Source organism: Clinocottus analis, unplaced genomic scaffold (genome assembly GCF_023055335.1).
Source record: "Clinocottus analis isolate CAN_PGR_092001 unplaced genomic scaffold, fCliAna1.0.p SCAF_13, whole genome shotgun sequence".
Lineage (NCBI taxonomy): Eukaryota > Metazoa > Chordata > Actinopteri > Perciformes > Cottidae > Clinocottus > Clinocottus analis.
Genome location: NW_027175854.1, coordinates 1,244,483 through 1,370,749, shown reverse-complemented (window position 1 = coordinate 1,370,749; position 126,267 = coordinate 1,244,483). Strand labels below are relative to the sequence as shown.

Sequence of the window (126,267 nt, the reverse complement as noted above, 5' to 3'; positions counted from 1 at the left end):
CCTGTGTGTGCAGGGTGTGTGTGTGTGTATCTTCTGCTGGTGCGTGTGCGCTCAAATGTTTGTCTTTTTATGTATGAGTGTGTGCGTTTGTGTGTGTTTGCATATATGAGCAGTCCAGCCATTCATCATGGTTCCATTGCTCAGCTTCATGAATAATGTCAGTGTGTATGCATCTGTTTGATGTCCCACAGTATAGGACCGCAGTGCAGCTTCGGCGAACTCAATTCATCGTAAATCAAAATTAATCAATTAAACTGAATCAATTCACTGCACCAATGGCCAGATATATTTTTGTTAAACGGTGCATCCAACTAATATGGAAATTATCCAGCGTGAGCTTGAGCACTGAGACTGCCAGCATGTTGAATGGTCTTTACTCATGCTCATGTAGGAGTAATGGGGCAGAAGAACTACTAGAAATGTGCATTCTGAATACACTTTTGATTGAAGAATCTCAGTAGTCACAGAAATAGAATAACAGTTGGGACTCAACCAACATGTAAGAATAAAACTGGCAAAAATCTGATTTTTATTGGACGGAAACAATGCTGACCAAATAGCATCTTGTGTAATAGAATTATCTCGGTGATGCAGCTTCGATACGGGCCAAGCACATCAATGAGGAGACCAGGCAGGGCAACAAGAGAACAAAGCTCGTACTCCAGCTGAAACATCCTGCTTGATTAGGAAAGAGACCGCAATTTAATTAATTGCCACCTAGTTTAATCATTTATCTTTTCAGTCATTTATTAAGCAAAAATGATTGGACAAGACACATTAGTCACCATGCAGGAACACGTCTTTCACTATTTTCTGCCATTATATTTAAAAAAGAAACTAGATGTAATCATTTGTTCATTTATTTGTGTAATACTCTAATGATATATGTTTGCTTAGAACACACATTTGCCCTAATAACCACGTATGAGGGCTGCAAAAATGACAAATTGTTTAAAATCTATATTGAGCTCACAGTTGTGTATGTCTATTATTCAATAATTTGACAGGGAAATAGTTTTCATTGCACTTTAACATTTAACTCAACAGAGCACAGCTTTCACTTGCACGGTGTTCTACATTCCTGCTAACATGCACATCTGGTCCGTATTCACAGAGCATCCCCTATCGGCAAAATGAATTGTACCAGAACTTTGTACCCAAAAAAGAAATCAACAGACCAGTGTTTTTACTTTCATGTTGTGCAACATTTCTGCTAATTAACAAATGCCTGCATGGAAATGAAACCTCACGTTATTATTCTCTTCTGGCCGACAGCCTGAACCTTTAAAAAACGTTATTTCCATGCTGCCACCAGAGCAAAGACATAAAAAATCTTGATCGGCGCCTGTTGGCTGGCTGCTAATGAAGGAAGTGCTTGATTTGATTAGCAGCGGCGGCTTAGCACCTTTAAACGTCAAAATCACAGTCGATCACGTTCATTAAATTGTGGGAATCCAGAAAACCAAGATGGTGATTCATATTTGATTAATTGTGTGGCCCTATCAAAGACAAAGGGTGACTTCTCTCTGGACTCATGGCGACACAGGAGGAGTCTGACAGTTGGACCGATTCGGCCTCTTTATTTCAGCAGCCCAAGACAGGACTGCACTCATTCAAGAAACGGCAAGTCGAATGTCAGCAGTACCCGAGGAAGAACTCCCTATTTTTCCTTCAAACACCGGTGTCAGTCCCCACGGGGCCCTGGATAAAGATGGAAAGCATTTTCAAAATGGCAGAAGTTCCATATGTCCTGAGCAAAGAACAATATCTCAACTTTGAAAACAGATCCTGCTCAAAGTGAACATCACTCGCTCAAAAGACTGAGAAACAAGACAAGACAATGTCGCCGAAAATATCAGGATGAAGAAACGGCAGACGGATGACAGCCCTCAGCTGTCTTCAAATACGGGGTTCATCCTTGGATTGAAAAAAAAAACAAAGAAAAGGGACCAAAAAAAGATGAATGGAGTTCAAGTCCGCCTGACAGATGGACAGTAGTGATGCAGGGCTCGCCCCTAGCCGCCGTCATTAGGTTGCGTAATTGCACAGATAATGATTCAGTCTGCCTTTGAGTTAAAACACTCCATGACACACAGCAGAGAAGACTTTGTCATTTGCCTGCATAACTGCAAATGTCATTTTGAAGAAAAAATGTTTCAGTAGTGTCTGCAACCAATGAATAAAGACGTTAAAGCGGCGGCGGGCTTCATTGTCAGGCTGGTGGATGATACGGTCCCCGTCGGTTACCACTGCGGCGTTCACGAGAAAAATCCATTCACAATGCATCGCGAGTTTATCCTCTGCTTGTAAACTCAGTGTTCGTATTTTAGCACAAAGAACATGGGAACATTTTTTATTTTATTTTTTTAAAACAGCCTCCTAAAACTCATGGAGAGCAGTCAAGGAGGGTAACGGCTGTTTTATAGACACTTGCGCCTTCCAAGATGACAAAACACAAGACTCTACAGTTGAGCTCATCCACGAAGAGGCCAACACCCTGAAACACATAAATTAAGTTGTGTGTAGAGGAATAAGGGTTCAGCGTGCGGCGGCGCCGTCCAACACAGAACCACAAACAAGAAATATGACTTTGTTCACTGCAGTTGTCGCGATGCACTGATAAACTCACGTCGGGTCATCCCTGCTTCCCCCGCAGATGCCGAGGCAGGTGTAAGCCGCTGTCAACGCAGCGAGACACGCATGCACAGTAAATCTGTGACAGGATTTGTCGTTTATTAAGCAGACGGAGTGTCACGGTTGAAAAATCCTGAACCCATGAAAGTATTTTATATTATCGATGAAGCGGGTGGCTGCCTCGAAACCCGGAGGCTGCAGACAGACCGAGGATCCGTCAAAGTCAATGTCTCTACTCGAGACAGCCCGGCGAGGAACTCTTTACATCTGGATATGATGTTGTTCTTACATTAAACATCCTAGTGGAGACCATGATGGTTAGAGCTTCCCCTTAAGATGGAAAGCAGACTGCAGCCAACAGTCTTGGTGTATAAACCACTGTGCACTTTAGGCCATATGCACTCCCCCCCCCCCCCCCCTCCTCCCTCCTCTTTGAGATGGAGGAATCCACTGAAACATACAAGAACTCGTTCTAAATTCTTAAAAGCTTTTGGCTGCGGGCACCGCGTCACATGTGGCTCAGAAACACAGGGCCCATCTATATTTCTAAAAAATAAAAAAGGCACTCCAGCACAAGGTAAAAGATGAATGAATGTTTTTGATGGTGATAGATTCAATGACCCGCAACACGGCCTTCAGCTAATCTGATGCATGCAGCTTCTTCACAACTTCAACCTTACTTTATATTCGCCAGTAACTTAGTTTTATCTTAACTATTGACTAGCGGCTGAGCGCTCCGCATGAGGAACAAGTTAAATCAGATGTTAAATTGCTAGTAAAACAGCACAAAGGGAAAAAACAGCAGACTTCTCAGTCTCTAATGTATACATTATAGTTTATAGTTCAAACACTAAACAACAAACACGGGTTCGGTGTTTGAACTCTACATGTGTACAATGAACTGCTGGTGTTCTTTCATTAGTGTGCTCTAACAAGCATTGAATCTGACATCAGTGACAACGGCCGTACGTCCTTCCTCTCGGTAAAGACGGAGAAAGAAGCGAGAGGCTCCCCGGAGCACACATTTGTATCCAAGCCTTCAGACCGAGCGTGTATCACGGATGACAGAATGACTGGGGTTCCTCAGTCTCTCATCTTGACACTCATGCATTGCAAGCCAGTTTTTAATATACTGGGAGTCGACAGACACCATGCGTGAGCTCTCAGAACGCCTGTAACTTTCCCAGGCGCTTGTCCTTTGCTTTTCTGATTCAAGATCATGATTATTTTTTTTTCCTTTGATTAATTTAGGGAACCTCAATGCTGCCAAGACAAAAATTTGTCAAATCAGTGTCCCCATCATTAAAAGCGGAGCAGCCCCTTTAGGATTTTATTGGATTTGTTTCAGATGAGTCATAAAGTACGACTACACAGGACGTATGATTTGGGGACGAAAGATGAATCTACAAAGCAAAACTAAAGACAAGACATCGTTAAAATCATATTTCTGTCTGCTGTGTTGTCCTCCATGTAAAAGTTGAATTACAAAGCTAATTCAGGAGAAAACTAAATTGTTTTATTTTAATCAAATACGCAAAGATTTTTTTGTAAGAACATTTTGATTAGATGCAGTTATACGATCATATTTCATTCCTCTGTGATAATCGTAGGTCGATTTAATTTAATTTAAGTATTTTTGTATTTGTACATCTGAGACACAAACAATTGTTGTCTTTATTGATTAGTACTTATACAAGTATTATTATTTAATATCTGACTAATATCCCCATGTCTGCTAGACACTATGTATGTTGTTTACAATAAGGAAATAACATGATGCATATATATATTTATACTATGTCTAATGATAAACTTTTCTGCAACTTTAGACATTTTTGCTTAATTAATTTAGTTTCTAATTTCATCATTTGGGTGGATTTTCAGTTCTGACATGCCCACACAAGTCTAATTAAACTGGACCAAGAGTACAGCCTGCTGGCTGAACAATTAATCAGAATATCTTGACGCCATTTGTGTCGTCGTGTGTGAGCCTCTTTTGCATGATTGCACAAAGCGAGCCAACTTTGCAGTCCAATCTTTCCCATGCAGGTAAATGAAGATATGGATTTGCACGCAGACTTTCCTTCTCGTACTTTGGGTGAACACAACAGCAGGTTCTGGGCGCCGACATGAGTGAGTGCTGACATGGGGTTATACTAATGATGCAATGCCTGAGGCATACTGACAGGTCTGCTGTAGGGGGCCGGACCAGAACTCCAGGCTGCTGATGCTTACTGCTGACAGATATTGACTTCTTCTGAAGCAAGGCCTAGCGCGGCTGTGTTGGTGATTACCATGTACTTCTTGTTGACATGTGGAGCGTGTCAGGCATATTCAGGGCTTCGAGGCCCCACACCGGGACTCCCTCAACTCTCAACTAGTCGTGGAGACGTAATGTGCGTTGGTGACCAAACGGTTCCTTTCACGGATTTGATCCGGCCCGCCCCCAAAATGTACACGCGCTACGGCTGCATTACATGTTCTCGTTTCAGTCAGAGTTAACGGCGTGCACGCTCTTACTCATCCTTGACTCTTTTATTATCATCTCCCTGCTAGCTTCCCCCCCTCAAGCGCCTTCACTTGTTCCTGCTTTCTTTGATTATCCAATTAGTCAAAGTCTCTGGTTTCCCTGTCGTTTTGTCCCTTTTGGGTCTTTGGCATAATACGACATCCTGGAATGGAGGCAGCATTGTCTTTTAAAAACTATGTACATATACAACTCATTTGCTTTGGCTTTTTCTTCTTCTTTTGTTTCTTGGAACACGTCGAGACCAGCGCTCCACAACCTTTTTCGCGTCACGGACCAATATTTTCAGGAAGCGGCCTTCACGGTGTGGGCGATAAATATGACGAGATAAATATGACGTAATGAAATGATATGACCGGCATATCATTATTTATTTTTTTATTCATTCAATCTGTCTGTGCGGCCCGGTACCAACCGACCCGCGGACCGGTACCAGGCGCTGGCGACCACTGGTCGAGAAAACATCCACCGTCAATGTTGTTGACATGTTGTTCACAGTATTTGCGAGAAAAAAAAAGCTTCAAGGCTACTTGGGTAAACTGGTCTGGGCGTGCAGACATGATATGAATAAAACTTACAGAGGTAAATAAATATCACAGTGCAGGAAGAGACAAAAAGCCAACTGGGCTGATTTGAAGACTCCACCTATATATTATTTTAAGATTTTACAAAATTTCAAACATAAAATAGACAACAAAAGAAAACAAGAAAGAAAGAAAATGATGTAATTATGTTGAATCTGTGTGGGCATGTGTGTGAATTCATGAATTTCAGTCAACCAACACGAGTACTTTTAAAGATTCAATATACTGTCGATCCCAGCAATCCACGAAATATCACACAAATTAGTTTGGATTCTTGTACACAGCAGTTATTTCAACTAAAAAAACAAATGAAAACAGTGAATATTGTTTCACCCAAATCACTCCAGTCTGCTCAGCTCACCCACACAAGAGTTTTATGCTAAACCAAACTAGCAATATTTATTTATTTGGCACAATTCCAACAATAAATTAAACACAAAAATAAACAAACATAAGAGATATAAATTAATATCACAGTGCAGGAAGAAGCAAAAAGCCATAGGGGCTTATTTAAAAGCCTCCACCTGTATAATATTAAAAGTTTTACAAAATGACAAACATGAAATGAAATATGCATAACACAATACACAAAAATGATTAAAGGACTTCTTTCATTACATTAACCAAGAAGTCTTTGCAGCTGCTTTGGTCTTACCTGCACATCTGTCAGCAGCAGTCAGGGCATCGCCAGTTAATAGATTAAAGAAAATGTAAATCTCAAGTGAACCAGATTGCTCCATCTGACAAAAACTAATAACTAAGTTATATATGTGCAAAAAATAACTCATATTTGGCAAAAAAAGATGACCAAGGAAGCCGGTTGGGTCCCTGTTTTCTCCCCATAGTTTCATGTTAAAGTGTCCTTGAGCAAGGCACTGAAGCCCCAGAGCTTCACCGCAGCACAAAGCTGCTTAACTACTCAGGATGATGGGGAAATGCAGAGAATAATTACCCCACTGTGGGATTAATAAAGGATTCTTAATAAAAATATTATTATTATTTTATAAGAATCTGCATCTCCTCCGCGCCCCACCTGTAATACCTCCGCGCCCCACTAGAGGGTCGCGCCCCACAGTTTGAGGACCACTGCATTAACGAGACAACCATATTTCTGTATGAACTAATAGCTCCGTATTAAGTGTACTGTCAAATGTGATATTTTCTTGGACAAATACAGTGTTAGAGTTGGATTTAAGACAAGCGGGCCTTCCTGCCGTGGGAATGCTCTTTATTTAATTCTAAAGGTGAAGTGAGAACTTGTGGTAATGGCTTCTTCCCCATACTGAGTAGCTTTAGGGCTTTTCTACATTGATACTGACACCTTTGGAAAAGAAATGCCTCCCAGACAGTGCCTTCCAACGTGACTGCTTTAATGTCAGTAATACTGCCTTTTCTCTTATCTTAGTTGAGAGGATTGTCTTACTGTAGGATAATGCTCATTAGCCATTAATATGTATCAACATATTGAAGTTTTTTCCCCCCTGTTAATCTTGGTCAATTAAATGAACAATTGAGGCGTCTCACACATAGCTTGACGGATTATTTAAAAAAATGTGTCAAATCAAAGCGGTTTTCTACACTACATTGCGGACACTTTACATAGCAGTATATTCTTGTAAAAACGGAATATATTGAGTCTAATTATATTCTGAGATTCAATGTCTACATAATGTAAACTGGAGCTATCTCGTAACAGAGATCTAACAACACATGTTCTGCAGGCAATATCATTCAATTGTACATTCCCTATTAATATCAGAACATTTCTAAAAAGAAATCTTTCATCTCACCTTGTTTTTCACTGACTTTCCAGCACAGTTTGGCCTGCACACCAATAGACTGATAATACAAATATGCTCATGATGTGATGAACGTGGCTCAGATCCCCTGCCTGCAGAATGCATCCAGTGATAACAGGCTGGAGAAATTAATGGAATTTTTATGCAAAAGAGGGATGAAAGATATCTTTTCTCAGAGACATACACAAAGGTAGAAAAAGGTACAAAGGGTATTAAAGGGGTTAAGATAAGACGGTAGATACTGGAGCCAAATTACATAGAGCAAAGCTCTCTGATGAATCAGTGTGCCATCTGAGCTCCATTCCCAGTTGTGACTTAATGACACTTGAGGACCAACACTGGGGCGGTGAACCATGCACAAGGTGCCCCTTCGTCGGGACGTGTACGTATACTTTGTCACTGCGGTGTACGACAAGTCTAAGCTTTACAACACACAATGTATGCAGCACACTCAGCCATGACAGACAGATGACACAAGTGTGATAGCATTTAAAAGTAAAAATTATAGACATTTAAACAGATGAGTGACAAACAATTCAGGCGAGAAGTAACATGTCTAGCCAGTACAGATGGTAAAGGTCAGCCTTAAGAGCCTGAGATTTCAATTACTGAACCAATGTGAAGCACGCGATGTGACTACAACGCTCACTGTAGAGCCGCACGATCTGAGCCAAAGCTCCGAATATATACTAAAACACACAAACGCAAGAGTTTTCTTAGTTCTAGTTCCCACTTCAGAGAGCCATGTGTCTAGCATCTCGGCTCACCTCAGGGATTACAATGGAGTGCAGTTAAAGTAAACAAGCGCGATGTAGCATCTTAGATCCCAGAACGACAGGCAGATAGACAGGAAGGAAGGAAAAGACAGTAGGACAGTCGGTATAGATGGATAACATAGCCTGTATTTCTGTAACCAGTTACGCTGTCATAACATTGATTAATGTTGGAGTTTGTATGTGACAGAGTTAGCAACTAAAGCAAATGATAAAAGCTTTATATGAATCCACGTGAAAATCCTGACTGAGACTTCAATTTGCTATCTGAAACTCAACACAAAATAAAGAAATTCTGAAGGGTAAATACAGAAATGTATGTAGGACACAGGCGGCAGATAGGGAGGAATGACAGATAATCGCCTTGCAAAAGCAACTGAGCTGACACATTTATCCTGAATTCATAAATAAACAAAAGTAGTGGCTGAAATGAAATAAGTTTCAGACAAGGGTCCAGAACTTCGTGCACAACATGCAGCGGTAAAAATCCTCTGATTAGTTTTTAATGTGAGGAATGAAGGCGACGCAGAAAAGCTCATCAGTTGCTTGAGAGACGTATCCGAGGCCTTTGTCATCATGTCACTCCTCTGTCTGGAAGTCCTGATCTGGAGCGTTGTCACGTCTCCTCGTCATGCCCTGATGTTATCACTTTCCTCCGCTCGACGACAATAACACAACAGTGTGCACATTAGCGGAGTTTAAAAAAAAATTCCAATTAATCGGAAGTTTAGAGGGAAAGAGTTTCAATTTAATCTCCCAAAGGAGGAGGCTTCATGTACCTCATTGAAGCATGTCAGAGTTCAGGGGTTTAAGGGATTGTGGCACAGGCTTACCGCGTCTGGACAGGGACAGTTATTGAGTGCACTCGTCCTTGGGGTCGGACAAGGGCTTACGTGCTAGTGATGAGAGCGACAATGGCAGTTGTCCCTGATTGTGTCCTATGCTGTTGGGTTTTGCAAAGGAAATGAAAAGGAATAAAAGGAGGAAAGGAAGGAACAATTAGCATTCATTGGATTTAATTAGTGCTTAAAGGGATTATAGTTCATTAATCAGATGGTTAATCGACAGCGAACGGACAACTTTTGATAAATGGATGAATCGTTTCGGCCATTTGTCAGGCAACACGCCACACTGGTTGCAGTTTCTCAAATGTGAGGATTTGCTGCTATTCTCTGCTTCATATTGTTGTTCATTGAATGTCTTTGAGTTTTACTCTGTTGAGAGAAAATAATCAATTTGAAGACGTCAGCTCGGGTCGGGGAATATGGTGACGAGGGTTTTTCTCATCATTCTCACATTTTATAGATTAAATAATTGATCAGACGGGCTCATTTTGATGAAGAGCCAAGTCCCTGTTCAAACTCACTGACTTTATTGTTGTTATTATTCTGTTGTTGAACCAAAGGTATAGGAAAAGCCTCGAATTCACATTCTGGGAACTTTGTTGTGTGTGTTCTCCGTTTCTTCCCCAGGTGGTTTACAGTCAGCGGTGTCAAGTCTGATGGCACTGGACTCTGCCAGGGAGAAAGTGGCTTGCCCAGATGGGATTAGGTTTTTGCCCGAAATGAGGAATTAAAGCATTTCAGGGTCTCGTCGAGAGTAACATTGATCCATTATAGAATGTATTTCTGCTTTGCAGTCAGCAAACAACCTCTGGGCTGGACTTGTGTTGAGTACGATTTAACATTTATGCATGTTTTTATAATCTTCGCAGCATTATCCTCTTTTGCTCCATGGCTGCAAAGGACACAGTTTTGAATATGTGTTACTCGTGTTATCAAATTTCTGCTCGTGTCAATCAATTGAATTCATTAACTCAGGGTTGAAGAAAGGACTCTCTCCATATCCAGTGATAAAAGAAAAGCTGGGTGCAATTTTATTTCCTCTTACGTTGGTGATAAATTGCTGCGATGAAATGTTGGGGCTTGTTTTGTTAAAAGAATACTACAACAGTGAATTGTGCTGGATCCAGAACATAGCCTGTCCCTACTGATATCATCAGTCAACCCAAACAGGTCAGGCCTGTTCTCCATTCACTCGCTCCTCATCTCACTCACTCCAGGAGACGCTCTGTTCGGTTGCTAAATCGGTTACATCCATGTTAACTCGCTGTTGATCGTTCACGTTCTACAGATCAGAATCCCTCTTTCTTCTTTTCTGCCATTCAATAATTCACTTTATTGCCTCTCTCCTCTTATTATTGTGCTTGTTTTTTATTCTCTTTGTGTTGCACTTCAGACTGAGAACTTTGACTCAGACACATTTCACTTGGTAGCACGCACAAAATTGCTCGTCTGTATATTTCCTCCTCCGTGACTGACTCCTATTTTCAAAAAAGTTTTCTTTGGACCAAAAATGGGATTAACAAACCACATCGCTACTTAGGTCTGTTGTCCAGACTTGCAGAATGTCTTAGTACACTTAAATCAATGTTCTTTTCACCCATAGATTAATATAGATGATCAGTACTAAGCCTGGGTGCATTGGACATGTCTGGACACGTCACCGGTGTATGACAAGGTCAAGACATCTAGACAACACATTAACACTGTTCCTCTTTACCTCTACTCTGTTTCTGATGCTCACACCGATGCAATACACATACATTTTGTATTGTACCCTTACAATTACATTAGAAAACTGTAGTACACCCCAGTGGGGGAACTAATTTGTCACCAACATTCATACAGACAACGACAGACAAAGTGCACAGTAGACAAGAAACACTGCACAGAACAAACAACACCAGAGGATGCCATATGAAACATGACCGACATCAGAAAGATGCTAAAACAAACACACACACACACAACCAAAGGTGTTCATTAAAAAAACTAACTGCTACTGGAAGAAAAGACCGTGAAAGAAGCTGTGAAACATCAATATGGCTGAAACATCTTTTAAATCGTCTGTTCGGACAGATCATGCATACGTTTGTGATTATTTGCTGAAGTTCTTTTTTCCCCTTTTCACATTTTCAAGGAGAAAATGCATCCACAGAGCATGCAAATACACTCTCCTTTGTTTGTACTGATCAAGATGAAATGTTACTTCTGTTGCTATGAATGCATTCGCCAAGACACATTTGTATGTGTCATTTTGAAGAAACGCGTGTTTGAAAACCTGGATGGGGGGCAGCTCCTGGGGACATTTTCAGGCACGGGTTGTTGTTGTTTTTTTTGCTGCCTCTGCTGAAGGCACACAGTCATGATTGAGTGCTTTTCCTTGAATCAATAATCCTGGACTATGCAGTACCAAGGACAATAACACATTCCTAGATCTCCACCGGCCGTCTCCGACACCTGCATCAAGCCCTTCATGGAGACGGGGTCTCCTGGTTAAACGACGGACACGATGCATAGTCACGATTAAGTGCTGGGCCCAGAGAGAGAGTCGAGGCGACGGTGGTGAAAGAAGTTCTCATTAGTCACCCATTCCCTATTCCGCTATCTTGCCTGGAGGTACTCTGGCTGCACATGCTTTGAATATATTCACACTTCACATACACACTCATGCAGTTGCTCAAACGTGTTCAAAAAATATATTGGACATGGAATTTGATTTACTTTTAATGGCATGTTTTATGAGAATACTGGACATCTACTGAATAATTATGCAGCGCATGTAACATGTTAATGCGTGTTTGTTATCTGGTGCGGTGTAGCCCTGAGCGGAGCTTCCTGACTGTAGCTAACTGGCTGGTTGGGGTATATTTTACTGTATACAAGCAGCGTGGGAGGGTTACAGAATATCAAACTCCCATCCTGGCCTGCAGTTCATCTGCTTGCTTGTTTATCTGCTTATCCCTTGCCATTACTGTAATTAGGTCTTTTTTTTTAAGCCACGGCAGTCGAAACACGAGCTCAGACAGCATGTGAAGACAGAATGATGGTAAATAGGGCAAAATGGACTATGTGTACAGCACACTCTCTGAAGAGAAATAAGTCAGGGCCTTGGCAGCAGTGAATGCTATAATTGCTCCCTTCAAAGAGCCCCTGCCTTGCAGGACACAATGGAATGACCTTTTTGTGATTGCACACCTCTATTAATGTGAACCCCAGTGGTCTCAACCCTGGACTTCCCTTTTTTTTTTTACTGCCCTGCGCTGTTGTCATTCTAATTATATGATTCAAATGTTTTTACAGCATTTTCCATTACATTTAAGGGGCATAGATCTTTGTTATTTCAATTATAACAGGACCCATTTTGTTGTGGTTACAGTTTATGCCGTGTCCTCGTTTGAGTCGTTTTGGGGAAGAAGAAGAAGAAAACCCTTCCTGGCTCAGATATTCACCATCTGGCTGCTCTTTGAAAGGGTGACAGCTTACGACACGGTTGTTTGAATTACTCATTTGCTGTGGAAGTCCTTATGTGACATAAGGGGCCACGGGAAATGCAATTTGAATGCACGCTATGGCACTCAAACAAATGTGAATGTCTTATGAATGAAACCATTTCACAGGTTTTCTTTACTAGCAGGTGACAGAGGCTAAAATAAAAATATTGTTTCCGATGTTATATTTTTCATCTCTTAAAGTGTAACTGCACAAAGATAAAAGGACCATAGCAATACTCAGATTAAGGAGAACATGCACAGCGATGATGTGTTGCTTAGAAATGTTAGTGTATTATTAGTATTACATTCTAAAAACTATTATGTTTCATTCTAATGTATTATTATCAGTTTTGATAAGGGGACGCTTCAACAAGGTTGAGACAGTGCTGCACATTCATTTTCACTAACCATTTTTTACACCAGGGAAAGCAGTCGAGAGCCAATATGCTAAGAATGTTGAGCTATTATGATTGCCAACATGCCTTGGACTCCACTGAACACCAGATGTCACCTCGAGAAACTGCTAAATCAATGACATCGGTGTGGTGAACTGACTGAAAAATACTCCTCACAGGGCAGGCCAAGCAGTATTTCACAAGACGTCTTAATTGTGTGTCTTAATTCATCGACTGCCTCTTTTTAAAAGTCTACATTTCTCGAGCACATCACACGGCATGTGTCAGGAGCCAACAAGGCTGCACAAAGACAGCCTTGTGTTGCACTAATCTGAAGGGCACAAGCAGAGTCAATATTCCCAAACTCATTCTTTACTGACTTGACTGGTCACTTTGGTGCTCTTGTACACACCAGACTCGTAAGCCACAGAGATTTGGAGTGTGAAAATAATTGGGACTATACAGTGTAGGCGGGAGCTTCCTTAGCTTCATGAAAGATATGTGGACTTTTTTTTTTTGACTTTACATTTGTGTTTATAACTTCAAATATCATCAAACAAAATCTTTATTTTGATGGTACAAATGCAGATAGATGGATTGATAGCGATCAATACTATTTAAGCATCTGTTTTAATTCTTGAGAGTTTGTTTATTTATTTGATTCTTAAAAATACATTTTCGGAAAAGGTGAGTAATCTTATTGTGTCCTAAAATCTATATGTAGATATAGTTTTCTTTCTTTACTGCAATCAAAATGTTGAAATAAAACTGAAGCTAACGGAACAGATGGAGTTATGTATTAGCATTAATGCTCAACCAAACAATGATCTTGTTTGGGCAAGCTGGATTGTGCCAGTAGTGGTTTAAAAAATGAAATTCTTGCCATTTGGCAGCAAAATATGCGCTAGACATATGCCAGATCTCTGGTGCAATACGTTATAATATATGCCCGTGTAGGCATCGCGTCACACACATAAAACTGTAACAACACAGAGTATAATTCTCTAAGTAACCTTCTGGGAAACATCCTGCGAATCAAGTTATGTGTTTTTGTTTCTGAAAACTAATAAAACAGTCATGTGCTTCCTTTTGAAAGTCACGAGTCTGCCACCTCCATCCGACCTGAATTACGAGCTGTCACCAATCACAGTCTGAAACTCTAAGACATCCTGACACACAGCGGTCAGCGACACATTGATCCTAGTGCCAGAGAAAGCTGTTGGACTTTTGGCTAAAGCTTCACATCATTAAAAAAAGCCATCCTTTGACTACATCTGCTTTATCTGACAAAGAAAGATGAGACACTTTTGAGTTCTTTCTCTTCCTGTTATTAAGTTTGAAACCAAATGCTTTTCTTGATCATGAGTTACAGACAATACATACTGTAAATGTGTGTATTTGAAAGACTAGCTCATCACAATGAACAACATTTTTCCATTCACCCCTTCTGTGATGTGTTTACTAAACATAAGCAACTCCACAAAGGGGAATGTTTCACCTATAGATCTTTTCAAACTTGACAAAATAAACATGACAAATGGGTCCCTTTGTGATTCTTGTTGCAATGTTTGGGAACGTAACTCACAGGAAGTAAGCATGGACCAAATATGTTGCCCGACGATGCAAGGACAAAGAGATGTCAAGAGATCCAGCAAACATAATGCTCCTCTGTAAAGAAGAGCAATGTGAGGAAGGTTGAATGGGCCTCATTCAAATTAACCATGAACTACTCACAGACACAAGATATGAGTTTTTGCATTAGCCTTCAAAGTCTCCAGACATGAATATGAGCTACTGAATGTCTGAGGTTCTATCACAACGGTTCAGTCCAAAAACATGACCTGCATATTTCTGAACAATATATGTGTTTTGCAGTGAAATGCAATGAAAAAAAAAACCCTGAAGCAAAAATGGATAAGTGTCAACAGGAATTTAGTTTTTCTGCAGCGGTTGAATTAACTTTGTTTCTCGAAGAAAATCTATTTGTCCAAGGTGAGCAAACATTTTGATGAATATATATATATATATATATATATATATATATATATATATATATATATATATATATATATATATATATTATGAAAAACTATGTACCTTTGTTTTGTGTCTGCATTCTTTGTGTGCCTTCCTTTTGGCCCCTGCTGCTTATGTGCACTCAGTGCATTGTACATCAGTGGATTTACTCCAAATAGCTCGGCTCCCCCCTACTGCCAGTCACCCCCTCTATTTTGTGCATGTTACGTGAGTAGCATTGATGTAACATCCCCAGACACCGCCCTGGGTTTCTTATTCAGGAGGTATAAGGCTTCTAAGTAGCCATCTATCAGAAAACCAGTGCTCCAAAACCAGTTCTAATTGTGCTCAGACTCTCTGGTGGCCGCTGCCAATTGCTTCAGATTAAGTGTATGACCAACCCATTAATTTCCAATCCATTGTTTTGTGAGCACTGTAGCCCAGTGAACTTGAGTGTTGTTTGTTTTCTACCCTTCACCCTAATACGTGTCTTTCTCTCCCTCCTTTATACTGTCTAACTTTGTTAGTCTTCCGGGTCTAACTTTTTCTTCATTCCTTTTTTCGCCTCAGCTTTTGAGCTTGGATACATGAAAGCAGGGCAGCGAGCCAGTTCCAGCCACGCCGTGGGACATGCTTGTTTGTCATGGATGCTTCTCAATGGACGAAGAGATGAACAGCGGACAGTGTTGCTCCGGGCAACACATTCCTAGTTGGGTTAGTGACATGAGTCACTTGGTGCATCTGTCTTTACGTCTGCTATGAATGCTTTCAACTGCACAGAGCTACCCGCGGCTGCATTGGCGGATTAATCACGTTCACCTCTTAAACTGCGTTCAATTCATTATTACAAATTCACTTTGAGGAGTCATTCTTTGTTTAGACCAACAGAACTTATCCAATCCAGGTCATGTAGTCAAGAAAAAAACACAGCAACGTTGCCTTAGTGTAGGTGTTTCAAGGTCATATGGGTAAGAATGACAAAAATACAAAATACAAAACATTCAACAGCAGCATGGGCATCACGTTGCTGTATCATCCCTTCAACTTTAAGTTCTGGTTTGGTCCACCAACTATTGAGAAAACAATCTCTCAGGCTGTTTGACTCTATTTACTTTTCATTTCACAATGGGCAGGTTGCTTAACCCGGGTTGTCTGAGCGTGTTTGCTGGATATGGGTGCCCACAGTATATATAGGGTCAATAGAAGCCAATAGAGACCAACCGTGCAGTCTGAACCCAAACAATTAGCTCCAAGCTGCTATGTGTTGATACTCTGTAGGTTTGGCAGTCGCCCACACGCAACCTTTCCACATTACGGAAAGTTTAATTACGGGGACATTTATTTAATGTTAATATCGTCTAATGGAACTTTAATTACACCGCTCCTCCACCAATCATTCTTAATCTGTATCAGGATGTAGCTATCTTCCTCTCCTTCTGTTCCTATACCTTGATGTCTTTTGCCTCCGTCACTCGGCCCACCTTCCACCACCTCTCTCTCTCTCTCTCGATCCCTTTGGCAATATTCCACGTCTTTGTAACCCTCACTTTGCATCGTTCAGCTCCCGCATTTCCTTCGGCTTTGCCCCCCCCCCTCCCCTCCTCTCTTTCTCTTTGAGATGTGGCTGTTATGAAATGAAAAGCAAATTTTTGCGTCTCCCTCCTCTCTCTTTCCCCTCACTCAGTACATCACCCTGTCTATTTGACTGTCTTTCCCTCTTCTGCTCTCTCTGCCCTCCTAAATCAAGCAGAGAGAGACACAGCCAGGAACTGTTCAAACAAAATGCTAATGGTCTGCTAATGGATCCGTGCTCTCCAAAGCTTCTCCTGGTAGCTGGCAAAGCAAACTAGAGCGACCGCACAAAAGTTTACACTACGCAATAAGACCCAGCGCTCGTAGCCACCTAACTAAGCACACCTGCTTTATTCAGAGTGAATGGTGATGTTATTGAACGACACATTAGATGACACAAGCCATGTGCTCTTAGCAAAGTTGGGTGATGTCTGTGTCTGATATGGCAGAAACAGTTGATGGTTTGGGGATTATTATTTTGTCACATATTTATCTTTTCACAAGGCTTACATAACATAAGGTTACTTGAAGACAAAAACTAGTGTATTGTTCTTGTATTAATAAACAAGGACCATACACTAAAAGCATCAGCCCTCAAATGAGGAAAGATGATTTATGTAATATTATCCGTTTGCTGATTTCCATTTGCAGTCCCTGGACAGGTAGGCTACACAGAACAATCACCTATGACATAAAGTCTCTGTGACACGACTTAACTACAAGCGCACATCAGCATATAAACACTAGTTCAAACGTGACCACATGACCGGTTGCTCAATATGCATTGCGTTGTGATAATGAAGGTCTGTGCAAGTTTTAAGATCATCTTAATAATCCAGTGCTTACTGACAGTAAATGAATAAAAAACAGATTTAGAAATCTTAGTTTGAAGCAGATCAAGATGTTCTGCTCATTTGCTCAGAGCAGAGCTGAGTTCAGCTCTTCATTGGAGGAGACGTAGCGTTGCAAATGATCTTGAATCCCAATCAAACTTCTGAAAACAGAATGAGATTTTCGGGTCAATTTATACATCCCTTAGGGGGGCAATTATGCAGCATAGTCATAGTAAGTTTCAAGCACTTTTACTTCTCACTAGCATTTGCCTAGCTTATTCTGTCAGGTGAGGTAATAAATAAGAAAGACAGACAATTTTAAGTGACTTCATGGTTTCCCGAGGGTTTCTACTGGTGAAAGATGCCACAAAAACCCCTCTGCGATGAAACCACCTTCATAAAGACTGAGGTGATTCATGCATTTTCTGTATGTCCTTCTTTCAAACCCTTCACTGGAATCTCAAAGTGCTCTCATGTGTCAAACCAGCAGTTGCTTTGCCGCAGTGTCCTTACACTTGAAACAGGCTGGAATTCTTGTGCAAAGAAAACTGCATCAGCACCGGGTACGCAAACCACCTCGTGTGGCTCAGCAATCGCTTAACTCTGAGGCCCCTGCACATCACTGGTGTCCTAGAGTGCCTTTCATTGATGCAACATGGATAATTCAATGTTTGGATGAGCAAATACTGCACAAGTAACAAAATCCTAGAATTGACTTATCGGTGTGATTAGAAGAGCTTAAGTATGTATTTCTAATTATCTGGTTGTATGAAAATTGAACATTATCCAGTTATTTGTTAGTGTGCAATTGTCATCAAAAAAAGAGACATAAAAAACGAGAAAGACATTCAGTATATGAGTGGAATAGTGTGTCTGTATTGTGGTGTCTATGCCATGTGGAAGTATATGTGTGTGTCACACTTGCCAAAAGAAAGAAAGAAAGAAACTGATTTAGAAAACATACATGTCGAGTGCATGTACAGGATACTGTGTGGTGTGTGTTCGCATGTGTGTAGACAAATACGTAAGTAGCTTGATGGACCGGAGAGTAAATACAAGCTATAGCAATTTGTCTGCTCAGCTATATTTTTTGAATACCATACATTACAGAAAGATGAGAATGCAAATCTGCAGTCAAATGGAAATCCATTGAAGCGGGCCTATCACATTGAGAAGTGCTGCACGGTGAACATCACAAGAAGAGACCTCAGGAAATAAGCAGCAGATACTGTGATTCTTGATTAACCTGTCGTAAAATACATAAGCGTGCAGGCCCGGGTTGTGCAGCAAACAGAAGAAACCTCTTACCACTAAGGTGGGCACTCAGTCCTTCGAAAGTCATTCCTCAGCACTATCGATTCATTCCCTGCTTGGTGAACTGAATTACATTCGATCCAATTTGTTTTCCCACCTTTTCTCCTCTGCAGGACAGGAGACTTATTTGCATGAAGTTGCAATTGAAGTTTTGAGAGTAGAGACAGGAGGACGAGATGAGAAAAGGTCGCGACGACAAAGCCAGAAACTGTAATGTGGATCTGTATTTTTATATACACACATATCCATATAAATATATATATATATAAATTCATCGAACAGAAACATCTCATCTGCGTTTCAAATTTTGTGAGGTAAAAACTGTGAACAGGTAGCAATCCACACAGCATGAAAGTATGCACTGCTTTAGAATTGCATCTGCAAGCTGGTTTCAACCATTAGCTTCGTCCTTGGTAGTCATCTACTGTATGAGACAGGGTTGTCCTGGTAACCTTTAATTTTCAGACATGACTGGGTGGAGGAGAAACTCTGTGGCATCCAGTCTCTCAGTCAGACAAAGTCACACATGTATCCGACAGCAGTCGGAAAATTTCCAGTTAGCACATTCAGTCGTGTTCCTTGTATCCTAAATCCCGCATCAGCATTGCTGCGTGCACGCTGGAGACAGCCAGTATTATAATGGCGTGTGGATGGACCCTCCTGCCACATTTGCCTCCTTTCAGTAGTACACATCTGGTAAAGCCAGGGGCTGCTGACAAGACAGCAGGCTTATTAATGATTACCTTCAGCAGGTGTCCCACTGTACTGCATCCTCTGACCTTTCTCTCTGAAGAAAACAGTCGATGGACTGCAACAGCGCCCAGTCAGATGCCCTCTCTTCTCCTCCTTTTCCTTCTGCCCCGTCAACCATGTGAGGAGGCCAAGCAGGCTAAAGGCAAGGAAGGGAATCAGTTCTTTCAATGCCTTCTTTTTACAGTGGCTTTTTAAAAGGTGACTGTTAATACCTTTTCCCATTTTCTGAAAAGCACAATTAATGTCATGCTCGTTTCTTTGTAAATCTTTATCATCTCCTCTTCCTTTTCTTCTTCCTCCCTAGGGGGAAGGGGATTTTTTTTTAAACTGCATTTTTCTATATGCTAAACAAGTGCGCACAAATGTGGGTCAACACATCCCGAGGATGAAAACTCAGAATTGATGACATATCTTGATAAGCACTCCAGTTACGCCGTTATCAAATATTGCCTAATCCCCAAGCAGTGCTTAAAGGAGAATGAATAAATGCACCCTTCATATTTTAAGACAGTCGAATGGGTTAGCGATCCCCACATTGCCATTTTTTTTCTCCTGACAAAAACAAATTAGTGACAGGTCTTAATGATGGCTCATCTGCTTTGTACCTGTGTGAAAAGTGAGGCGCTATCTACCATCCCAGCTCCTCACTGAAGAGCAGAGCTTTAGCCAAAGAGTATCTAATTTGTTGTACTCGTGCTGTGTGTTCAGAGGAGATATCATGGCTGCCGCTGGCCAAACTGTTTGTGTCTTTTGTCCTGTTTGAAGCTCCTGACAGACTATAGACTCAATATCCATTCTGGGAAACCAGCAGGACATTCCTCCGATAGACAGCTTTTAATATACAGGCCCGACTTGTGTCTCGTTATTTCTGTGAAGCGTTTACTTTTCTCTAATCAATTAAGACAAATAACAGATAAAAGTCACTGTTGACACGAATAAAATCAATCTTTCTGCTCTTGTGAAATGGACTTGATGATACGATTCATCAGGATTGAGGGACACGATACTATATTAAATAATAATTTATTATAAGGTATATAGCTTGAGATGTGTATATATATATATATATATATATATATATATATATATATATATATATCGAAGCATGTTCAGTCAAGATCATAAAAAACAGAAAACAAAAGCTAAAATATGTACATTTTCATTAAAAACGTAAATTTACCAAAACAATACTTTTAATTCTTATTTTGCATAATGTATCTTGCATTATATTTGACCCTTTTTATTTTTATTTTTTACTGAAGGTCAGCTCGTCAGACTTTCCCTGCGTCCAGGTCAGCTAATCAACATCGTCTTCCTCATAACGCTAACTGAAGAAGTTTCTCAGACGTCAACATAATCCCACATGTTTATTTCATATTTCATAGTGTGGGAGTAAATCGGAGCACCCGGAAAAAGAACAACGCCGACACAGGTGGAAACTGTGAGGCCTCAGCTTTAACCGCGGAGCCACTGTGCGGCTACACCTCCTCCACCTGCAGCTGTTGCATGATTTGAACTCATGCAGCAATTAGGACATGACCTGCAGCACACCTTTCCACCAGGAAAGGCTCCTTCTTTAGGAGCCGAGCAGACGGCTCGGTGATGTGGGCCTGCTGCGCGACGGCTATACGACGATACCAGAGTCCTGTGACTGCAGCATCCTGCCGCAGAACTTCTTCCGCAGGTCTTTCAGTACAGCCCTGCACACTTACGGTGACGACGAGTCCCTCCTTTGTGTGCTAGAACCACTTTTCTTGGCCGGGGTTCTGGAGACCACGACAATGGTTATCACTCTCGCTGTGAGCAGGGTGACACATAACTCTTTGGGGGCACAGGGACTGGCAGACTGCTGGCGTGTTTAATCTCTCTCTCTCTCTCTCTCTCTCTCTCTCTCTCTCTCTCTCTCTCTCTCTCTCTCTCAAAAACAAGCTAAATAATGAATAGACACATCCCCACCTATAACCAGTGATGCAAGGAGTTCCCAAGTAATATGTACAATACAAATATAACAGTGTAAAAATAGTTACAAGTAAAAGTCCTCCATTTAAAATCATAATTAAGTACAATCTATACAATCTTATCAGTTTAAAAAAAAAAAAATTTCCTAGTCTTCAAACACATTAACATAAGCATTATTTTTGCATGAAGTAGGTTCAGTTAGCCAGCAGCTAGCAGGCTAGCACTGTTGCTGCAGGTTTGATCTCTGATCCCAGGTGAGCGGTGCGTCTGTGTGGAGTTTAAACATTCTCCTCGTGGCCGAGGGGGTTTCCTACAGTCCAAAAGACATGCAGCGTAGATTAATTGGAGACTCTAAATTGCCAGTAGGAGTGAATGTGAATGGTTGACTCTATATGTGCCCTGTGATGAACTGGTGACCTATCCAGGGTGTTTCTGCCTTCGCCTAATGACAGGCACAAAAGAGGGCGACACAGTACCAGCTCAATTATAATGTCTTTTATTTTGGTGCGCTCCATCTGAGGGGACTCAACGTCGGCTCCGAGAGCTCTCACTGTTGCTGCCGTGTGCTGGCGTGTCGACGCTGCGTCCCGCTCCCCCTTCTACAGCCGCTACGACTGCTTATAATGGGGAGAGACACAAGAAACAGATTCGGCGCAGCTGAGGCTGATTACCTCTCATACCTCACACCTGTTCCCTGAACCACTCCCTCGCTCCGTCCCCTCCACAGCTGAGCGCAACCCCACCCCACTGCCACAATATATATATATATATATATATATATATATATATATATATATATATATATATATATATATATATATATATATGGTAGCCACTTACTAAGCCATACTAAGTTACTTAATGTCTGAAAAAACAAGCAATTTTTTTATATTGTTGGATCATTGGTTGCAACCACTACAGCATGATGTAATGCGTGCAACACAAGAATACTGCACCGGCAAAGATAAACGGTGCTGACCAATAGACCTACACTAACATTCATTGAAGGACATTTTCCTGTTTTTGTTTTTTTCCGCTTAATTACACCACACACTATTACCACAGAAATCACCGGCATGGATTGTTCCTGACAAAGTTTCACAACAGTGGTATTTCTTAGTGTTATTGCATGCCATTGTAATATCCTGTAATGTGCTCCTATTATTCCATCTAACCCATGTGTCTGCACTACTGTCCTGAGGGAGTCCACACTAAGCCTGTCATCCAATTTGGACATAATCTGATTTCGCTAAAAGGCTCCATAAATTAGGAGGTGTGTTTTGGGGAGCAGGCACTGAGGTGCATTACAACTGGGAGATTGTTTGCATTCATTTTTGCAGCAGTTAGCACATTGCGCTGCAGCTCCTAACCCCTTCCTGCCTCATGTTTGCTCGGGGCAGCTGGCAGATACAGACAAATAGGTCAACAGTCAGAACAGTATGAGCTTAATGTGGCAATAATCGATATTTTTTCATAAAATGTATCAAGTGTCAATATGAGAACAATGTGACAATGTGAAAGGGAAGCTCAACCTCCCCTTGACCTTCTGGAGCTTCATGGTGATATTCTGCCTGGTATGCAACTTTACAGTTTCACTCCAGCCGCTCTCATAGCTGTTGTGTTTGGCCTCAACAAGAGGCTGTTTTCAGATAAAAAGTTACAAAAGCCCACAGTACTGACTGCTACACACCAAACAGCACAGTCACAGTTAGAGACTAGCTGGTGGACACACTATAAGACATAGCATTTAGCAGATAAAGAGACAAATAGCTATTATTATACCGATAACAGAGCTAAAAACAGTAGACTTGCATTCATCAATCGGCCTGACTGTAGCTCAGTGGTATTCCTTCAATCAAAGCATCGGCGGTTCGATCCCTTGAGCCGCTAGTCCATGTCGATGTGACCTTGAACAAGACACTTAACCCTGATTTGCCCCTGCAGGAATGGGTATGTTGGCTATTAAGACTTAGACATTGTCAGCCCTCAATTCAGAAACTACATCACCAAAAGAGTACAACGTGTAGCTCTAGATCCTAGAAGAGCATGGCTGAATATGGTTATAGCGCTTCAATTTAGTGAGAATTGTAAGTTAAATTAGGAGAATATATGAGAATTCACAGTCATCTACCCACCAATTAAGCTTTAAAGCTCCAAACTCTACTGGGTTTGAGTCTTATGGGAACATATTGATGTTTCATTTGAGGGTGAAGTCTGAAACTGTGAGAATGTACTTTTTTTTTTGCAAGTCTTGAATACGATTCTCTATCTGGTGCTCTTACACATTAGCCTTACAGACTGTAATTGGAGCAAAAGTAGAAAGAGGATAATGGAAAGAGCTCCATAGAAGCAGAGAAAACATTTCAAAATGAAGTTTTACTGTGAAAGTAGGTGGAACCGGTTAGGTGGGAAATGTAGCAAGCACACTAATTATCACTTTTTGAATTGAACCATATGCTAAACGTTGGGGTTGGGAGTGTCGTGCTTGTAACTCGTCCTCTATTAAACTAAATCGGGTCGCCATCTGTGAAAAGTTTTATTATTTCTAGATATAGCTTATTTGCTTCAACTGGCTAAGACAATGTTTAAGCACAAATGCATCAGTCTGAGTGAGCGGAGCATGGAGTGACAGCCTGACATGAAGTCCTTCTGACAGCAGCATATTACAGTCTGTTGGATGGGAGAGAGCATATCAATCTCCTTCTCTGTCGGGATTTCATATTGTAACAATTCAAACACGTTGCAGTGCTGTCTTGCCTGCTGTAAGGTATGTTGACTATGAGGAGCCGACACCGTTAACTGTGCGAAAATAAATCTATTTTCAGTGCAAATGCCTGGAAAGTTGACTTTCATCAAGACTTTAACAGGCTTCTCGTGCCAGATACTCACTTACATTGAGCTGAATGCTGAAAAATACCTTCCATACAGTTGTGAGCCTCAATGGATATTACATAACATGTAGCTTACTGAGTCCTATTTTTTTGGATTTGTGACAACTGTACATTATATGTTCTATAACTTGAAAAATGTATAAATACAATACAGAAGGAATAGTTAAAACAAATTATTCAATAAAGATTTGTGTTACCGAAGCTTCTGTTTTCCCACATTGTTATCCAGCAAGCATGGGTTTGGTCTCTATAATCTGGCAGACACATAGCCTGACTTCATTTGCCCTTCAAAAAGATGACTGACACTTTTATATGCCACAAACAATTATCCAAATTGACTTGGATTTAAAGAAAGGCCAGAAATGTCAATATGTATCAACTGTATTGAGGGACAAACTTAAACAAACACTTTAAAGGTCACAGTGGGAGAAAAAAAGAAGAAGAAAAAAACTATGTGATTCTTGTAAAAGGGGAAAAATGAAAAGATATCTTCCGGTAACAGGAGCTGGAAGCCGTACAGGGAAGAAATCCCTGTACAGTCAGTTAGATATCTTGCAGAACGATCTCTCAGTAGCACAGTATCAACTTTTACTATCACAAGCCCACTATAAACAGGAAATTTAAAATATATAATATAACTTTTGTGGTATTTCCAATAATATTGCATGCTTTGCAGAACAAATGTATTTGTGTAATAATGCAAAAATATTGGGCCAAATGAGGATGAAACCCAATATATACTATGCATGTATATGTATATATATATATATATATAGAGAGAGAGAGAGAGAGAGAGAGAGAGAGAGAGAGAGAGAGAGAGAGAGAGAGAGAGAGAGAGAGAGAGAGAGAGGGAGGGAGGGAGGGAGAGAGAGAGAGAGAGAGAGAGAGAGAGAGAGAGAGAGAGAGAGGGAGAGAGAGAGAGAGAGAGAGAGAGAGAGAGAGAGAGAGAGAGAGAGAGAGAGAGAGAGAGAGGGAGGGAGGGAGAGAGAGAGAGAGAGAGAGAGAGAGAGAGAGAGAGAGAGAGAGGGAGAGGGAGAGAATTGCAATATGTTAAGGGTCTACAACAATGGAATAGAAATCACAACTCAATACCGGTGGAGCGAATTGTTGCAGTGTTTGCTGTTTCGGGCTTTGTGAAGAGAGAACAGGCTCCAACAAATTACCTCAAAGTGAAGTGTACAGAATTTCCATTTGCTATCCGAGTTTCAAAGATTGTTTTGTGGTGCTATTTTGGTGGATTTGGTAACACTTGTAGAGTCTGATTGTCACATCAATATTTCACACTTTCATCTGGAACAGAATAAAGTAGAGAACGAGGGGGCAGCGGCGTGCCTCGCAGCGTCAACTCTGCCTAGAGATTCATTTGGAAACAAACACTTTTGTAAAGCAAACAACCCCAACAAATCAGCATAGTTAAACTGTTAATGTGTTTTATTAAGCGGGTATACATCAGCAGCAGAGTCTGATATTATTCAGCTACTGTCTCATTAGCCATTAGCATATCTCCACGAGCTGCTCTTGTATGTGTCTGACAGTAATGCATAGCTGTGTTGCGATCGTTCCCTGTGTGTGCATCAAATTAACATATAGCACCGAGGTGGGCTAACGCATACATACATACATACATACACACGTATACTGTATGTATACACACGTATACTGTATGTGCAGGATGCACTTACAGAATGCAAATACTGTGTAGGCCAACCTTCATTATGAAAGTTACAACGTCGACAAATATACCATTTTTGTATATGTATTGTCCCATTTCAATGAAAAAAAATACATAAAGTTACATGTATACATTGAGTTGTTTACTGGTAGATTGAAACAGTGGAGAGGAAAACTGTGGCAACGCAAAGACAACTGGAGATTCAGCTGTTTCTTGATTCCCGATGCGTTCAGCTGAAAAGCAGCTCTGGTGGCGTTCTTCATTCTATTTTTCAGTCACATATACTCTGCTATCAAGTTCTTGGAGGCAGCTGTTTTTGGGGCCATGGAGAGATTTCCACTGACTGGATTTTTAAGACTGTCTTGAAGGATTTGCCATCTTCTAACATGACGTACTGTGACAGCATATTTCTTGGCCTGGTCTGTTTCTGTGGAGAAAACGTCTGGAGATATTGGAGGGACATATATTTCATTACAGTTATTTGTATTCTATTTGTGTGTGTATATATTTAAATAACTCCTTTTTTGTATATATCATTCATCCCTGTTGTTTATAGATTGTTTACTTAGTTTATTTTGTATCAAGGTGTAAGTCTATCTATCTATCTATTTATCTATCTATCTATCGTTCTTTCTATCTATTGTTCTATATCTATCGATAAGAAGCCTCATTTTTTTAAATTTTTTAATTTATTAAGCTATGAAAACAGGTTGAAGGCCTTTGCTTCCCGTCATCTAGCAACTGAAGTTCTGACATCCCAGAAATGATTAACAATTCTGCATTTTGACATTACTGTTTGGTATTGAAAAGTCGAACAGATCAGAAATTGAGGACAGAGATTGATCTGATGGTTGGGGTTACCTTGGAGAAGCTCGTGCTTGAAGCCCTGCACACCTGCAAGAACCCCAGGATAAGGCTTGACTTATGCTCTCACCTTTTACTGCCGCCTGATGAGCAGGCCTGTGGTGCCATTAATCAAACACAGCATGGCAGACACATCCTCTTAAGCCTCGGTCCGGCTCGGCTCTATCTTCCACACCTCAGCTGTACCAACCTCCACTCAGCATTTTGCCCAAAAATTATAAATTACTTCACAAAGTTGGTCTATTCATATGACGAGCGATCAAGGTCAAGCATGATAATCAATGCCTCGGCACATCAACAAGCCAAATGTCTTGCTCCTGTTGAAAGCTACTTAAAGGCAGGATTTAGAGTCACATAATTCCATTCAGCATAAGAGAAAATAATTAAAGTATTCACTCAGAAAGCAGCTCTCTGCAAGAACACCCCTGTGCAGCGACACAGCTATGCAAGATGAATGCATTTTTTCTTCTTCTGGAGGAGAAAGGACATAAAAGCATAATGGGATTCCTGTGGATGTCTTGCCTGAACCCAACAAGAAAGGTCAACCTGTCCGAGCTGCATTTTCTTCTGGTGATGCATTGCAACCTCACATCACTTGCAATACATTTTTTATTATATACAACGGCCGTCTTTCATTGATCTTACAATTGGCGCTCACGTCCAAAAGCTGCTTTTCTATTTTTTTTTGTTGCATTTCCATGATATCTAATCTATAACATCATCTTATGAAAAATGTCCTTTCCACATTGAGTTTAGGCAATCTTAACTTTCTTCCGGCCATGAGGAGCCCAGATCTTTTCTTCTCCTCGCTCCTAAACAATGGCCGCTCTGAGGCCACGCCGAAGATGCGGGAGAAGATATCATCCGACCCGAGTCCGGGATTTGTTTTATTCGTCGTAATATTACACAAACGAGAGAGAATTTGTTAAAAAAAAAAAAGTTAGGTTCACCACAAAGCAATGTCTCGTGTTTGAAAGAGTTTGTTGGGCTCGTCCACCTCCCTCCCACCGACCATCACTTTGTTTTGTTTTTTCGCTATATTTAATATTACATCACTTGCTCTGACTGTTGCTTAGTCCTGTGGATGCAGTTCATTTGTGTCTACCATGAAACATTATCTTAATTGACTTTCCATTGGCATTATCTTCGCCCTGAGCCACATGAAAAAAAAGAAATAGAAAATTGGAGTTCATGTTCACAAAAATAATTGATTGCATATTGCATTTTGTGACTATTACACAACCTGCCATGATAATGCCTTGAATATTACTACTGGCTGGCGATGCAGAACGTAATCCTAGTCTACAGCCTTTATGGATGTATATTATGTTTACATCTCGTATATACTGATCATGAGCGAGCTCTGTCCTTGCAATAAACACATAAATAACATAAAAAGCTGTTTTTTGGGGGTTTCTTTGTTTGATTTGTGTCTCAACATACTTTGTCGGACTTGTGGTTGATAAAAAAAGGAGATGTGGCGTGCTGACTCGGGCTGAAAGTGCTGCACGAGGAGAGGAAGAGGTTGTCAGGATCAATAGTCATGGAACAGGCGGTCGGCCATTGACTCGTCCTGACCCTACGTGTCATCCCTGACTTCTCTCATTTAGTGCTACTCAGGACGATGCTAAGCTGTTTGAATCCCTCCATTACGGGGTGCTGTGGTTACTATAAATGAACATGGATTGATACGTCCCACATGTCCACTCATTGATTTTTCTGCTCCAAATATCTGCATGAATCTTAGTCTCGGACATCAGTTTCTAATTGAATGGAGAAAATTACAAAAAATGCAAAAGGTACATGATCGTACACAAGGTGTTTTTCTTATTGATTTATACAAGTGCAGAATGTGAACTGTAAACATACAAATCATTTGTGAATTATAGCATTGATTTTCTTTTTGGGGCATGTATTTCTGCCATCGTGGCAGTGAACCTCATGCCCGTGCCATTATCCTTGATATGAGCACTAATGAAGTTAAACTTGTTCAGGCATGAGGTTCAAAATAAACTTAATCTCCATCTTGCTGGACATCACTTTCAGTACTGACCCAGGCTGTTCTCACCACCCAAAGTAATGCAACAAGTACAAAACAAATACAAAGCTTATACAGTTTTGTGAGCTGAATGAAAATATGTGCGGTAAAGGACATTTCACTACACATTCTGCTTTAAATGTGTGTGTACACATCCAAATTAGGATTCTAGGTCTCGGTAATCAGTGTTACGTAATCAGGTATCAGCTCAGTGTCTCCTCTGGTGAATCCTCCTGCAATTGCACGGACTGACTGGTTAATCCTGACATGAGAAACCCACCTCACACTGAAGATTTCAATGTGACCACTGTTCTCAGTCAACACATTATACCACACATCCTAAATGCGCTAAATATACGCCATGCAATCCCTCGCAAACAGGATATTGATCGATGTATATGGCCTGGTTTATGGAGGCCAAATTAATTGACCCCTATGAATGTGTATCTGAATAGAAAACTGACACAAGCACACAAAACATAAACTTTCTTGATGCACAATATTCCTGTTTTAGTCTGTCTTCTCCTGTTCTGTTTCTCAAGTTTCATCTATATATATATATATATATATATATATATATATATATATATATATATATATATATATATATACACACTTTGTCTAAGCTTTGGACAATTTAAACTGTTCCTAACACCGTTCTGACCCAAGTTCTGATCCGATGTGTTTGTTCTTCTATGGCTGTCAGGCAGTTTTAAAGTGATTGCTTTCTCCGTTGTTGTGTTGTGGTTCTTATTGGGTCCAACCCTTTGTTTATGTTTGGATCACAGAGGGCACCATGGTGGAGTTGAATAGTTGTGAATCTGTGACATGATGGATGCTCGAGGCCAATGTTGTGGAAAACTTGATTCCACTTCACACCTAATGGACTGGCGAGCCATCCACCAGCCGGCTGGAGTTCTTAAATAAAGGCCCAGTCATTTTGCCAGGCTGACAACACTGCTGACATCAAATTAGCTTTACTATCTGTCCCAGTCAGACGAACACTCCCAGCGTATCGTACCACAAAAGCATATAGCCTACACGTGTTGAAATGAATTTAGAATATATTTTAGAAACCCTGCAGAAATGTAATAGCTCTTTAGTCTGAATCAGGCAACGCAACAGAATCTTTCTCGAGAATGGTTGCAGACAAAATGACAAGCACAGACAGCATCTTCCCTCCACTTGAGAACGGTAACATCACAAAACCGTAAGCGCCGAACACAGCAACATTGCATGTCTTATCTATATATGCAGTGAGCTTTGCAGAAGCCCATGCAAACACACAGAGAGAGAGACTCCGACAGAGGCAGAAAGAAAGTGAGACAAAACACCGCACTGCTTCTAACCTTTTCTTAAAGCTCTCCTTCTCTGGGTATTTAGGCATCACAAACACAGAAGAGAACAGTGGACAAACAGGGAGACTGCCCTGGGCTGACCTCACCAGAATTGGTATGACTTGATATTCCCTGGGCACACGACACAGGGTACTCAGATTAAAAGCCTTTTATTCACCGTGACCTTTTCCCTTTGCCGTCTTCCCTCAGAGAAATCTTCCCTCCTTCTCCTGCCATCTCAGTGACAGGACATCCCCACCAAAACAAAAGGCCAAGTGGTAGAGCGACACAAAGTCAATATGGGCGACTTGTTCGCGTTTGAACACATCGCACAGTAACCTCTGTGTTATTCCTGTTTATATACCAAAGTTATTGGGGAGAGAATCCGACCGGAGATGGAACATGTTGATTATTCACTGTGGTTCAGATGCATTTCTAAGGAAAAAATCTGTTAAATATACGTCAAATATTAAGGGAGCACGGTTTTGTGTTAATCTGATTGTTTTCGTCGATCCCCGTATCGTTTAGGAGTAACATTTTCATCCTTTCTGTTTGTTGGATGTTGTTTTAAATCATTTACTTGTGACAATGGGTACCTCGGCTGACAGGACTCGGTGTGACACGTACCTGATTGAGTCCCTGTCTCCGTCTTTGTCCAGAACATTGGTCATTATTACCTTCTCTCTCTCCGTCAACCTCAATATGTCATGTTTTGAGCTGACGTTTAACTGACGCGTTCCTTAATCTTGTATTTTGGAGCTTTACGGTGGGACTACAGCTCCAACGAGGTTTTGACAGGCCACCGATGTCAAAGGTTTTTAAGAGGCACACTTACCGACCGCTGGACCGACAAACGGAGAAGAATATCACGTGTGAGCTTTTTAGATTGGTTGATTGAATCCTAGGACGTTAAACAGGTTTCAAAGAAAGAGGATATATGAACAGAAACACCGGCAGCCACAAGAAACCTCTCGTCACGTTTAGTGACGCTGACATATACAAGTTGCTTTGGGCATCGGATACAAAAACATTACCCTGAACAATAACTCTGCTTTTAGGAGAAGAAGATGAAAAAAACACATCCCATTATGTTGTGTTGCAGTTGAGCAGCACCCCACAGATTTGAAGCTTTGATGATGACATTTTACACTCACTTTCACTCGAGCTCACAACATAAGAGATATGAAGAATTTCCAAAAATTGAGATGCCATTTTTCAGCTTTAGAGTCATATTTTGTCTTTACACGTTTTCCTTATGACAACGTTTCCTCACTGTATAGATAGCTGAGTGTGTTCTGCAATTTCTAATATAAAACATGGGTATGTATCTTATATGAAAGTGCCTTAAAAGGTGAATTTGAGAAATCATGTCAAATCGAGAAAATCGACTAAAAATGAGCTGAGGGGCCTGAGAGTTAATAACTTGACACAGTAAAGAGCATATTCATGCACATATTAATTAATAGCAACAACTAAAATTACTTAGGAGTATATATAGAAAGTAGTGTTTTTATGATGCGGTCAACTTATTAAATGTATAAGTCACTGTACGGGTGCTACGCTGCAACAGTATTGGAAAAAATACTGCTGAGAGTAAGAATATGTAGATATTTTACAGCCTGGAAATGTCCCTGTAATGCAGTAGGTAATTTACTGTTTTGTAGTGTAATCTCCGTTGCACTGGTATTGAAAGTGATTATGAACAATAATCTGTTCCCCTTGCTGGTGAAGTGCCTCGACTTAAATGCTGAATATCTGCAAAACCAAATTACAATTGCAAATACTCTCCCTCCCTCACACACACACACGCACACACACACACACACACACAGTTTCTCTCTCTTTGATGTTTCGATAAAACACAGAGGATAATCATAATAATTTGATTTGGATGCAAATGAACATGTATGTTGTTCCCCTAAATTCATTACGGTGGCGTTTTTGGCTGCAGGCTTTGTTTGTCATTGTCCAATTGGTCTGTGCCACCCGCTAGTAACTTTATCTCTCAGTCCAGCTTTCCCTCCACCATGGCCAATTCCTCTCTCCCTCCACCCACAAAAAAAACTGTCCTCTTTGCACAAGCCCCCCTCATTCATTCTAATTAAGCCAACTGAAACTAAATAGCAGAAGCTTTGTTTACAAGGGGCTAGCTGCGCTCAGCATTCTGCGCACGGAGGCACTTGTCTTTGCAGCCAGTCAGGGGTTTATCTAGAGCTACACTTACTGCTTACACTAATTTACATTTGTGTTTTCCTTTCCACTTATTTCCATATCTGCCACTGTGGGGCTAGGTTGCCTTCACAGAGGAAACGTATCAATCACATTTAGACTATAACTAACACCGCCACACAAGCCACAAAAGCATTGTCGCACGCATGTTTTTTTTTTGTTGAGAGATTGAAGGGTGATGCAATAACATCATCCGCTGCATGGAAAGCAGTAATATCAGGCGAAAGTCGATACGAATTTTTGGAGTCTCAACAAAAATAAGCAAAATAACTCGCCGGACAAATTCAAAGACGATATCCAATCCCTGAGAATATCCTTGAGGACTTTGCATAGTTAATACGAGATCAAACACCCAGCAGCATGCCACAATGCAATCTGTGCCACCCTGCATTGATGAAGGAGAGAGAGGACTTTTCAAAGAGTTATGAAAACATGGAGGATTGAGACGAGGGAAGAGGCGAGATCATCATCGCTCATCATTTCATGCGACAAACAAGAAAAACTAGATGTTTTCACCTAATTTAGCATTGAAATAGTGCCACGACTTGAAGACTTGGCTTCAAAACATCGTTAGTGTTAAACTCGGGTACATATTATTTTTTTTACAGTATATATATATATATATATATATATATATATATATATATATATATATATATATATATATATATATGTATATATATATATACCATCAAGTACAATGGAGGTAAGTGTTTGGATACAGACTCTCATTTTAATCACAATACTGCTCAATAACACAAAGATGATGTTATTAAATATAATTGCTTACAGACTTGGCGTCTTCTACTCTGTGAGGGAGGATGGCAACAGATTGAACATGGCAGATATTCCTTTTTAAGTTGTACTTTCATGTTTATGACAACTTCTTTCTAACAGGAAAAAGAAACTAAAAGCTGCTCTACCAGAAGCTCAAGCAGGTGTCACCGAGAGCCGACTGTTACCTTTCAAAAGATATTTAGTTTTATTTTATTTATTTTATTATTTTAGTTAAGTTGCAGTTCATATGCAAAGTGGTTTCTTGTATTCTTTCTTACTTTTGAGTGTCGGATTTTTTGTTGAACTGTTGAAATAAGTAAATAAAATATCAAGTATTGAAAAAGAAAATGGAATTGTATTTTTTTAAAAGCACTAATTTAAACAGACAAAAAAAAGTGAAGTGAAGTTATTCGGATAAAATTGACAAAGTCATTAAAAATGGAAACGATAGAATAAATCACATGCGAGATAGGATCAAGTTTTACCAGTTAATATGTTTCATGTGCGTACAATACAGCTAGGAGTGTAATCTAAATGCTACATTGCATTTCACGGTGCTAAATTGGTTAAATAATGTAAAATAGTGCATTCTGCAAGCGAGCTATCTCGCCATCGTGCTGAAATAACTTGGTGTGTTACAGTGTGCTGGGATCGCCTGTACGATTGGTCAGTTGTAATCCAGGTACATATTTTCACGTTGCTAGAGTTGTTCTGTTCTTTTGGCCGTGTAACTTTCCTCAAAACCCAACAAAGCCGAGTCAAAGGGTTACTGAACGAGCCCGTTTCAGCCGTGTTCGGCTGTGATGAGTTCCATAACGTGACGAGCAGGAACACCTCCGCCTCTGACTCCGCAGTAAGTCTGGTTGGTCCTTTGCTCTGCCCGTTTTCAGCGAAAGTGGTGAACGTAAAAAGTTCTCTCGCAGAGAGCGCAGCATTAGCGATTCAAGGAAAAAGCAACGCGATGAAAACAAACTATAATCTGTTGTGGCAGTAAGAGCCGACCTCGACGAGAGGAAAAAAAACAACACCTGCAAGAAGCGGAAGGAGAAAATGCTTACCGTGCTTACCTTTATTCCATTAAAAATGCAAAGCTGCACTTTTTTTTTTCTTATCTCACTTTAAAGAATGTTTTGGAACATGAAGTTGGAGCGGCACTGACAACCTGTTTACTTTAAATTAGGAGACAAGCAAAGGGAATGTGGAGGGAAAACTGCTCCAGAAGTGCAGTCTGTTGTCCGCTCTCATCCAGTTGAAGCCGTTTGAGCTTCTGGGTCTCGGAGAGTAATTGTCTTTTTTTTCCAACCACAATATACACGACAAAATACCAGCATCTGGACTGAGTCTCGGCCTTCGTCGTGAAGCGGGAGTATACTTTCCCAAAATGCCATGATGAACATGCTTACAAGCGTTTGCATCCACATTCCTTTTAGCCGCTAACCTACCCCCTGTTCATCTGGACGCAAGTGTTTGCCCCAAATCACAAAAAGCAAACATACCAAAAAATAATCCCCCTGCTGCTTTTCCAGATCTAAAATACCTGCATGCATTGTCAAGGTTTTCTTCAGTGTTGTGAAAACTATAACACACTCAATGATTCCTTCCATGACAAACACACATTATGTTAAGCATGATTATATAGTACAACGTGTGTGTTGTTACCACATCACAGTCACACATCCAGTCTGAAAAACAAGCGCTCATTGTCGGCCAGGCATTCCTATGACGCGTGTTTCAAGTGTTATTTTCATGCAAGGACTGGAGCGAAAGGAGAATACATAAAAAAAAGAAGACAACGCTGTCTTATATCACCTCTGGGGTGCTTGGCTCACAGCTCCAGAGGTGTCTGCATTTGGAAGGGGTGGGATTTGCATGGCGCCCACAGCGCCGCTGCCTACAAGTTAGAGGATTACCCTGGTTCCAGGCCGCGGCCGTGCTCAGCGAGGTGTGGGCGAGTTGCACGGCTGCTTGTGAGAGAGTGGATGTCTCGCTGAGGGTGAGAGATGGGGAAAGAGGCAGAGCCCGGACACAGTGTCAGTGTCTGTAAACAAGCGTGTGTGTGCAGCACATCGCCTCAGGGTGTGGAAGTCTGAGGGAGAGGCGGCTTTACTGCGAGCAGCTTCAGTTATGCCCTCGTGTAGCTCCCTAAATTCAACATGCCCCAGAGGCTTTATCGGCTTCATGTCAGGATTCAGATTCCTAAACCCGATTCTAAGAAAGGGGTTTTTAAATATAAATACTCTGTGATTTGAACTGCAGAAAGTGTAACAATGGAATCGTTCGGATCGTTGACGTGTGCAGGGCTAAATGTTTTTTTATAAAGGCAGCGGCGTGACGCTAAATGTTTCCGTTGCTCTGCGTTGCTTCATTACGTCGTTATTTTAAAAGTGCACGCTAGCTTTGCTTTACAATGAGTCTCATTGTCTCCTTCTGTTTATTGGCTATACTGTCTGGGTGTTTAAAGAGAAAAGAGGACAAATATAGTACCATCTGGTGGTGGTCAGTGGTAATCCATTCATCAGAGTAATTAAATGCAACGGGACGTTTCCCTGCAGCCGCTCATCACACGGCGTTAGAGGCAAATCTAACGCTGTAATGAAAGCGATGCTGGGATAGTTTGTCTTATTGATTTCATTATAGGACAGAGGTCAACTTCACACAATTGAAAGTGTGTTGAGTACCTGCGTGGTGCTCAGGGACACACAATTAAACACTTGACCTTTATTGTCTATAATCATATTAGGGTCATTGATAACCTTAGAAAATGTTACTTAATTTTATTGTGTTTGTTATTTGCACCGTATTTTTCTGTCTTGATTTCTGTAGATCCAATAGAAATAAAGGATAAAGGGTATTATAACATAATACATTTAATTACAAAAATGTAATTATATCAATATGTATTTAGACCCGAATAAGATGAATTGCTGTAGATATTTTAATGAGAAATTCTCAGACATTTCTGTCCTTCGTCATATATTTAATTATGAAATTGTGTATTGAAGGTCACGGAACAATACAATGCCTTTGTTGCCATTCACCTGCCAAGGATCTGTCTATTCACACCATCTAAGCTAATCCCTCTTAATCTGATACTCTTTTTTTAGTCTATTTTCTCTTTTATAATTTTAATTTGATTTGTGCAGTTATGGTTACAAACTTTAAACTGAAGTATGCACACATACATAGGTTGTCACCCAAATTATCTTCAATTTACTATAAAGCTAAGCAGAACATCGAGAGGCGATGTTGCTGATTGGCTATTGTTGTTTCCTAATATGTGAGCGTTGAACACATGGCAAGGAAAGGTTATGACACAGACATAACATACATATCACTGGCTGTATTCCATATTATGTGGTAATGTTTTAAATGTTGTAATATGCACTGGGTTGACGTAGAAAAAGTGAAGACCGTAAGACAGAAAGAGCTATTCTGATCTGGAAAAAAAGACGTTAAGAAAGCTCCAGAAGCAATTCGGTTCTACATCTTTTAACAAACAAAATGATCTTTATTTTGTTAAGATTTCTAATTCTACATTGACACTTATTCAGTAACCACAGGCAACACGTTCCATTGGCTAACAATTACCATACAGCACGTTAGCATAGCCAGTAACAGGGATGTGCGGATGTAATGAGAGCTGAGTAACGAGACTTTCTGACAGCAATATCGCAGAGTAAATGTCCCTTTTTCCTCTGAAATGATATCTCCTACATTCAATTTGCAAAGACAGAAGGTTTTATAGAAGCTGCGCCCTTGAAGCTCACAGCTTCATACGATTGTAGCATCTGTTTCTTTATTTGCATAAACACAGACTGTATGAAGCCATCAGTCCTGAAAACAAGATTCAATTTGTCTGTTTTCACTCTATACTGCTTTAAACACCTTTTCCACGACACCTCAACGTAAAATATTGCAAATCTTTTTTCTCTGCTGATCCCTTTCTCTCCTGATTTACACCTTTATTTTTAAAAGAACAGAAAATACTGGATTTGCTCTGAGGTCGTTGCACGCACAATGTTGCAGAAAAGAATATATTTTTCCAAAGACGTAAACAACCTGAATTGTCATTTAAGCAAGCGCACACACACACACACACACACACACAGCGGCTCACACACATAGACACACGCGTCACATAATGCATCCTGCGTAAGGCCAAATGGCTCCATGGTCATATTTGGAGATGGAGGCAGCTCATAAACATGTATTGTGTGTTCTGGCTCCAGTCCTGAAAACTAAATTGAATTTGTGTATAAGAAGGAAAACTTCAAAGCTCAGGAAAGGCCATACAGAAGAAAACACCATTATGGTCATCATTTCGCCAACGATAAAGGTTATATATGACTCATAACACCATTATAGTACGAGTCTTGGAGTCCTTAAGCTTACAGGTTTCTGGTCAGTAAGGTGAGCTCTGATGAATCAAATGAAGGTAAAACTAACAGAGAAAGATAGACTTGCCTGCGTTATGTGATCTTTAAAAAACGGTTTCAAGAGGACTGCCATATTTTATTTCTACCAGAAAATCTTCTGACATTAAAACAAATTGAAAACTGAAATAAATATGCCACTCAGTGGAATCTAAGTATATTTACTCTGTTAAGTATACATTTAAGTGTTTTCCATTTAGTTTATGTTTTTCTGCTTTTCCACTGCACAAAAATGAAATGAAATATTGTATTTGGTACAAGCTGCAGTTGATGCTCCACTTTAACCAGTAAAATAAATAGCTGCTTACATATTAACTGCTGACTAACAGCAGTATACTTTCTGCTCTTGGTGCTTTTACTTCAGCAAAGGATTTGAATACGTCGTCCACCGCTGATGAAAGAAAAACATCTCAGTGAGGTTATCAGAGTCAAAATCAGCTTTAATAAATCAATACAATTTTAAGGACGAACAAACAATGAAATTATTATTTTGGAGACGGAGAGATCTCATCTCCTCGTCAGACACAGGTTTGTCTCTTGGCTCCAGGAGTGGAGGCTTACGCACTGTGACGTCACATCTGGATGGCACGTCTGAGACGCCCTGTTATTAATCATTATGCTAAACCACACGTGTCCTTTACTTGGGTTGAAAGTAACTTCTCTTTGTTGCCAATTTCATGAGAAGTCTCATTACAATGCCAGCGCTAAGATGGAAGTGTCACCAAATCAGGGAGAGAAGTCAAGAGGAGAAGCTCACACATAGCGTGGATGCAGCAAGTCATTAGTTGAAAATGTCATCGCAATTGTAGCGCGACAAGATTCGTCAAATAATTGGACTATTTTCACCTCCATAGAGCAATATTTCAATTAAACCCCAAGGCTAATGCAAGCAAATCCTTCATTATTTATTTCTTTTGTCACCATTAATAATAGGTTCAGGAGGGTGTGTGTTTTATGCTATGTATTCTATGTGAGTGCTCTGCCAAGTGTGTTGAATTAGACACTCAATGATATCACTTGTCCTTGGGGATTGTGGGAGTTTGTGTATTCCAACACGACACAACGCTTTGCTTTCACCACAACAATGCCAAGCGGCCGTGAGAGAGGGACCAGACAACACAAAGAGCAATTGTCATATTCACTTTATTAAGATTATTTCAGACAAAAACATATATTTCTCCAGAGACATCGTAGAATTACATCAGATTAGTACTATCTCAAAAAATGGACCCATTTTAAATGGTCTGAAAGAAACACTGCGTTTTATACTTGATTAAATCAAAGCAGACATTCTGACATGTCGTTAAGGCTTCAGCTTCTTTGGCGAGTAATTCAGAATATGGACGTGGTTAAGAGATTGGAGCAAAGGATGCGCTCACATACTTTCTATTGTACACCTACACACAGACACAGATACTGTGCATGGATGCACACACACACAGACGCACACACACATATTTTGCTAACTGTGTAGCCTGTCTGTGCATGAGGAAGCTGTTGTCAGAGGTAACGAAGGGATCTGCAGGGTTAACAAGTGATTTAACTGGCAGCCTGTCTGATTTTCCTGTCAGTGCTCAGACAGTATCTGTCAGTCACTGCGGCTGGTTTAACACCTGACATTTAATACAAAGAAAAAAACTTCTTAAAATTAAATGATATAAAAAAATTCTCAATCACCACCACAGTTTCACTTTTATGTTTGAATGTTCCCCGCACTCTACAAGTGTGTGGGCGTTGAATATTTCACAAAGATGCTCCTCTGTGGCGAGACAGTCTGTCTTTCAGAATGTACTTCCCCATCACACCCGCTGAGGATAGTTCAATGAACGCAGTACAATGTCAGGATGTCAGTATTGGCAGAAATCTGCCATGTTTTTGGACAGCAGGGGAATCTTAGGGTTAGAGCAAAAGTCAAACAGGGGGAGGGGAGAAAAAACAACCCATCTTTCTGTCTGTGAGATGTGATGTGACATACACTGACTGTGACTACATTGTAATCAAAACTCAAATCTATAACCGGAAGGAAAAAAAAAACTGAAAACAACAAAACAAAAGAATGCATTTGATGAGTGCCATAATTAGGAATTGTCCCAGTTCTCCAACGACGTGAAAGAACAAAGCCTTCAAAGTAAGAACATAATACAACATTTGCACAAAAATACATGGTAGAAAAAAAACTACATGTCGACATACAAGTATACATCATCATATTGCACAAATACTCAAGTGGCAATTTGTACTGGCCCTCTTTGTTCTCTGTCTCTACACAAATACACAAAGAAAAATCCGGCGTGCACAAAGGATTGTACACGCACACACACATTGAGCTAGAGAGAGAGAGGGGGTAAGAGGCTACGTAGCTCACGGACAATGAGGAGACAGATTACAAATTACTTCTTTTGAGATTAGGGTTTGAAGGTGAATAAATTATTTCAACAAAATCAGAAGACAAGTGACTACTGGGAGTGTGAATATATATATATATATATATATATATATATATATATATATATATATATATATATATATATATATATGGGACAGTAATCAGTGTCATTGTGTCAAATGTATATAAAGAAATGTTTTATTATCGCATTTGTGGCGATTGTGTGAAAGCCATGTACTGTGGATACAAACTGCTTACTTATACCACAGGATGTGTGATGGGAACATTTTTTTTTAAGAGGTAACAGAGTGGCAAAAAAAAGAGGTAAAAAAATGAAATTACATTTACATTTGTACATTGAAACAAATAGTGGGTTCACGGATCAACCGTCACTCTACAGTTGTCGCCCTCGTGAGTTGTGATGCGTCCATGCAGCTTCTGTCTAGCATGAGCGCTGCGGCGGCTGATGCAGCCCATCAAATGGAGAGAGCAGACGTTCATAGTTTGAATGAGACGTTCACCCCTCTCAAATGACAGTTTCCATCTCATTAGGCACGTCATGTGACAGCGAGAAATACAGCTGGAGTTACATTTCTTTAAACAGTCTCCATGATGGGGTTATGGCACAACTGAAGGACGAGTGTATTGTTGCAAACCGTGCGTATACAATGTGGTGTTATATTGTTATTCTGGATTATACTATGGATTCCAAAAGGCTGTATTCAGAGCTGGTGAGAGGGAGAAGTGGGCGTGCAGGTGTTAAACTCAAAGTCAAACTGGACTAGATGGATGGAGACCCAATGACCCACGTACAGCCCACATGTCTGAGTTTGCCGTTTTTCACCTGAAACAAACATTCACCTCAAAGCTCACACATTTAATTGTATTCTGAGAAAGACAAAAAACATTTAAAGTGTTACGTTAATTATGAAAGCTTATTCATGGTACCAAATGTTCCCCCACAAGGAATAAAAGTTTCTCTGACTTTGGTTACATCGACCCATAACATCCATCAGATAGACCATCAGCTTTGGCATCTAGTTCATCGGTGGGATGATTCAATCTCTCTGACCATACTTTTATTAGATATATAAGGTAAAATGTGTTTCTGTATTTGTGTTTATGTATGTTACAGATATTACTTGAATGGTAAAACATAATTGTAGTATAGTCATTGTACTGGAAGTCCCCCTGCAGACAGACTGTTTTGGGGAAACCCCACCTTGTGGGCGTAGCTGGATGAGAACTGATGTGACTTTTGGTATGAACTGCTCATAAATGGCCCATTACTCAGCTCTGGATACAGCCATGTATCTCTGCTTTACTGTACTGTACAAACGTGGTGATTTCTTAGTTCACACAAATAGAAGTGGTTCATTATGTATTGTGTTCTTTCGGCCATAAATAGAGTTCAGGATTTTGTTGAGTAATGAGGAAAGCATGTATATATGTTCCATAGGCCCTGATACAGCTATGGGATTGTATGAAAATGGCACCATGACGTTGTTGTTGAGAGCTACAAATGACTCAGAGGTCCACGACAAGATCCACCTAAAGTGACACAAAATGAAACAAAACTTGAAAAAAAAGGCAGAAAGTAAGATCAATTCACCAGTGAAATCTGAAGTTTAAATGTAACTCGAGACTTTTAAATAATAGGAGGTAGCTGTTAACTATTGACCTTGCGCTCCAATTAAGACAAATAGCCCTTTAAGTGAGCAATTAATGAACAGGTTTTAGACACTAAGACGTTGAGCTTTTCAGTCTCAGAGACATTAATAACTTTCTGGACTGACACGGCCAAAAGGCTTTTGTATTTGTACAGCTTGGATGTGAACGCGAAACGATTTTTCATGTTTTTCAAAGTCGGTCTTTTTGACTGTTTTTTCTCTCCTGTCTAACTATTATTGTGCTGCCATCACACAAGCACAATTCATTCAAAGGAATGCAGGGAATTTCCTGTTAGCTCTTGGGGGATATGGTTTGTTTTTCCTGTTGCTGGGAGCCAATTTTTTTCTTCTCTTGCCCTCTTTAACTTCCTGTCTAGGAGCTTGACTTTACAGAGAGGCTGCAGAGGTGAGCGTCAGAGGCCATTGATTAGACTTGTGTCATCCGTCACCCAGCATCCACCCCCATCCCCTCCACAAACACACACACACACACACACACACACACCTTCGATCCACCATTACAAACTCCCAGATCACATCCATTCCAGGCTCGGTAAGTCAAAGATGTGGGTTGTGCTTTTTAAACGGGGATGTGGAGGGGGCAGGGAAGGGAGAAATGCTTAATAAGCATTATGAAAGAAAACAAAAGCACAAAAACCCATATAGGTGACTTTCAAGGGAGACGGGGGCTGTGCTGGTGGTGGGATTAGCATAATCTCATGCCATGCTGCTGGTCGGTGTGCTTTGGGTGCTTCCAATGCTCGCGTTGGCGCTGCTGTTCTCAGAGGGAGATGGGTTGGTGGAGACGGGTTGTCGTTTTGCTCCTGAACAGGGACACCCTGAAGAGAGACGAGAGAGGAGCCAATGAGAAGCTGATGAAAAGGAAAGAACCAACAGGAAAGAAAGAAGGAAACAACCCGTACCAGGTAGATTTGCTGCAGTGGAGCTAATGTCCAGTCCAGTTGGGTACCCTGAAAGAAGCAGAATAAAACAATTTCAAATCTAGATGAATATCAACTCTATGTTAAACCAACACACACTATCTTGTTAGTCATATATTTACCTGTTTTAATCTTGATAAACCACAGTGCTCCAATAAGTAACACTCCGATCAGGAACCCTCCAAATGCAATGCCCAGAACACCAGGTAAGCCAAAATCAAAGCATGGTGGGGCTGAAACATAGACATGAAAACCATGAAAAAACCACGTCTGCAAGCTTCAGGCCAACAACAACGAGCACAACAATCACAAGAACTGATGGTTACTGATTACGCCAACGTAATGTAGAAATGAAATTGCTGACGTTGAAGTTTGTGATGATGCAAGTTTTCCATGGAATGGAGGTGAGATTTTATTCTATATGCATGAATCCAGAGATATATTATACAATGCATTTCTCTTGGGAACAGCAAGGAGTTCAAGGATTTCTGCAACCTTTTCAGATTGGCTGATTTCTCCAGAGAACCGTAGAAAACAAGATGTACCAGTTGCCAGCACCACATTTTCTTGCAGTGCAACAGAACACCCACACAGAAAGTGTACTGGCGTGTCTTGTGAATATGTTTCAGGCAACAAATTATTGAATTCAGGATGGAGTTTCCTGGCATGCACCAAGAACGGTGTTTTCATTTTTTTAAACTTTCTTTTTTCTCTTCCTCTTACATACATCGACCATGCAAAGACAACACATTTTGGACAAAGAAAGACATGACTGTGTGTTCACTGCGATGGAAAGACACCATGCAAGTTTTCTCTGCAAGTAATGAACCAAAACCAACAGCTGCCTCGAAGGTACGTTTTAAATTGATTGTAAAGATTATAAACTGGCAGTACTGAAAAATATATGCAATTTGTCCCAGCTATGGTCCTTTAGTATTATGCTTTTCCCCTGCTAGTTACCATGGCAATAAAAGAAAAACCCATGCAGTAAATAGAAGTCATCTCTTGTGCAGGGTTAGACCTGCGCCAAACTGAGATATAAAACATGCTATGGCTTTTTGTGTCCGTTCTAATTAATGAGACAAACTTTAATTAAAAACAAGTCCGATATTGGTGATGCTCCGAGTGCCGGGTCGACCCGCACAACGTCCTTCACTGCTGGCGAATGTAAAATATACGCCCTCAAAATCGTCTTTGAAAGAGTAAGAGAGCACACAAAGACTGAAACTCGCTGAAGCCCATGACACTGTGGCACAGACATTCATGACGAGCCTGGCAAGGCCGTTCCTTTTTTGCATTGCCCATTGTGATCCGGCGAGGCTGTGAATCGATTACCTTGAGAAAGACGTCGTTGCAAGATAGCCGCACAATAGATAAGTAGCAGTTTTCCACCTTAAACTCCGCATGGAGGTTTGCTGCCAATTCTCAAGCAGACAAAGCATGCCAGATATTCTAAAATCACTCCTAAATACATCTTTCGCTACACAAACAGCAGTTTGAGGGTTTGCTAATTTGTATTTGGCGGAACTAATTATATTAATTGCTACCAGACTTATTAATTTAGAAATATAGGCAACACACACACACACACACACACACCTCCCACAAGTATCGAGAACATTTGGAAGAAACTAATCATCACCTTTGCACGACTTTCTCTCACCTGCCTCTGCTACCTGCTGGTGCAAGCCGCCTGGCTGAGGACCAAACCAGGCTTCATACAACGCAGCTTCCCTTTGCTGAAGCAAAAGGGAGCTGAAGAGGGTTTGCTTTGTGGAAACTTGCCACCGCTCTGCAGCTCATGTGTATTTCAATATGCGTGTAACAATGTGCCACTGTAAAGAGCCGAGAACAACGAATACTGATATCAGAATATAGAACAATTCAACTGAATAGGATGGACTTTAGGAGAGTAGGACGTGTGATATTTTGCATGTGCTTCCATTTGTTTCCTTTCTTTATAATTAAAATCAGAAAAAATACTTTCATTCGGATTTCGATGAAACAATAGACCGCACCTCCTGACTGAAACGTGGGCCAGGCTGCTGAAACGGGGACATCTTGTGGTCATTCAGGCTGACTGCACGCCAGACAGCACAACCCAGTTTGATGATCTGTCAGCGAGGAACGTTCCTTGACCTCGAATGAGCCAGAAACATCAGAGCAACTCCAGCAGACTTTCTCTCGAGACTTTTTTTTTTTGTCTCTCTAATCAGTTGCTGTGCTAGTTTGCACAAGTGACGCTCTGACAGCAAAGCTGAATAAACAAGAGCAGGAAGCAGACGCTCCAGTGCAGGTGGAGAGGAGGAGGCAGACTGCAGGCCTGCGCTGTGGCTCCCTGGAGCTTTCTGTATGAAAACGTTCCAAACAGGAATGATTGCTGAATGGAGCGCTCGGTCCGGCCCAGCAAGGGTTCGTGACAGAATGCAGTCTGCTACTCCAGCTGATATAACCTTTGTATCTCTGACACCGGCTGGTGAATGGAAGCACACAAACACACTGACCGAACCGGCGTGTTCCTCCACAACTGGCACTATGTTCCTGTATTCCAGTTCCCAGTATCCATTTGTGATCGCACGGTTTAAAGCAAAACAGCACGGAGGAGGACAAACAGGACACGGGAAAGTAGGATGAGCGGTGTAGTCTGGCATACCAATCTTTATCTTTCTCCTCTAGAAGGAAATGGAGGGTGAAAGAAGCTTAAAGAATAAACAAATCTATTATCAGGCTCAAGAAGTCTGACGAACTGCAGGTGATTCCTCCATTTAATCACGTCTACTTCCTTTGCGTCTTTTTAAAAAAAATGTAATCATTTGAAATGAATCGTCTGTCCGGAGACTGTTTTTCCCTTGAAGAAAAACATCATTCCTTTTTTCTTTTTTTTGTGCGTCAACTGTGTTGACTGGTTGGACAATAGCGGCGGGTCCAGCGGCTGTGTTTGGACAGCAACACAGTCAGATCCCCTTGGAAACACAAAGGACTTCACCCCCGTCCCCGAGGAGCCATTACTTCTGATTGTGGTCACAAGGTCAGCCTGCAGACCTTCCTAAAGGACGAGGCCCAGCCGGGCCTCCTCCTGCCGGCTGCGCTGCGTATCCTGAGTTCAGCGCTGTGGCCACCGCCCGCCCCGCGCTGGAAACTCACTGGCCACGCACTCGACTAGCAACTAAGTCCCCGAGAACAAACGAGGTGATCCAAAAGTTTAAGTTGCTCACCTGGAAGTTCATTTTGAAGTGAGTCAGCAAATGTTTTTGAATCGTTTGTTGATTGAAGAAAACTGAAGAAGTATCGCACATCACTGAACTGCCAATTTACTATGTATGTGTTTATCATTTTTATATATTATATATCAAATAAAAATGTCTACCTCCACATTTCATCATCAATTGCTTTTTAATGAGTAAGTTATTGTAGGAAAAGAAGAAACAAGTGAAAACCAGCTGTATCAATAGCTGCCTCTGATGATACATGCTGGTCCAATGAGGGCTGAAGTAACATGTGACCTGGTCCATATTATGGAGTTTATACTGAACTCACTTGGTGGTTGCAGACTTGGCTGGGTAACCTCCAGATTCCTCTTCACTCGTCCTCCATCTCCACATTTCTATCAAGGCAGAGAAAGAAAAAAAAACACTTTAAGAAAACCCAAAAGGTCGCTTTGTCACAACACTGTGAAAAATGACATTTAAGCCTCAGGATTGTGATCCTGCTAGATGTAAAGAAAGCCCCATCACAACGCCCCCACCACGACAGATCTGCACTGACGTTCAGTCAAAATATTCAAAACAATCAGGGAGAAGTTGTAACAGATTTGCATATCCTTCCATGCCATGTTTTATTCACAAAGAAGAGTTGATGAACTCCTACCTCGCTGTGACAGAGTTTGACGGAGCATTCCAGGTCCCACGTGGTGGACGTCAGCTCTTGGAGCTGATCCAAGGAGAAGCTGAGTCGGGTGCTGTTGGGACAAGAAGTCAAGGAGCAGGCCTCGAGCATGAAGGACAGCTCTTTGATGACGGGGCACGAGTCCATGGAGCGCACAAAGCAGCTCATCACCTTGATGGTCAAGACGATATTTCCTAAAGTGTGTACTGAAATCTACCGAAAAAAGAGAAAAAAAAATTGAATAAACATCAACAGAGCGTGTTAACGTATTCTACGTGCAGTGAGTACAAAACTATTAACGGCTGCGTTTTGCATTGCACATAAGTCTATTAAGCACAATTGAACATTTTTGAATGTTACAAACTGACCAACATCACATATGAGGTGCTGTATAACAGCCATGTTTGTGCAGGAGTTGTGTTGAGGAGCGAAGAGGAGAAAATAGTTCTTACCTCGGCATAAATCCTCTTGTCACTCTGCACCTTGGTGGTCGGGTCGAGGGGAGAACGGTAGTCTGGGGAGGTGTATAACTGCATCAGCAGCAGAGGCATCGGATGAGGAGCATTAGTTGCAACGGGAGCGACTGGTGCTGGTGCTGCTTCTATAACTGAAAGAGAGATTGTTCAAATTAAAAGAGATAAACCATGTACGTTCATTTTTTTAAATCAATTTCTAGATATGGGGATGTTTGTCCTTTCTTGTGCACACGATGCTATTAAACCACTCTTTTTGAGGTCTATGGCTGATTCAAGCTGAAAACTTCAAATGTATTTAGAATTTTTGCAAAAAGGGCTTACACAATAGATTTAAAAAAAAGAACCACAAAAAATAAATCATGGTCACGCAAATTGCAGCATAACACATTGTGTGAGCAAAATAGTACATTGAATGCAATAATGATGATTGGGAACATTACAGCAGTCATTATCGTCCAAATTTTAGCATTATGTCATAATTCCATGCGTGGGCTGTGGCTTTTTTGCAGTACTCCATTTGCGCTCCGTGTAGAAAATGCTTCAAGGTTGAAAACATTTTATTTCCTTTTTTTTTTTTTACCTTTCATTGTCTCACCTGCAGAGTTGAATTTATTTCCAAGAACCAGTGAGACCATCGAGCCCTCTAGCCTCAGTTCAGTGTAGCTTGTGAAAGTACTGGCTTTCAAGTACTCTAAAGCCTTCTTTTGCACGTCCTCTGCGTTGTCGATGTCCAGTGTAACAGACGGCGGGATTGTGTTTGTGAAAGTGGGCAGCAGGATGTCATTGTTGGACTGTAGACGAGTTCAAATGAAGCAGTAAAGACTTAGAAACTGTTATTTAGTAATCTATAACCCACTACTGACAGTCAGTCATCTCACATTGTGGTTGTGAGACAATACAAATGCAAACTTTTCTGTGTTCATGTGTATGCTTACACCAAACTGGGTGTGCTGTGGGTTGATGATGGTCCACGTGGTGCCCCGAGGGCCTCTCAGGAACACGCTGGTCTTCTTAATGTTAACGCGAAGTGATACATTGCTGCAATATCAAGAACAAAAAATTATAAGAGATTTGTTTTTTGTTTTTCCCCCCAACAAAAGATCAAAAAAACAAGACATAAGATGTCTGGAGAATCTCAAGGTTTACCGAGTGATGGAGTTCTCCGGGATGTTTATGATGTGGAGCTCAGTTTCATCACCGGGGTTCTGCTGCTGCGGGGAGCACGACTTGAAGAGAGACGCCCGGGCCACTGTTTCAATCTTCATGAAGTGCTTCTCAATTGCATCTTCGTTTCTGAGCGTGCAGTAACGAGAGCCGGGTTTGGTCCCTGTAAAGCCGCAACGATTCAATTTCCATCATTGTTCATTCATCGGTTGCAACACAAACAAAAAAAGGACATTACGGGGGGAAATTAGAAGGAATTAAATTATTCCCGCATGCATAATCTCATCACAGAAAAAGACAACAAGCTTGAAAAAAAATAAACTTCCTGCACTTCTGTTTGAAATGCTTCATTGAAGAAATAGGGTAGTGGCTGCAATACGCAATTCCATTTTGTTTTTAATATTTAGTCAACAGGGCAGTAGAGACTATAACAGAAGAGGTTTACAGTGTTTTACTGTAACCAGCACTGGGGAGCCGTTCGGTCTGCAACCGAAGACCAAACTGCTGGGGATAGACACATTAGTACCTCGCCTTTCCCACGATGTTCCAGAAGCAGTCTCACGAGAGAACACCATGCTCACTCGGCCTTTGACCAAATGATGCCGACGGATGGTTTACAGGTGGCCCCCTGGGGGCGGCGCTCAAATAGCTATACGCACATTTTGGTTGAAAACACGATGCTGGAAGGAGGACGACACAACCCACAGCACCTCGTATACCTCGTGACTAACAGCTGACCAGTGTGAAAGACACCATCACAATCAGATTGGGACTATTTGGACCACCCTGAGATAATCCCACGCATTATGCTATAGATGTGATTTGAGAATTTCGTCCTTTATGAGATTGAATCATTATTAGAATTCAAGCTGACCGCTGCTATCAGTGCTTAGTGGACACTAGCAGCTTTTGACAATGTCCTTTGACATAGGAGGGCAAGTACATTATTTGTGACTAGAATTATGCTGCGTGAGGTATCACTTCAATCTTCTTTTAGCTACTACAAGTCCTTAGCTGCGGCACTTGAATGTAAAAGTAGCTTCCCTTAACATTGCTTAATAAGCCTCTTTTGCATTTGCATTCAATTTCAAATACCATTGAGACATTCAAGGAACCTGGGACACATTTACATAATGTTCTCAAGCGAGATTTCAACTTGGCAGTGTAGTCATTGCACAAACTTTCCAAACGCCTACAACGAGGCCTACGCAAGTTCACACCTCAACTGTGAGCCAAGGGGAACAACAACAAAAAAATGACTTAAAATGTTGCACTGCTTGAATAATTGTAAAGCCCCTGTGGCCTCTGAATCAGTAAAACACAAGCTAAAAATAAGACTGGTTGAAAACACAATTCAAATGATGCCTTTAAAAATGGGAAAATAGCTGGAACACTACAACTGATTGACGGGAGAAAGAATGAAAAATATAATGAGAGATATTCAAACTTAAATCGCCGGAAATACTGTGAAAGGAGACTGGACATGAAAGCAGCTTCACCACCGTTCAGCCCACCTAAACCGTGTCAAAGCTCATCTTTTGCCCAGACTGCCCAAAGGAGGCTTTATTAGCAAAGATCTGTGAGTGCGTCGAGCATCCCGCTGCTGGTTATAGCAACCGATGATATCCGTCATGTCCGGCCTTTATACTCAGACATGAAAGCTCACTTTAAATCACGGTGTTTTTGAACCACAGTGTTCAGCGTCGGTGGCTTGTCAGTGTTGCTCAGGTATTTGTGTGTAAAGTGTAGTGTGCAGGGTGAAGTGAGCTTCAGTAGCGTTGCATATTTTTTGGAATATATCAAATAAAGCTCTTAGTTTGGCTCCAAACACAAAACTCCACACGCTTGCTGCTCTATATTTGCTCATTGTACAAAAAAAAAAAAAATTTCGAGGTAGGGGTTGTTTAGATTCTTTAGTCGTTAAATCTAAATATTGATTATGCGGACATTTAGCTCACTGCTGCATACGATACAGGATTGTTAGGTACACAAAGCGCTCCTCTGGAAATGTCGAGAAGGGTCCCGCTGGTTACGTATAAAATGTGAAAAGTAGAAGAGAGATTACGTTTGATTTTTTATAATTGCATTCAGCATCATGAGTATAAAGACTTGACTTCAGTAGACTTATAGTCCACAATTGCTTTAAAGGAGCCTTTGTAGGAAAAGGCCCATATGGCAGCTTGAGCTTGGTCCACACACCATACTCTAAAGCAGCATGGTGTCTGGTGCTGTATGTGATGCAGCTTTGTGCGATAATCTCGTTGTTTTTTTCAGTCAACTCTGTACATAGCCATCATCTGATCCTCCATACTGAGGAACATATTTTCTCTTTCATACTGTACTGTAATAATGTCTTCCTAATTAAGTGTGGCTTCAGCCGCATGGGGTCAGAGACCCCATGCTGGAAGCACACTTCATGTTCTCCTGCGGGCTTATTATTATTATTATTCTTCTTATAGTCAAACCACTACTCCTCCCAGAGCGTTGCCAGCACATGCGCAAAAATTACATCGAAACGTGCGGTTTGCGCGGGAATCGTGAGGTATGACTTTTCTAAGAGATTCGCCCGTACGTTTTCCCGAAAAATGCAAAAAACATAAAAAAAATTTCACGAAACGTTCGTAGAGGGTGGCGCGCCAATTAACAGAGTGAGAAGAAGCGACAGAAACTGTTAAAAAAATAAAACGTATTTTGTCTTTACTCCCACAATGTTCACTCTTCATACACCATTGTTGGATAGAAACGTTGGAAATCTTGTCTTCTGTCATAAACTGCGGTCGATAGGAATCCAACGGACTCAGACGTCTTGAAATCGGACTGAATGTGAGAGAAAGTCCACCTCGCTCTGCCATCCGCCGCCATGTTAAATCTCCCTCCAAAGCCACGTCTCCCCTGAAGCTCGTACCTGATTTGTAAATCGCCCGTACAGACACATGTTTTATCGTACAGACTCACCAGTCACAGTATCTGTTCATCAGGTCTTCCTAACGCTCAATATGCGATATCGAAGCAATAGTGGCTTTTAAAGTACCATTTTTTTAAAATAGTTTGAAAGGAGTTCCACAGTATTTAGGTCTATTAAGCTCAGCGTAAGGAAGTCCCTTTGAAGTCATCACCATGGCAACCTTTGATCTAACGACCCACAGGTGTTCTCGTTAGGGCAGTTTAACAGACACACAGACACTTACACACGCACACACAACACAGATGACTTCTGTCTCTCTGTCTGTTTGTCTCACACACACAGACACACAGACACACACACAAACAAACAAACACATACACAAACAAACAAACACACACACACACAAACAGACACACAAACACACACACACAAACAGACACATACACACACACACAGACACACACAAAGACGTTTACGTGTGTTTTATATTGTGTAGTTGTCAACACTGATCATTAATAAGGTCATATGATATTTCATATACGTTTGCGTGTGTTCAGGACGTTCAGTAGTTTATTTCCTTAAGTCCACAGTCCAGTCTGCCTCTAATCAGTCTGCTGGCGCTCACTTGGTCACCATGACGACGGCAGCACACAGGTGCTTCATATCAGCCAATCAGTTTAACACACAAACCAACTCAAGTGCTTTGGAGGAGAGACGGGCGTCAGAAACAAAAGCTATATATTGCGAGGTCTTACGGCAGTAGTAGCCACACTTTCAAAATTTCTTGCGAAATTTTCTAGTTAGTTAATACAAATACAAAGTGAGAATATACAATGGGCAAGCATTTACATTTTTTGTGTTAATGCAACGCACGCTTCATCAAAGCACAGCGTTTCCTCAGTGAGGGATTTCACACACTTACGATAAGAGAAGGTTAGTGATTCATTTCACCTGCAGAGCTCTGGAAACAAAACACTCCTCTCACCTGTTGTTCCCGTCGATGACATGGTCAGCAGATTTGTGACTGTGGTGAAAGAAGTCACACCCCCAAACGTCTGTGTGGCCCACACCACCAGCTCCTCATCTTGAGTCGGGAAGTCTTGCTTGTGGATGTTGTGATGTTGATTACCATGAAGCGTAACAGTGGAGTCATTGTTAATCTGGAAAGTAGAGCAAATTAAAGTTTTATTCAAATACTATTTCCAGAAAGAACACAGTCAGAATCAAGTGTGAAAAGGGAGTATGTCTACTACTACAAGGGAGGATTTAGTGAGTCAGCTTTACATCTATTTATATTCACATCATGTCTTCTCACATGTTATCTTCTGTCTTACCCTCTCACTCTCCACTATAACTGTTTTTTACTCTCCACCCAACTCTCCCTCCATTCTTTGAGCAGGGTGCTGTTAAAAAAAATGTTTATTATGGTTAAGTGTCCACGAGCCCAGTTGCACAACCCTGTTGGAGCCATGGTCTTTCCTTTGCTTCCTGACTGGGGCCAGGAAATGGGACCTTTTTTAGCTTTGTGCGTCACCACAGTCGGCTCAAATCTGGCTCCATACAAGGTATAAATATATACATCCATCCCAGCGACGAGACACTGCTGTTTCCTTGTCTGGGCCAGTGGGAAATAACGGAGTTTACATTAAGCTTTGCATGGGTATAGATTGTCGACAGTAGGCTTCTAGACAGTTAGACATAATATGCTCAATAAATAAGATTTTGTCAACAGATTGTGTCCTCCTGTTCTTCAAAGGACCAAAAGCTGAAGTGGAAAACAAAGATCTGCATATGCACTGTAGCTCTTGATTTAGTAAAACCCTCATGCTCACTTTGTTTTAGAAAGAACTGTATTTTATGTAATGTTTATAAAGTAAGAGCATGCTTGCTTAAATAATGAAAATCTCTCTCCCGCCAGTCTAGTGTGAATGACTACTTGTGTGTGTGTGCGTGTGTGTGTGTGTGTGTGTACTTGCGTCACGAAGCGAGACAGAAACAAATGGTGAAAACCAAGTAAGCCTGAGGGAGTCACTGGTCTTTCTACATGAATATTTGATTGACGCAAGATCAAAAACAGTGTGAAGGGGAAATAAAAGAGGGGAAAGCAGTCACAAGAGAACCGGCTCGGGGAGGGAAATAACAATGGCAAACATATTAATGATTACAGACGAATTTAACTCAGATTAGTCTCCGTGCAGGCGCCTTGATGTTCTGCAGACTCACAGGAAAGTTCAAGGAACTTAAAGACGTTTTGAGAGGACAGAGCATCTCTGTCAACAGGATATCTACAAAAAGTTATGACACTTCTTTCCCATCATTCAGCCTCGGGTTGGATGTGAGTTTTTAATGCCAGGCTTATTCCTTTTGCCTAATCAATATCTATGATTCCCAGATAAAGATGATGCATCTGTTGATGTTGGTATATCCTAAGTAAGTATATTCGACCGCATAAAGTGTGAAATGCAGCGAAAAACTTGCTTTTGTGACCAACATTAAGTATGAAGTCCCACAAGACTTGATAGATAAAAATTGTGCCGTCCATTTTCTTTACATTTTCTTTTCCCAAACAACTGTGGAGCGAGGGAAGCTCTTGAGGACAACGAGAGCTGTGATTGTGACACTCAGCCAAGCTGTCAAGTTGGTGACGTACTTTCCTCAGACGCAGAACAGATGCTGTTTCTCTGACACTGCAATCTGCAGTAAAACACTATTATCCCCCAGTGATACGGCTCATCCCACAAAAACATCCTGGAGTCACGGCCGATGCTGTCCAGGCTCTCGACAGGACACGATACAGCGTGTGGTGTCACGCGCCTGTCAGCATATCAGTAACCGGTGACATTCCTGTAAATATGTCATCCCCTGATTGGTCAGCTCGGATTTTTGTTTAATTTATTTGTACGTTATATTTTAAAGGGTTAGAAAGTTATTCATATTTGCTAATTATATACAATACTGCTGGACATTTTACACAAATATAGCTTTTTATGTTGCCTGTCCTGTGGTTTTAATTCATGTCGTGTCAGTATGAAAGTGCATGGACATATCGGCTATTAATTCATGTTGACTTTTTTGTCAATATGAAAAGTATTTGCGCGTGCTGAAACGGTTCAAAATTGATGGTTCCGACAAGTGATGCATTCATGTCCAGGAGGAACGCTCCGACGTGCAGATGTTAAACTGATGTGCACTTATGGGCTCGTAAGTGCAAATCATGGAAGACAAACAATCAGCGACAACGTCGAGAAAGACTAAATGTAAATGTAAGTGCTATTTATCTTTTGAAAGGTTACCGTTGCATGTCAAATCTCAAGTGTTCCTAAGACGACTTTAATTGAACAACCAAAGATAACGCAATTATAATGTCAGTTTTTCTGAAGGAATGAAGATGAGAAAATGTCCATTGTGAGTCGTCTTCTCAAGCAAGTTTTAAATCTTACTCCAACTGTCAGGCTGTACTAATGTGAACTGACACGTTAAAATAAGAAACACGCATTTAACGGAGTACAACTCTGACATAAGGACTTGACACTAGTACAAGTAATCTGGAGTTTTAACAGCACAGGAGGCTGAAACTGCTCAATTGACGAACTGAGAAGATTTGGAAAAATAAATAACACATGGAACGTGTAAATGATTTGTAATTGGGTACATCGAGATGCTAAATAGTTTAAATATTGTTTTAATAAAAGTTGTTACAACTCTCCATCAGAATAAAGTTCCTTCTCTCCAGTAAAAGTGAATATAATCAATGTTTTTCACAAAGACAAAAAATAGGTATTTTTCACGAGTAACTTAATTAGAATTAATAGTCCAGTTTGAGGCGATGCTATTTATTTGGACACTTCGGTCCCTTTTAATTACATTTTTCTGTCTGGTTATTTAGTTTGGTAATAAACGGGTGTGACATATCCGAAGAAATAAAATTGAAGCCATCAGTGGCTTGTTTCAATAACGAGACTTTTTTGATTGATTCACCTCGTTAGGTTCATCACCAATGGCAATTTAATAAACACAATAGTTTTACACACTTCAATGACCAAACTGTGACAACCGCTGCAACACTTTCCCCCCAAAACAGTCTTATTCCTCAATTTGATGAGATACTCAAGCAGCTGAATAAAAGTTGTTTCCTCGCCTCCCTGGATTTAATTCACAGATATAATCTGCGGACAGTGTGTAAAAGTCGGAATCTCCAATTTCATTGGAACATTAATTTTACGGCCGATGCCATCAGCCCCTCTTGTTGCTGGCCACTTGTCTCACTGATTTATAGCGCGGATAATAAAAAACACCAAAAAACACAAACTGCCTCGTGCGGAGCGGCGACTTGGGAATATGTCTACGGAAAAGCAACACGGTTCATTGTCTCTCTTAAACTGCTCGCTCCAAAAAGATGCACAGCTGTGGCAGTTTGACAGCATGCAAAACAGCTGGCACGAGACGGCAGCAAATCTGGAGAAATTTGAAAATAATACGATACTGGAAAAAAAAACGACACTTAATTTTTCATGATTACTTAGTACAAGAGTTGCACATGAATGAAATGTAGTTGTACGTTGCACGATCAGCATTTTATTTCCCCCCTCCACTACGAGAGCTCCGCACAGAACCACTGAGCTGTGAGCACAACCTTGATGCAGATGCAGGAAAAAAAAAGACGTCACTCACATAAATGTTAACGTCGCTGTTGAGGTAGTATGCGCCGTTGACCATGTCTGAGGTGGTGAGGATGAGGTTCATCGGCTTGGCATTGGTCATCTGGAGAGAGAACATCTTGGCATCCTGAGAGGACAAGAAAGCAATATATTCAAAACTCAGTTACTTTTAAGGTAATCCCCATGTCCTTCACACAAGACATGGTTAGAGCGTCACCTATTTAGCTGTAAATGCAGAGCTGCTTGAGCATGATAATGAGACAATTACTTCTAATTCTTTGGAGTTTATGATTGTGTTGAAGGCAGAGAGCGGTTTGCAGTAGTGTTCATCTCCAGGTGGAACACTGGGACTGATCAGGAAGAAAAACCCAAGTGGCATGAATATTCACTCACACTGTGAAGCCATCCATATGTGAACTACTGCACTGCCTATAATGAGTTTTTTGGCAGGTGTACCATGCTGTGTGTGTGTGTGTGTGTGTGTGCAGTGTTTTACCAAGAAGCAAAACAAAAAAAAACTTTCTGAAATGTTTCAAATGCTTCAAACAATGCCTCTTGCTCCTGTTACATCATCGTTAACTGTGTTATCACACAGCACAGTGCTGGATTTAATTACGCTGTGCAGTCTGGGAGACTACAAACACATGACAGACTCCATTAAAGTTGTGTTTATATCTTGTGAAACTTTACTGCCAAGGTAAAAAAACAACAACTATGCGATTTAAGGAACACAATGTAGGACTTAAGGACAATTTATTTTAATCAGAAATATAATATAAGTCTGTAATGACGTGAAAATGAGAAATGTTGCGTTTCCGTTAGCTGAGAATGAGCCTTCATATCTGCACAGGGAACGGGTTGTCTTCATCGCCGTGTTTTAACAGGAGCCCAGAATGGACAAACCGCAGATTGCAAAACAATGGTCCCGCCAGCCGCCGTCCGACTTCAGAGGGTCGCAGGACGACGTCTGATTGAGGCCAACTTCACGAACACGGTTTTGCACTTTGCGGCTAACGTTACCGCAGTCTGGGAAGGGGTCGTTGAGCGGGTTGAAATCGGCAGCCACGCCGCCAGATGCCAGCCGTTCATCCTGTACCTTTAAGCATTTTATAGTGTGACCTGATGTGTGTCTGCGCCAGCATTTGTTTTTCTTTTGTTTTCTGTATAAAAGAGGATATAGCAATTCCCCAATTTGCAAGGCTCCCTATCTGACATACAGCGCCGTTAAATAAGCAGACCTCAAGTTGACAGAGTAGAGAGACATTTTGCTCATGGCACCAAGTTTAAAAATAGGTCCAACTGCAGTTTAATTCCACACAAGTTTGATTCCGTTGCTGTCCTATTGCAAAAAAATCAGTTGGGGATATGACAATTATTCTTGTTTTTGCAACTATTAAATGTCAACACATGCATCTCTCCAGAAAAAGCAGTGCCAGACATTTGAGCAGGGCTTGTAGACAGACAGGAAGCTGTCTTTGCTGCCTGCCTCGTTGTTGACACAGACATTAATGAGGTTATGCAGCTTGCTTCTATTCTTACATCTCCATCCAAGTCCACAAGGTAAAAAAAAAGGGTATTAAAATCAATTATTCATCTTATGGGCAATGAGCATTGTATTGTACGCTGTATCTTTGTATCATTAAAACAGTGGAAAACATTGCGATGTTACTCTAGAGTTATAATAAAAAAAATAGGACTAAAGCCATCACATTAAGACTAATGATACCTACTGTGTCACTCAAAAGGATTGAACATGATTGTGCAGTAGTATTACTAATGTGTGTTTTTCTTGTGACCCAGTGTCCTCCCACACGTGGCTGATCCTGTGAGAGTTATATACAGTATATGCAATCTCATTAACATAATGTAACACATAATATAGTACCTAATTACCCATATTTTCAGCTGAGGGTAACACAATTGCGATGTGATTCGGTAATCACCACCACAGTCACTGAATCTGCCTTAATTACCATGCTCCACATGTGCATTAAGTAAAGCTGCAACTACTGGATTTTATGGATGTAAGTGGTGGTGAGTAAACCTTTTCTCTGTGGAATAATAAGTCTGAGTTTAGAGTGTTTTTTTTTTTCCAAGACTGACTTAAATCCAATAAATCCAGTTCTAATTACTTTTACTTCTATAATGGCCCTAGAGACAATTGGGTTTAGAAAAGTAAAAGAGTCATGGATTTAAAATCAGTGCAATTGTATGACTTGATGCATTATAAATGAACAATAGCTTTAACAAAGCTTGGAAAGATCTCGCCCGGTGTGGGGCTTTTGTGGAAATGTAATATTCATAAATAGAACTGTCTGCTTTTGTCCATCCGTGATGCCTTTTGACACCAAATACTTCATTCTGTTTATTTGAAGGTGGATTGTTTTCAAAGCCGGGCTTGCTGGGGAGGCAACGAGCATGCCGGGGAAACAGTGTGAATCCCTAATATGAAATTAATTTACTTGCCAGCTGATGTTGCCAGAGATTGATCTCAAAGAATTGTGATGAGCTCAGGCTCGAGCTATGCAAATGTTCAGACCCATACAGAAAAGAATAAGGTCTGAAGCGACCATCAACAAACCGCCAGTGAGCAAAACACATTTGAAAGCGCGGCTCGCACTATTCAGTGAAAAGAGGGATCTGTCATCTCACCCGGTAAGCTGTGTTATTTTTATCGTTTTGAAATTTGGATTAAAAAAAAGGGACTGAAGATGGAAAGTCTTATCACAAAAAAATATATTGCCTGATTGCCTTTGAAGAGAGAAGGAGCACAAGAGGGACGGTTATTATATCACGTATCACAGAGTCAGAGACTTTGAATTGTCGTAACACAATGTCTTCCCAGAAAGAAAGAAAAAACACTTCCTTTCCACCTGAATCGCGTGGCATGTACATAGAGGAATGAATGAATGGCATTTCCTGTGGAGTTCATTGTGCTTCTTACAGAGATAACTCAGCGGTGCTTTCCTTAAATACTCCTTTCTAATGAGCTTCATTGTCTCTGTGTCTAGTTCCACCCACTTCATCCTTTTGTGACTTTCATTCTCTTATTTTGAACTCTGAATCATGACTGTTACTGACCCTGATCACTCACCTTTCTACTTTTCTTCCTGCGCTTTCAAGATACAATTGTTTTCCTTTTCGGGCTTTTTTTGGGTCTTTTTCTCGAGAGCATTTTTGAAGGGCCTTTGCTGATGCAGTTTCCAGTTATTCTTTTTGGCTCACTCCCTTAACTTGAATTGGCTCCGTTGGTGTAGTCTCGGCCCGGTGCCAAGACCCTGACTACCCGAGCCGGTGTGTGACATCAATGGACCCCGAGCAAAGCAGCTCCTCCCTAGGAATTGGCCTGGCCTATGCGGGCCCTTGATGCTCCCTCTATAATTCTCTATGCGGTCAAACTGTGGAGTCAACTGTCTCTGGCAGGTTGTAAATCAGTACGAAACACAAAAGAGATGGGGAAGGAGGTGATAAGAATATTGAAAGGACAAAGAAAAGGGAGGCAAGAGCAAACCTCCCATCTGACTGGACAGTTTGTCACGAGATGAAGACGTCCTCCATTCGCTGTGTTTACAAGAAGAATCTGTTCTAAACAGACAGTCGAGAGCAGATAAGTAGTCTATGTTAGTAGATCTTGGGTCCGCTTCCTTCTTTCGTTTGATAAAACGTCCACTCGCAGTCCCACAAGAGATATGCAAACGCTGCACAACGTCCATTGCATCACACACCACCCGAGCAAACTCCCACAACTGGTATTTCCCTCCTATTATGCTTTGAGTCTGTTTTGTTATCAATCAGCTTTCTGTCCTGATTTCCAGTACAGTGAATATGCTGCAATCCATTAAATGGGACTAAATATTTGCCAATATGGTTCTGCTACACGTATGCCAATGACCCTGTCACTGAGACAAAGGTTATCTTGCAGACTTACAGAATAAAAGCAGACAAACATATCTCTAAGCAGCATCTGTGAGGCTAACTAGGTACATCGATAAGATACTTATATTCATAAGTCCTTTTGTAACATAAAAATGAAACCTTGTGTCCTCAATCGTGCGATCCAAAAGAATCAATTCAGACAGAAAAAAAAGCACTCATCATGAATGAATCAGCTTATCGTACTGGTGAAGGTGTCCCTGAACAGAAGAGAAGAATTATGACAGGATTCTCTAAAGCTTTCCTAGAAGCAACCGACGAAAGGACCTTGAGTGCTTTTATTAATTTTATAGAGGTGATGGATTCAGGCAGGCATTGTATCGCCTGCACATACTGTCACACATCTGCTTCGCCTCTCGTGCTCCCCACCAAATGAGAAAAGCTCGGCCAACAGAGTGTAAAATAAAGACAATGCCAATAAATAAACTGCAGTTGCTTAACACACGTTATGTGAAAGTAGCACATAAAAAACTCTCAGGAGCAACAGAAGAAGCAAACAAACAGAGCACGCTGATAAAGAAATGACTAATGTGAGCTGACCGACAATGTTGGACAGTGAAAAATGGACTCTGGCTCAGCAATAACAACATATAGATTAAAAGTTTGCAGGAGTTTCTTTCTGGTGTCATTCCCTGAAGCTAAAAGTTTTGAAATGACATAACACACCATCCGCAATTATGGCGTGTGATTCTAAAACTGACACAGTCAAACATCTGGTTAGTGTAAAAACTAGAAAAAACTGTGGCATGTCGGGAAACACTGTGTGTCCGACACGTCTGGCATCCGTTAAGGGTTCTTTAGTTATTTAAAATGTGGACAGGGAGTGTGTGTTGTTTACATTTTATAGTGTGGGAAGAACATTTTGGGGCTTATTTATCCAAGGGTTAGACATTAACCATGACAGTGTCAAAGGGAACCGGCATGCGAAATGTAATCATCCTGCGACCAAAGAGGCAAAAATGGGATTCAGCCGTTATTATTTCTATATACACTTCTAACTGATTACTTGCATTCGTAATAGTGACGGACCCGTTATATTTATCTAAAAATGCACACAAGCATGTGTGCAAACGCTTGGACCGGCACACGGCTTCTTCATTTTTACTGTAGGTGTGACTGAACTTGACAAATTGGACTGTCCGCTCCAAAAGGATGATTAATTAGCGGATGGTAGCGTACCCGGGATGCGCCACGCTGTTGGACTTCAATGACGAGGCGGCTGTGTCGTCAGCGTGACGGATTGCTAAGGTGTTGATTTGTGTCGTCTTTTAAATTGTTACGTTCTCTTGCGGTGAAGCTTTTTCCATCGTCATCTGGTCTACGGAGCAGGTACTGAATGTGACTGCCAGTTTACAAATTAGGTCAGATTATTTCCCTCCTCTCCCTACCCCCCATTATAATATTGCTATTTTGCTAGCATAGCATCTAACATTGTATTCACTGTCAAGCACAGTTCTCCCTTCGACACGTGTATATAATTAGCCCTCTGCACCTCATTTGTATAACCTTGACATGCTTACCGTGGCAGAAAAGTTCATCTTGAGGATGTGGACCTCTGCCTTGTCCTCTGTGATGAAGCTGGTCCAACAGCCAATTAGAATCTCGCTCACGTAAACCCATGGGTTGTCATTAACCTCCTTTGGATCACACGTCTGGCTTGAGGCTGAAAGAAATCAAACACAAATGGTTAAGCAGTGTCTGCCGCACATAATCAGGTTCCACTAAATAATCTCTAACCTCCAACAGTAATACGCAAACTTCTGCATTATCCCGTCCCGTGTGTCAAACGCCAAGTAGTGCGGGATTATGGCTGGATCCACAACACAACCCTGTCCTATTTGGACACCAACAGCACCTGGATCCAGACCATTATATATTGAAGATGGATGAACGAAGCAACGTAACAGATTCCTTGTCAGAAAGAGGCAACGTTTGTTATTAGTCATTCTGAAAGCTGTTTCCCTGCTCTCAGAGTATAGATGTTAAAATGTGCGGGGAGGAGGACTACATGGTTTAAGAACGAATCTGCCGGTTCACGTTTGCGTGTCAGGATGCCGGCCGGCAGTCGTTCATCAAGCGCGCTCACTCTGCTACGCGCCTGCTGCTTAACCCGCGCAGCTCGTGTCTCTGGAAGCTGAATTAATCGAGCCGAGGCTGCGCGGTCATGGAGGAGGTTGAGTATAAATGCCTGGTGTTTGACCTGTGCTGTGTGTGTGTGTGTGTGTGTGTTACTGTGTGCGTAAACGCTCGCTCTAACTTGTCCTAAATCAGGCAGGTACAAAAATACTCTCCAGCAAACTTTGTCTTTCTTCTAGAAGAGCGGTGGAGGATTCAGTGTCAGGGGTCAAATGTCTCCTTCCTTTTGCTGATCAGAGACGAAATGTTCTGACTGGAGCATCATGGGATTTTATTTTTTGGCATTATAGCCTTGGTGGCAACAAAGTCTCCAATCTGGATCGACTCGTCGGGACGAGGCCTTAAAGCCATCTAACGTCACGATGGAGTGGATCAGTCAGCTCTGCGCTGTCTCGCTGCTAAGCATTAGAAAATTATATCTTCAGTAAGATGAATACAAGCAATATATGTCTAAGCATCCACTATGCATGACTCAATCACCCCCAAAACAGCTGCCGCTGAAGCATAAAAGCGAGCAAGACTGATAGCATACCAGATACAACTAATTTAGTAAGCAAATGCTGCATGACACAGCGCTCCACTGACTACCGTGATGTATTTGGTGTGTTAACCCAGCAAGCCTCAATCCCTCAGAGAGGAGATGTAGAGCAAGTGAGATGAGAAGGAAAAGGGAACCGAGGGGAAGAGGGTGAGAAGGAAATTGCAACGTTCAGAGGGTCAACAGGATGTGCCTTATTTAGAAGCAGCACTAATCAGAGACCCTGGTTGAGGCAATGGCATCGCCAGCGTGGGAGGAGAAGCGATGGAGGTAGAAATAAAAATGGATAGAAAAGTGATGAATGAAATGAAAGACGGTAGGTACAGAAGAAGCTAGAACATGTTACATAATCAAGTCGTTCTCCTGTTGTTTGCTGCACCCACATTAAACTAAAATTCGTATGATGGACTTTATTTGTTCAATCCATTGATTTGTTCATAACATCTCTGACTCATAATAGCACTGATGGGGGAAAGAGCTGCTGATGAGATATCATAGTCATTTGATCACATTATGTACATTTTAGAATTAGCTGATCTGAGAGGCTGAGTGGAACATTTCGGAAATGATACATCTTTTGTTTGTTTCCCATTCAAATCTATTTTCTGGGGGAGTAATACCGTTGCTTTTTCACTTTACTTCATGGTCAAATTAAGTTAGATTACTATTCAGAGTTGGGCTTCATCGTTCCTGCAACAACTTCTTCACTGTTTCTTAGTCGGCTCAGCTTTGGGCTGCAGCTTTTCTAGAGATGGAGAGTCATCCACGTTCCCCTGCAATCTCTTTTTCCCTCCCTCGCCCCAGAGGTCAAGGCTGGTTTCCTGTTATTCTGGCCCTCTGTGTTAATGCCTGTTGCTCAATATCCACATCCATAAAGTTATTTGTCTCTTGTTCTACTGTGACAGAGTCAACGGCCCATGACTGTCGCCCCAGCGGTCTTGGTATAAATCACACTGACTGCGTAAGGCCGTGCGCGCGAGTGTGTGTGTGTGTGGCGCTGGTCTATTTTTTTTTTACAAGTCACCATAGGATATGAAGAACATTCATTTTGCCCTCTTGACCCCGGAAATGCCAACGGCCTCGCTAAGCGGTTTGCTGGTAAATGAGGTATAGAGGAACCGTTCTGTTCCCTGTCCTCGTCGTCTACTTACATCAGTCTCTCCCCCGTTTCCCATTCCATGAGAAGACATGTTTATGAACGTTGATGATTTCCATTTAGATGTTAGGTATGTGGGGGAGATGTGAGTGGAAAACCATTAGGGAGCATTAGGGAGGACAGGAAATAGCCTCATTTCATGAAAAGTGCCTATAATCACATTTGACCTTAAATTTGCTTTAATTCTTGATGCAAATTCCATTAAATAGGTATCAATGAATGTGTCTGCCTGAATAGACTGCTGCCAATTACCATAATAACAACACTATGCGGCCAAATGAACAGACCTAATGTGTAATAAACACATTTAACTGGGATCATTATTATAGCAAACTGATCGAATGCATATAAGATTAAGACCAACGAGTGTGCAGCCAAAATCAATGTGGGCCAATTTGCTGATAGTGCATTAGCTTTTGGAGAAAGCACATTTTGTTGGACCAATATCTGGGAGCGATGAATAAGTTACAATATGATGCACTTTAAAATGCCCTCTGCTTTCCCCTGGTTGTCTGCAGCACCCTGGGGCCACAACTACCAAGAATATAGATTTAAAGTTTGCAACAACAAAAACTCTCATCTGGTAGCTTCACATGTCTCTGTTTCCTAAGCCCCGGGGTATTCCAGAAAAAGATAGGAGACTCGTTCACAAATAACAATCATTCGTTTTCCGTGCGTTCAATTGTGCATATTACCAAAGACATCTCAGGATTATCTTGACATGAACTTGTTCTGTTTCCATCCGTCTAAAATCTGACGAGCTCAACAAGATGTGTTGCGTCAGATTGCTGCAAATGGTCAGTTTCAGTTGTACTTCATCAGTTTTAACTTCAGTCTGGTACATGTAGCTGTAGGTGAGCCGGTCCGAGGTGTTGTGAGGCGTACTGAATGCAGAATGTCCACCATTGTCAGAGAAGTTGAGCTCCGTGGCTGGCTTGCTATTTTAAGTCTATTTTCTACGCGTTCCTCCAGCAAATATGTGACGTAAAACACTGATAAACTATAATTTTTACCAGAAGATAGTCAATGCTGCTTTTTGTGCATGTGGTTTTTACATTACATGCATTCCAGATATTTTTTTCAGTTGCATTAAACCAGAAGAGCAGACACACAAACACAAACCAGAGGACCGACACAGTGAGTGAGAGATTAGCTCTATCTATAGAAACCAACAGAGGAGCAGAAACGCTCGTGGAGAAATGCACTTCTGGTGTGAACAGCCGGCTACTGCTTGCAATTAACTTGAATTAATTACAATTGACTAGGCACGAGGCGTCCGGGTCTATTGTGAACCCACCGTTAAGGATGAGGAGTAAAGCTTCATGAAGTCGAGCTCGCACAGATCGAGTTGAGTCCGGTCTAGAGATGAGCCTGACAAGTTGAGCTCGACGATGGCGTACAGTTAGATCATTGCTGTATGAATTATGGTTATTCCTTTCGTGGGATGGACAGAGTTAACTTGAAAGATGGTGTAGATTGCAGCTATCCTGTAGCTGCCCGACCAACAACATCACAGATAAGGAGTGTCCATAATGATTCCAGTGGTGCATGAAAGTGTTATCTCCAATGTCTCCAGATTTAGATTAAAGCATCCTGAATTAATTAAAACAACCTTTTTACAGGGGGGGCTACCTGAGCCTCCTAAATCAAGTTTTAGTTTCTACATAATTATGCAGAGCTCAACATAGCCGCACTGAGGACAGTGGCTGTACGAACAGCGCCCGTCATGCCATGCTAAAATGCAGCACATACACAATGCTGCTTGTACGTCAAACTTATTTTAAACACTTTTGAGGAACACAATGACTCACTGACAATCCAATCATTACAACATGTGCTGCAAATGTTAAGCAGTGCTCTTGAATGCTAAAAAGAAAATGCATATTTCAAAAGGTGGGTGGACTAAATTACATTATATTGTTATAACTGCTCTGGGAAATAAGTTGTCATAATGTGGGCGCTCATTGAGGCATTAGCGAGGCCAAAAAGGCGTCGCGGGCTATGTGAGCGGTGCACACACGGCTTCAGCCTGCAAGTATTACAATATGCTAACGGCTCATGATACAACTTTAGAGTAGCGTTCAACACCTTGTTGCACACTGTGTTAACATTATGGTGATTAGAAGAAAACAATCTGTTTCAACTCATCCAACCAAACTGGAATTGTGGTTCTTCTGACTGCAATTGGAGAGAAAGTGGAGTGAAAGTGGACAGAGACGCGAGTAGGAGAACCTAGAGAGGCTACGAGTGGAGTGGGAAATTGGAAATGAACTTGCGTTTGAGATGACAGAACGCTTTTTTTCACCACGCAAGCAACTCAAATATGAAAAAACAAGAATAAATGATGTATTTCTTGGAAATGGTACAGCATGGCTCCTGAAACCTCTGCACAGAAAAAGAAAAAGCACCAACATGACGCACAACTCATTTTCCATTGACTTGATAATCCCTTCTTGTTTTGAACATATTTCTTGAGTGTCAGCATCTCAATGCTCAGCAGAACAAAAAAATTGACCTCGTCTAAATTTAGAAATGAACGAACTCTGGTAATGGGAGGAGAGAGAAGTCTCCTCTTGAAGAAAAAAAAAAAGACATTTGATTTAATGGATTCAGATAAATGTTAAGCAAGCAGATTTTGGCGGAGATTTTTTGAGGATGTGATTTTTATGTTCACAGCGTTTTTCAAAATACAGCACACTTGGCCGTTTCGGTGGAAATGGTGAACACGGTTTGTTGTCAGTGCTACTTGGCAGTGTTGTTTCTGTTTGCCAGCCACTTCTCCCTGTGAATTAAAGATCTGTCTGCCTGCGTGTAACACTGTTGCATCAACTCTGCGTCTCCGTGCTGTGCCGACAACGCAGAGTACTGACAGGCGATGGCCAGGCCTTGAATTTCCATCGCAGCTAAACGTTGATTTAGATTCAAGGGATTGAGTATCTGCGGCCCAATAACAAGCCGGCTTTTCACTTACCTCGGGCAAGCCGGCAGACAGACTTGATTTCGTGCCCTGTCTTTCCTGCCTTCCCTGATTGTAAGTCACAGTGTAAAAGAGCACCAGCTACTTCAGCGTTTAGATGCAAAAGGGGGGACTAATAGTACTTGAGGCTACAGCGCATGGGGATTGGAGAGGGGAGGGGGACTCTGACGGCAGACGACGTCAAGACCGACTGTCTCCCTCGGTCCCTCGGGGTAGGGTAAACTGTTTGTGTCCAGGGTCAGTTGTGATGGGGAGGAGGGAGGGAGGGGTCAGCGGTCCTATCAGGGTTTTGTCGGAGAGGGAAAGGGGAGCTTCAAGGCCACACACACACACACACACACACACCTATTGTCCCGGCGTTTCCGCAACTGCAGATCGAGGCCTGACCATCCACAGGAAGGTAAACAACCCCTTATCAGTGCTCTGCAGGGGCCTGCACTGTCCCCTGGCCTCTCACCCCTGCATACTACACATTACACACTCCATACCACACACACGCACACACACACATGCTTCCTGCCCATCTCACCTCCCTCTCCTAAGTCCTGAAATTCTATCCCCCAAAAAATGTGCTGATTAGTCTCGTCAGTATAATAGCAAACTACTTTTTGGTGTGTGCCAAGTGCCTGAGTCCAGTGTCTGCTGGAGGATGTGATAGCGGGTTTGGAGACAGCCTGTCTTCACACTCGCTCTGTTTACACCTCTGGGAGTCATTCGTCCGTTGTCTCATCGTTGTCGGAAGCCGGCGGAACAACAAGTCCAACGGTGGCGTATGGAAGGCCTATGGCTCACTTCCCCCATTGTTCATTCACTCACTTGAAGCCCAGTCTGTTGCGAGTCATTAGGCATCTCTTTGATGCAAATACACCTGATCGTATGGAGTGTGGTTATCCTCAGCAAGCGGCAGCTGCACGCATGAAATATACGCCATCCTTGAGATGTTGATTTTCCGTTATACTCTCAGGTGTCCCGTTATATTCCAGACACCATCAGTTAGTGCGAAGAGCAAGTCTTTTCCATTCACGTAGGGAGTTAATCCCCCTCCCCCAATACACAGAAAGAGCACTAGCAAAACACAATTAATCATCTGAGTGTTAATTGGTGGATAGACAGACTAATTTAGCAAGTTTCATGCTAACTGCGTGCAACCAGAGCAGATTGAAGCTTTGGAGATTCATTGCACAGTGGTTGCCCCCAATCATTCAAGATTGATGTAGCTTTGCACAACATATGCTTCGTCGAGAACCAACAGAGATTAGCTCGTTTTTCCTGACTGATTTTTGCCAGAAAATATTAATGCTTTCCGACACGAGGGTGGCATAGTAATGAAGGCGCTGCTATTTTTTTAAACATATTGGAAGAAGTTAAAAGTACAATCCATGATCCTCGGGGTGAAGAAAAGAAGAATGACAAACCTCTAAAATGCAATATACATGATACCAGAGTGGCTATCACTGATCAAGCTATTTTACAGCAATACTATCACACAATAAAGTTTGTTGAAGCCAATTTCTTTTCATATTTTGAATGTTTTGCTCAAAAAAATGCTACTAGGCCTCAACGAACATGAAGGTTTTGAATTATTTTAGCGAGTTCTGAGACGGTTCTTCAAGTTTATGATATCATTTTCATGATATAACTAATGGAAGTGTCTGAACTAGTGAGAGTTGTTAAACAAGTGTAACTTTATTCCCTCCGGCGTCTGTGAAAAGATTAACTATGCAGAGTTTGACTGTAGAGATTTGTTGTAGTTATAGTATATGAGCAGATTAAAATAATCTGTCAGATGTCTGGAGGCTTTTGCCTTGAGTCATATAGTCTGTTTTCCTACGTATTACAGAAATATGAGCAAATACACGGTCCAAATCCAGTAAGGATTCTTCGCTCACAGCAAACACACACACATGCACACACACACACACACACACACGCACACACACACACACACACACTTCAGCTCTCTAAATACAGATTGGCCGGTGTGGCACCTGAATCAACAGGAAACTACCCACCCAGTGCTTGAATCAAGAGGTTCTGCCGTTACACGCCACTTTAGAAATCAAGGTATACTCTCTCACGAAAACATGCCGTGTACTTAGTACAACCAAATTGTACTAGCATGCTACTAAAATGCTATTTTGGGATTTGCCAGAATTTCCTTTAGGCCAAAAGGAAAGGTTAAACGCAAAGGCCCCTCCGCTCGTGCAAAAACATGACATGAAGCATTTGAGCTGACATTTTAGCTGAGAACATTTTGTTCATAGCTATTCATGAGCAGATTAAGGGTGTGATTCTGCGCGGCATAACAGTACCCTCATTAATTAAAGTCCCTGGTGAATAAAGCTGTTCGGGGGAAATGAAGTCATATGATGTAAAATGCAGGTGAGACCGCTGAGCGGTTTTCTATCCAGGTACATTTCCTGTGTTTGTGCAAACCCCCGGGGTCGACCGCGGCTAGACGACCGAGAGATAAGAGGAGATAATGCCATGCCTTATCTGGACAGACGGCCGGCATGTTGATATGACGAAGTGGTCGCCATGCTGACGAGGCGTTTATCTTGCCCGCCACTAATGAGCCATTCAGTGGTCGTGCAACTGCATGAAGCGACGCGGCGGCCAGAGGGCGCACGACCTCGCAGTCGCAGTAACGCAGCAACGAGCCCGAACCATCCAGAATTATGAGCATTATGGATTTCTAACCTCTTCATACATTCAAACTCTCTTTGTACTTACATTATGTAAAAGCAGGCAAGACTATTAAAGCAACACTGGAGCACCATTTACAATGAGAGTCACAGTAGAGTGAAAGAGCAGACACTAAATACAGTGTAGAAGGATTATTGTTTTCAGCTTCTTCATTTGTATAATAATACAATTATAATGAACAATACATCATATGAACTAATAACATTGACATGTGTATGGTATAATAATAATGAACAAGCAGGGTTGATTATGTTAAATCTGATTCTTAAATAAATGTATTATTCAAAGCAAATACTGAAACTGAAAGTCTGGATTTTTCTACCAAATCTAAAACAGAAAGATAATTAAAATCAAAAAGAGTATGATTCATCATCCATATCGTCACTCTTACAATAAATGCCGTTCCATTGTGTGTGTTTTTTCACCCCGCAAATAGCATTACTTGTATGCCACATCGCATGCTCGGACCGTCTTGAGTGCCAGCAGAGAGGAACGCGGCGTGGTGAGGCTCTCCTCCTGCTCTGTACTTTCAAACAGAGGAAAAGTGAGGCAGTCAGAAATGGATTGTTATTTGGGAGGGGCATAACATTCGAGGAGATTGAAATCGGTCCGAGGCACCGACAAGTGGTCGCGTCTCCCTGCCACCCAGTCTGACGGCAGGCAGCGCCGGCTCACTACAGTAAAACGGGGGAAGTGGACTGTTTTGACTTTCAACGCCATATTTAACATGCCTTTTTTTCTCCTTTTTTCTTTAAGCTTACTCCGGTGTATTGCAGGCCTGCGTGGAGAAACCTTTGTCCGGCATGCCTCGTTTCTGTCAACTAACACCTACGTTGTTGGTTTAGTATTTTTCTGCATCTTTTGTCGAACAACTTAGTCTTTCATGTTCACTTTTTCGAGCATCGTTTAACTGGGTCTCCATATCTCTTAGTCTTTATCTCGGTCTTGTCCTTTTTCCTATCTGTGTTTTTTTTAATCCCCTAGCTACTTACTTCTCTTTCCCACATCTTTCCTCTGAACCACTTATCTGCTCTTTGACAGTCACATAAATTTGACCCCCCACTCCCTTACTGTCTCCATGAATCAGTCTTTATGAATTCTGTTATCTCTTTCTGTCTGTCTGTCTGTCTCGCTCCCTTTCCCTCCTCATAATTCATTTTTCAGACGGCCCTCCCTCCTTCTCCAGCCGCTCGCTAATCACTTTTGTGCTTTTCCTTCAGCCCGTGGAGGGAGACTCTGGGGTAGGCAGAAAGGCAGCAGGAGGTCTGATAGTTAACATCGCGATGCCTGGCTCCCACTAGGAAAGTTGTTGCAGAAAGGGAATTATTCAACACGACTTCCTGACAAGGAAACGGCGAGCATGCAGCGGATAAAAAAATATCAAAATACAAAGACTTCAGTCAGATGCATAGATAATTGCTTGTGTCCAACTGCTACAGGCAGCTTAAATGGTGATTGTGCGTGCAATTATAAAATGGGCTGGACATATTAAATATAAAAGGTAATAAGCAGCTCGTGCCGACAAAAACTTCCACGTTCATTTTTGTTTAAAACATAGAAAAACAGAATGCGAAGTGGTAACAGTATTTACACGACGACAAACGCGGCTGTTCTGTTGCAGAGTTCTCGACTGCAGACCCGCTCGCCCCGGCTCGCCCCGGCTCGTCCTGTAGTACCACTTGTACCTGTAGAGGCGACAGTGAGTCGCTGTTGCCTCCGGTCCAACATGAGAGGACGGAGACAAAGAGCTGAGAAGTTACAGCCCCCGTTCATGACTTCATAAGTTTTCAGCAAATTTCTTACAAGTTTATCTCACAACCCTGAGTGTGTGTGTGTGGGGGGGGGGAAGGGGGGGGGGGGGGGGTAGTAAGACATGGGTGTGTACCAGTCAAATAAGCTCTGATAAAAGACATATATTTGAGCTGGCATATAGAAAATTTGAGCCTTTTCGGAGCTGTATTGGAGCTAAAACCAACAAGAAGTTGGAATATCTCGGTCTCTGAGCTCTTTTTTTAATCTGTCCCCCAACTGTACGTATGGCAAATATTAAATCTCAGCAGTAACCCTCTAAGAGGCGTGTAAAAATGATGAGCATTGCCCTGTCTGAGGCAGACGTTATATGTAAAGGTGCCGAATGTAAATACATTCTACAAACGCCTTCGAACAACCCAGTTGCAAGATAGTGTTGCAGCTGCTTCTGCGGCCGTGCACTAACAGACTGAAATAAACCAGATTCACAAAAGACTAACTAAAATAAAACGTAGACAACGTGGAGGGAGAATGAATTCAACTATTTCAAAGGCATCGCCACCTGTATGATCTTGGCACAAACAAAAAACACAGCTAAATGGCTAAAGGGATTTAGACAAATTGAGGTAGCATCGGCGCTCGGAGATAAACCCGTAGTCTGGACCATGTAGGGCCTGCAAAACAAACGGCTACATTTTTAACACAATTAACCTCACAGGGAGGCAGCGTAGTGAAACTAAGGCCGGTGTGATGTTGTCTGCTTTATTGGCGGCCGACAGAAGCCTGTCCAGAGATTATGGATGAGCTGTAGACAAGAAAGAGAGGCCTGACTGATCCCAGCACATCAGGGATTTTAATAATCAAGGTGGAAGGTGAACGCAAGAATAAGCTTTTCTAGGTTTTGAAGAAATAGGCTTTGGGCGATTTTATAAATAATCCAGAGCTGATGGAAAACAGGATTGCATGTCAAACACGAGGGCTGTGTCTGGGTTCTTCTGCCTGTGGTTTCAGATGGGCAGTTGGAAATGCGTATTGGACTTTAGATCTGGTGGATTTGATCACATAACGGCAGTTTTACTGATTCTGCAGCCGATTGTAGAGTCTTTACATTTTGCAAAAGTGGTCAAATATTTAGAAGACGCCTTGGTTTAAGGTACTGATACCTCCATTGGTTGATATTAGGACAAGTCAACAATGTACCCCAGAACATTTAGAATTAAGCATAAGTCTACAGCCATAGAAATATTCTATCACGGACAAAACTATATGCTAAATGATCTGATAGTGTTTAAACTGCACAACACCAATTCCTTCATTAGCCGGTCAGTCATGATACCGCATGTCTCCAAAAATAAATAAACGCATGACAGCAGAACACAGGCCAGCGGGCTGCTCTAAGGAAGAATTAAGGACGAATTAATACATATAAATGCCTTGCCCAGTGACCCAGTAAAGCCAGAGGACGATGTCTAAGTCTGAGATATGAATCTAGAATATCTCCAGATGCAGTAGTTATGTGTTCAGGTGCCTGAATAAATTGTGAGCGCAGTAGCTTCAGTACATTCAAACCGTACTACAGACGTCATAAAAAAGGATTTAATAAGCCTGAAATCAAGGATCTGACAGAGGAAATAAAGCTAAAGCTCCAGTAAGACACCATACCACTGCCTGCAACTGGCCAAGAGAGACATGGGATTTGTTGCAGGCTGCAGGCTATTTTTGATTTACTTTCACTTTTTCTGTGTTTACTTCTTCTTTTGAGAAACTTTCACATCGCGTCTGCTCCCACACTGATTTGCAACTGGCAAGGACGCTATTAAATAAACAAACCCCAAATCCCAGTAATTTTTTCAAGCAGCACCTTACTCAGTCTGGGAGCGTGCAAATTTGATTTGGTATACTCTGGGCTGCAGTGAGTCACACCTGATGTTTGTGCGTCAATTGTTCAGCAGCAACAATAGTACTAAACCCACGAGACAATGTCAGAGAAAATGACAAATGAATGTGACAATACTGGATAATATAATGACAAATACACGACGCCTGATATGGAGGGATTCATACACGTCACTGCAATGTGTTTCTTAACGCTTCAGCGCGGGGTCAGAGTGTTTCCTCCTGTCTCAGAACAGTGTCACGGCTCTTTCTGGCTCTTCATCTGAAGAGGATGTTGCCAAATAAATTCAGAGAAGAGAAGAAAAGGGAAAATCCTTGGATCCTCTTTCAAGAAATTAATAAAATTATATGATATTTCAGGTCTGTTTGTCGCAGGCAATTAAGGCCAAGCGGAAACATCTCCTTGAATACTGCACCAGCAGACTGAGAGACGGATCCCCCGCGGTGAAGCTTCATGAGGTCGACGCTCAACAGGTCTGCCAGTTGGCCAGAGAAAACCTCTGTATCCTCGCCATCAGCACCGATGTTGAGCTGGTGTTCAGCACTCGTGGCGATATAGTGATGTGACGTACAGTAGGTCAGCACTGAAGACGGATTCAGCAACACGGGCATGTTTTTCTGGCACGTGATCATAAGAGTGATGTTGCCTGCTCGGGCCAATTTGCCTCATTTAAAAGCAAGTTGGAAGTGCCAGTTTACTTTTCTGGTGTATGTTTATAGACAGGAGGTGTGAAAAGGTCATTTGGCACTGAAGTGTTTGTTCCAGCTTCAAGTGCATCAATGGGAAGTGAATGCGGACAACTTTATGTTGCTGACAGTTCAAGTCAAAACTATATTACATCACGGCAGTGTGCATTATGCTTTTATGGCCTTTAGAGTTCTATGGCCTTCTCTTCCTCTCAAAAATAAAAAAAGCTGCTTCGAACAGAGGGTGTATATCTTTCTTCATACTTTTATTTATCACAATTGGCACTCAGATAGTGTTGCAGTTTGTCTAAACCTCTAGTATATGATGTCTAGGGTTGAAAAGACAAGTTAATCACTAATATGATTAAAACATTTTTTTAACAAAAACATTATATATAAAAAAGGAACTAATCAAATACATTAAATGCATTATTTATTGATGCCATGTGACCACCCCAGATGCCAGATTACTGCGGGGGAGTGCGGCCTAAACACCCTGAAGCAGCTGTGCACAGCCTGTTCAGACGGTGAGGCTGGATTACGGCCTGAGGGCACAGGGATAGTTCCAGATCTCTTTGCCACCTTACAGGGATTACAGGTTTGAATTTGACATGGATAGCCACAGGCAAGCAGTGGTGGGAGTGTGAGACGGGGGCCAACAGAGGGGATCACATGAACCGTGTAAGCGCCCCCACATGTGTCTCTGAGCCGTGTGCCGTCTGTCAATAAAATATTCTTCATCACTGAACCCTGAACAACTACACAAACAACTCCTTCCCAGGATCACTCAGATGTTTAATATTCTGAGGTGTCATTTGGAGTTGCATGTTGTTTTTAATTTACCTCATGTCATCAGATGTATTTCCCTACTATCAAAAATATTGGAAGGATGGATCATCATTCAAGCCAAAGGACTTTTTTTTGCACATCTCTCTACAGATTGGTAGTAAAATTCTGATTTAGCGTGCAAGATGACAACAAAAAGAAGAGCGAAGTGATAGTTTCAGTATGAAATTATGCAAGAACACAGGACAGGACAAGATGAATATCTGCCTTCTAACTTTGGGTCGACTAAAATATGCCCTGCAGGCTCAATAGCCACTAAACCCAGTGGCCGGCTGTCTGTCGTCTGAGCTTATTCCCTTTCCAATAAATGCATGTGTTAAAACCCAGTGACATATAATCTAAATGCTGAAAGCACTGAATATCAGCTGGTATACACTTACCGGAGGCTGCAACAGTGATGCACAGAAGAAGTGCCAATCGCGCCACGTGACCCTCCATCTTATGTTTAGTTGATGTTCGAGGTGTTGGTGGAAGCGGCGTCTGGGTCTCTGGGGTGTGATGCTGAAGAGTCCTCGTCTGGTGGCTGTGGCGGCGAAAGAGCAGACAAGACCAGGTTTTAAAAGGCAGAAGAAGAAAAAAAAGAGGCTGTGAATCAATGAGGAGATGTGATGGTTGAGCAGCTGCCAATCCTCTGCATAGCACTTTCTTCCTCATATACAATGTAATGCAAGTCCTGTTATCCATCACACATGTTCCCGTGTGGGCATACGTATTGAACATGAGTATAAAAAGTGATGTTTACCATCAATAATACATTACATTGGTCATTTATGGAGCCTATGTAACACTGATGGTGGAGGAAGTGCGTCTTAAATGTTTTACATTCCTTCAGTGAGATGACAGGATTTTCCCCCCGAGACAATCCCACAATAATTCTGTTTGCCTTCCTGGTGCACAATGAGGGTCTGAACCCAGGGGTTATCTGCTGGTCAGTCACTTCTGGCGCACTGTTTCAGGAAGCACGACGGCATCGCGTGCTTTAAATAATACCACAATGCCGAGATCAGATAAGAGGGAGACTGCTCTTGTTATATGATTCATATGGAGGGAAAGGAAGAGCCTGTGTAAACTGTTTATGCACTTCCAAAGAAAAACAGTCACGTTGTTCCCCTGAACTTCGAGAGAAAAACGGTCTTTAAAAACGCGCAACATCATCACTAAAAGTGCACTTTACGAACACTTCAATGAAACAACGAGCCACCAATGAACACGTGTAAACTAAGGATGGATTGAATGAGGGTAAAATATGAAAGTAGATCTCTTCCAACGGCCTTTTGGCCCATAACTCTTTGTTTTCACAAATCTCATACAAAGCGCGTCCTCCCGTTATTTGACTGCTAATCATTGCAGACAAGCCGGACTGGAGGGCTGCTTCACTGCCCTCCAGCCTCGGACACACAAGAGAGACCGCACATCCCTGTTGGCAACAAGAGAGACTTATAACAAAGTTATCAGCCACCAAACTTACTTTTCGGGTCGCGGGGCTTCCTGGAATAAAGTAGACTTTATAATCCACGAGCGAGGATGTGGCCGATGTGACGATGTCAGGACTTTCCTAACTTTGAGCTGCCTGGGCGGTGCAGATTTACTTTTGTAGCCCTCCCACCGGTGGTTTTTTTTCCTTTTCTTTTCCTGGTAACATTGCTGCTAATGCCCCTGTCTCAGATTACATTGTCTTGTCTGGTCTATTAAACATAAGTAAGTATTAATAAGTCTATTAAACATAAGTTTCAATCTGAAAGTTATGATTGTGATCTTGTAGTTGCTTTTTATTTTGTATTTTATTTTGTATTGCAACAAAAAAATAAATGAACACAATGCTATTTAACACCTCTTTGTGTTATATTGGACAACACACAAAGTGTTGCCTCATATCGACCTCAGAGAGTGGCCCCTACAAGATGAGCTTTATTGCAGGTGTGTTTTTGTATCACATGTTTCAGAGATCCAAACTTATTTTATTTATGTATTTGTTTATTTTACAGGGACAATGCACACTGATCAACAGTACACTGATTTTTCCCCAGGATGTAAATGCAAAAGACCTTTTGTCAGCGGGCCATTGGGTCAATCCCCATTGTGTTACTTTATTCTGCAATAGATAGGGATTCTACAGGCAGTCTTACTTTAAAATGGGCTAAATTTATTTAATTCAGAGAATATCTCCACACAGCTCTCAACATGGCAGCCGCTGCGCCGGCGGGTTCGCAGCTAACGGCGCTAACAGTGAAAACAATGGCAACAGTGCGGATGTCTCGCTGGAAGTATTGTTTACCTGAGAGTAACTTCTAGAAGTAATGTTTCTCTAAATTATCACTATATCAACATCCATCTTTATACACTGACCTCATGCAACCTCGCTTTAAAAAAAAAACATTCAAAAGCTAAAATTGAGCCACAGAATGATGATGATGGATGGAAATCATATTTTTTCTGAATTTCACTGAATACATAGTTACTCATGTGGAAAATTTTATAATTTTTAGGGTGGCAACAATTTGACCACAAAGGACACGACTTCATGAGTCATAACATTGAAATGTTTCATCAAACCGTTTCCAACACAACACAAGTCACTATTAGCAATATCCTAACATTGTTTGGTAATATTTCTCTTACCTGGCTGTAGCGACAGGACATGCTCATGTAAAGTTATACTGCTGTGGTCACAAAAACAGCTAAAAGATGCAATAATAAAAAAGCATTACACACTGAAAGAGATATGTTCTAACAGGTACACATAGTTGCTTTAGTTAAATACTGTAAAATGTTAAACCCATTATATATTTTTAAATGGTTACAGGTGTGCTGGTCTGACCATCAACTCATAAGCGCTATACGATTTGGAAATCATAGTTTGAATATGTGTTTCATATATTGTCTCTATATAATCCAACAAAATATTTTAGCTCTTTATTAATGCTTGATTTATCCTGATAAAACGTCAAAATGAGAACACGCAACCAAATCCTTTGAAGGAACAGCATGTTATATACAGTACCACGCCACTCGTCCTGTGTGGGGAGAACCGGAGTGGAACAAAGAGTAGACATAACATCCTTTCTGTGCCGAACAGACTCACAGGAGTCATCATCCTGTAAAATCAACTCTCCACACAAAGTCCATTGGCAGCAGCGGTAAGAGTGAAGAAAAACAAACGTATGGACTACACTTCAACAACGCCACAAAAGCATTTAGAATAATAACAAAACTGTTGCAGCAAACCACATTTATCAAACAGCAACTCTGTTTCCCTTCTCTCTCTGAATTTTACTCCACATGTGTGTGTCATGTGTTGCACCAGCAACTCTGGCAACCAGCTCTCTCTCCATCAACTTCCATTCTAAAGTCAGTAAAAAAACAAAGTCAGGTTGTTTTTTTGTGAGATTTGTTTCTAATCCTGACATTTGAAGAGGAGTGGGGGTTGAAAGGAGACTTTGAAGTCTCCTTTTCTATGTATGGAATGTGTGATTCAGGAAGAAGCTGTTTGGACATCTCAGCAACAAAGTGCAGCTGCAGGACAAAACAGAAACAGCTTGTTACGGATTTTGTAAAAATAAGTTCAATCACAAAGATGCAGAGAGATGGATGGAAAGCATCGTCACTGCTGGTGACGATGCTTGATGGGATCTCTGTATTGCCTCGTCAACCAGGACGTGTAATCACACAAACAAATCTATATTTTTTTTGGAGCAACCATTTAAGAAGGTCTCCAGTGTATTAATACCCACTTTAATGAAGCACTAAACTTCTGCTCTTCAGCATATAATTCACATGCACAGGAATACCGTCAAAAGAATATCTCTGTGACAATCATTTTAAATTGATTTAATGGGCGCTGGAACTGCAGACACTCAACGGGCTTAATCCAGTTAATCCATGATTGCATATCACGACCGCCGAACCACAAATTGCACTAATTTACACGTGCGAGTGCTACAATCCCATGGTGCACTGCAACAGTTACACTGTACATAGTTTACCGAGACCACTTGATATTCGGCTTGTTGACTCTGTGAACTCGCCTCGACCTCATTCCTTCAGGCAGCAGGAACAAAGAAACGCACATGGGATCTACACTAAGTAGAGACAAATCGTGCCGCGTGTAACTTAAATGATCGCAATCCTGTACTGGTCCACGTGACTTGTAATAAGATGCTGGGGGCGTATGTCACGGTTGGCAAGCGTTCAAGGTATTCAAGGTACTTCATCACATCTGAGGCTGACACTTCCACTGCAGCACTCTCTTTCACTGGCTTCCCTTTTTATTGGAGCCTGCGCTCGCCTCCCCCCCACCCATGAGTAGTGTTTCAATAACAGGAAACAATCGGCCGTCGTCTTTCATCGCAGGTTGACGTCGGTTCCCGCGTGGTGCCACCGGGTCTCTGAGTTGCCAGCCAGTCAGCCCTCTGCAGTCTACAGCAGAGAATAAAGTGGATGTAAACCAGCTTACTCGCTTCCTTATCGTCCTCCAAGGAGGGGGGCGATCTGACGCACTCCCCTCACAGCGGCAATATCCAAGACTGAACCTGGATGAACGGAGGCCTCGCAAAGTCATTGACATCTGCTATTTTCATAAGGCAGCAGCTGATTGACAGGGCCCGAGAAACATCTCTGCGTGAAACTAAAAGCAGCCAGCGATCTGGTGCTGCTTCATTTCACATTGGAGCCACAACGCTGCATGTAATTGTCTGTGACAGTCTAAGAAAGGATTATTTCCTCAGCCAGCCAGCCCCTGTTTCAAGCTGTGAATGTCCTCACGTCACCTCTGGAGAGATAACGCACTGGTAGCGCGGATGATTCCCGTGAGAGATCCTCCGTAAACCAGGTTACATTTTAGCCTACAAGCCTTTGCTATTCTGTTGGCACGGTCCCTTTACAGCAGACACACATGTGCATGTGTTATGTAACCGTAGACATGTTTGATCTGCTTGTGCCACAGCAGTTATGTCAGACTCTGCAGCTGCAGTAAGAGCACACAATTATATGTGTTCCATATATTTTTTTTAGGTTAATCTGATCTGCCTCGGAAGCCTCTGACAGAAGGTTTTGTTTGCACATTTGCTTATTAAAATGGATTTTTATAAAGATTTAACCATTAACTCTAAAGGTAGATGAAAAATGTAGCTTTTGTTGACACCTATCTACAAAAAAAGTGAACTGAATGTGGGCTTTTTTACTATGTGGGTCCTATATAGCACTTTGTATATTTTATTCCATCTTTATATTGTATTCCATCTGTAATCCAGTAATTTCCCTACTGAGGGACTAATAAGGGATTATCTTATCTTATCTCTTATCTTATAATGTAAACATATATTGATTTTTACTTTAGTTTTGAAAGACCCTGACATTGAAGTCCCGGTATTGTTCCTTTGCATTGCTGCTTTATTGATGCCTGGACGAGTATTTAGTTTGAGTTCATAATTGTGTACTTGAAGGGTCTGCCTCGAGTAATCGTACTCATCGTGCTTTTCCTCTCCTGTGTCTGTTTCTTCCTCTCTCTGCTACGTGACCGCCATCTCCTTTCTTCCCCTTTTGTTTTGTACCTTTATGAGGTAAACGCTGCATTCCTAGCATTCGAGCAGTATCCTCAATGGCTTTGTGAAAGTGCTCGCAGACGCCTTTTGGTGATTGACTTTCCGATGGACGCATCCTGTCCCCCCTTCAGAAGCTGTCTTCCTCTTCCTCATCCCCACAGCGCAGCCATGCTCACAGCTCTCCTTGGAGGGTACTCCGGATACCTGTTGCAGTGTTTGCTCGGCTAGCTGGAAGTGTGTGTGTGTGTGTGTGTGTGTGTGTGTGTGTGTGTGTGTGTGTGTATGAGGAAGGTGATAGGTAAAGGAAGACATGTTGGTCATCATGGGCTCAAAGGAAAAGTTCTAATAACAGCAGTGCACTGTGGCTGCAGCAGCGTGTCCGGCATCCTGTTGTGTCTACACGCTCCAGCACCTCGACCGTGTTGTCTGCTCATAGCGACACTTTTTCCTCTTTGGTGTGTCTGTGTTTGTGTACGTGTTTGTACAGGATTACTCATCCAGTCAGTCTGCCTGCAGTCAAATATTGTAATATCGTTTGCATCTTGTAAAAACGCAGTGACGCTATAAACAAATTCAAATATCATGTTTTTTTCCATATACTTTAATTTTCTTTTCTTTTTCTATACATATACCACTTTATACTCCACCATGTTACATGAGTGCATCTTGATGGAAAAAATATATATATATTTCTGTGCTTTAAAAGAATTAATAGAAAATGATGTATGAATGTGAGTTAGTTGAGCGTTATGTGAATCTGCTCGTATACAGTTCACCCACAGTGGGTGACCTCTGCTGTTGTTGAATGGCACAATCATAAAGGGCTCTTTTATTGACCTATGAACTCTGGACTCTAGACGGTCGGGTTAAAGTGGAAAATGAGACTTTGTAAAGTGCAGGTTGAACCCGGAGGTGCCTTAAAGGTTAGGAGATGGTCCACACCTCTTGTATACATACATATATACCCGTTGAGATGTCACTCGGACGCATCCACATACCTGCTTCGCACAGAACAGAACCGATACTTATAGAAAGACACGAATGGATTTCAAGATGCAGATTAATTCCTAGGATTTGTAGATTCCTCCTGCTCGAGTCGGAGCCGAGTTAAGGCATCTTTGATCTTTAACGACCTCCAGTTTCTTATTTCCTACTCTTCTTTTCTTTTCTTTTTAGCAAGAAGAGTGATTAGGGTATGGAATTCAAGTTCATGTTATGTCCTTATGAGATAAAAAATAAAACAACAGCAACCAGACCCATCTAGTCATGTTGTTTTACTACAGTGCATCAATCGCCTTGGAGACTTGGTTGAAGACCTCATCCGGTGGGAGCTCAGAGTCCACCTAGGATGAAGAGAATCCACATTAGAGTTTCCACATTAGAAAATTGATACAGCATCGTATCGCGATATTTTGCGCAGTGATATTGTATCGATACATGGAAGCCAAGTATTCATCTTTTATTTAATCAATTGTAAACGTTTTTGGTCCTCGAATAGTAAAATCGATGTATTTTTTGTTGACAAAGCTTTCCTTTGGGGACAATTTGCGGTTAAAAAAAAAAGCAAATGAATCGCAATATATCACAAAACTCAATGTATCGCAGTATCGTGATGATATCGTATCGGGACTTAAGTATCGTGACGATATTGTATCGTGGGACCTCTGGTGATTCCCAGCCCTGCTACGCACCTTCCTGACAATGCCGCGGCTCTCGTAGAAGGCGATGACGGGCTCGGTGGCTTTGTAATACAAGTCCAGGCGCTTCTTGATGGTCTCCTCGTTGTCATCAGCCCGGCCGCTGGTCTCGCCGCGCTTCATCAGCCTCTTGACCATGGTCTCTCCTTTTGCGTCCACGTACAGCAGCAGGCAGGGTTTGCCAATCTGCAGGATCAAAAGGGGAGTTTGCTCGTTCCAGTTTCTTTCCATTGTTCTGCGGGGGGATGAATTATAGAACAAAAGAACCTCGTGCCCTCCCTCTTCCTCGGGCCCTACCTTCTTCTCAAACTCCTCGCCCTGCTTCACCTCACGGGGGTAGCCATCAATAAGGTAGCCCTTGGACACATCAGCCTTGGCGATCATGGCGTCCTTAATCATGTCCAAGACCGTGTCCTGAAAAACAGACATTACGATCGACCTCCGCAATAATATGGCTCTTCTGATAGAAAATACACCCGGTTGCTAGTTTATTATCCTGCCGTTAATATCAATGAGGGTGCGCTAAATAACAAAACTCTCTGTGTAATACAGGCAAACAACACCACCAACATCCTCCAACATGATCCTAAATCAAGTTGACTGATAACTTCAATAAAAACTGAACAATATAAGCTTTGTGAAGGTGATGCAGGAGTGTTGTATTCCATCATGAGTCCTACCAGGGGCACCAGCTCTCCCTTCTGCATGATGGCCTGGAGCTGCTTGCCCCTCTCGGAGCCAGAAGCCACCTCAAGGCGGAGCAGGTCTCCAGATGACAGGTGGGTGTAGCCGTACTTTGCCACTACCTTCTCACACTGGGTGCCCTTTCCAGAGCCGGGCCCACCTGAAGAAGACAGACCAAAGAAAGCATCGGTATATGTATATAGCTCAAAGGAGACGGTTGTGTTTTGAATTTCAATGTGTTTTGTCGCTGAATGAGACACTATTCTGCCTTTGTTTACTCACCCACAACAAAGATGATCTTAGCATCTTTAATTTTGTCTGAAATGAGCACATACACAAACACATTATGAGTGCACACAAGTTTTCTTGGAACAAAAATAAGTAATACACACAGACACTTCACAAATAAATTGTTGGAACAAACCATCTCGACGGTGAAAGGTGGAGGAAAGCTCCTCAGTGGCGGTAGTACTCCACATACATCCCATTTTGAATAGAGACACAGTGTTGGCCGGTCACTATGTGACTGCTAGCTGGTGTTGGTTTGTGCAAATTACTCAAACAGTGTTGCCATGGCCACTGTTGTCACATGATTATTTTATTGAGTCCGGTTTAAATAAAGTTACAGGGAAAGTATGAGTTATACGATAATCAAATGTGCAAAAAATACAAATAAACTATTTTTAACTCTTAACTATATAGTATGATAATGTGTACAGCTATATTATTATATTATATTAACTATATTATATAATAAATATGATTACACAATGTTGTTAAATGCATTGTCGTAACATTTTTTTAAAGGAAAATCATAAATGCTGTGTCATAAAATGTTAATCGTAAGACCTCCACTGTAATCTCAATAACCACCAGAAGAGGGCAGTAGAGCATAAGCGAACACAACAAGTCTGCTTCTGCATTATTTGAACTCAATTCATTATTAATGAATTAAATCACCAACAATCAAACCTACAAGATAAATGAATTACCTGCCATTCTTCTGGGTTGGATGAGTACCTTCCTTCAACTACAAAGAAAAAGGACAAAGAAGAGCACATAAGGTTACAGCAGCAGACATTTCTTAAAGTCTTATAAAATGTTCACTTTATTCAGAGAGTCGATTGCAATGGCGCAGGGTCTATGCCAGAAGTAATACCTTGTTGATTGTGTTTTTTATCATTTGATACTTTATCAAATATCAACGTGGGATTTCCAAATCAATAGCTTCCCTTTGTAAATTGTGTATTTTGTACCATGCAATAATAAAACACGAACACACGACACCCACTTCCAGGCCCAAACGTGTTAACTCAGTGTTCTTCTTGCAAACATGCAAACAACAGCAGAAGTAGCCGGTAATAGTTTGAGTGTTGTCGGTGATGTTAACGTTGGTGTTCACCTATGCATCCATCCAAACACTTCACAGATGAGTAATGGGAGCAGTGAGTAATTGTTTTATTAATAGAGATGTAACAATGTGGCCTCACTTAACTGATACCCATCGAGCACAATCATAAGTGGCTTTTCCACTGATGAAAAGCTCTCGTCTCTCAACATTAGATTGAGACAGGAAATGCTTCTTAATTATGTTAACGGTATTAAATATATATATCTAAAGAAGACAACAGCCGTGTGGTTTCCTGTTCACACTTCTCTTATCGCTGAAGAACGAGGGAGGAAACCAAGGGAGTCGTTGTTGCTTTCTGCCATGTGGAAATAGATATCTTCACCATGTGTCATGTGATAACGAGCGTGTTTGAAAGAAGTGCCTTTAAATAACTTGAAGGTTTGGCTCAACAGGCGCTACCTATGCGCTAAAATAAGCATCAAGTGGCGCCGATGTCGGTTCAATCCGGCAAATCTGATGACGCCGTGATCGAAAATTCTGCTCTCAAATTTTGCATATATTCTAAAAGCATGTGTTCCCGTCAATAGAGTTAATCCATCTGATATTTGGAAATAATTCAGAGTCTGAATGTCTACACATGCCAAATATACATTAGAAGGCTACTGTATTTGGGTTATATACGAGGCCGAGCTTTAGTATCTGTATCTATTATTTACAGGACCATTATGCGTACGGGTAAGTGATCTGTCCACGTTCCAGTTTTGCCAAGTGATTCATTCCATCCTACACACATGCAGTACAGTACGTCCATCATGTAACCTGAGAAGTTGCTGGACTGAGTTTTGTGAAACCAGATTTGTGGTAGTTGAAGTAAAGGACTGACTTCTTATGTTACACGGTGCAGCTTGAATTTAAGTGTTTTGGCTTGGTCACGAGGGAGGAAAGAACATACTGCACACAGTTATAATTAAAAACATCTTTGTAGGTGCAGTATTACACATTCTGAATATTATTGTGGGATTTTAGACTTTTTTTCTAAGTCTTGGTGGGTTATTCTACACCCTGCATATTTTCCTGAGCCATACTTTGCAGGAGAACCAGAAGGGGAGTGGGACATTGGATTAGATTCAGGACTTCGGCCTGGTGATAATGTTCTCTCACTCCCTCAAGCCCGCGATTTAAACCAGACTGACAAACACGTTTTTAGGAATGCATGTACGGTATTAGAAAGGTTGGTTGTTTAATGGCAGCTAGACTGCAGCAGAGGAAGACCGTCCTCTCACTAGTCCAGTGCTGACACACGCTGTTCACCGTGAAGCTATATTTTATAAGAGTAACACACCAAATGCTTCCAGCTTGTTCTCTGATTCCCACATGCAACCCTCCTCAGCACCGGTGCTGCTTGCTGCTTCTCAGGTGTCTCGGTTTTATGTCAGGGACCTTTAACCCGGCCGTCTGTGTAAATGTCACTTGGAGGCTGGCATCCGAGTCAGCAGAGAGCCTGTTTTGTGATTCCCTCCCCCGGCCTATTATGGTGCCATCTCGCGGGTCCCCTGCCTCGCTGGCATTTGAGAAGCATCTCGGTTCTAATAGAGTGTGAACAACATCGCATGGCTCTCGGGACGTGTGTGTGTGAAGATTGCACTCAATACTGCATAGAATTGTTGGCTACTATGTAGCCAAACTTCACATGGATTTGTTGGAGAAATAGTGCCAATACATATTCCAACAGGCTTCACTGGATCAATAGCAGCACTGGAGATCAATGTGGCAAGACGTTTGAGCCAGACTTCCTCATTTTGTGGGCAAAGCCCTGTGAACGTTCTGCAGGATTAGATCCATGTGGTTTCTCTTGACATGTATGAATCTCTTTCTGCAGAAATAATGTGCTGCTAATACAGAATTAAACCTGAAACACTGAGAGACATTTCAACATTTTCTTTTTGTAATTCAACCCTTGATTTGAAATGTAGAGATCCCCCACCCCCAAATGTTAGTCACCAGTCGCACCCTCATGTCTTATTACTGTTTTTTAACATCTGGCCCGGCTAAAAAAAGACTCAGCTGTTAAGGGATAGCATGTCAATCATTCTCAAAAAGCACATGGGGAAGAAGCTTTCACCGACCGCTTCACCGAAGCAACAGGAGAGAAAACACAGTAGCAAGCACAAGATCTATTAGTGCATTCTCTCTGTGTACCGTTACCAAGGCCCTCTGCAAATTAATAGAGCGTACTGTTCCTTTAAGGGAGAACAGGGGACCCTTTGACGTCAGTGCAGGGGAAGATATTCCATTATGTTTGTGAAAGGATGGAGCGAGATAATGTCTGTGTGAGCTGTGGCTGTTTGTGGATGTGTTTGTGTTCCAAATTGCAAAGCTTTGGTTGACTTTAATGTGTGCCATCTACTGACAAGAATCAATAGCACTCAGCCCCTAATCAGATGGTGATGGCTGTTACTCGGGCAAGAGCATTGGCAGTGGAATTAGAAGCCCAGCTGCATGCAAACAGCCTTCAATGGCTGGAGGTGGAGGATAATGTGCACGTGGTATTGGAGTCAAGGCAAACCATATGCAATGAAATGTCTGGAGGAGGGAAAAAAATGATATTGCACCTTCTTCAGCCATGATAAATATGTTATTCATTAAGTATCATCTCTTTCAGAGCTCAATGCCTTCGCGCTGTGCAGAAGCGCCTCATCTTCTGACAATGTCAACCATTTTGAACGGCACGGCGAGCCAAAGATTCTGGAGGAACCAGATGACAGTTTACCATTCGCAGTCCGCTATCTCGCTTTCCATCCCTTCAAACAGACCTGCCCACATTCTTTCTCCCCGTCCTCTCTCTATTTTCTCACTGCCTCTCGCAGTCAGACTCACTCCCTGTCGTTTCATGCTTCCTCTATAGAGCCTTTGTCCTCTGTACTGACCTCTCTTTGGCGCTGTGGCTCTAGATCCCAGTGCAAGGGGCTGCCGTCCCTGGATCCCCGTGTGTGTGTGTGTGTGTGTGTCTGCACAGTTCCTACTGCACGGCAGCCCTCCCTCCCCCTTGCTATGCCTTTTTATAGCGACACTGAGCCTGCTCAGCTGGCATGTTGCATTCTGGGTAAGAGGGAGGAAGCACACACATAAGGAGAGGAAGAACATGGATGTGAAAGAGGAAGGGAGGGAGCGGGAAGATGGGCAGGAGGAGGCAGGAGAGAGGGGGAAAGGAGGTGTGGCAGAATGGAAGTCAGTAGTTCGGGTCATTTTGTGCACATTGTTAAAATGTCATGCAGTGAGTCATCAGCAGAATATTAGAAAGGGGAAATATTATGTTATGGCATGCTTTTTATTAGTGACTGTGATTAAATAATACATTATTAACATTATGATAGAATTGAGATAAATTAGACATGGTTTAGCATTTGTATGTTAATACATTACTGAATGTTGGCGGTGCAACCAAACAGGAAGTAAACCAACATGTCGGTCAGCCCCTCGAGCTTTGTTCTACGGATTAGTTTGGGACAATCCCATTTATTTTCCATTGTACAGAGTGTGATGATATTTCTGTGCTCTAGAGGTCAGTGTTGCTCATGTATTCGTCCTCAGCTTAGAAAGATGTGTATTGATACTGTAATGAAACAATATTCATTAATTTGCTCCACAAAAAAAAAAGAAAAAGAGAATAGAACACAAATAAACATCGGAAACATTTTATTAAAAGCATGAGGGGACATATTCATGTCCTCATATGGAACATAAATACAAAATATATTTATATGTACAAATTATGGCAAAGACAAATTGAAGCGTACCAAGAATTTTCTAAAAATGTTAATTCACAAAAAAACTAATATTTACTTTAGCTCCCAATGTTTATCAAAGATAGAGGACTCAAACACGACCACTGTGAACATGATCCATACACAACGCGACGTCTCAGTTCATGAGCTTTGAGGTACAAAAATGAGGTATGCACTACTCAAGAATAAAAACCAAGCCCATCGGCAAGGTCGACTCCTTTTTGGACCGTACCGTTATGAAGATGCTCTTCACAGCAAAAGGTTTAAACTCTCAGCCCATTCAAATGAACTTTACTCAGTTTGTACCTCTCCTGCTGATTCAGGAACTTTCATTGCAAAGAATACTTAGAAATGTACACTGAACTGAAAGGGTACACTGTGACCTTTAGGAGCCGAGTTGCTAACATCTCCACATTTACGGTGCAAGTTGACGAAACACTGTTGCTGAAACTAGAGGAAAGTTGTCAGAATTGCGTTACCTGTAGTGTGAGGCGATATTATAATGTTGTCCTACAAATATTCAAGAGAAGGGAATGCATTTCACCCCCTCAATACATTGTCCTCTGTATTTTACAGATGTAATACAAGGGTCTGACCACAGGGAGGCAGCACACTAGTAGAGCTTCATTATTGTTCACGGTATTAGTTCAAATATCACACATTCATCTGATCCGTCTGCTTCTATGTCTATGTTAAGGGATGATGGTAATGGCAGGAGGTTATCAGATATTGAGAACATTACGGGCAGCAGATTGCGTTACTTTCAAAGCGAAGCAGGAACACAGAACTGGAGACTGAAACCTCGCGTGACTTTATTTTTGCAACGATTAAAATATTTAATATTGTTTGCCCGGTAAGCTCGGTTACTGCACACCGTGTGAGGAGATGCTTTTATATAAATGCAGGAATGCACATAAACAACATGTATGCGGGGAAATCCTATTTCACACAATTTAAAAAGGAATCATTTTACGTTGTCATCAGTCAGTGGAAAAGTTTAAACTGAGTTTCGCTGGATGACGATCCCGAATACTGTTACTGCACAAATAACACCAGCTGCACGAGCAGTGGGAACCACAACGATGTCATGATGAAGCACCATGGATCAGAGTTTGACTCGTTTGATAAGAACAGTTGATATATACATATTTCATATCTTTATAAAAACTGGTTAAGATTTTAGTGCAAATCTGTAATTTCGCCGATGTTATCAATATATCTTTGTGATTCCCACGACTCGTGCTGCTCATTAATCGTCCATATGACACGTCATGCCCGTCGTGTGCCTCTACTGAACACATCTGACAGCAGGGAATACAATCTTGAGTCTGGAAAAAAAAAATGAAGAAAATGCTGATTAAGGCATAAGTTCGAGTACAATATTTTATGTTCTCCCAAATGTATTTCCTTCTTACAGCATGGAGCTTGAAGTCTGCTTGTCTTCCCCTTGTATTAAAAACACACATCTAGAACACGTCGAGCAACATTTGACAGGGCACCACCTATTGCACATGGAATTTCTCTTGTTATTAAAAATCTTAGTTAGTTCACCCTTCAGTGCCGCCTTTGAATGTTGGCTCCTCCCTCTTTCCTTTCTTCCGCTCGTATTTTCTTTCGACGTGAAATTACGCTGCGTCGTTCGACGGAGTCCTAGCTGGAAAAGCCACCGGGCGCGTCGGGGTCGGGGGACTCCGGCTCGTCGGGGTCGTCCTGGTCGTCCGAGGGCAGGTGGACGCGCTGCTCGTCCATGCGCTTGGCCTGCACCCTCTGGATTAGGCTGAAGAAGTCTTCGTCAGGCACTGTGGGGGCGTGGGGGCCTGCTTCTGGTGCCGAGCACCGCTGGTCATCAATCCTAGAGGACTGCAGGTCAGAGAGAAACACAACACGGTGGCCATGACGTTACCATCTCAATAAGAAGACTGATAATCTAAGAGGAGAAAAACCTTTAAGCTTAGCCGCACCTGGCACTTGATGAGCATGTTGAAGAAGTCGTCGCTGGGTTCTTGATGATCCCCCTCGCCCACCAAGTGTCCCAGGTTGTTATGAGTGATCCTCAGGCCCGGAAGGTTTCCCACGTTCACCCTCTGGTCATCGAGACGGCGGCTCTGGGAGCTCGCAATCAGATCAAACAGCTCTTCAGTCTGCGGGGAAGTGGTGATTGCAGTATCTAGGAGAAAAGACACGAGTCCAGTTATTTAAAAAAAAAAAAAAAAGGAGTGCATGTGTCCTTAAAATAGCCATTAAAAAAAGGGCCGTACAGGTATGGGAATACTGGTCTCAACCAACCTATTATTTCGTTCAGGGACGGCACGGAGTTGGCAGCACCTTCTCCGTCGTCTCCGTTCTGGGCCTCATCAAGATGGCAGCGCTGGTCGTCCATGCGGCTGCTCTGGAACTTGCTGAGGAGGTCAAAGAAGCAGTCTTCATCGGACGGGTCGCGGCCCAGCTTCTGAAAGAACAAGGACAAGTTGAGTAAAACAGTCTGCGTATTGGTCCACTCATGACCGAATAGGGACATTACCGGAGGAGCGTCCGCCACATGGACGACCGAGTCATGTTGTTCCTAGAGATAAGAAATATGATCCGCAGATCTGCATGATGACGACGACGACGACGGGGATTTTCAAGGCGACCAGCATGTCGACGAGAAAAATAATCTGATTAACTCACACGGACTGCTGGCCTTGGCCTAGATACTGAAGGTGGTACAATATCAGAAAATGTCATGTAAAAATAAACAACCCATTTGTATTCACGTGAAATGGCCCACATAGAAGATGGAAATATCAACAGATAGCCGTCATAGAGCATGTTGATATAACTTTAATGCGACACAATATTTATGCACGTAGGCCCACCTTGTAAGAGTTGTAATGTTTTTTTGTTACATTTAGTGGATTGACCAAATGGTACAAAAGTCATTAACATGTTTATTGGTTTAAAATGTCACACTTAAAAATCAGTGAGAGGGTTAGATACCAACTAAATACAACTTGGCAGTGCTGGAAATGAGCAAATGGCTTGAATCAATGATCAGCTGATCAATAATTCAATCCCTGACCGACTGAATGCCGTTATCGTGTCACATCCTCACAACTACTCCGCCTCTGACGGTGCTGCTCCCTCACAACATGCAGAGTCGCTCTGATCCAGTGTCACAGTCCAGCTAATGCGTGTAAGCTTTGCAGCAACAGATGCATGGAGAATGTTTAAGCTACAAATACACCGAGGCAGCAAAGCAGATGTGGAATGTTTCTGTTTCACCAGCGGCGCTAAAATATTCTGACAATCCGCTACGAAACCAATGAGGACGACGACATTATTTGAGTTGTAAGAAAGAAAAAAGAAAAAAGTTGCTGTTCACCAAAAAAATGGTCAGACAACACAAAAGCAATATTCTAATAATAATGAAAGATCCTTTCATCTGCATTTTAAAAGTAAACATACTAAAATAAACTAAAAAAGAATTCCTCAGAATTTCACGGCTCCACTGAGAAACGCCTGCGAGCCGATCCAACAAGAGGTTCACACAAAGAATCTGGATGAGCCCGAAGAGAAAAACAGTCACATCTATACAAGAAGAAAAAATAAAAAAAAAGACATGTTCTGTCTTCTACTGAGCTAAAATTGTGAGATAAAGGAATATTATTTAAGCATCGACATATATTGTTATAGAGATACTATAAATACACTATGTACACTATTTATATGATACACATACATTTAAAAAAGCCATTTGTGGATAAAGAACAAAACATTAAACTACATTATTCAGGTCAGTTGACAGCAGATTATCACAGTATCAAATCATTATGCATTCAATTATGTTATTTATAACGGTCGAAACGTTAATTAACTAAACTAACGATGGATTAGGACTCAATGGAACTGCTTACACAAACAACACACACACACACACACTTTCGTGAACATGTACAATGTGAATCACTTCATAGCAGAAGCGGTTTGCGAAGCCGAAACATCCACAAAACGTCCGCCGGCAGGTCAGCGGGAGACGAGGTGAAAGGAAGCGTCACAGATGGAAAAAAGCGTTAAGACGGAGGAGAGAAGTAGAGTCACAAAGCTTTTATAGTAGAGAACAAACATCAGCACAATTTAAAAGTTACAAAAAGTGTGTGACATCTTTAACACTAACGAGTGGAGGAGGTTAAAATCACTTTGCCTCACAGCGATGTGAAGTAGGTCAGCAAACAGCTGATTTCACTCGTCTCGATTCAAGCAATATTTCCTCCCTTTTTGTTTTTTAACTATGCGCCAAACAAAAGTGTTCCTGTTCAGCATAAAAGGCTTTTCACTGACACGACATCAACTCCCTGAAAGTAGAGTCAAATATATACACACAAATACATCCAGTCACATGTACCAAAGAGCTAAAGGAACAAAAAGTGAATACCCCTGCTATCCTTGTTGGAGCTGTAAAACGTAAGTTAAATAGCTTACCGGCAGCACTTTTTCTTCCTCTCTCAATCTCTTTTTTCTTCCTCTCTGAGCTCTCGCTCCGTCCTCACGCCTGACTCACACCTCTCTCACCCACTACTTCCCTCCCTCTCTCTTTGCTCCACTAGACTACCTCCCTCAAAGTTGCCTCTGCTGTTTTATCCCTCTGTTCCAGCCTTCCTTTAATCTCAACCATCCAATTTGTCTCCCTCTCTTTTTCTCCCTCTCCCTCCCTCCCTTTCTCTGTGTGGTTCTCCTGCAGGCCATTTCTATCCTGTCCATCCACTGTGGGAAAACAACTCATTATGGGAAGCAGGGGGAGGAGGGATGAGGGGTGGCCCTGTGGGGAGGGTAGCAGCTCTGTGATCAAGGTCACATTATCAGCATAGGGGTGAGCTGGGGGGGAACAAATGGGAGGAGAGAAAGAGGGGAGAAAGAGGGGGTGAAGAGATGGGTGAAGAGATGGGTGCACGGGTACAGTCATGAGTAAATTGCATACCAACAGTGGCAGCCAGCGGAGGTCAACTGATCAAATGACAAGAACCACCAATGTCAGCGCTCAATTCTTTCAAAAATAAAACTACAACTTCTATAATTCAGCATTAAGAAAAAAAAATATTATCTTCTGGCATGCACATCAAAGAAATTCTCTCGTGGGATTGTTATGGACGAGCTATTTGCACACAAATCAGCTGTGACTTGTGGAAGTTTCTGTCCTTGCCCCCCATGATCTCTGTGTGCATCTCTTCCCCTCTCGCTCTGTAATGTTTAAATAATCAAGGAGGCCCAAAGGGACAAAACAAGAGAGGACAGAACATGTGATGAGGACGAGAGAGAGGGAGGAAATAAAGGTAGAACATAAGTGAGAGTAGGAGGGAGAGAAGGATGAGTTAATATCTTAATTCACTACGGAGGAAGGATTAAAGGAAAACTGAAGATAAAATGTACAACAAATGAAATCTAACAGTCGTAAATCTGCTAATGAAGACCGTGTGATGAGGTACAAAAGCTCCAAATCGAGTCATTTTTAGGCCAGCATTCATGAGAAGACAGTTCAAACTGAAATGAGAAAATCATCTGCTGATGAAGACCATGTGACACGTTTGACAGCGACGAACCGACAGGGTTGGTTGACCTTGTGTTGGGAATGTTTTGTCCCCTGTGTACTGTGTGTCCTTACAGCCCCATGACAGTTCCCTCATATCAGTCCATCTAGAAAAAAGCCCGACGCAGACTGAATTCCTTGCTTTAAAAAACGGGGCACTGATCGTTGGGCGATTGTCGCACCCTGACATGAATACAACCGGTTCTTAAGACACAACAATGCTAGAATGTAGACTTCCCTCCCGACATCTAAGCAAAAAAGGACAGAAGGAAAGAGTGTTCACAGACACACAGCTGGCTTTAAAAAAGGATGTGCTTCAAAGTCATCAGGATCACCAACATGTGTCTTTCTTGTCCCCCTTGTGATGAATTACTGTATCATCACGCATCCCAGTCATTTCCCCTCTTTTCTAGTGCGTCAGCTCGCTGATTACGACAATTAGCATTACAGAAGCGAGGCGTGATGAGGTGCTGTGGGGGCACAGAATTGTAGGGAGACAACAGCTGTGAAACAGCATATTCATTAAGAATCTAGTTCACAGCAAATGGAGCACTGTTGGCATTTAATAAGAAGACACCTTTCACACTGTATCTGACTCCTAACACACCACTGTATAAACCTCATGGGAAATTAAGGGATGTGTTCCCAATTTAATCTCTGTAATTTCGCTCATTTTCTCTTTAAAGCAGAAGCCCTGAAGACATTTTGGACAGTTAGCAGGTAGTTTGAATTCAGCAGTCAGCGTTCCCCTTGATGCTTTCTAGGAGAAACATTGAACTCATATTTTCTTGGGATCTTAGTCGTGATTGAATTAAAAGGCTTCAAGTCTCAAGACTGAAGAGTTGCATTTTTAAAAAATCTGAAAACTGCGTTGTCAAAAAGTGCAAAACTTACATTTACAGCTGCAATTATGAATCAGTTCCAAATTATTAAAGAATACAAGAAAGCTTTGTCCGAATAGGCCAACATGAAACACTTCAGGGGGCTAAAGTGTTACAAAAATATTTGATCAATAGCACTTTTTACGGCAAATATACAGTGGCCGCCACCACTTAGCTTAGCATAAAGACTGGAAACGGGGGGAAACAGCTAGCCTGGCTCTGTCCGGAGGAAAGCTTCCATCTGGCACCGCTTAAGGAGCAAACTTGGGTCAAAGTAAGAAGCCAACAATAAAATAAACTGAAGCTACTCACTGGCACCGGAGGCGGGACTTGCACAGTGATGTCATCGGCGTCGACAGGGGAGTCCAGCCATGGCCTTTCATCCGATGACTGACTGTCCGGGTAGCCTTTTCTTTTGCCCGGCTGTGACATCTGACTCTTGGATCTCCTGGGTGTACGTTCCAAGTCCTGGTTCTCCCCGTTCTGCAGCAGTAGAACGTATCGTTAGAGCGGGATTGATCATTATTTAGGGGGGGGGGGGCACTTTAACAGGAGCATGTCCCTTTGGAGTGAAATGTGAGAGAGACGTTCACCTTGTCTGAAGAGTACTTCCACAGTTCTACACTGTCCATGCTGTTTCGCTTGGTGAACTTGGGTCTCGCTCCTACAGTGTGAACAGAAAAGAAAAGTGTATTACATCATGTTGAAACAACTTATCTCACAACTGAAGAGTCCTTCAAACAGTTCAGTCTGAAATTAAAACAAGCACGCAGGGCGCTCTTTGTTCATTCTCGGGTCAGCGTGGGTCCCATGGTGTTCGGTGTGGATATGAGGTTTAGGTAGACAACCAAACATTTGAATAGGAGTCTGTTTGCCAGCTCCGCACCCGAGAGTGAAATGTAGGACATGGGTGTAAGCTTCTGCCCGGAGGGGGGGGGGGGGGTTCATGAACGCAAACATCACACAAAAGCCAGGCAGATTGTACACATAAAGACTGTACAGTTCCTACACATGCTCCCTATCAGTTGGTGGGAGTCTATAATAATAATACATTTTATTATTTAAAGACAAATTGAGACAAGAAGTTTCATCTACACACCGATTGCTTTGTTTCATGTTTAGCACTGAGTTCAGTCTCACCTTGAGTTGGATTTACATTTTTTCGGTTAGCTTGCTCAAGCCCACGTGTTATTTTTGTCAAACATAGCTAAAAGTGCAGAAACTAAACGCTATTGCAAAATAGAGTTTAGACTCTCCCAGCTGCAGTTATGGGTGGCTGTATTGATGCTCAACCCTCAGTAACATTTATACATTTAAAAAGCCTACTATAAATTGTAGAGCTTGAAGGATATTCTTTTTTTCCCTTCTTATTTCTGTGAGATTTGAGGGCAAGAATAGCTCCAAGACAGCTTCTCTCTCACCACAGTTTGCAGAGTGCAAATGGACTTTTACATTCAAATTCAAAAACACACAAAGACAAATACAAGCACACACACAGAGACGCGTTTAATCTCCTGCAGCTCGACGAAGGAAACCGAGTACTTTGCCACAGTGTCAAAGAAATAAGTGCACATAAACCACAGGTTTAAAGTCTTTAGTTTATCAAGTTGCTATTATATCCTTGAAGATTTATTTCCTTGTTTGTTATACCAAACATATAGTTGCATATTCATTTAATATTCCACATTAGGTAAAACCTATTGCAGAATGAATCTTAAAAGGGAGATAAAACATTAATGTCATTACTGCATTCAATTTACAGTAAATCTAAAAATCAGTGGACCTTTTGACACAAGCTAATGTGTTATGTACAAACTACTCTCATTGTTTTTATATACAACTATAAATTAAGCCCGTTCTGTGTGAAACCAAATGGACTTTGCCTCTGTGCCGTCACATTGCCTGTGAATCTAGTATTAGTGGAGACAAGGACAATGTCATGTTTTTAAGTATAATTCAATTACTGAAATTCAATAGAGTATATGAAAAACATTACAGTACATTCTGGGTTCTGTGAAATCAGACTCTCGCACACAATGTGTGCACTTTTCTTGATAAGGAACACACTTATTTGCTTAATAGCAGTCATGTGTGTCTGTTAAATATGAAGCTGCAGCTTGTTAGCTTAAGACTGTAAACTGGGGGATAAAACTAGCACGACTCTGTTTGAAGAAAACAAAATCTGCCTACCAGCCCTTCTGAAGCTCACTGTTTAACACATTACGTGTTGTATAAAAAAGGTAAAAAATAACTTGTACTGTTACCTTGCATCTCAAACTCTGAACTGGAAGGTGAAAGGTCGCTCTCATTGACCCCGAGAGCCTCCATCAGCTGCTCTACATTCATTCTGGCTGTCAGTTCCCCATTTCTGTCTCCAATCTGAGGAAGAAATTTAGAGGGAGGGACAAAAAAGACAAACAGAGCCAGATGAGTCAAATTAGGTTGAATGCCAGGAGGCTTAGCTTTACCAAAGATGTTTAAAGAATTACGACATAAAGAATAAAATAAATAAGGTCTCACTTCTTTTGAGATGTCCAGATGCTTTCGGGCATAGTGGAGAGCTTGTTTGTGGTTCTGTAAAGACACGTATGCATTTCCCAGACTCCAGCAGGCCCGGCCCTCGCCAACTCTAATGAGACATGAACATGCGGTTAAATGTGAGAAACAAATATTCCTTTTGCTCATGCACGCATGTCTGCGTGCGTGTGCATGTAGAGATATTGCTCATTCTACCTATCAGTGAGCTCCTGGGCAATGTACAGGTGCTTCAGGTGGTAGTCTATGGCCCTGTCGTACTGCTGCAAGAGAGTGTAGGTGTTTCCAAGACTGTAACAGGCCTGCGCCTCCATCACCTGGTCCCTCAGCTGCCTGGACAGCTGCAAAGTTTTCCTTTAGAACAAAAACAGAGGAAGAAATTTAATAAAGGAAATATTGAAGATTTAGAAAGTAAGAAAGTTTGGAAGGTGAAAGGAAGAAAACAATTAAAATATAGTCTTAAGGAACTTTGTTTTTTTAAGAGTTGCATTCGCTTCACTTCACCTTCCCTCCACTAGATGGCAGACTCCTCTTTCCTCACCTATAGTATTCAGTGGCTGTGTTGAACTGGCCCAGGAATATCAGGGCATTGCCGAGGTTACTGTAGGCTCGTCGTTCTGCCGCTTTGTCCCCAAACTCTTTGGCTATGGATAACCGCTGTGAACGACAGAGCAGAAAGGTCACGTCAAGCTAAATCAACACAACATGTCAAACATGCCTTGTAATTATAGCAGCTAGTTTGTAAAAGTTATTTCACCTTACTTTGCCCCATGTTTTTTTTTCTATTCAACAAGCAAAGGCAATTACACAAGGTCATGTTGAAAGCCCCGCTGGGCAACCAATTCCATGACAAGATGTGCTGCTACAGCAGCAGTGGTGGTGCATCAAATCAGCTCCTCCAAAACCCTTTAAGGGAAGTGTGCTCTCCTCTATGGCACACTGATAGATTTGTAATGGGGAAGAGATGAGAGGCCGGCTTCTCCCGCAAGGAAAAAAAAGCGGTTCACAATGAAGAGTGACAGAAAACATGGGGAGCAGGAAGCCATGGCTGTGACCGATTCTCCAAGAAACCAATTTCATCCATTTTCTTTCAATGAGAGGTCATCAGTCTCTGCACACCGTGGTGCTGGAGGGTGAGGTGGATAGTGATCCACTGAAAAGCTCACTAAGGTGTTATTTACTGGCAAGAAAGCTCGGACGAGCATGAGTAATCGTCTACCGCTAGCGTCCTACAGGAGAATAGCACAGGTTTCAATGAACACAATATTGTTTTTCACCTCTATCCCTGTCACTACAACCCATGAAATCGCCACAACTCTGCTATTTGTACCAATTCAGAAGGTAATGGTATGTATCGGACACACAATGGCACAAGTAAGGCCCTCCTTCACGTTCAAACTGGCTGCGCATTGGAGAGTCGGCTATTTTGCATGTACAAACTCAGTCGGATTGAAATCTGTGCAAAGCAAACGAGGTAAGATCTTTTCTCAACAAGAGGCAAATGCACAATAGCCTGCTTATTCGGGAGGGAAGTAACCACTTGTTTGCTTTTGGGCTGCACGTAAGAAGCACACACAAGAGGCGAAACACGAGCGCGACCGAAGTCTGCAAAGTGGAACTGTGGCTGCAGGGAGGACAACCTTGGCTAGCATGTCATAGCCACACATCGTGTGCACTAGCCACCAAAACCTCCAGCAAAACACATTGTATTGTGCGTGTAAAGGTTTGGACAAAACAAGGTTAACACAAAGACCAAACCAAACAAGATGTGTTTGTGTTCCCGCATTTGTGAAACCCGATCTAAATAAGGGGATATGAACGCAGATCTGGTGTTATTAATATGACGCTGGTAAACATCTCCAATTTCTCACCTGACGGTGGAACTTGATCGCTTCGACAAAGTTTCCCAGCAGGTAGTGGGTGTTGCCCAGGTTCCCGTAGGCCCGCCCCTGAGCCGCTCGGTCGCCGAGTTCTTTGACCAAACACAAGTTCATCCTACAGACAACAGCACACACCAAGTTAGTTGCAGTACGTCAAATATATTCAAGTAAACTCTTACTGTAAGTGTTACCGTAACACATCATTAAAATACAAGCCTATAATATACTTATAAATATTGATAAACAACGATATGTTTGTTATGATGAGGTATTAAATACAACAAAACACGGACTGTATTTCATTTTGCAAATGAAAGATAATTATGGCTACTTAGTAGTAAATTCATTGAATAGGACCTCGATAATTGCCCAGTGGGATAATACATTATTTGGGGTTTATGAGGTTTTTTTTTATCTAGGAGGCGATGCCAAATGCATCAGCTGTTTTTAAGAACTGTCCTGCTTTCATTTCCTGAAGAGATTTATGACAAATTTTACTCCAAGGAAAATCAATGAACTCATTAAGTTAATAGTTTGGAGAGGAAATTTGTGGGGGGTTTTTGTTTGTTTTTTAAGCGTTAAGGGTAAAGAAATACACAGACAAACAGTGCTCCTTCGCTGTGAGGGAGGATCTTGTCAAAAGAACAGCCGTGTGTATTGTTCTGTTTCCCAAAACTGGGCTGTGAGGCAGATTAGCCTGAAGGAACCGCTTTAACACAGAAGGCATACATCGCCTGTGGTTTGCCAGAAGGCATTCGTGGAGCGTTTGGAATTAAAGCTGTGGTTTGATGACAAATAAACTGAAATCTTCAGCAACGATGTAGAGCGACTTTCTGTTGAATGCCGACTCATCTCATCATCAATTCTCCCAGCAGCCCACCTGTGAAGTTTGACAGTGGCAGCAGATTGTGGGGCTGCTTTTAAGCATCAGGGACTGAGGGCATTGTGAAAATAAATGCAACAACAGTGGCACATTTATCCATTTTTTGGGGAAAAGCAAAATATTCTAAATCAATTTTGACACCACACAAAGCTTTCAAGCTCACCCGTCTAAAGTACAACTGTGATTTGGAGTTTCTCTATTGTACAGCCCCGTGTACGAGTTCACCGCTCAACAATACGTACTCATAAAAGCCAGTCGCCCTTTGCAGAGTTTCTCGGACATCCGGAGGCAGGTCGCCTGGTTCCTGGGTGCAGCCCCATAACTGCTGTTTGCCCTTCGCATGAAACACGTTGCCGATGTTATAAAGCGCTCTGGCTTCTCCAACCTGCAAATTAGACAACACAAACAACACAACAACACAAGAGAAAGGTGAAACAAACTGAAAAAGGCTGCTTAAAGATGATCCCTGTGTCTTTCTGGGTCTTTAAACAAGACTATAAATGAAACAAACCTTGTCTCCCTGCTCTTGAGAAATATCCAGGTGTCTTTGACAGCACACCACCGCCTCGTCAAAGCGCCCCAACACTTTTAATGTGTTGCCGAGGTTGCCACTAGCTTTTCCTTCTCCAATCCGGTCTCCTATTGTTCTGAGGAAGCAAAACCTTTTTTGTTTAATGTGTATGTCATTTTGCTAAACAATACCCACTGAGGTTTTGGAGGAAGATATAATGAGGAGATGCTGAACAGTGCATTTCCAACTGGTGGCTTGCTCATGGGTAATGTCACAAAGTAAATCCTGCTGGGGTCTTTGATCAGCTCCCTGCTGAAGAACCAGCTGCACTCACTGCAGGGGAGCACATTACTCACTAAAGCTAAATATCCAGCTGGTATTGTCGACTGTTGCTATTAGAAAGTCCCCTCACTTTTTCCATTGTCTAACTTATTATTATATAATTCCTCCCATAGAGAGCTCTGAATGCATAAACGACTCGACTCGTGATGTGAATAACTAAAAACACAGCTTCAAAGTGTCTTTGTGAGACAAAGTCCGGAAGCTAATATCAGATGTGTCCTAAAAGGATTCATGTTTACTAGTTTGATTGCGATCAGGCGACGGAGCTGGCCACTCCGTTTTAGTGCTTTAAGCCGTCAAACAAACAAGCACCAAACGTTTTGCATTCAGCACCTCATAAACTTCATTTACTGTGTGGGCTTCGTGTGGTTTTGAACGCTGGGATAAACATATACCGGCTTGTGTCCAAGGCTGAAGGGAGTGATTTGTAATAACAATGTACGGATGTTTACTGTTGATCGCCGTCAATTGCGGCAAAGCCTCAAACACCAAATATCCGACTGGATGAAAGTCTCTCTCTCAAATTCAAAAAGGGAAACTTTGCAGATTTTCCACCAGCATCGTAGCGTTGCAATGTGGGTGGAATGTGCAAATGAACAATGTTTGGCTGTCCTCTGTGTAACCGGCGCCGGACTCCTCGCTCATTTGCCTGCGAGGAGCCGCCAGATGATGCAAAATGCGCTCTTTCACTACACCTGGTAGACGTCTGCCAGCGGGCGAGCACAGAGCCGGTTAAAGTCTGCAAAGGTTAAATTTTAACACAGTGGAAAGTAAATTGCGCAACTCATGTCCTCCTATTGTAAACGAACGTGAGTTCCAGCACCTATTGTCACAACAGTCTCCAAAACCGACTCCCTGGTGGGGATGTGTATCGCTCCATGAATGTAAAGCAGGTTATTGCATATTAATATCTGATCCCACAGGGCAATCATCAAGGCTCTATTAAAGCCTTTTATTTAACAATGGAGCAGTTATCAAATAAATGAACTGTCAAAAGGTCAAAGAGTACTACAGCATGATTACATGGCAAATATTACAGCTGAATCAGTATTTTTCTTTACATTATGTGCAATAATAAATACTGTAACTAATACTTTGACCAGCTCAAAACAAGTAGTGGCAACTCAACCAGCGTGTGCATGCAGTAGGTAGCAGCAATGAAGACGGAGCAATGCTCACCTGGCCAACGTAAGGTCATGCTTGTGGTATTCCAGGGCCTTGCCATACTCTTTGAGGTAGAAGTAGGCATTGCCCAGCTGGCTGTAGATGGCACTGAGGGTCTTCAGGTCTTCTGTGCCGACCTGCACGGCGGCCTCAAAGAACGCTGTCCCTCCTTTAAAGTCCCCCGCCTTGCACAGCCGCTCTCCTTCCAACGCCAACTCCAAGCACGAGGCCTCCATCCTTAACACATGCATACAGGGGCAGACACGCAGCATCAACATGTGAGCCCCATCACAGGTAGAACAAGGTCTCATTATGTTGGGTTTTCCTCCCCAAACTGTGGGTCTTCTGCACCTCTCATGACTCGTAGCTCAGTTCTCCATCATCTGGATCTTTGTGTGTGGGCAATTAAAAAACGAATAAAAGTTGTAGAGACATATGAACACTTATTATCTTCTCATGGTGAGGAACAAATTACCAGTATTGCCATGACAACAAGATGAATCTATGGACCGTTGCCTTAGTGACTGAGTCTGAGGCCGAGCACCTTGAAAAGTGAAAACACCTTTTTCACTCACGACTGCTCATGTCAGCTCGTTGGTTGGAGTCAGATTCATAAAAGACAAAGCTGTTGTTGCATCGGCCGACGACGTCACGCTGATTTCTAACAGAGATTAAAGTCACGATTTCCATGAAAAGATATCACATTAATTCATGAACTGACACTGTTCATTGCCCATGTGGCATGAAAACAATCATGGACGCTCGTTTCAAAACGTGACCGTCCGAGTGCGTCTCTGCGACATTGTGAAGCTGAAATATAAAAGCAATGTTTCCAGAAATATATCAGAGAAGTGGAGAGGGATCCTCCATCCACCTCTACAATGTATTTCTCACCATGGCAACTGCTGGATCAATTCAACAACTTAAGTATTTGATGGACACTACTTCAGCAACATGAAAAGTAAGCAGAGCTGCTCATAGTAGATCAGAAACCAGGCGTTATGACGGATATCAAGGGGCAAAAAAAAAAGATGTACCAAAATATTGACACACACACACACACAACAGTGAGTTGCATCCAGAAAGTATACACCAGATTCTTTGTTTAATCCAGGATAAACTGAAGGCCAGCAGATTTAGCTGTGCCTCTAAATTCCAGATACGGTACTAGAATTTAGAGTTAAGCGAGGATTATCCTCAAATCTAATCGGTTTTACAAATGGCACCATTGAAAAAGTATAGCAAAGAGAAGCTGCAGACCATGTATAGTTGCATCTGCAGCTTTAGCAGAAAACCCCAAAGCATTTGTTCTTAGCTGCGTTGAAGAAACACCTCGTTACACTCCTGCTCTCCCATTAGGGATACATCTCTGACACTAATCCTCCATCTAGGGACCCATCTTTCTTTATCTTGCCCCGTTGCAATGCATCATGCATGGTTATGTAAAGGGTCACTGGAATGTGTACCGGATTGTGATACCTTGTAATGTTGGTCATCTTAAATGTATTAAAAACACATTTCACTCAGTACAAGCCCTTTTGAATTTTGTAGCCCTTTTGTAGTCAAAGGAAACACAAACGTCTCCTCCGTTTGCTAAACACATGACTGAAATAGCAAAAAGGAGTTATTGCAACAGGTAGTTATTTACACTACCAACACTATGATCGTATGGTTCGCATTTTCTCAAGTTGTCCTGATCTAGAATCAGCGTGCACCACCAAGGTCATTTGGTTTGCAAACTCTTGATTGCCACATGACCTTTAGTCCTTTGCAGTGTTTCAGCAGTACCTGTGTTTTTGCTTGGCTCGTGTTTTGTCCACATACACCTGCAGCTCCACGTGTAAGGGCCTGAGCATAGCTTGAGGTCGGGGGCCACAGTGGACCAGTCTACACATCGCGCTCTCTGCTGCAGTCAGAGGGGAAGGCTCAGCTGCCATGAGGGCAAAAGGTGAACAAGACAAGCGACGGTCCCAAAACAATAAGATGCGGTCCGAACAAGCAGTGCGCTTCAAGTTAAAGGATATCAGATGATAGTTAGATTAATTTCTTTAAAAGTCCATGTTGTCCAATGAATAACTTCATTCAAATTGCAAAATATCAGCAATGTTGCCGCAAACCCGGACACAACAAAAGTGAAATGTATAGACAGTCCCGCACCAGCCAAAACAAATATTTAAAAAATAAAAAATAAAAAATAAAAAATAAAAATCACATTTGCTTTGCAAGTCCTCGAGAATGTTGTAAAAACTTAAAGATGAACCCTCTGATCCCACCGCCGAGCCCGTCAGGAGGGAATTGGAGAATATTCCTTGAAAGAGCAGGTCCAGTTACAGTTGTATTTATTCGCAAAAACATGTTGATTTAACACTTTAGGGCGTGTTCCCCCCAATACAACTGAATGTAATCAGGAAGTTGTCCGCTGTTGTTCTCACAATACCCAACAACAGAACTGTGTCCTCCCTTTTCATCCTCGTCAACCTGTCCTCAGCGAGATCCATTGTTTCCGACGTGCCATAACAAGTCACGCTCTGAAAGAGGGTGTGTGTGCACTGAGGGGAACAATTTGGGTGAGAGCAGGACTACAGTCAGGGACGACAAAGCCAGTGCAATACTCATAAGCTTGACCATTGCTCCAATGAGAGGACGGATGAGAGAGAGCGAGAATTGCTAATCCAGTGATCTGCACCGTCTTGGTCGGGACAATATAATTAACTGATTGGCCAAGTCTAATCCAACTATCTGCTGACACTGGCAGAAACATTATTAGGTCACCGACCAGCACTAATAAGACTGAGTGAAGAGGAGGTTACGGGCCTATAACGATCAAGAGTGCATAAATAATTTGATTTATTGTCACTCGGATGAATAACCAATGTCTGACTTCTACATGATGTCTATGTTCATTTATCTACGATCTTGGGACAAAAAATGTTTTAATGCTGCAACAAATAATGTAGAAACAAATCCAATATATCGATAATATTTAAAGTAATTACCAGTTTCTCACTTTTAAATAGTGAATTCTAAAAGCTCAATGTATTTAATGCATATTCTTCAACTTTCAAATCACGCACTTTAACGCTGCCAAAACGTGGTAACTGGACCTGAACGCATCTTGTGCCTGCGCCGCTGCTAATGTGCCACTAAAGCTCCTCCTCCTGCGCTGACGAGCTCGCCAGAGATGCAACTAATAACATTAACGATATTCAATTCAGCTGTGTCAGTAAGCCGTGACAGCAGGCACAAGAAACAAGTCCTCCCACTAAAAAAGACATTTCCTCTACACCTCAAACCACTAATCATTTAATTTATGGCACCCATTTGTTTTTAATTCCATGTTGTGAAAATAAGTATGTTATGTCTTTTTTTTCAAGGGTCAATAAAGTATCTATCTATCTATCTATCTATCTATCTCTCATTTGTGCTGGTTACACCGCATTTCAATACCATATTTGGGCTTCCCCTTTGATCTCTCACAGGTGTTACTAATGACATTGGCTGTGGCTCTTTTCTATTCAAGCGTCCCAGTGAGAGCGCGCGCGCACACACACACACACACACACACACACACACACACACACACACACACACACACACACACACACACACACACACACACACACACACACACACACACACACACACACACACACACACACACACACACACACACAATACCAAGACAAAAACATGGAATTCAGACTTCAATCATCGTGTCATTTACACCTGTGCTTTTGTTACTGTGACATTACGTCTGCAGTTAAAAAAAGTTTGTGTGCTGACCTCTTTGAAACAGATGCCGATCCCGCAGCTGAGATCATGACTAAAAACTGTTAGTTTTTACTGGACTGAAGAGAAAGAAATATATCCAGTCTGGATTAGTATTTATGTAAAAAACTAACAAATAAAATGATAATAAATATATTAATTTGCTCTAGTTTTAGAGCAAATGCAGTTTAGGGCAATAATAAGTATGTTGGCCATCAGAACCATTCAATCTGGTACTACATCTTTTAGGTTGGCTGGCCATAACAGACAAAAGTAAATCATGAGAAAAAGTGGATGGGACTGTTACCACAGCCCTTCAAAATGTGCAAGGTCATACCCTTGACTTACAACGGATTTAAAATAGCAACAATTAGTAATGCAGCAGTGAGTGGAAACCCTCCAGCTCCGAAATTGTTCAGAAGGGAAAATGTTGATGTTGATAATTCCCTGAAGCAGATTTGAACAAGGTCATCAACAAAGTTGTAGACTGAAGCGAGACTATACTCTTCAGTGCAAAGGCCCTGATGGCAGTAGCCAGGAGGATGAACGGTACAAGGTCAATGAAGTGGCAAGATCACAGAGGAAACATGATTGAGCAATCCTGTCTATGATGTAGAATACAGCAAGTGTAGTTAAACAAGCTAAAGACTCTGTCCCTTCAACTTGCCCAGTGTTAAGGCACCCAGCAAGCCTCCGTTGTTTCTGATGTTACACACATGGTTTCAGCATGGTTGTTCAAGAATGTACTTAAAAAGGCAAAAGAAGTGTTGCTTTGCTTTCTCTTTGCGTCCTATACAATTAGCTTTGTCTGACAAAGAAAGGCAAAGAAGCCTAGCATCTATCCACTGCAAGGTGGCTGCTGAGGCCTTGCACGTACAGCAGGGCGGTCAGTGTCTTCATGGGAGCGTGACAGTGATAAGGAATGAGGATGAAGCAGGTAATTACAGAGGTGCTGCGACAAGGGAAAGACAAAGATGAGGGGAAAACATGAGGACAGTGAGTCCTGCAGCAGATGGTGCAGGGGCCTCTGTAAACCACGACCAAAGTGTAAAACCCTGAACTGTAAAACAGATTGTGGAAAAGAAGGGCGCAGCCTTCGAAGCGTTTGACGACATTGTTAAATATACTAAGTTGTGCAGTTCTCAGTTAAAAGGCCAATATATCATCACTCATCTTGATCAGAATCAGTAAACTAAAAGTACTGCGTGAGAGCTTGTATGAGGGCTAACTGGCAGACGGAAAGAAAGAAGCCAACATCGAGAGAAAGACATTCATGGACACGGCAAGAAAGGCAAAGACAAGGGACGGCAAGACGAGGACCAAAAAAAAAAAAAGAGAGGGTTTTCACATGACTCTAATTCTTGTCGTCTTTGTGGTTGGAGAGAGAAAGGATCTGTGCAGCGCATGCTACCATTCCCTTCTCTGTACCTCTGTAATTGGTCTGGTTGGGAGACACTCATCCCATAATAGCCTGCCTGTGGTCTAAGAAGGACAGTCTCCCAGTGTTGTTCCCATGACAGAACAGAGTACGTTGGACAGGTTTCAGGGAGCAGGTCATGGAGGTAGAAGTGAGGTCGAGTGTGAGCTGAACTATGACCGGATGAGGTTTGTCCTTTTATTGTCAAACGGTGTGGCTCTCTCTGTTGTACGGTCAACAAAATGCTTTTTGGGGTTTGGACTGTTGGTCGAACCAGCTTTTAAAATACAGTATATCACCTTGAGCTGTAAAGTTTACCAGTCAAAACTGTAGATGAACAAGATTATTGTGCCGTGATTGGTCATGAAATTGATTGAGTTGCATCCCTATTGCTGTAGCCGTTACATTGTTTATTCTGTACACATCGCTTCTGTCCATCTGGGTAAAGCCCTCAAAGCCAAATTTGTGATTTGGGGCTGTACATAATAAACTGAATTGAATTATTGTGTTTTGCAACACTGTAAGCGTGAAATATTTGGTTGAGACCGTTAGAATTTAGCAATTAAGCTGTATGAAGTAGTTGAAAATATGTTTAAAATAAAATATAATTAAAAAGCAGATTAATCAATCATGAAAATAACCTTAAGCTGCACCTGTAGATATTTTACAACTTAAAGAGTTGACCAAATATTGCAATAAACACATACTACTGTTCACTATTGTGTCCATTATATTCTATGTGAATGGAAATCGAAGCCACAGGAAGAAACAGGAATATCAATTCTAATAAATAGTGACAACCACAACCTGTATATGATGTATGTCCCAATATTTAAAGCTGAATCAGATTTCAGATCACATTTTTATTTCATTTATTTCCTCCGAAAAAATAAGCAAATGTTGGATTTACATTTTTTTCTTGGAGCTTTTTTTTGGATCCTCATTCCATATTTATTCGGGGTTCAACACTACACTTCCCATTATTCTTGGCTTAGCTATGAAACTCTGCTCGGAGGGATGCGGCCATAATTACAGAGCGCCACAGCCAGTTGTCAAGGAAACCAAGGAGAAACTCTCGAGGAATGTTTGGTCGTCTTGCGGCGCATTTCTCTTTCATTAACAGCAGAGCTGGATCCTTCTTTCTTCTTTTTGTCCGATTTGCTTGTAAAACTGCAGTTTCTCTTAGTCTGGAGCAATATTAATGTGCAAAGAAAAATCATGCAATATGATCCGAACAACAGAAACCGTTGAGAGAACGTAATGCGACATTTATGGACTAATAATTATAATTGAATCTCATAAGCAACAATTCCCATGATCCTTGGTCTCCGTGAAGGACATGACATAGATCTAATGACATGCCCATGTTCAGCAACAGGCGTGTGCCCTTTCACCAAAGAGGTGATGTCATCACACCTTTTGATTGTTATTGTGCCCATTGTACAGGTAAATAAGGACATAAATCTGTTATGGGCTTCTTGGACAGGGTGAAGGTTGTATAGAGCAGCAAGTCTAAAGTTTCAGTCCACAGACTTCCATCTAATTTACATCTACTGCGCCACAGAGATGCTTCTGTTCATAACACAGTACTTTGTTTATGGCGAACTGAACCGTTGTACAGGACTCGTTTGTTTACAAAGACCACGCAGATGACATACTTTTGTGTCCTGTCTGCGTTTCTTTAGCAGCTACAGTGTGTGTGTGTGTGTACGTGTGTGTGTGTTGGACAATCTTGAAGGTTTTGTGAAAGTTTAACCCTTATTCCCAGCAGTCCACTCTGTCACAGACACTGGGCTTCAAATTTAAAAAGGATGTAATGAGTAAAACATCTGTTCTGTTACGTTGGTTACTTTATTGATCAAGTTTGAGCACATGTATGTTCTTGCTCAAAAGTATGTTACACACATATTATATTACCCATCTGACTCACAGTCCTCACCTCCAACCATTTCTTTGGAAACTGTTACAAGGCGGTTATTATCACATAGATCATTTCCCTACAATTGTTGCATAAGCCGTGGGTGTTGACTGAGACTGACTAACAACTATGAGGAGGAACAATAACTAAATGTAACCTAGGTTGTGGCGATTAGTAATTTCCAAAATGTCAAGATATTAAAACAAAGATGCATCATTCTGACAAGTGTTCCCAATATCTGATCAGTTGACTTGACAGAAAGGCTAACAGATAAATTAGCCCATGGGCAACAGTTAAAAAACATTCATAAGTTAGGCTGAAACAATCTGTCAATAATGTGCAACTTGTTTGACAGGTGAGCAACTGTTGGTCATGTTTCAAGCAAACATGCCAAATGTATTTGCTTTCACCTTCTTAAAAGTGAGGGTTTGATGCTTTTGAATGTGTCATAATGGGCCTCTGAAACTTTTGTCTGACAAGCAATCAATTAAACAAGAATATATTGAAAAATAAATTCAACTATGGAGTGCCATTGAAAGACAGTTAAAAGTCAAAGCTGGTGTGAGACGGCTCCAAACAGAAAGTGAGAAACTTTGCAAATGAGTGGGAACATGTTTATGACATTAACACCAAAAATGCAAAAAAGAGGTTAAGTGCCACTTTGGCAGATTCTGCTACACAAATCCATCCACACACACACACACACACACACACACACACACACACACACACACACACACACACACAACCTCTATGTGTGCATCTGTGTTCAGGTTTCTGGGATCTCCTGACTGTGTACGTATACGGTCCTGCATCCACATGGCACGCATAAACCAAAGCCATACGTGCTGTGAACGTGTCCAACCTGGACACACACACACACACACACACACACACACACACACACACACACACACACACACACACACACACACACACACACACACACACACACACACACACACACACACTCCAACGTCCACATCTGATGAGGCTCCTTTCAGTCTGTACATTCCAGCCACAGCAGCTCAATGACCCGAGCCAGGAATGAGGCTTGGAACCGGGCTCTGGCTGGAGCTGAGGCCGGGTCCTGGTGCTTTAAAAATCAGTGAAAGCTGGCTGGTCAAGTTCCGCCCGCCTGACTCCTCCTTAGTAAGCAAAGCCCCGAGCTGGAAAGCCTCTAGTATTCTCCCAGTTCGCTGTCCCTTCAGCCGCTTCCTCCCTCTTTCTCCTGACAGCCATTCAAGGGCAGAGTGCACAGCTGACCACACCACCCCACCCATGCGCGCCGGCGCGCCCCCCCCTCTCCCTCGGGTCCTACCTTGAGTGCAGCCTCTTGCTGGCCAGGTCCTGGTCCACGCCGTTAGCAGCCGACTGAGCCATGGAGCCGCTGCTAGCCTGCCTCCCTCCTAGCTTGCTTCCTCCCGCTATGAGGCCCCCTCTCACAATCACTTCCTTCAGAGACAGCTGCCCTTTTCTTCTTTCTCTCGTTCCGCTTCTCTGTCACTCCCCTCTCTCCTTCTCTCTCTCTCTCTCTCTCTCTCTCTCCACCCCCTCCCTCCCCCCTTTTTGCGCTCGGGTCTGCAACACACAGTTCGTTTCTCCCTCCCCTCTTCCCACATTCGCCACAGCAATGGAAGCTGCCGAGGAAGGGAGCTATTGTGCAAATACACCATAAATACGCACAGCCCCTCCTCCGAAGTGACGTCACGGGCCCGGGGAGTTGCTGAATGCGCGTGAGCCTTGAACGTGCCGGCTGGAGAGCACGCGTGTGAACTATGCGCGTGTTTCACAGGCTTGAAAACATTTCACGCACAGACACAAACAACTGAAAGTGTGTCTCGATGTTGTTGTCTTTTTGTTGCTGCCTTTCTTCTACGAAAATATGTTTCCCGCAGATTGACGTGAGTGGGCGTGGTCAGAAGTTTTACCTGTTCAGCAGCGACGTCAGGGTCGACCTCAGCGTCACAGCAAGGTGGGAAGTTAAGCTACTGAAGGTCAGCAGAAGCAACAATTTCAGGAATGTTTAACAGGGATTTATTTCCTGCCAGGCATGCAGAATACTAACATTAAAATACCCCAACATAGATTTACATGATGGTCCAAAGCTTTCTCCACACTATCATTACATTAATTCATCTAATATTTTGCCTAAAAGCCAAGTTCATGGAGTGATAGCTTCACAGGTTGGTAATACCCTTTGATTACCTGTCAAAACTCCACTCTGATCATAACACTAGTTCTGTTGCATTGCTTCGTTGTTCCATATTCTGCCACTCTTTTCCTTCAGTGACCACTTTCCTGCTGTTTTCACCATCTGATCTTCCCCAGCTAATTACACACATACTTCCAATTTCCCATCGGCCCGGTTAATTTCCATATACGAGATCCTCCAGATTGTCTAGTCTGTCAGCCCTGCATGCGTTCCATCCTTGATTTATTAGTGTAGCCTGTCTGAACCTGCCAGCCTAAATACCTGCCTGTTTCTCGGCTTGGTGAATCTTCGCCTTTTCAGATTGATCTCCTGGGTTGTGATGCCTTTGGGTTAAAGTCTGTTCTGTGCCACAATTGTATACCTGGGACATGACTCACGATTGTGTCATTCTTTTTAAAGACCCTAAAGACCTGGTTTCAAATCTTAAGTCTTTCCCTGACATATATCACTCATGACCAAACAATCTATATATTTTTAAACCTCAAGACTTCTTAAACTCAGCTGATCAGATTGGATTCACAGTGATGACGACTGAAGGCGGTGTCCATAAACTTGTTGAAAATTGTTTCCAATGAGGAAAGAGCGTATGAGAAAAAGTGCTAAACCACTCATAGACTTGCTTCATGTGTTACATACACCCTTTATATCTACAGCAGGCATGCTACAGTAACACTTATAACATAACAATAGATGTACTGCTACGTTTCACCTTTCCTAGTTCGGATTGCCTTTGAGTGCAGTAATACATCATAATAAGAAGCTGCGGTCCACCCTGTTGTCTCTCCACCCCATCAAAAAAAAGGATCCTTCTGAAAACGTCAAGCAGTGACACAAGATAAATGTGTGGAGTGTGTATAGTCAGAAGCTTGGTATAGTAAAATCATGCTCCTGTTTCACACATGTGATCTCTGATACAGGCACATGCTGCTTTCATTACTATTTGTAATTCTTAAATACATTGTGTTACTTCATATTGACTTCAAGAGAATTATTCATTTATTATGATATGTATTTATAACATTGTCATGTGGACTTACTTACTCACACATTGAATGCTAAATATACATATTACATAACATTAAGGAGTTCCAGTTTCAAGAAAGGCGTATTATCTTGTAATGAGGTGGCCTCTGCAGTACCTGAGGTTCACCATAAGAGGGCAGCATTGCACTAGTGAGGCAGCAGAGTTCATGACAGGAACTACAGAGTGGACACAATAACATGAACTCATGTGATGGCAATGCAAAAATACAATATTTGCAATCCTTATAATGATAAACTTGTGTTGAGACTCATTTTATTCCAACTCTTTATGAGGCCTTTTTAAATAATATGTAAAATCAGCTAATTTGTCATCTTTTAAAAAAATTGACGATTGCTTTTATTGTAATGTTTTACATATTTTTTGGCACATTGTTGCTAGTTTTTAATAGTTTATTGTCATTGTGTTCTTTGCTGTTTAATTCCAGCGGTAAGTATTCCTATTTTTACACACTTTTTTCTTATTTCAATATTTTCTTTTTACTATATTATAACAGCTCTTTATCATCAGTCTGCTTGTCTGAACATTCAATAGTAGTTAAACCGTGTGCATGTACATGGACCAGTCGTGGCTTCATGCCCAATAATAAGCACATTGATATTGTTTTTCCCCATAATAAACTAATTATATCTGTAATTAAATACTATGTTGTGTCACTTTTAAGATACAGCACATGCAGTGTGTCGATGTTCACGATCCTGTAGTTTTGGCTGCAGTGTATCAGGTCCTTTGGCTTTTCAGCTCTCCTCAATTCTCCTTATCTATGTCATCAATATGCTGGCAGCAACATGGTAATGTCTATAATGACATTCAAAGATATTCATGGCTCTATGCATCTATACATATATACATGTGCAGAAGCACACATCCATGCATCTCCCCACCTTCACCCCACTACATCAAGGATAAGACAAGAATACATGAACATATCTAATATGCTCAAAGGGTCATTGTCTGTCAGTACATGCAGGTCTTCTGTGAATGTGATGCAAGACAAATGATAAGGAAAAAGAACTGTAATTATTTTTAAGCCAAAATAATTCATACAATGTATATTATTCTGTTCTGAATATATATTTGCTATTAATCCTTTTTTGCCATCATTATATTTTGTCCATCCTTCCCATCATATCACTGGCGTAAGCTATACATTTAAACAAATATATAGATAATATATTATCAAACTCACCATGTTATATATATATATATATATATATATATATATATATATATATATATATATATATATATATATATATATATTAAGTTTTATCAAATTATTTATTATTCAGAGCTTCTGCTTTGACAGACTGGGATTATAAGAGCAACTGTTCCTCGAGCACAAACGACCAGCCACTAATCTCCAGAGTACTGTATGTTTGTACTGTATTTGTTGTTGGTGCTTTTACATTATTGCAATAGAAACTACTTATTTTAATGAAACCCTTGTACATTTGACATAATAAGGTCCTCAAATCAGCTACTTCATACTCTCCTAAATGCTGTTGTTGTCTCTAAAAAATCAAAGTGTTGTTGGTCTCCTGCTCTACGCTTTGTTGTGTTTTTGCCTTAATCCTCCAGCCGTATATCTCTGGTGGATCTTGTGCGTAGCAGCAGCTCATTACACACAACAAGGAGCAACAAAAGCAAAATGAGATCGAGGTAAGCTGATTTCAGATTTAAACTGAGCAACTCAAATTTGTTTCTCATTTGTGAGGCTGCCCATTTTACAAAAACAAAACCATCTGCCTGCATCTATTAGGTACACTTGAACATATTGTATTGTTTTTCACAAGGTTATCTTCAAAGGGACATGTATGGTCCTTCCTCCACATTACTGCAAAATGCATTATAGTATAGCAGTATAGTACAATATAGCATTATAGTGCAATATAGCATTATAGTACAATATGGCATTATAATATAGCATTATAGTAGAGTGTTATAGTATAGCATTATAGTATAGCATTATAGTATAGCATCATAGTATAGCATTATAGTATAGCATTATAGCATAGCATTATAGTATAACATCATAGTATAGCATTATAGTATAGCATTATAGCATAGCATTATAGTATAGCATCATAGTATAGCATTATAGTATAGCATTATAGTATTGTTATAGCAATGTTCCTAAATGCCGAACACTTGAAAGTTGCAGTTCTACCTAATGGGACATCATTTACTTAAAATGTGTGACAATGGTCACATTTGTATTATTTTTTATGCTTTTATGAACCATTTTAACACACTTAGATGTTGAGAAAAGTATTTTAATCATAAACAGTGATTGAAGTCTTCTCTTTAGCATCTCAGGTCCACGTTGTTTTCAAACCTGCTCAGTTGAAACCTTTCAAAAACACCAAAGATTAGATATACATATGTTTCTTATTGATGATGGGGTGAGTGATTGTTACCATTAGGAGCTATAGCTGGTCTTCAGCAGCTGGGGATTAGTTTTTTCCCAGCTTCTCACCTGATACACCCTTACTTTCTGTCATTGAGCGAGCAGTCAGTCCTCTCTGTGGTATCGCTGATAATCCTGAGGTGGAGACATCTAACTGCACAAGCACTAATGACACCAGTGACACTGCAGCAACACAACCAGGAGGACAAACTATTGTGTTGTAGGTGCTGCTGTTGTTGATCAAGGCCTGAACACCTTTTGCCAATAAAACATATATTAAAGTATGACGGGTTCTGCTGAAACACGAATGGAATCTATTAAAGTTTGTTTTGCTTGACTTTAAGCCAGCTAGAGCAGAAAGATATTGGTCCATTCTTTCTGAGAATATTTGGATTCTAATCCTAGAATAACTGATACTAGCTTCTTGGCGTGATGATGGCCAGAGTATGCGTCCCTGATACTAGTCTGGGATTCCATGAAAGACTGAAAAATAAAGTGAAAAAGCAGCGGATTGTGACCTCTCTGCTGTGCGTCACCTCAAAGGGAGAGAGAAGCATTTCCTGGGTTGCAGAGCTGAAGTGTGTATCATCTGTACGCCACGTGTTGCACTGTGTTACACAAGTTATGGTTATGTCCGCTCATGAGAGATGAATAACTGGCGGGTTGCCAATTCAACATGTTTGGCATTCTGGTTATGAAACAAAAGGTTGCAGAAAGGTCCAAAGAGAGGCAAACGCAAAATACATGAAAAAGTTTTCAAATGGAATGAAAGTAAACGTAAAAGTAAAATAGATAAATAGAGTCAGACAAGTCAGAATTATTTTTTTTTAAGACAACAAACATATAAATGACACAATGGGTCTGAAATTACTGTCAACACCAGAAGTCATAAATATTGTACGATAAACAGAGTTTCCCCCTGAGACGGGTTAAACATAAGCATTTATGAATGCATGCTGATGAAAATGAATGTATACGTCTCTGCCCCAGTAAATTCTAAATACAGCTTACTTTACAGTAGCTGTAAAGTCTGACCTTCTATACAGACTGCTGAATATTTAAAGCTCAGGTTTATCATATGGTGTGTGTATATGTATATTTATATATAGATTAAGCCTGTTTAAGACCATTTGACCTCTGGTGAGAGGCAGTCTGAAGATTACGTTCAATCTGTGCCCTCACTGATTTAATCAGTGATTTACAGTATTCTCAAGACATAATATAAACCTTTTAACTTTATAATAATTTCATTTTTCATTTTATCATTTTTTTTTCCGCATTCCATCAATGCAATGTACCCAAGTAGTCAACTTCTGATGGATATGGGGGATTAAATAAAACAGTCCTTTAGATGTACTTCAGTGTTTGAGTGACTGTTTATTGAAGGATTATCCACTTAATTCACATTTATCCAAACATAGAAACAACCAAACAGGCGTGGAAAGTCATGTAAATCCATGTTTTCTTACAGACAATGACAACAATGAAAATAACAATAAACGTAATTGGAGCTTATGCTTCATATTCTTTGTGGATAAAACGGACCAATATGCGACACATATTCATAAAATGAAAGGTACAAAGAAAAAAGGTGCAATATTACTCAGTGAGCACCTGATGAATCCATTACAACAGCATCTTTTTTCTTATAGTGTTGTTCTCTTGGCAGTACGAGTATCCAACATCTGGGCTTTCTAATTTATGAAAGCAGGACAACAGGCCTTTGTGGCTCATTATAATGCACTTCACTAAAACCTGGCTATTTTATGTGCAGCATGGTACTAATGATAAAGCAATCTCTCAATAATACTAAGTGATGATGGGGGGGCTGGGAAGGAGAAAATAATTTGCATAATGGAAAAAAATCAGACCTAATCTACGACAGAACTACTGCATGAACGCTTGGAGACATGAGGAAGAGAGGGAGGGAGAGAAGGAGGGAAACGGTGGATGAGCCTTTAAATCTGAGAATCCAAATGGAGCTCAAGTCTCTCAGCCAATCCTTAAACCTCTTTGAATGCCTGTGATTTCACAGCAATCCCCAAGACAATGCGTTGGCCTCCAACAATCCCCCTTAAAGGAGCAGCTTCCAGGTTGGTCTTAGTTCTCCATGATGTGATGCAGAGGCGTGTTTTATTTTAGCAAAACCTGTACTCCCGATACTGTAAACTGAAGATGTTCTCCTAGTGACCAACGGGGGGCGCTGTTGTTCACTCTTCTCTGGCCTGGGGTCACTCAAGATGAACATTTGTTGAATTGAAGATAATAAAGTGCATAAACAGCACACAGACAGTAAGAAAAGTGTAGAAATTAAAGTAGTAATCATTAAATATTAATGCTAACATGTACTGTGTGTAGATTTTAGAAAACATGTTCTTTCTGTTCTTATTGGTCCCAAGAAACACAATTTAATTACCAAAGTTTTCTTTGACTGTTATACGGGAGACAATATTGTCTTGTAACTTTGAATGATACCAACTATTTGTCTGACTCGGTGCTAAAACCTTATATTTGTGTTAAGTAATGAAATCATGGAATCACATCTGAAAACACTTTTAGTTGTCTTTGCATGCTCAACCGTTGCTCTGAAATTGGAATAAAGTTGCCCTGTGTGTCAATATACGAGCCTTTATGTCTGATAGATGTATTGACACAGAATCTTATAACTTTTAATGTCTAGAAAGTCGTCAGCGTTGTTCGTGAGCGGCTCACCAACCATTTCATTTCAATGGAAAGATTACTTAAGACCACAATGCAGATGTTTAGATCACAAATGACTGAGGCCGACGCGTCTTCAGTTACACCTGTCATCATGGCAACCGTTGTTTCCATGGAGCCTTAATGTGCTTTGACTCTTTCCACCTTTTACCTTTGAAAGTTTTGCATTTCGCGTCTTTCTTCCACAAGCTTGCAGGTTGGTGAAAACAGCATGTGGGGACCTGATTTAGAAAAGTATTGATTTGTGTTCGCAGCTTATACTCAGCAGCCCCTCCTGTTATGCTGAAAACACGGCATTATCTCCCGTTAAGCCGCCGCAGAGAGAAAAGAAAGTTACCGTCTAAGCAGGAGGAACAGGATAAAGCCACAGGAGCAGAGCGGATGTGTGTTCAGAGTCTGAAGACAAGTGTGAGACAGTTTGTGTGCGAGAGAAAACCCATGGAGGCAAGTGTGTGTCTAATTTTCAGGTTAGCATCTGGGTGTGTGTCTGTGTGTCAGCTTGTGTGTACACTCTACTGGTAGACCAGCTTATATGTCATCTGTCCAACGTGTGTGTGTCGCTCTTGTCTGTCTGTCTGGCAGCGTGACAACGCTGAGCCCTCGTGAAGCCGCTTGCCTCTCTGTTGTGGCTCCTTGTTCTTGGCCTACTTTGGGAGAGGTGAATTTAGGGCAACTCGAGTCTATGGGTAAGGGGATTAGGTCTCCAAACACGCTCCTCTCCAGTTTGGGATTTTGCCCCGATGCCAGACACTTAAAGTCTGCCAGGGATTAAGATAAAGAGAGAAGTAAGAGCGGCGTACATTGTGGTGCGTGGGGAGATGTTTTCAACAACAACAAAAAAATGCAAGAGGAGGGGCAGGTGGTGATTAATAAATGAATAAGATGTATGGTGGTGATATGATCTGATACATCAAGGCAGCATTTGTTGACCTATTTGCCGGTGGCGTGTGCCATGATGTCGGGCAGTATGTTTTCAAGGGATAAGACACAATAATGAAGAAGCTGTTCTTTTCATTTCCTTTGTATTAGGATGATCTCCGCTTAATTCGTTGCTTTAATTAGGAAATGGCTCGGGTCTTTGCTTCATAGCATTTGGTTTGCCAGTTTCCTGATTCAGGAAACAAAAAGCAAAGTGCTTGAATATGACAGGAGCCTCCAAATGTGGAGAGACATCCAGCTGACACAGAGGTCAAAGTTACAAAGTAGCCACGTTTGACAATGTGTTTCTCTGACTCAATTTGGAATATTCGAGTGAAATCATCTGCATGAAATTGTATTTTTGTTCATCAAGGGTTTGTTAAAATATTGTAGTACTCGCGCGTCATTTCAAGCGTAACAACAGGTGCAATCAGCAATAAAAGAACGAAGAGATATTTTGCACGGAGAGCAAAGTGGCACGCCCTCTGAATTATTTATTAGAATGATAAGAGCATCAGGTTGAGGTATTAGTGTTCCTGAACCTCTTATTTGGCTTTCAGAGAGGAGTCTGTCTTTTCCTTTGTCTTGACAGGGTGGGTGGGGGTGCGTGGTCGGGGGCTCGACCCCTCCACCCTGCGTCTGGAGGCTCCTCCAGGGTAAGAAGCCGCTGCTCCATCACGCTCCTCCAAGAAAGTGGGTCATGAGTCTGAGACTGTGGGATTACCGACAGTCAGGCAGGCGTGTGCCGCGCCGCCTCTTATCCGTAATGTTTAGACCCCCACAAACCCCCCCTCCCGCTTCAGTGGAAAAGAAAGGCAAAAAAAACACATGTCGACCACCAGCCCTTGGTACACAAACATCTTTAGCCATAAGCCTGTTAGCCTGAGACAATTGAGAGCTGACTCTCAATGCAGCATGGCCACGACTAAAGGAGAGCTTGAGAGAAAACTGCTCAACTTCTTAAAAGTCACGGGAAAAAGCCATGCACAACAATAAGACTTGAACATGTAGACACATAGAGAGAGAAACACATGGCATGTCAGCCCAGGATGATGAGGTAATCTGTACAGTGTTCCCAATAAACTGCTTTCTAATTTATTGGATTCCAGCCAGCTCAGCAATAATGACATCTAATAGCAGGACCATGATAAATACGAGCTTTTAAACAGAGGGCCCGGTGGTACTAATGGCAGGCCGGGTGTCTGCTATGCTCCAACGTGGAGTGTGATTAATCAGCAAATAAATGAGTAATAATAAATACATTCATTTTGCAGCAGAATGATTACATCCATCATTCCAAGTGACTGTTTCCTTGTACCGTCGCTAATCAGCGTCCGTCTCTCGACTTTCCACCTATAGCGAAAGAGAAAGGGATAGGTCAATGGGGGACTGTGGGGAGTTTGGAAAGGGGGGACACAAAGTCAGATGGAGCAAACGGAAGATGGAGTTGGGGTGTTGGTGGATGAGAGGCTTTTAAAATGAAGTAGAAAAGTTGACATTTAAATACTAAATAATGATTTGCTGTGTTTGCTTCATGCTGCAGAGAAGGAACTACAATTAATTTTCTCCTCTTGTTGTTCAGATTGGGGGTCAAGCTCACTCTCAGAGGGTTCATTAGAGAGAGAGAGAGAGAGAGAGAGAGAGAGAGAGAGAGAGAGAGATAGAGAGAGAGAGAGAGGGTGGGGGGCGGGACTGAGATTTTCAATTAGAGTTCAATTATAAGCGTTCCCTGCAAAACATGACCTCCTTAAAAAATCCCAACACTCCATTAAATTGAGCCACGGTGTCTGATTCAAATGATTAAGTCATTTTTTGGGGTAATTAGCGGTTATTAGTTAGGCCTCACATGGGTATTGACATGCATGAATAAAAGATGTGGATTTACAAAAGTTGCATCATGTTATGTTGCAACAGAAACACAGCATCAGAGATGTTAATACAACTTGAGAAACTGTTGTGAAATGTTTTAATTAAGTCATATTTTACAATTCAACAACTCCTTCACTTATCCACACTGGACAGGCTTATAATTTATGAGGGAAAATACTTCTACTACTTATTATTTTTTGTTATTTTTATTGTTGAATAAAAACCTAAATTCCCAGATGAATTCAGGAGGATTTGGCTCATTGCCGTTGATGGCAGCTGAAGCAACAACACAAAGCTTTAAGACAACTCAGTAAGTAATTTAGAATATACATTTGTGTCAAATTTGATTCCTCAACCACGTGTTTGCCTCTTTTGGATCAAAACATTCCCCTCAGCACCAACACAATAACAAATGTCCCATCAATCCTTTCAAAGCTGATTAGGTCTAAATAACTTTAAACCAGTCCATAGATCCGTGGTAAGCGCTTCAGAAATCTTTATTTTCTGTATTAAGTATTCATCCTCAAAATATAGCACCTGCAATCCCGATAGACCCCACAATGGGCCAACATCTGTAATGACAAGCGAAGTCAAGCCTCAGCTCCGCCTGAAAGGTTTGACCTCTGACCTCTGGCATTATGTCTGCCTCTGGGGTGGCTTATCAATGCTCTAGAAAGCTGATATTTCCCACCCAGGACAAAGGTGCTTAAAGCACAACGTAACCAGCCGGGTCCCAAGACAGCGCGTCAGGGCTGAGTAACAGCATCCCCCCTTGTGAATGGATGAGCAGTTGTTGGCCTTTATTGTCTGAGCATGAAACCAGGGACACATGTTGGGTGGTAAAAGTGTCAAGGCCTGACTGAAGGGCCATTGTACTGGTTTCCAGTGGTAGCAGTCAGGCTTTGTTCCCTGGGTTGTTCATCATTAGCATATCAATATTCAAAGGGGCGATGCGAGGCAGAGGTGGCAGCCTTTTTAGCCTCGAGTAGACCCTCATGCACAAATAATGAAACTTGCATTAGACTCTTAAAGGCCAGCTGTTGAGTTAAGACCATAAGAAGAAGATGCGAGATGTACAGAGCTGATTTTTTTTACTCACAGTTGGGAAGATTTCTACCATTTTGTGTTTTTCCTTAAATTTCCAAGGATCGTTTCAAACGTCTCGCCGCACATGACGATGTTTTGAACCCCTTGACCAGCTCTCTTGGGTGAATAACAAAGGGCTAAATGGTTTCACCCGTCCCAACCCACCACACCTCCCTCCCCTTCCTCGACTCAAGCCATCTGACCCTATGAGACGGGCGGGCCGGGGGACAGTTAACCTCGTGTGTTGTTGTGTGTGTGTTGGAGTGTGTTGGAGGGGCAAAGCCAGCAGAGAGTGTCGGTTACTCCGAGGGCCAAGCGGAAAAGCGGTTGGGCAGTTTAGCCAGCTGCTGGGGGAGCGAGCCACGGCTGGCCTGGTCAGTGAAACCTTGCCAGATGGAGCCATTTTAAAACAATGAGAGCTCCTATGGTTAAAAACTATAGAGGCTGGTTGCTCAGGGGACGCAGAGGGAGGGCCTTTATCTACAGTATCTACAACCGGCGGTTGCGATGTGTAAAAATATTCTTTGGGTCAGCAACTTATTTGCTTAAAGTCTTTTTGCTTTGTCGACTTATTTGTCTTGCAGCCACCGAATCAGAACAATCTGACAATCTACGGTTGACAACTTTTTCTTGGGCTTCTTTTCCAAATTCATTCTCCTCCCGTCTTTGACACCATCTTGCTCACTATTTCTTTCTCCGGCTCATTTTCCCTCTCTCACACTCTTTCACACACACACTTGCTCTCTTCCTCTTTCCCTCCAGACAGCAACAGGCTGAGGTGTCCCGGGACCACTCCGCTGAGGAGTAACCAAGCCTGGGTAATGAGGCGTGTGATTGGTCCCCTCCCTCTTGAACAAGGCCAGTCTTTGGAGGACATGATTGATCGTGACGGCAGCACAATGGCGCCCCGGTGTCAGAGGGGTGGCATGGCGCACATGGACCCCCCGCGGTAACACTCAGTCACCCAGCTCAGCTGTGCAAAATCAGTTACAAACACACACGGCACGTTTTGCACAGAGATGTGCACAATCAGAAGAGCACAGAGGCACTTGTTGACATGCGAGCATGTGAAATGACAGATACAAACCAACTGAGATCATGGGCTTTAACGTGTGCATGTGTGGGGATAAAAGACAGCACATTGAAAGACTTTATCATTTCCAAATAATTCTAATAATATCTCCCTTAATGATGTAGATGATGTAGATTTTATTCTGAAACCGTCGAGGCCTCTAATGGCAACAGATTTATATTCTAGAAAACTGCTCATTTTTAATGTTTTGCTGATTCAGCAAAAATGCTGGCGTGGAAAATCCATTTATGGAAAAGGTTCAGTTATTTTTAACATTAACTATATTTTGCAAATGAGTCTAAACAAAATCCAACACTTTCCGAAGAAATAATTTGACGACACATGTTTTATAGATGTGCCCATTGTTTATTGTTGTCAGCATGTTTTTTCTTCCTAAAATATAGTTTTAATTGGACATTTTAGTGCACACAAAGTTCCCTCTAAGCTCTTGTTTTTGTTCATACCTGCAAAGAAAAACATGTGGTGCTTTGCTACAATTGAAAATTTGTTTGTGCAAAAAAAATCAAATACAAGCTCAGATGATTTTCTATGATATGAAACACAACAGATCTTCCTAAAGATGCCATTCTCTTTTCGGGGTAAGTGTCCTCACTTGAACAGAGATTCCATGTGCAGCATCGCCTTTTGTTCTTTTCAAGTAACCCTTCAGGACCTTGTCTGATCCACTTGTGATCTGTTGAACCTGCTCATATTCAATATAAAAATCAAGTTCAATAGGAGCAAAAGGCAGGCTCTTTATGGAGGACCCTTAATGGCTGATTGCAGCTGCCATCTCAAGGAGGACCCAGGTGTGTTAACACTCTTACCAATTTTCTGTGATGATGGTTTCGCAAGCAAAACAGGATAAAAGCCATGGCATGTGTCCGGGTTTGGCTCTTCATGATATTCATGCGAGCGAGCCGAGGATGCCAGAAAACACAATGTTTGTGTTGGCTTTGAAACTAGCTAAACCAATTTAAATTTCTTTATTTTTTTACTCAGTTTATTCCTCAAATTCCTTCTTTAACACAACTTGGTGACATAATCAATCATGTGATGTTATAGTTTACTAAAATAATGAATAGAGGAAACATAAATGTATATATTTATATCCTAGTTTATGAATTTATCTTGCATTATTTGAGATCCTAATTTAAAAGGTTTTAAACGTGCTTCGGTCACACATACCCATCATGCACTGCGTTACAAACGGAACAGCAAAGACACTCTTCTCACAGTATGAAACGAAAAGCAGTCCTGTTGTTGTGCTCGTCGTCTAAGCTCCTGTGATGCCGCATTGGCTTTAGGTTACTGTGTACAGCTTCTTCCAGATGTACAAACACGTCTCCCTTAATCTGCATAAAGATCCGCAGTGACTTGTTGACCAGAGATTACAGCCCTTAAAAACACCCAAAAATGTTCATCCACGAAAACAAACCTTCACTAGATATTGTTTTTTTAAACCAGACATTATGTGAATGCAGTGGGATCCCTGCATGGAGAGAGAGTGTGTATAAGGGTGAGGTTGGTGAGGTAGGAGGAGAAAAAGTGTTTGTTTTGGAGGCTTTAATTGCCCCGAGTAGACTAACGAACAGCGGAGGTCTAATTGGCTTACACCACCAGTGGGCTAGCGTGCTGGGCGAGCAAAATTGAATCAAAGCTGTAGGACTACGTCAGAGTAGTTTTGTGAGTTGTGGCGGTAATTGGCAGCGTCAAAGGCATGAAGCATGGCACTGAGCCAAATGGACGTGCAGCTCTGCGCAAGCGCCGGAATTGACGTCTCAAAAAGCATAAATTTGGAACGATATTTTGTTTTAAGGAAGCATGAAATAAAGAAAGGGACGTGTTACTATAAAACCTGTACATGTTAAGATTCAAACTCGTTTCTGTGCTGTGGTCATATGTCTCCATCCAAAGTAGTTTAAAACAAATATGTGTCAATCATTTTGAGACAATCCAAGCAATAACAATGTGCACACACTTGCTCTTATTTCAGTACAAGCCAACTTTAACACTATAAACTAAACCTAACAGCATGTAATGTTCTGTCCACTTGTATCATTACTGCGTCGCGGTCTATTTTTAACCAACAAAAGAGAGACGCGGCGGCCGAACAGCATGACAACAATGTCCCGAGCAGAGCCCCATTGTGCGCCTTGAAAGACGGACACGTGCACCGCAACATAGCTAAGGAGAATGATGGGAGGGCAAGTGTGTGTGTGTGTGTGTGTGGGGGGGGGGGGGGGGGAGGAGGGGGCAGGAGCAGCACACACGCCTCCAGTCTGCCAGGAACTCCCCCTTCAGCACCCTGGACAGAGGCAGCGCGGACCGCCGGCTACTTCAGTACTTGAGTAAAGTCGCAGGCTGGAGGCTCACAGTCAGGTCAGCTGACGCTGCTCACGGTCACACACTTCTCCACTGCCGCCCTCCCGCCCCCCCTCGCCTCATCTCGAGCTTATCAACGCGGAATCAAAAGAGCAACTTGATGAATATTCAAAGTGTACGTCCTCGGCGGCTGACGAAAGGAGACAGGTCGACGGGCGTCCTTTTGAACAATTGTCAGAAAACAAGCTGCCACCGAAGAGAGCTCACCTCACTCTCGAGAGGATAAAATCTCCAGGAACGGAACGTCCGGGTTTGAATCTATCGTCCATATACGTATTGTTAGGCTTTTTTTGTGTGTGTGTGTGTTTTTTCCTGCACGCGTTTCGTCGCTGTACTTTCTCCCGTTGGATCATCGGAACATCATCAAAATGTTGCTTGAACACCCGGGGTCAAGCTGTCAAAACACCGGAAATTTCTCCCGGTACAATTCAGGCCAAGGTAAGAGCCCATTTCAACTTATTCACATATGAGCATGATGATTTGACTGGGTTTAAAGTGGTGTCCTGGGGTCAGTTATTGAGTTACAATTAGCCGTGAAATAGAGGATAATGCAGTAAATCGGCACAGCGGGACTGAAGGAGGCTTTTGTTTTGCTTAGTGAACTCTTGACAAGCGTGAAATGGGCCTTTAAACTGCTTTTATTGTCACACGAAAAGCAAGGACACTGACTTTTCCCACTATTCTTTCATCGTATGAATGTTCGATGTGGCCAGAAAACGGGACATATTGTATAGAAACATATAAAGAAGCCGGACAGTTTCCACTGTTATCCATCGACCCATGTTGATGTGTACACGGACTGTTTAGAGGCGCTTCTCTCGCGGTGCGTGTGGGAGACGTTATGAATCTGTAATGAGCCTTCATTGTTGGAGAACCGCACCAACAGATGTTACGCGCGTGCTGTCATCTCACACCGCCGCCTGCGCGCGTGTAACGAGAGCGCGGGGCGGCGAGATGCGCAGCCGGAGAGGCCGAGAGACCCACCGGGGCGACAGCAGCCTCTCCGCGGCCGCGGGACAGACTGCCAGCATACACACACACACACACACACACACACACACACACACACACACACACACACACACACACACGCTAACCACCGGCACAATATGCTCAACAGGTGACATTCCTGCCCCCCGACAGGTGCAGTTGCCAATGCAGGTGATGTTGTAAGAGTGGTCGGTTCGAAGCCTCCTCGTTATAGCTGAATTATTTGTGTCTTGTTTAAATATTGAGTGGCATCTAAAGACGTTTTCTGAGGCAAGTTTCGTGTTGATGTTCGTTGAGACTCAAGTAACACAAAACTCCTTTTTTATTTTATTTAAAAAAGGGGGAATTATGAGGAACACAACTCGGAAAATGTGATTGATTCATGTCACATTAATCATTTAAACTGAATTCACGAATTCCAATTCAAGCAGAAAAATCTAAAAATAAGTCGAGCGAAAATTATTCGTTCTTAATCGTCTTTGCAACTTTCTCAGACTGACTGAACATTATTATTATTATTATTCTGATGGTCATTTTCATCGCTATTGTTGTCACATTACTGTCGGACTCACCCTTTTCAAAAGTGAGCGATCAATATGACATCAACAAGGATTACAAAGCTGGAAAGTAAGAGGGGCCTCCATGAATCCCGCACACCTTTCTAAAAAAAAAACGTCTTTCATATACTTCTAAAATAAGGCAAATGGGACATTGATTTTGGATTCATCAGCGGCGCGCGCTGCTGTGGCACTACCGTGATTTCCCCAGGCGCTCTTTTGTGCCAAAGATCAGTGTCAATAAAATTCATTGGGGTGTTGGCCCGATCAACATGTTATTGAACAGCCAATCTCTCCTCTAAATAAACACTTGTCTTTGAGCACTCAACACACAGGAGATGGAGATTGTGTGTGTGTGTGTGTGTGTGTGTGTGTGTGTGTGTGTGTGTGTGTGTGTGTGTGTGTGTGTGTGTGTGTGTGTGTGTGTGTGTGTGTGTGTGTGAGAGAGAGAGAGATATTTAAAAATGCTTATTTAACTTTTTGATCATCATTCATGTTGTACACATTGCTCAATAATCAAACTGTTACAGTATTTGAGAGTAAAAATAAAAATAATGCTGCTCTGCTATTTTTTTTAATTTTTATTTACCAAAAAAAAGGGGCTATGTCTAAACAAACTGTCCTTTCCGCATGGCAGTACT

The 126,267-nt window shown here is 41.7% G+C and overlaps 4 protein-coding genes across 9 annotated transcripts in view; 1 reads left to right on the top strand and 3 right to left on the bottom strand.

Annotated features, from left to right (window-relative positions):
• Nucleotides 1-41,211: 41,211 nt before the first annotated feature.
• eng (endoglin) lies at nt 41,212-76,186 on the bottom strand. 2 transcript variants are annotated; one of them, XM_068574593.1, is made up of 14 exons: nt 75,914-76,186; nt 74,826-74,968; nt 61,275-61,417; nt 55,835-55,948; nt 52,149-52,323; nt 48,241-48,421; nt 48,030-48,132; nt 47,690-47,885; nt 47,071-47,225; nt 46,601-46,831; nt 46,271-46,337; nt 42,856-42,966; nt 42,716-42,763; nt 41,212-42,631 (listed from the first exon to the last, which is right to left on the bottom strand). In XM_068574593.1, the coding sequence occupies exons 2-14, from the start codon at nt 74,881-74,883 to the stop codon at nt 42,510-42,512; spliced, it is 1,704 nt and encodes a 567-aa protein (XP_068430694.1). In that variant the 5' UTR covers nt 74,884-74,968; nt 75,914-76,186; the 3' UTR covers nt 41,212-42,509. The 2 variants fall into 2 exon arrangements, with proteins under 2 accessions (XP_068430694.1, XP_068430693.1); XM_068574592.1 differs by lacking the exon at nt 75,914-76,186 and having other exon boundaries at nt 74,826-75,345.
• Nucleotides 76,187-81,244: 5,058 nt separating this feature from the next.
• On the bottom strand, nt 81,245-86,774 carry ak1 (adenylate kinase 1). 2 transcript variants are annotated; one of them, XM_068573687.1, is made up of 7 exons: nt 86,645-86,774; nt 83,359-83,396; nt 82,649-82,684; nt 82,363-82,526; nt 81,980-82,096; nt 81,677-81,868; nt 81,245-81,328 (listed from the first exon to the last, which is right to left on the bottom strand). In XM_068573687.1, exons 2-7 carry the CDS (start codon nt 83,363-83,365, stop codon nt 81,263-81,265), a joined length of 582 nt encoding a protein of 193 aa, XP_068429788.1. In that variant the 5' UTR covers nt 83,366-83,396; nt 86,645-86,774; the 3' UTR covers nt 81,245-81,262. The 2 variants fall into 2 exon arrangements, with proteins under 2 accessions (XP_068429788.1, XP_068429787.1); XM_068573686.1 differs by lacking the exons at nt 83,359-83,396; nt 86,645-86,774 and adding an exon at nt 82,791-82,883.
• A 578-nt stretch (nt 86,775-87,352) lies between these two features.
• On the bottom strand, nt 87,353-109,892 carry gpsm1b (G protein signaling modulator 1b). Of its 3 annotated transcripts, none has more exons than XM_068574604.1 (14): nt 109,686-109,892; nt 101,277-101,498; nt 99,756-99,891; nt 99,487-99,629; nt 98,353-98,476; nt 97,023-97,138; nt 96,680-96,835; nt 96,467-96,575; nt 96,211-96,325; nt 94,540-94,610; nt 94,259-94,429; nt 89,789-89,948; nt 89,464-89,669; nt 87,353-89,362 (listed from the first exon to the last, which is right to left on the bottom strand). In XM_068574604.1, the coding sequence occupies exons 1-14, from the start codon at nt 109,745-109,747 to the stop codon at nt 89,153-89,155; spliced, it is 2,001 nt and encodes a 666-aa protein (XP_068430705.1). In that variant the 5' UTR covers nt 109,748-109,892; the 3' UTR covers nt 87,353-89,152. The 3 variants fall into 3 exon arrangements, with proteins under 3 accessions (XP_068430705.1, XP_068430704.1, XP_068430706.1); XM_068574603.1 differs by having other exon boundaries at nt 87,354-89,362; nt 89,789-89,951; XM_068574605.1 differs by lacking the exon at nt 109,686-109,892 and adding an exon at nt 101,613-101,641 and having other exon boundaries at nt 87,354-89,362; nt 89,789-89,951.
• Nucleotides 109,893-124,447: 14,555 nt separating this feature from the next.
• Nucleotides 124,448-126,267, top strand: part of lhx3 (LIM homeobox 3) — a 9,534-nt gene continuing 7,714 nt past the window's right edge. Inside the window, exon 1 of one of the 2 annotated variants that reach the window (XM_068574515.1) lies at nt 124,448-124,517. In XM_068574515.1, the coding sequence (XP_068430616.1) occupies nt 124,448-124,517 (70 nt within the window). Of the gene's footprint in view, nt 124,524-126,267 lie in introns of both variants that reach the window. The other variant, XM_068574514.1, reaches the window with a different exon arrangement.

Bases quoted from the DNA above. Each gene is read 5' to 3' on its own strand.
- eng (XM_068574592.1), bottom strand. From the start codon at position 75,165: ATGTTCAATACGTATGCCCACACGGGAACATGTGTGATGGATAACAGG. The intron at 48,133-48,240 runs GTAAACCTTGAG...TTGATATTGCAG, and splicing joins CCGGAGAACTCCATCACTCG to CAATGTATCACTTCGCGTTA. The intron at 42,967-46,270 runs GTGAGTTCAGTA...TCTATGTTTCAG, and splicing joins GCCAAGTCTGCAACCACCAA to CCCCACCATGCTTTGATTTT.
- gpsm1b (XM_068574603.1), bottom strand. From the start codon at position 109,747: ATGGCTCAGTCGGCTGCTAACGGCGTGGACCAGGACCTGGCCAGCAAG. The intron at 99,892-101,276 runs GTGAGCATTGCT...TTGCTTCCTCAG, and splicing joins CATGACCTTACGTTGGCCAG to AACAATAGGAGACCGGATTG. The intron at 96,326-96,466 runs GTGAGACCTTAT...TTTCTTCCTCAG, and splicing joins ATCTGGACATCTCAAAAGAA to ATTGGAGACAGAAATGGGGA.
- ak1 (XM_068573686.1), bottom strand. From the start codon at position 82,854: ATGGGATGTATGTGGAGTACTACCGCCACTGAGGAGCTTTCCTCCACC. The intron at 81,869-81,979 runs GTAGGGCCCGAG...TTGATCCTGCAG, and splicing joins GCGAGGAGTTTGAGAAGAAG to ATTGGCAAACCCTGCCTGCT. The intron at 81,329-81,676 runs GTGCGTAGCAGG...TCTTCATCCTAG, and splicing joins GCCGCGGCATTGTCAGGAAG to GTGGACTCTGAGCTCCCACC.